This window comes from Saccopteryx leptura, chromosome 6 (assembly GCF_036850995.1).
Source record: "Saccopteryx leptura isolate mSacLep1 chromosome 6, mSacLep1_pri_phased_curated, whole genome shotgun sequence".
Classification (NCBI taxonomy): domain Eukaryota; kingdom Metazoa; phylum Chordata; class Mammalia; order Chiroptera; family Emballonuridae; genus Saccopteryx; species Saccopteryx leptura.
Window position 1 is genome coordinate 190,862,808 of NC_089508.1, and position 141,800 is coordinate 191,004,607.

The 141,800-nt window shown below is 55.8% G+C and overlaps 1 protein-coding gene across 3 annotated transcripts; it reads left to right on the top strand.

The window, feature by feature from the left end:
• The first annotated feature begins 49,813 nt into the window (after positions 1-49,813).
• CPLX2 (complexin 2) lies at positions 49,814-119,299 on the top strand. 3 transcript variants are annotated; one of them, XM_066342446.1, is made up of 6 exons: positions 49,814-50,192; positions 62,316-62,397; positions 62,674-62,825; positions 114,123-114,239; positions 114,386-114,561; positions 115,245-119,299. In XM_066342446.1, the coding sequence occupies exons 4-6, from the start codon at positions 114,209-114,211 to the stop codon at positions 115,440-115,442; spliced, it is 405 nt and encodes a 134-aa protein (XP_066198543.1). In that variant the 5' UTR covers positions 49,814-50,192; positions 62,316-62,397; positions 62,674-62,825; positions 114,123-114,208; the 3' UTR covers positions 115,443-119,299. The 3 variants fall into 3 exon arrangements, with proteins under 3 accessions (XP_066198543.1, XP_066198542.1, XP_066198544.1); XM_066342445.1 differs by lacking the exon at positions 62,674-62,825 and having other exon boundaries at positions 49,815-50,192; XM_066342447.1 differs by lacking the exons at positions 49,814-50,192; positions 62,316-62,397; positions 62,674-62,825 and adding an exon at positions 106,822-106,984.
• Positions 119,300-141,800: the final 22,501 nt, after the last annotated feature.

Genomic DNA, 141,800 nt, shown 5'->3' on the forward strand with positions numbered 1-141,800 from the left:
GCACTTACAGCCTGGTGGGACTCGAGCTGATGGGAGCGTGCAGGAAGGGGGCTGACAACACGCTGAAGGAGTGCCTGGAAGACTTCTTGGGGGAGGTGACATTAAGCTGAGGCCTGCAAGATGTGTGGCAGCTGTCCCAGTGGAGGAGGGAAGCTCAGCGTAAGTCCAGGCAATGGCAGGTCCCCAGGCAGGAGCTGACTGACCGGGTGGGTTGGGACTGGTTGAGAGAAACAGACCTGAACTCTCGCCGTCCTTCAGGGGGGAGCCCTTGGAAGATGGGAAGCTGAGGGGGTGTATTCACTTCTCGTGGCTCCTACAGCCAGTGGCCACACACTTAATGACTTGACCCAAATCTACCCCTGACCATTCTGGAGGTCAGAAGTCCAGACGGGCCTCCAGTAAGCTCCGGGCGAGAACCAGTTTGTCTGCCTGTCCAGCTGCTGGAGGCTGCCTGCCCTCCTTGGCTCGTGGCCCCGGCCCACAGATGGATCCCTCTGATCTCCACCTCTGCCCTCCCATCCCTTCCTCTGCCTCTCCTGCGTTTCCATTTATAAAGACCCTGAAATGATTACCTGGTGACATGGCGCCCCCCCCCCCCCCCCATGACCATCTTCATCTCAAGATCCTGAAGTTGATCACACCTGCAAAGTCCTTTTTGCTGAGTAAGGTCAGATATTCACAGGTTCTGGGGATTAGGATGTGGACATCTTGGGGAGGGGGCGTTAGCTGGCCTACCACAGGTGGCCATTCATGCTGGAAGTCCCCAAGAGGGTGACAAGGAAAGGAGCATCTGTGCAGACGGCCAGACGGCTGGACAGGAAGCCAGGAGAACCCGGGAGTCAGAAGCAGCAGCAGGAAGTCCGGCAGCAGGATTGGACCCCAGGCCTGGACATCTGTCTTCACCTTGCCTACGTCCACGGCCCCTCCTCTGGTAACTTCACCCCAATCTTCCTCATGGAAATACTTCTGCACATTCTTTTTTTTTTTTTTTTTTGTATTTCTCTGAAGTTGGAAACGGGGAGGCAGTCAGACAGACTCCCACATGCGCCTGACCGGGATCCACCAGGCATGCCCACCAGGGGGCGACGCTCTGCCCATCTGGGGCGACGCTCTGTTGCAACCAGAGCCATTCTATCTAGCGCCTGAGGCAGAGGCCATGGAGCCATCTCAGCGCCCCTGGGGCCAACTTTGCTCCAATGGAGCCTCGTCTGTGGGAGGGGAAGAGAGAGACAGAGAGGAAGGAGAGGGGGAAGGCTGGAGAAGCAGATGGGCGCTTCTCCTGTGTGCCCTGGCCGGGAATCGAACCCGGGACTCCTGCACGCCAGGCCAACGCTCTACCACTGAGCCAACTGACCAGGGCTACTTCTGCACATTCTTAAGGCAGGGGTGTACCCCCAGATGAGCTGAGATCCACCGGAACCTTCCGTGCTGTCCTGGGCTGGCAATGACGGTGCCTGTGGCCCTGACTCCGGGCGTGCTGCTGGGAAGAAGGTGCTGTGGTGACCATCTCCGGGAGGACCCCCGCGACGGCCCGCGGGGCAGCAGACTTGGATAACGGAGGGAGATGATGACAGGGTTTGAGTGTCGGGGTCTAGCTATACCTGAAGCCTACACGGACTTCTCAGTTATGTGAACGTCAAAAATCCTTTGGGGGCTTGATATCATTTCTACAGTTGCAACCAAATGAGCGTGGACAAGCCCAGCCTCTGGGGCTGGTCTCAGGTCAGGGGCTGCCTACAGTGTCTCTCCTTGTCCCCTGCCTTCCCCACGCACCTGGCTGAGCGGTCATCACCGACACCCCACACTCCCAGCTCACCTGGTCCTGCCTGGAATGCTCCCCAGCGGCCCCCAACCTCTCCAGTGGCCACCTTCCCGGTGCCCCTGGGCCCTCCCCGTCCTCCCACCCTTAGGGGACGAGCTGCCTGTCCGCCCCTGGCCGCTGGCAGTTGCTAGCACACGACCTTCCGCGAACCCACCAGAACCAGATGCTGACTGCAGGGGAGGCGGCAGCTGCCACCGAGAGCAGGGCAAGCTCGACGGGCCCTTCGCCAAGGGCTGCTGTGTCCTCTTCTGGACAGGACCCCAAACGCCAGCTCAGGGCTTCTCACCCTGATGTCCCTTCTGCAAGGACAAGGTCACTCCCCATGGAGGAGCAGTCCACGTGTCTGTCACATCCCCTAGGCCAGGGGTCCCCAAACTTTTTACACAGGGGGCCAGTTCACTGTCCCTCAGACCGTTGGAGGTCCGGACTATAAAAAAAACTATGAACAAATCCCTATGCACACTGCACATATCTTATTTTAAAGTAAAAAAACAAAACGGGAACAAATATAACATTTAAAATAAAGAACAAGTAAATTTAAATCAACAAACTGACCAGTATTTCAATGGGAACTATGCTCCTCTCACTGACCACCAATGAAAGAGGTGCCCCTTCCAGAAGTGCGGTAGGGGCCAGATAAATGGCCTCAGGGGGCCGCATGTGGCCCACGGGCCGTAGTTTGGGGACCCCTGCCCTAGACAGAATCAGGGAGGGTCCTTGGGATTCCCAGTGCCCGAGCATGTCTCCACCAGGTGGTCATGGGCGTCTACTTTAAATGCCTCCAGTGACACTGACCACTTCTGTGGCAAATCATTCTCTCCCTAAACAGCGAGGTCCCAAACCCCCAGGGTGGCCAATGTCACCCTGGCAGAACGCATGACCTCGGTCAAGTGCGGAGGGGAGTCTCAGAGCCCCCACCCACAGCCCTCCTTCCCCGGACTCCTTAGAGGTCCTCATCCAGGGGACCAAGGGGGCAGACGGAGGGGCCGATCTGGGACACGGGGAGTCTGGCAGGCACCTGTTCCTCTCCCGCAGGTCTCTCACCGGGGACCTGCAGGTTGTGGGAGGCCAGGCCAGTGCCGTCCCTGGTGAGGGACACAGCAGTATGCCCAGACAAGGACACCGAGCCTCACGAAGGTGACCTCACACTGGAATTGGTGTTGACCCAAGTTTCCAACCCCCAACAACACAGCTCTTCCAAGCTGCCAAGGAAGGTCTGATCCCGCTGCCGAGTCGGCTCCCGACAGGCTCTCGGGGCGTCTCTGGGAGAAGAGGGGTGGGCGGAAGTGCGAGGAAGTCTTCCTGAGCACCTCCTCAACGCCGGCCGGGCCTCTTCCTGACATTTCACTGACTTCGCCCAGCAAGACGGAGCCGTGACTGTTCCCACCCTCAGAGAGGGACACAATGCCTCTCTTAGCCGCCCTCCCTCGACGACGGAAGAGCACACAATCCATGTTCCAGCAAAGCGGAGGCTGCTCCGGCTCCTCCGACAGAAGGAAGGGGTTGCCGCTAAGAGGAAAAGGCGATGAAAATCTGGAGGAGAGGGGGGTTTGGAGGGGACACAGTGGTTTCTCTAGGTGGCAACGTCGAAAGTTCTGAGCCCAGACACTTTTCAGGGCTCAGAGCTGGCTGGGGGGGGCTCCTGCTCTTCCCCACGGGCTCTCCTCCCTGAAGCCGCCCCCAGCCGTCCTCCCTGGCCCGTGGCCGCCCAGCAGCCCGGCGGGCACGGCAGGCAGCCTGGCCGGCTTGGCATTTCACAATGGCAGCGGGGGGGGGGGGGGGGGGGTAGGTGGGGCGGTGTGGTCAGGAGCAGCCCACTCAGCTGGTTTGTGAATATTTATTATCGTTGCACACACCACTTAGGGAGTTCCCACCGGGCGTGTGGTAAGTTCCACACAGCGGTGCACATCAGTCTTCTCTCTCCTATCTGGAGGATGCACACGCCTCTCGCGTCTCTGTCTTAGATGCGTTTTTGGAAGAAATAAAGGGAACGGCTAAGTCCTCAAGGAGCGTCGGCTGTTATTGCTGCACTGCTCCCGCCTGGACAACAGCACGGTGGGAAGGGACTGCTGTTCCTGCTTCCCAGACAGGACACTGAGGCTCAGGGAGGCACGGGACCCCGCTCGAGGCCCCACAGGGAGGACTGGGGGCCACCAGAGCTCTGCTTACCGCATCTGTGTCTGCATTCTCCGAGCTCCACATTCGCTCCCAGCTGCCTGGCAGGGGCCAGGGGCTCTGAGACACATCGGGCCCGACCCACAGTCCAGCGGAGGAAGACAGACATGTAGACAGCTGAGCTGCAGGGACAGGTGCTGTGATGGAGAGCCAGGGGAGCCGGGGACGTGGGGGGCGGGGACCGAGAAGGGTCCCAACTCAGCCTGGGCACCCTGGGGAGACCTCACAGCCAGCCCTGTGAGATGAGGGTCTCCCAGCCCCCAGGAAGCCACCGGAACAGAGGGGAGCGCAAAGCCTGGCTCTGCCCCCAGCTGTGTGAGCCCGTTTCCTCATCTACACAGCGGGGATTTGGTGACAGTGAGGCACTGGTAGGAAGTTACAGCCCCCAGAGTCGTCTCCCCTCGTAGTTTCCAGACACCGGGGGCGTCCCCTGTGAGCCCGGCCTGGACGCAGGGCCACCGGTATCTCCCACAGATGAGCCCCCGGGGCCCAGGCTGCTGAAGGGACTGCCTGGAGCCACACAGACCTGGAGTGGAGCCCCCCCTGCAGGCAGCGGTGCTCACTGCGTGCCCCTCGCCTCCGCGAGTCCTCCAAGCATCTCGGGATGAGGGGACCTGGTCCCGCTTCTCTGATGTTGGACGAAGACCCAGGATGGGGACCTGCACAGGGCTCCCCTTGCTGAGGCCATGACAGGGACCCGACTCTCGCTTCTCTGAGACTCCCTGCCCACTCCTGCCCGAGCGCTTCTGCCGCTAGGTCCCACATGTGACCCTGGACAAAAAATCGACACAAGCCTCAAGGTTCCCAGAACACTTTCTACGTTCACTATGCGAGGCCCTGGCCGGTTGGCTCAGCAGTGGAGCACCGGCCTGGTATGCGGGGGACCCGGGTTCGATTCCCAGCCAGGGCACATAGGAGAAGCGCCCATTTGCTTCTCCACCCCCTCCTCCTTCCTCTCTGTCTCTCTCTTCCCCTCCCGCAGCCAAGGCTCCATTGGAGCAAAGATGGCCTGGGTGCTGGGGATGGCTACTCGGCCTCTGCCCCAGGCGATAGAGTGGCTCTGGTCGCGGCACAGCGACGCCCCGGATGGGGCAGAGCATCGCCCCCTGGTGGGCAGAGCTTCGCCCCTGGTGGGCGTGCCGGGTGGATCCCGGTCGGGCGCATGCGGGAGTCTGTCTGACTGTCTCTCCCCATTTCCAGCTTCAGAAAAATACAAAAAAAAAAAAAAATCTTAAAGGTTCACTATGCGATAGCCAGGTCCCACTATGTGAGGGAGTGTGCTCGTCGGGGGGCTGCGGTAACTGTTAAGGGGACAGTCGTGGACAGAGGCTGCCCCTTCACCTGCACACGGGGAAGTAGGGACCCTCGCTGCAGGCTCCCTCGCCTTGGACAGCAGAGCCCGGCCCCGAGCTCCCCTGGGGCCCACCCATACTCCACGCCTCTCGCAGTCTGTGAGTTTTGGCCAGCACGTCACACTGCCCCAGCTGCAGGGTTTGGGCCCAACTCCCAGCGCCCCTGGTGTCCAGGGGAAAGGAGAGCGCTTGCAACGGCGCTGCTGGGAGGAGGGGTGGAAGCAGAAGGCCGCTCTGCCCCGGGGGTGACGGCAGCACAGGGCACAGGGCGCAGGGCGCAGGCCAGGAGCAGACACTGCGCCCCGGCCCGTCAGCTGGCTGTCTGCACACAGTCCTGTCTTGGCTAAAGCAATCCCCCAGAACACTTAATTACCCGAAACAGTACATGCCCCCTTTTCCTTAAGCCACTTTGAATCGGGTTTCTGATACTCGCAACAGCAGAAACTTAACAGAGTAACCCAAAATGAAGCGAAGAGATCACATTCGTCGTGAAAAAAAAAATACAAGAAAGCATTAACGTCTTAATGGTAGTAATTAAACAAACAGGAAAGCAATCAAATTAAAGAGCAGAGTTTTATTTCTCTAGAAAGCAGTACTTAAGGAGAAAATTACTTACTAGGGAGGAAGAAGGAAGATTTATGGAGACTTCTGCCATTCTGAAGCAGGGCAGCTGGCCACTCAGAGGGCGGAGTCATCAGGACTGAGCGCTCACCATGGACACGGTGCTCCTCCACCCGGGACTGTGTCCCATCCTCACACGCCCAGCACGGTCGGGGTTTTACACCCACTTTTACAAATGAAGCAGCCAATGTTCAGAGAAAGGAGACCCTTAAGCCAAGCGCACTTAAAATCTGCACGGAGCTCCATCTCATTCTCTAAGTCCTAGGCCATTTCCTCGTCGAATAATTCATTCAACAATCATCGTTAAGCATCTGTGGGATACCACACCCTGGGGTAGCTCGGTGGTGGTATCAGACGAGAGCACTGCAGAAGGGCCCCTGGAGTGGAAGTCCATGGGAAGACCAGAACCAGCACCCACGGGACGGGGCTGCAGGGCCTGCCTCCTCCCCAAGCACCTCCGGGGTCTCCGAGCACCAGGCGAAAGCTCGGGGCCGTCTGACTACACACAGCCTGTGCGTGCCGTAGGGCAGTGGTCCCCAACCTTTTTTGGGGGTCACGGACCGGTTTAATGTCAGAAAATATTTTCACGGACCGGCCTTTAGGGTGGGACGGATAAATGTATCACGTGACCAAGACAAGAGTCAAGAGTGAGTCTTAGACGGATGTAACAGAGGGAATCTGGTCATTTTTTAAAAATAAAACATTGTTCAGACTTAAATATAAATAAAACGGAAATTATGTAAGTTATTTATTCTTTCTCTGCAGACTGGTACCAAATGGCCCACGGACTGGCACCGGTCCGCGGCCCTGGGGGGTTGGGGAGCACTGCCGTAGAGGACTCGCACACCCTCCAGCCCCAGGGCCAGGACGCTACCCTCTCTGTTCCTGGGACAGCACAACGCCCATCCTGGGAGGTAACATGCCCGCTGCCCTTGAGAACGCACCAACAGTCTCACCGGAAAACCCCTTGACTCCTCCTTGCATAAACGAGAAGAATCCCTTGCAGATAATTACATGACCTCTACTGGTTCAAATAGAAAGCAAATCCTTTGTCAGTCTTTTCTAAAATTCCATCCAGAAACTCTGCACCTGAGGGGAAACTCAAAGAACTCAGAGCCACACAGTGTCCAACTGGACCCAGCTTAGACAGAACCAAAGGAGGTAACATCAACGGAGCACCTACTGTGCACCCAGCATTGGGTTGGGAAGCCCCAGCCTCACCCTGGTCCCCGAGCACAGAGGAGAAACTCAGAGAGGGGGAAGTGCACGACCCAGGGCAGAGCAGGACTGGACCAGACCCTCTGCTCCCAGAGGCTGTCCTGCCCTGGCCCCGCCACGCCCCTCGCCAGCATGCTGAGAAACTGTAGCCAGCCAACGGCAGAACTGAGCTCCCCACACAGTCAGCGCTTAATGGCCGCAGAAAGCAGCTGAGCGCCCCTTCCCCGGTAGCTGCAGAGCGGGGGGTGCGTGGGCTCTGAGGAATGAAGTCACTCACGTTCTGCCCTGACATCCTCAGAATTTAGCGCAGCACTCTGCGAACATGTCTCCTTAGCCCATAAATAATGGAGAGCCCGTTCGTCCTGTGGCATTTCTACTGAGATCATCACTCACTCACACTCGGTGCTTCCTGCAGAGCTGAAGAGATTCTTGCTTTTTTTTTTTTTTTTTTTTTAACTCAGCCTTTCGTTGGAACTGGGTTTTGGATTTGGCGTCCACTGAGCACCTGCTCAGCGCCACGCCGGGCTGGGCACGGGAGACACAGAGACAACCTGGACAGAGCCCTGTCCTCAAGGAGGTCAGACGCTGCTCAGAGGAGACCCACAGGTCATTAGAAGTGCCACCAATGTAAATTATTCACCAGCGCTAGGAGGAGTGGGGATAGGAGAGGTGGGGAGGGTGGTGGGTACATGCAGACTGCACTGGCAGGTCGGCACTGGGCAGGGGGGCAGGGGTCACGGCTGGGCCCATGGGGGGCCACCCTGGGGAGAAGGGTGTACTTGAAAGGAGGCACAGGGGCAGGTGGGGACCAGCCTAACGGATTCCACTGTGAGCCACATGATTCCTGTCACGCTCAGGTCCCCAGTCAAGCTACCAAACTCACGAAATCACAAGCGTGATGCTCGGCGTGTGTGTCGAGACGAGAAGGGTCCAGGAGGTGGACAGCAGCAGCCAGTCTGAGCTGACGCACGGGTGCAAGAGGGGAGGGTCCCACAGGAGGAAGGTGCTGGCACACGGGAATCAGGGCAGGCGAGGACTGGCCCAGGCTCCGGGGCTGGGGAGTCAGCCAGGTCCACCAACCTCTTCCAGAAGCAGGTGGCCACACGGTCTTAAAGACAAGATCTAAGCACCTCTGCAGGGCGGAAGCTCCCAACACCACCGGACATTTCCTTACACGGGCCAGTAATTTTCCTTTCCTGTTTAAAAGCATGTGAAGCCCTGGCCAGTTGGCTCAGCGGTAGAGCGTCGGCCTAGCGTGCGGAGGACCCGGGTTCAATTCCCGGCCAGGGCACATAGGAGAAGCGCCCATTTGCTTCTCCACCTCCCCCTCCTTCCTCTCTGTCTCTCTCTTCCCCTCCCGCAGCCAAGGCTCCATTGGAGCAAAGATGGCCCGGGCGCTGGGGATGGCTCCTCGGCCTCTGCCCCAGGCGCTAGAGTGGCTCTGGTCGCAACATGGCGACGCCCAGGATGGGCAGAGCATCGCCCCCTGGTGGGCAGAGCGTAGCCCCTGGTGGGCGTGCCCGGTGGATCCCGGTGGGGCGCATGCGGGAGTCTGTCTGACTGTCTCTCCCCGTTTCCAGCTTCAAAAAAATACAAAACAAAACAAAAAAAAGAACCAGGAGGGATTTTAAGCAGGGAACGGTCTAGTCAGATATGTGTTTGTAGACTAACTCTATTCACCATGTTCACAACCTAGAAAGAGTTTCCCAGGTGGAACATGAGCCAGCCATTTTTCTTCTCCGGTTTTGCAGCACAGAGGTGCTGTCCAAGGTGCTGAGATTCCCAGGCGGACTCCTCGGGAAGGGAGCAGCAGCCTGGAATTGGTAGGAGGAGACTGGCATGCCTGTTCATATACATCAGAAATGCCAGCTAGCTCTCGTCACTGCTTCTGCACAAACGGGATCCATGCAGTCTGTCTCTCTGCCCCCACTGAGGAGGAGAGAAAGACTATTTGTGTATCGCTGCCGCCTGAGATCAACCTCAGGATACATACAAGTTTTCTGCCCTTGCCTCCACCTGCAGAGATGGAACAGGGGCTAATAACACTTACAGACAAGACAGACAGCAAGTTCTTTGATACTGGAGATGCGCAAACAGCCAGAACAATTAACCCACTCTTATCGGGTTGGTGGTAGATGGCATTATTGACTCCCATTCCTTCCCGGCTACTTGTATGCAAACCTGTTGTCAAGTGATGTTAGAGTCTCTCTCATTAAAAAAAATATATAGGGTAGCCTGACCAGGCTGTGGCGCAGTGGATAGAGCGTCGGACTGAGATGCGGAGGACCCAGGTTCAAAACCCCGAGGTCGCCAGCTTGAGCGCGGGCTCATCTGGTTTGAACAAAGCTCACTAGCTTGAATCCAAGGTCGCTGGCTTGAGCAAGGGGTTAGTCGGTCTGCTGAAGGCCCGTGGTCAAGGCACATATGAGAAAGCAATCAATGAACAACTAAGGTGTCACAATGAAAAACTGATAATTGATGCTTCTCGTCTCTCTCCCTTCCTGTCTGTCTGTCCCTATCTATCCCTCTCTCTGACTCTCTCTCTCTGTCTCTGTAAAAAAAAAAAAAAAAAAAAAAAAAAAAATTTTTAAATCTAGGGTATATTTCCCTTTTCCTTGACCTTGGGCTTGGCCATATGATTTGCTCTGGCCAACAGAAAGTGGAGAGAAGTGACAATGAGCCTGTTCCAGGCTGCAGCCTTCAGGACCAAGGTGCTTCCACATAGCTCCTCCACTTCTGCCCACACGTCACCACAGGACAGCCTGCGCCAGAGCGACCACTCTTGGGGGATCATTCTCCATGTCTCTACCTATCTTGGAGGCAGAGGCCAGGACTGGCTATGTATTTGCAGGTCCCACTGCCAAATAAAACTGCAGGGTCTCTAACCGATCAGGTGCCAATCCAAGTCAAGGTTTCTCAAAGAACAGTGCGTGGGATGATTTCAGAGATACAGGGGGGAGCCTCACAGGGTGCTGAGCTGCATCAGAAGAAAGCACTGCTGTTTTCCATTCTCTTACGTCCTTATTCCATCACGGAGGAAGCCTCGGCCTGGGGCTGCTAAGTCGCTAATGTCTTCCCCAGTCCTGGTCACTCTTTGTAACAGAGAGAGCCGCCTCCTCGCCCAGGACCTCTCTATCAGGTAACGGCATTGTCTCTAGAATGGTAAGAGTGCTTCTTTTCATTGTATTTACCTTTATTTACCTTCTCTTTCTGGCAAGCGATAACTAGTTTTCCACTTATGTCAGTGTTTTTGTTTCCTTTTTAAATGCAATTGTCTATGTAAACACTGTTTTATCTCAACAAAAATTATAAAGGTAATATTATTTAAATAAACAGATTGAGTAAATCATCATGCAGATAATAAGCAAATACAAGAAGAAAAATCACCCAGGTGGTGAGAAAATATGGCTGACGTGTGGGAAGCACCAACGAGATGACTTGTGAGGCCCCTCCTTTCTCTAGGTGCAGAGCACAGATGCTAAGCGTGTCAATCCCGGGATGACCCTCCCGCATTCCGGCTCCATCTTTCCACTCACTGGCTGGGTAACCCTGAACAAGTGACTTCACCCCCTCCGAGCCTCAATCCCCTTGATGCAAAATGGAGATGACAGCGCCTGTCTCCAGACTGCACTACACACCGGTGGCTGCCCACCAGCCTGCTTCCTCTTTAGGCCCCTAAATTGCTCAGGTATCTAGAAACTCCTCCAAGTAGCCACGAGCTTCAGGGAAGCTGATCTCGGCTCCCGAGGTGGTCTCATTGCCCCGGCCCTTTGCCAACGGCTTGTCCCAGGAGTGCATTCTTCTCCAACGCTGGCCACTGAGGCATGAGAGACTTCTGAGCATATTTTGTAGCTCCTATGAGAGTCTCTAAAATAATGTTTCTGCTGTCTTTGGATATTATCGGATCTGGAACTGGTGTAGCCAGCTGCCTCGGATGAAGCCAAAACCAATACAAGAGGACGACCCCAGGCTTGATGATGTTAGCGAGCTGCTGAATTAATTAACCAACCCTGAAGCGAACCCTGACTCTGGAAGTGAGGTAGGCGGGTTTATAAATTTCCTTATCATTGAAGCCATTTGGAGACGGGGTTTTGGTCACTTGTAACCGAAAGAATCCTACTGCTACAGATACTGGCATTTTATGTTCCAGGTCACTATACATTCATACATCTGAAAAATGGTCTGCTTGGTCTATGGCTAGACAGATCGTTCTCTGCATATAGCATCTGTAACGGGGACTCCCATTTGCCAGCCAGTGTTCCTTCCCCTCTTCTTCCTCATAAAACAGGATCCAGGTTGTATCAGGTAGCAATCTGCCCAGTTAACAGACTGCATTTCCCATAGTCCCCTTGGAGCTAGGTATGAGCGCATGCGTGAGTGAGTTGTGGCCAATGACGTGCAAGTGGAAGTGAATTGTGGGCATTCCAGGGAGACCACCCCAAGGGACCGGCTCACACCTGCCGGCCCTTCCTCTCTCCCTCTTCCTTCTGCACCCAGGGGAGCTGTGATGCTTGGAGTTCCAGGAGTCTTCCTGGACCACACGTGGTGCCCTTGAGGATGGAAGCTTTGGGCAGCAGAGCACAGAGATGGAAGGAGCCTGGGTCTCCGATGTATTCCCAGGGCTTCCGGACCAGCCCTGCACTGCCGACTTCCTGGTGACTTTTATGCAGTAAAACCCTTGTCCTGGTGACTTTTATGCAGTAAAACCCTTGTGTGTTTCAGCCCCTGTTACTTGGGGATTTCTGTTACTACGGCAACACCTAATCCTAACGAATACTACGTGAAACTGGAAATTCCTGTTCTTTATCAAGAGTATTACATCTGCAAATATGTAAGTATGGCTACACTAACTTTCAGATACAAAAAAAAAGACCTAAGATTTAATAGTATCTTTATTGACACTTGGATTTTCCAAAGAAACCACGTTGTAGGGAGAGAGCAAACAGATCGTTTTATGTGAGACACTTAAGTCAGAATCTGGTGCAGCCGAAGCCCCCAAACAACAATGGCTTCCAGACTGTTACCACCAGCTAGTCCCACCCTTTTCATTGACGAGTGAAGCAATGGAGGTCCAGAGAGGGGAAGCACCTTGTCCAAAGTCACACAGCCACTCGGCAGTGCAGGCAAGACGAGAACTCACATTTCTCCTGCTTCAGAGGTCCTGGCCCCCTCCTGAGCCCTCCGTAAGGTAACGAGCTCCACCATGGAGGAAGTGTCCCCAGGACCCTGGATGACCACATCCCCGCGGGGACCCTCTGGCAGCGATCCTTTGTCTCAGACCATTCTGGTTGTTGTAACGCAAATACCACAGACTCGTAAGCAGCAGGCGTTGATTTCTGGCCATTCTAGAGGCTGGAAGTCTGTGGTCAGAGGGGTGCCAGCCCGGTTGGGGGAGGGCTCGCTTCCGGGTCACAGAGCTCTGGCCGTGTTGTCACCTGGCAGAGCAGGATGAGAGACCTCTGGGGTCTCTTTCAGAAGGGCACTAATCCCAATGATGAGGGTGCCATTTCCCCAAGTCCCCGCCTCCGGAAACCAGCACCTTGGGGATTAGGACCTCGCATATGCCTTTGGGGTTCGGGGGAGCACAGACACGCAGATCACAGCATCCCCCTCCTTGGCAGCCCGCTCGCTCAGCTGAACAATCTCTCAGGACCCTCCCGAGTTCAGGATTCGATCACTTGTTCACGAAACAGAAGGGCGAGGGAACCTATGCTCTCGCGGCTGTGTGTTCCCGTGTCTGTGTCCGTCTTTCCCACTAGCACAATAACGCACCGGGAAAATGAGGACCAAGTGGGAAAAGGAGCTACAGTCTGAGCCCCCAGACTTTACACAAAGCTAGCGCACACATTGGGTGGGTGCACAGCCTACTTCCTTCTTTCTGCAAGGTCTCTGTGTGCCCTCCCTCCAAACAGCCCTGTCCCCTGTGGGGACCGTGGGAGCCATGGGACATCAGGGGTGTAGCACAGCCATGTAAGAGACTCTAGAGATCTCTGATCTTGCTCTAAGACCCAAGGTGAAGCCTCGAAGTCTCCCAAAACCATTTGGGTGCCGCCTCCCTGGCAGAGGAGTGTCTGTTACTAGCAGAAACTTACCAGCATTTTCTTAGTGCTGTTATTAAGACAGCCAGCTTGCCCTGAGCTGATGAATTTTAAAAGAAGCATAAAATAATTTAAAACAAAAACAAAAAGCTGAAAGCTGAAAGAGTAATGAATGTTTAAAAGCTTGGCTCATTTGAAGCTTCTCTCTGAAGCAGATTAACCCATTCACTGATTACAGGTTCTATCTAAAGAAACGATTCTTAGTAGATTCCAAAAGCCGTGTTAGACATTAAAATACCTCTGACCATTTAATTCTTGAAAGGACCCCGTGAGCCCTGAGGACCCTGTAACTCAGGGAGCTGGACCCACACCCGGGCCTCACGCGCTGGTCTCGACGACAGGCCCGGCCGTGCTCTGGTCCTCCAGCGTGGGTCCAGCCCTAGGACGCAGCCAGGACAGATGGCCCACTTAACCTGCCCGAGGATAATCTCTCCTGCTTGCCTGCCAGCCCTCAAACCTTCCAGCCCAGCCAACAAGGTCAGAAAGCTCTTCAGGGGCAGGGGCAGGGGATGCCATGGAGCCACCTCTGCCCTTCTCGCTTCCATGGACTTGGAGCAGCAGGCTGCCACGCCCGAGAACATGGAGGAGACACTGGGCCCGGTGGCTCCCCAGACGGAACTAGACACCCCGTGGAGGAAGCCCCCGTAGGAAGGCAAGTTTGAACTACACAGACCGGCTTCTAGCAGAACTGTCCCGCTTAGACAGGAACAAGCTTCCTGTCACTGGAGGCATGCAAGCGGAGGCCAAGTGCCGCGTTTCAGGAATGCAGAGTGAGGCATCGTCCCGGTCTCGGGTGCTCTTGGCACTCAGTGGCAGCGAAACAGCCCCTGTCCCGGGAGAACGTAGCACAGCCGGCAGCATGTGAGCGAGCCCCGAGCACCTGCTCCACCAGGCCCTGCTCCAGGTCCCCATCCGGTCCGACCGCTCTGCAGGGGGGCCGCTGGCCCATTTGCCAGATGTTGCACGAAGGCAAGTGACTTGTCCAAGGTCCCACAGCTAGACCCACGACCAGCTCTCTCCCATGCCGGTGCTCCTGCCGCCCTGCGTCCTGCTTGAAGTCAATCCCATCTGTGTGTGTGTGGGGGGGGCCCTCATCCTCATAAGATCAGATATCACGACTGTTTATTGAAAGTTTGCTACGTGCCAGGCACTCGTCCATGCACTTTGCCTGTTTCACGTACGTCATTTAACCCATCCAAGTCATCTTTCGCCTTTGATGTGGGAAAGAACTGACCTCCAGAGGTGAGGTCATTAGGCCAAGGCCACAGCTCAGGCAGGGGACAAGCCCAGCTGCACGGCACGTGGCACAGGATGAGGACAGTGAGAAAGAGGACAGCATGGGGTCAGTGCGGGACAGCCGTGTGAAAGGGCAGACCTCACAGAGGAGATGGGAGGCCCAGGCAGACCCTTGTAGCGAAAGGGTCTGCCCTCCCCCCCCTCCCCCCTCCCCGTGCTCAGGTGGTTGTCACCTTAGTCCAGTCACTGCCCTCTCTGAGCCTCAGATGAGCCGTGGCTGAAAGCAGAGCCCCCAGCCCGGCCAGTATGGGAGGACAGTGCGGGGCGGGGGGGGGGACTGGGGCGAGCGGGCAAAGCTAGGGAAAGCCGCCGTCCCGGTAACAGGCTGGCAGTGCTGTTGCCCTCCCTGCTGCGGGCACTCAGGTCAGGAGGAACCTGGGAACGGAAAGCCAGGTCAGGAGGAACCTGGGAACGGAAAGCCCACCACCTGCAAAGCAGTAGGTCCCCGCTCTCCAGCTGAGGGAGGAGCTGGGTGGCCCTCGGAAGCTGCCACCTCAGCCTCCTGCACTCTCAGATCCCATCTGCACACTGTGCCACCTCCCAGCCAGGACCTGCAAGGGGCCCAGTTTCTGAGCAACTTCGGGGGAGGTGATAAGTCTGTGTCCCTTTCAGCCATTTGGCCATTTGTTTATTCATTCAACAAATAGTTATCGGGCATCAGCAATGCACTCGTCCCAGAGCTAGGCACTTTCGGGTCCATACCCTTGCTACTTCCTCTGGGGTGGGACTAATCACAATGACGCTACCCCAGCCCACCCTCACCCGCCATGGACTGGGAGACAGGAAGCCATTGAGCCAAGGTCACCCGGCTCAGAAAGGGCAGGGTCTGTGCTCAAGCCGGTGTCGGAGAGAAACCTGCAAAGGCAGGGCCCGCCGCCTGAGCCATGTGCGTACGTGTCTGAAGGCCCTGGATTTCCCACCGTCCTGGCACCTGTCGCAGTTTAGCGGGTTACCATGGTATCGTTCCCCAGAACCCCGGGCAGCGGGGACCACCATCTGTTTACACGGCTGTCAGAGGAATTGATGTCATGCGAAATTGTCAGCTCAGTGGGATGGGAGGAGGAAGAGTGGGCGGCCCTGAGAGCTTCCAAGCCATCAAAACTCATCTCCGTCAAAGCCCCAGCCGGGCGAGTCCCTGCTCCCCCAGGGAGAACGGAGGAGAGAGAGAGAGGAGGGGCGGAGCTGGGACAAAAACATTTCCTGAGAGGAAGAAGCCGGTAGCAATAGTAACAGCGCGACTCTTTCTCATTTTCCCCGTCGTTTACAGGTCACGGGTTCCTTTCAGCTTCTCGCAAAGCCCTGGGTGGGGAGCATCGCTGTTGGCCCCACTGTACAGATGTCCCAAAATATAAAACTGAGGCTCAGAAACACAAAGAGCCTGCTCAGGGTCGCAGGCAAACTGGGTGGCAGGTCCAGCAGGAAACAGCTACCTGATCTTCAGACTAAGAAACGGGGAGAGGCTTTGAGCCAAGACGAGAGGCCCAGGTGGCCGTGCCCGGAGGTGCACAGAGCAGTTTGCCTGGTGTCCACACCTGCAGAAGGCGGAGGAAAAGGGCCTGAGGGGCAGTGGGCTGAGAGCCAGCAGTCCCGGGTTCTAATGACAGCCCTGACAGCGGCAATGCTGCAGGAAGGGACAGAGCAGCTGGTGGCTGCCCAGGGCACAGCTAAGAGGCACTGAAGTATCCCTGGAAATATCACTGAAGAGCGGAGCTCTGGTACCTGCCTGGTACCTCCTCCCTCCCCCAGCATCGGCTCCTGTCCTTCAGTAACAGCCCACTGAGTCGCCCCGGCTACCCAGACTCCTCCAGTCTCGCTCCTCCCTGTTTGGGAGAGGCCGACCCACCCCCAGGTGACCTGGATCTGATCCAACAAGTCCATCGCGACTCCGGGCCGTGGTGATTGGCTCAGGCACGGGCACATGACCCAAAACGAGCCAATGGCAGTCAGGAAAGAGAGTCTCACCCTTCTGCTGGGCTGATACAAGAGACAAAGTAGGCCAGAACTGGGCCATCACCTTGCACCACGAGGGCAGAGGCTACCTGAGAATAAAGCCAACACCGGGGACAACAAGGCCAGCAAGGGGAGCACAGATTTCCCCGGGATCCGACCAGTCCTGAGGAGCATCTGTTGCACTGACACTAACCAATACACTTCCCTGCTAGCTGAGGTCGCTGCCCCTGAAATAGCCCTGGTTGGTTCACCCCGAATCACCTCAGAGAGACCACTCTGTACAACGAGGAGGCGTCACTGAGGGAGCTGCCTGGGGGAGGAGCGAGAGCCCGGGGCACGCTGAGTAACCCGTGGTCGTTAAACCACCTTCAAGCAGAGCGGGCGGGTCACCTGGGTGGGTTACCTGCCGGGCTCTGGTCCTGATGGGTGGATTATGCACGCTGGGACCAGGAGGGAATTGCGAGAGGAGAGGACAAGCTGCTACCACAGTCCCCTCTCTCCACCCTTGCCCAGGCAGCGCCCAGCCTCACCTCTGAATGTTGACCAAGTATATAGAAAATAGTGATTTGAAGGGACCTCAAAACATTAGCCCGCTTCAGTGAGCCACTTGTGCAACTCTGGTGACTGGGGACCAAGCCCGTTCCCTCTCTGGGCCTCGGTTTGTCCTCTCTGTAAAGTGGGGACTCTCACTGGCCTTTGGCTGATGAGGAAAGGGAAGCAGTGAGGGTCAGGCCATGGCTGACCTGCCCTGGGGGAGAGCTGGAACTCTCATCCCTCTCTGCGGGCCACAGTTCTTCCATTTTCCAGTAAGCGAAGGTTTTCAGCTGGGAAACTTCTTTCTTTAAAAATATATCTGTCCTGCCCTGGCCGGTTGGCTCAGCGGTAGAGCGTCGGCCTGGCGTGCAGGGGACCCGGGTTCGATTCCCGGCCAGGGCACATAGGAGAAGCGCCCATTTGCTTCTGCACACCCCCCCCCTCCTTCCTCTCTGTCTCTCTCTTCCCCTCCCGCAGCTGAGGCTCCATTGGAGCAAAGATGGCCTGGGCGCTGGGGATGGCTCCTTGGCCTCTGCCCCAGGCGCTAGAGTGGCTCTGGTCGCAGCAGAGCCACGCAAACTGCAACAGTGTTTGTGGATGGAATGATACAATGTCTGGGATTTGCTTCGAGACTACGTGGAAGAAAGAGCGAGTGGAGGAATAGATTAAACAAGATTAGCCAGGAGCTCTTAAAACCGGGGTGATAGATACATAAGGGTTTATTATACTATTTCTCTACTTCTGTGTAGGTCTGAAGTGTCCATAATGCACTGTTAGGAAAAACAAGCCTCCTGCCCTGCGGCCAGCGTGGGCTGCTCGCACACGTCCAGCACTCGACACCAGGGCCCAGGACAGGCCCAGTGGGGGGAGGTGCAAACAAACCCTCAGGGTAATTGGTGGAGGCCATCGCTGGAGGTGACCCACGGAGCTTTGTGCTCCTGGTGTTTGTCTCTCCCTGCAACTCAAACAGGTTGTGCAGCCGGACTTGCAGGGAGGCTGAGGCAGAATGGAAGGCTAAAACGCTGTGTCTTCAGTGAGGAGCAGGGAGAATTTTATGACAGTCGGTGAGAGAAAGGTCAGAAAGGTTTCCCCACGCCTGGACGGGCCCCACCTTGGCAAAGCTCCTTGAGTCCCACAGCGAAGGGCTGGGAACATCTCCGTGGTGACCAATGTGCACTGCCAAGGCCCAGGGACACGGGATCTTTTGGAGGCTTTGGTGAGGCCTTGGAGTGTGGTGGCCTTTGCCTTAAACTGGGAGTGGAGGTGGGGGTGAAATGCTCCCCTAATAGCTGATCCTGAATGCTGGTCTGTCAGGTGCCACAGGATTTGGATTTCAGCCTATTTAAAGAAAATGAAGAAATATATCATGGTGGGCACATGATCATGAAGGCAAAATAAAGCAGGAGGTTCTGGAGGCCAGATATCAGGATTCTGGTCCTGGTTCTGATGTTTCCAAGCCCTGGGACCCTGGATAAGTCATTGCAGCTCCCAAGGTCCTTCTCTACAATGCAAGATGAGACCAACAGAACCCACTTGATGGGCTTGCTGGGGGGAAGGAGAGGCGGGGTGTGCCGGGTGCAGGACAGGCTTCCCACCTCCCCCCTCTCCCATCTATACCTCCCACCTCCCCCCATCTCACACCCCCACCTCCTATCTCCCCACTCAACCCCACCTCCCCCTCTCCCATCTCACACCCCCACCCCCCCCCCCTCCCCCATCTCACATCCCCACCTCCCCCACTCACCACTCACACCCCATCTCCCCCCCCCCTCCACTCACCACCCCACCCCCCCCTCCCCATCTCACACCCCCACCTCCCCCCCTCCCCATCTCACCCACCCCCCACCCCCTCCCCCATCTCACACCCCCCCCCCCCCCCCCCCACCCACACCCCACCCCCCCCTCCCCATCCACCCCCACTCCCCCCCCCTCCCCATCTCACACTACTAACCCCCCTCTCCCCATCTCACACCCTACCTCCCCCCTCTCCCCATCTCACACCCCACCTCCCCCCTCTCCCCATCTCACACCCCCACCTCCCCCCTCTCCCCATCTCACACCCCACCTCCCCCCTCTCCCCATCTCACACCCCACCTCCCCCCTCTCCCCATCTCACACCCCACCTCCCCCCTCTCCCCATCTCACACCCCACCTCCCCCCTCTCCCCATCTCACACCCCACCTCCCCCCTCTCCCCATCTCACACCCCACCTCCCCCCTCTCCCCCATCTCACACCCCCACCTCCCCCCTCTCCCCATCTCACACCCCCACCTCCCCCCTCTCCCCATCTCACACCCCCACCTCCCCCCTCTCCCCATCTCACACCCCCACCTCCCCCCTCTCCCCATCTCACACCCCACCTCCCCCCTCTCCCCATCTCACATCCCCACCTCCCCCCCTCTCCCCATCTCACACCCCACCTCCCCCCCTCCCCATCTCACACCCCACCTCCCCCCTCTCCCCATCTCACACCCCACCTCCCCCCTCTCACAATCTCATACCCACCTCCCCCCTCTCCCCATCTCACACCCCCACCTCCCCCCTCTCCCCATCTCACACCCCACCTCCCCCCTCTCCCCATCTCACACCCCCCCTCCCCCCCTCCCCATCTCACACCCCCACCTCCTCCTCTCCCCATCTCACACCCCACCTCCCCCCTCTCCCCATCTCACACCCCCACCTCCTCCTCTCCCCATCTCACACCCCCACCTCCCCCCTCTCCCCATCTCACACCCCACCTCCCCCCTCTCCCCATCTCACACCCCACCTCCCCCCTCTCCCCATCTCACACCCCACCTCCCCCCTCTCCCCATCTCACACCCCCACCTCCCCCCTCTCCCCATCTCACACACCCCACCTCCCCCCTCTCCCCATCTCACACCCCCCCCTCCCCCCCTCCCCATCTCACACCCCCACCTCCTCCTCTCCCCATCTCACACCCCACCTCCCCCCTCTCCCCATCTCACACCCCCACCTCCCCCCTCTCCCCATCTCACACCCCCACCTCCCCCCTCTCCCCATCTCACACCCCCACCTCCCCCCTCTCCCCATCTCACACCCCACCTCCCCCCTCTCCCCATCTCACACCCCCACCTCCCCCCTCTCCCCATCTCACACCCCTACCTCCCCCCTCTCCCCATCTCACATCCCACCTCCCCCCTCTCCCCATCTCACACCCCACCTCCCCCCCTCCCCATCTCACACCCCACCTCCCCCTCTCCCCATCTCACACCCCACCTCCCCCCTCTCACAATCTCACACCCCACCTCCCCCCTCTCCCCATCTCACACCCCCACCTCCCCCCTCTCCCCATCTCACACCCCACCTCCCCCCTCTCCCCATCTCACACCCCCCCTCCCCCCCTCCCCATCTCACACCCCCACCTCCTCCTCTCCCCATCTCACACCCCACCTCCCCCCTCTCCCCATCTCACACCCTACCTCCCCCCTCTCCCCATCTCACACTAACCCCCCTCTCCCCATCTCACAGCCCACCTCCTCCCTCTCCCCATCTCACACCCTACCTCCCCCCTCTCCCCATCTCACACCCCCACCTCCCCCCTCTCCCCATCTCACACCCCCACCTCCCCCCTCTCCCCATCTCACACCCCACCTCCCCCCTCTCCCCATCTCACACCCCACCTCCCCCTCTCCCCATCTCACACCCCCACCTCCCCCCTCTCCCCATCTCACACCCCACCTCCCCCCTCTCCCCATCTCACACCCCACCTCCCCCCTCTCCCCATCTCACACCCCACCTCCCCCCTTTCCCCATCTCAGACTCCCACCTCCTCCTCTCCCCATCTCACACCCCACCTCCCCCCTCTCCCCATCTCACACCCCCACCTCCCCCCTCTCCCCATCTCACACTAACCCCCCTCTCCCCATCTCACACCCCACCTCCCCCCTCTCCCCATCTCACACTACTAACCCCCCTCTCCCCATCTCACACCCCACCTCCCCCCTCTCCCCATCTCAGACCCCACCTCCTCCCTCTCCCCATCTCACACCCCACCTCCCCCCTCTCCCCATCTCACACTACTAACCCCCCTCTCCCCATCTCACACCCCACCTCCCTCCTCTCCCCATCTCACACTACTAACCCCCCGCTCCCCATCTCACACCCTCATCTCCCTCCTCTCCCCATCTCACACCCCACCTCCCCCCTCTCCCCATCTCACACCCCCACCTCCATTAGGAAGAAGCCAGTTAAGTGGAACTGCAATTGATATGCAGTCAGCAGAGGCTAATTAAGAATTTATTTTTGCTCCTTGATTAAATGACAGTTTAAAGTTTGGTTTCTCATTTTCTTGGTTGGCTACACATTGTCCCCTGGAGTCTGGCACATGGTAAGGAGGCTCCTGGTAAACCCACAGACAAGAAACCAGAATAGGTCATCTCGATGCTGACAGCATAGCTCAGGGTCTCCTTCCCCCCCCCCCCCCAGCCCCAGCCCTGCAGAAAGGATGAGACTTATACACCAACAGCTCTCCGTTTCCTCCAAACTCACCCTCCTTTGGTCTGCTCCATCTCCGGAGACAGAGCCCCACCCCCCTGGAATCGTCCCTGATGGTCTCACTCCTCACAGCTCCATCCCATCCTCCATACCCAGAACTGTGGCTCCCTCTCACCCTCTCCACCTGCCCACTTCTCCCCCACGCCCCCTCCCAGCTCACAGGGCCATCTCCTATTAACTAGGGCTTCCTCCTCGGTCGACCTGCTTCCCTTTGCCCCCTCCTCTTCCCTCCACATGAAAGTCTGAGTGTTTCTAAATATAAACCAGAATGTTTAAAATATTAATCAAAACCCGCCAAAGGGTTTATGCTAAGTTTAGAATAGAACTTCACTCCCCTTCGTGGCTGCCAGCGCGTCCGCCCCGCCCACCACATCTCTCGGGTCACTGTCCCCGTGCCCCTCAATCAGCTCCGGCCCCTCCGGCTTCTCACTGTCCCTTGAACACACATGCCTAGCTCAGTCCTGCTTCCAAGGCCTCTGTAGCTTCCCACAGCTGCCTCCTCCTCATTCCTCAGGTGTCAGCTCCAATGTCACCTCTTCTCTCCCTGGCCACCTCACCTAAAGCTGTCCTCACCCTCCCCCCCAACTCACTGTTGTGTAAATGAGCCACAGATGGCCCCAGCGTGGGGTCCCTAGGTCACTCTTCCACAGCGGGCTGAGACCTGTGAGCACCAAGCCAGGCAGCACCCAACTCCCTTCGTGTTAAAACAGCCCAACGCCTTCTCCCCTGATGGGCACCCAGCTGCCGCCAAGTCTGGGCTGTTGTAAGTAACGCTGCAATACACATAGGGGTGCATCTATTCTTCCAAATTAGTGTTTGACATGTCTTCGGATAGATTCCCAGAAGTGAAATTGCTGGGTCATAAGACAGTTACTTTAAAAAAAAAAAAAATAGAGAGAGAAGGGAGAGAGGGAGGGGAGGGAAGAGGAACAGGGAGAGAGAGAAACATCAACTCGCTGTTCTACTTCCTTGTGCAGCCACTGACTGCTTCTCATATGTGCCCTGACTGGAGCTCGAACCGGTGACCTCAGGGTTGAGGCGGCAGCCTCCATGCCCCCAGACAATGCTCTAGCCACCGCACCGCCGGCCAGGGCGGCAGTTGCAGTTTTAATTTTTGGAGGTAACTCCATACGACTTTCCACAGTGGCTGCCCCAGTCTGCATTCCCACCAACGGCGCACGAGGGCTCCCTTTTCTCCACATCCTCGCCAGCACTTGTCTGTTGATTTATTGATGATAGCCATTTCTGCCAGGTGCGAGGAGATCTCACTGTGGTTTTAATGTGTATTTCTCAAATGATTAGTGACATTTAGCGTCTTTTCATATGTCTATTGGCCGTCTGTATGTACTCTTTAGAAAAGTGTCTATTCGGTTCCATTGCCCATTTTTAAATTAGATTGGAGTTGTGTGTGTTTTTTTGGTGTTGAGAATTAGTCACCTGAAACCTTTATAATTATGTTAATGAGCATCCCCCCAATAAATTTTAATTAAAAAAAATTAAGTAAGAAAGAAAATAGCCCAAGCAAATGGATTTTCAGTCGTGTAGAGTCTGCTGCTTTGCATACTCCACAAACTACTCCCAACATCCGCTGGCCACTGACACAACAGAGCTGTGGTTCTAAGACCCAAGTTTCTGCTGCTCCTCAGAGCTCCCTGACCCCGAGGCTCCCTGCTGTGCTGCTGGGTGACACCCCCTGGACATCTAGGACTCATCTCTGGTCTCCTCGGCCCCAGGTGTCCCCTTCTGGATGTGGCTACCTGGCCATGAGCCACGAGACAGACTCCTGCTCTGAGGGGCATCTCCCACACAGCCCTGTCCGAGCACCGCCCAGTAAAGCTTGTCGTGTGCCACCACTTCTCATGGTCGTCTGTCTCTCCCTGGTGGACCATAACTCCCTTGAACCCCAACTCCCTTGAACCCCAATTCTCACATCCACAACCCTGTTTCACTTTCGTCGAAAGACTTATCGCTCTCTGCAGCTGCCCGGCTGCTCTGCTTGCTGGCTCTTTGGCTCTCTCCATCATCAGAACACAGAATCTATGAAGCCAGTCAATAAGTCCGTGAAAAGAATGTTTGCCCTCGCTGGTAATTAAGAATATCGCAGAATAAAACAATGAGGTATGATTTATTTTTTACTCAAATTGGCAAAATTTTAGAAGTTTGACAGCAGTATGTATATACGTTGCAAGAGTTTGGCGGGAAAGGGGTACAACTCAGGCCAGCCTGCCGGTAAGAGTGTAAATTGTCACGGCACCTCGGAGGGCAAGTCAAAATGTAAAACACACACTTTTTTGTGACCAAACAGTTCCACTTCTCAGGATCTGCCCCCATGTCTGTACAAGGAGGAATGTTAACAGATCAATCGCCTGACCCGTGGTGGCGCAGTGGATTGAGCGTCAACCTTGGAATGTTGAGGCTGCCAGTTTGAAACCCTGGGCTTGCCTGGTCAAGGCATATACGGGAGTTGATGCTTCCTGCTCCTCCCCCCCTTCTCTCTCTCTCTTTCTCTCTCTCTCTTGCCCCTTTCTAAAATGAATAAATTTTTAAGAAATCTAAAAAAGAAAAAGAAATCAATCAAAGAGGACTTGAACCTCTCGGAAGACAGAGTTAATGTACTTTTCTCCATGCCTCCTGCTAAGTGCACAGATGTTACTGCCTACAGAGAAAATGCAATTTTGTTTTACTTTTTTGTATATATTTTTTTATCTTTCCATCGCAGTTGACATTCGATACAATATTAGTTTCAGGTGGACAGCGTAGTGGCTAGACACTCACAAAGCTTACAGAGTGACCCTCCTGATAAGTCTACTTACTGCCCCCCGGCACCACACACACTTCCTACAATATTACTGACTATATTCCCTACGCTGTACTGTGCAACCCCATGACTATTCTGTAATCACCAATATGTACTTCTTAGTCTCTTCCCCTTTCTCACCCAGCCCCCCAGCCCCCCTCCTATCTGACAACCACCAGTCTGATGATTTTAATGACAGCCGATCAGTAATCAGAAACTGTGAGTGCCAGGCAAGCGAAGCGGTGACACAGCAGTTTTCAAGTGCTGAAAGAGAAGGACTGTACACATTGAAAATGTCCTCCCAGAATGAACAGGAAATCGGCTTTCTCAGGGGAAGGAAAACGAAGAGAAATGGCCACCAGCCAAGGTACCCTGAAAGAATGGCTGAAGACGATTCTTCAAACAGAAAGGACAGGCAATCTTACAACATCAGAAAGGAAGAATGAGGTAGGCAAAAAAATATGAGTGACTAAAATATAGTTTCCTTCTCCTCTCGAGTTTTCTAAATTAAGCAGGAACGCTGATGGCAGTATCAGATAAAGTGACTTCGGAACAATAAAAATTGCCAGAGACAGAGAAAACACTGTATCATGATAAAAAAGAGTCCACCAAGAAGACAGCAATTTTAAATGTTTTCTGCACAAAAAAATAATAATAAAGAAAAGAAAAGAAAAAAAAAACCCACCACACAACTGCAAAATATATGATTCAAAACCCGATAGAACTGAAGGGAGAAAAAGACAAATGTGCGATTACATCTGGAGGCCTTAACACACCCTCTCAATAACTGATAAGCCCTGGACAGCAAGAGATATTAAAGCAAGGATATTAAAGCACACCCCACCGAAAAACAAGATCTAATCAACATTTATAGAACACTCTGCTCGGGGCATTCAGGAGAAGACACACTCAACTGCCCGCAGGACACGTGCGAAGGCAGACCACATCCTGGGCCATTAAAAAGAAAGACGCCCGGGTTCGATTCCCGGCCAGGGCACACAGGAGAAGCGCCCATTTGCTTCTCCACCCCTCCGCCGCGCTTTCCTCCCTGTTTCTCTCTTCCCCTCCCGCAGCCGAGGCTCCATTGGAGCAAAAGATGGCCCGGGCGCTGGGGATGGCTCTGTGGCCTCTGCCTCAGGCGCTGGAGTGGCTCTGGTCGCAACATGGCGACGCCCAGGATGGGCAGAGCATCGCCCCCTGGTGGGCAGAGCGTCGCCCCTGGTGGGCGTGCCGGGTGGATCCCGGTCGGGCGCATGCGGGAGTCTGTCTGACTGTCTCTCCCTGTTTCCAGCTTCAGAAAAATGAAAAAAAAAAAAAAAATTATTAAAAAGAAAGACGCAACAGATTTTAAACCACTGGAAGCACGCCGGTGTGCTCTCTCTCTAAACACAATGGAGTAAAACTAGAAATCAATAATAAAAAAAAATAATGGAGAAACCTCCAAACACTTGGAAACTAAGCAGCCCACTTTTATATAACTCGTGGGCCAAAGAAGTTATCTCAAGGGGTGTCCAAAAACACGTTGACTGAGCCCAGTGAAAATGAAAGTAGAGTACGCCAGCATTGGGAACACCACTAACGTGGTGCTGAGAGAGAAGTTCATAACACTAAATGCAAACATCAGGAGAAAAGAAGAGTCTCGGGTCAATAACTGAAGCACCCACCTCAAGAACTTAGGACATGAAGAGCAAAGCAAACCCAAAGCAAGGGAAGAAAAGATAAAGGGTAGATGTGTGGGGAGATAGTAATGAAACTAAAAACAGTGAAACAAATAAAAAACTCATGAAACAAAGATAAGGTTCCCTGAAAAGATCAATAAAATTGACAAGCCTCTAGTAAAACTAACAAAGGAAAAGTGAGAGAAGAAAGACACAAACAACCAGTATCAGGAATAAAAGTAGAGATATCACTACAGACCCTGCAGACATCAAAAGGACAGAAAGAGAATAAATACTACAGTAACTACACACATAAACTTCACAACGTAGAGAAAATGAATTGAGTCCCTGAAAAGCACAAACTACGCCTAACTTATCAGATGTAAAGTAGGTCATTTGAATATATATCCTTAAAACTATTAAAGACATTTAACTCATATATTGAAACTTCCCCAAAAGAAATCTCCAGGCCCAGATGGCTTCACTAGAGAATTCTACCAAATGTTTATAGAAGAATTAACACCTATTTCACACAATCTCTTCCAGAATGTAGAAAAGAAATAAAGACTTCTTAATTCATTTTATGAAGCTAGTACTTACCCTGCTACCAAAATCAGATACGTAAAGGCAACAAACACCAAAAAAACAAAAACAAAACAAAACAAAAAAAAAATGAAAACACTGCACGCTAACATCCCTCATGAAGACAGACACAAAAATCATTAACAGTTTATTGGCACAGAGAATCTTCAATATATGAAAATTATTATTATATTATCTACCATGACTAAATAGTGGTTCTACCCACCATATTAACCAACTAAAGAAGATAAACTACATGATATAGCAATTAATAGAAAAAAAGTATTGACAAAATTCAACACGCATTCATGATCAGCACTCCCAGAAAAAAAAAAATGGGGGAACTCCCTCAACTTCGTAAAACTATCAGCATAAAATCTGTAGCTAACAATGTCCTTAATGGTGAAAGTCCACTGCATGTTTCCCTCCTAAGATCAGGAACAAGACAAGAATGTTTGTCCTCTTCACTCCTCTATGCAACATAATGCTGGAAGTTCTAGCTAGTCCAATAAGTCAAGGAAAAGAAATACAGGTATACAAACCAGAAAGGAATAAATAAAACTGAGAGTGTTGCCTGACCAGGCAGTAGTGCAGTGGATAGAGCGTCAGACTGGGATACAGAGGACCCAGGTTCAAAACCCTGAGGTCATCAATTTGAGTGAGAGCTCATTGGCTTGAGCGCAGGCTCACCCACTTGAGCGTGGGGTCGCTGGCTTGAGCGTGGGCTAACCAGCTTGAGTGTGGGGTTGCTGGCTTGAGTGTGGAATCATAGATATGACCCTGTGGTTGCTGCCTTGAGCCTAAAGGTCACTGGCCTGAAGCCCAAGGTCGCTGGCTTGAGTCCAAGGTGGCTGGCTTGGCTGAAGCCCCTGGGTTTAAGGCACATATGAAAAAGCAATCAATGAACAACTAAGGTGCCATAATGAAGAATTGATGTTTCTCATCTCTCTCCCTTCGCGTCTTTCTGTCCTTATCTGTCTCTCTCCCTCTCTCTCTCTCTCGCTAAAAAAAAAAGACAGTGTTTACATATGACATGATTGTGTATATAGAAAATTTCAAGAAATGTACAAAACAAAAAAAAGTTAGACCTAACAAGCAAGTTCAACATGTAGGACAGTGGGGATAGAATGTTCTCATCTCACTGTCCAGGTCAGCATCCTGGTGTTGATATTGCACTATAATGTCACAAGACGTTACCACTGAGGAAACTGCATAAAGGGTACATGGACTCTTTCTGCATTAGTCCTTACAAGTACACATGAATCTATGATTGTGTCAAAATAAATGGTTTCCTTAAAAAATAATATAATTTCTTGTAGCACTGCTTGTATTCAGGGGAAGAACCAAAACAGCCTAAATGTTTAGGGGAATTGTTAATTATAATGTCAGTTCCATAAAATAGAATATTGTGCAGCACCAAAAGAAAGCAAGTACCTCTGGCCTGAAAAGCCACATTGCAGGACTCTTTGTACAGCATGGCGGCATTTTTTTATTAAAACACACGTGTGCGTGCGCGCGCGCGCGCACACACACACACACACACACACACACACAGGACGGCTCCTATGCAGATGCCCACACCCTGTCTCTCAGTGGCGGTGGTATCACTGTGAGCAGGTTAGCAATAGATTCTTGGGGGGGCTAAGGAATCTTACCCCATTTGTGTACATAAAGCACAGATATACAGAGTACATAAGCAGATCAACAATAAATCTATAGTATTAAAATACTTCACCTGGGAGAGGGTCGTTGGAGGGGAATGTCTACAAAGATTCTAGGAGAGTGATAGTGAAAAAAAGCATTAAGAACTCCTAGCCTAGACCAGAATTCCTCACTGCTGACATTGTGAGCTGGATAATTCTTCATCGTGGGGAGCGAGTCTGTGCCTTGCGGGATGTTTGCGGCATCCTTGGTCTCTACCCGTGAGATGCCAGTAGCACCAATGCCCAGCTGCAACAATCAAAAATGTCTCCAGAGATTGCCAAATGTCCCTGGAAGGCACAATCACCCCCAGCTGAGAATCACTACACAAAGGATTGGAGGCCACACACCCAACCCCAGGTGTGGGGCAGGCTGTGCAGCAGGAGTGATGGACCCAGACTGCTTCCATTTTTAATAAGGAGGATATATTCAGGGCTCACTTGTGTCATTTAAAATTAATTTTTCAGAAATTGCTCTAGCTGGGAAATGTGGTCCTGGGAGCGGGAAGAGACCCGGCGGACTCCTGAGCCTCGGGTCTGATCCCAGTCTTCCCCTGCTTGCTCTAGGACCACCGGCCAGCGCCACCCCCCCACTCAGCGACCCTCTGCTTTCCCATCCTCTACGCACACACCCTCACGCTGCCACTCTGCACCATCCCTCCACCTCCACGCTTCACGCCACACCTCTGGGTTCGTGTAGCTCTTGGTCACGCATGCTGCCTGCCTCTCCTCTGCCTGGAAAACGTATGCATCTCTGGACTCTGATGTCTCGTCCTCCGGGAAGTCCTCACCACCTCCCGCCAGTATTTCCAGGGTCCTCCACTGTGATCCCACGGAAGCTGGGACATCCCTCCCCCCAACACTGCACACTGAGCTGGCTATTCACAGACACGGTGGGTCTTCCCCACAGGCCCCGCCCCACCCTCCCCTCTGCACCCAGCTCTCAGCCCGGCCGTGGCCCCGGGAACCTGGCTGGCTCAGTGGCTCGGCCGGTGTCAAGCACCAGCCAAGGACGGAGCAGCAGGAGAGCACAGTCGGTCAGACCCGGCTGGCTTCCTGCCAGCGGGGCCCCTTGGGCAGTGCCTGCCTGTCTCTTCCTAAGGCCACAGTTCTGTGTGGGGGTGGCCTCTGTCCGCAGCCTCAGCTCAGGCAGGACTCTAACTGCTCCTCCTCCTGCCCTTTGTCCCCTGAGGGTGGTAACAGCTTCCCTGGTGCTATGCCATCTCCTTACCTGGTGCCCCCCTTGGCAAAGCCCCCTCACAGAGCCTCTCCAGTTGCCCTTCCCGAGTGGTACCCGTTATGGCCTGAAGCTGACACACACATCACTCCCCACAACTCACACATAAGCTCCTTGAGCACAAGAGTCGTGTGTTTTAATTTTGTTTGTGTTTGTGTTTGATTTCAACCTCACCATCCCAGTGGTCGGTACTGGGAAGACCTAGAACACAGGCAGGGGTCAGTAAAAGCTCACTAATAAAGGGACAAGGGAAGGAAGAACAGACAGAAGGATGGACTGACAGATGGACAAACGTGTGGACGGGCAGATGGCTGGGTAGACATGGACATGCTCCTTCTGCAAACATGAACAGCAGCTGAGATTCCTTGAGTGCTCGGGGCCGGCAGGCCCGGCACCAGCCCTTCCCGGGCACCCCGACCTCTAAGAGAAGCGTGGGCGGGGAGGAGGCCGTTTGCTTAAGGTCACGTGAGGAACTGACAAGACCAGGACTTCATCCCGGGGCCTCCAGAGCCTGAGATCCTGGTAACGCGGGGGTGCGGCTGGATGACTCCGGGACCCCAAGGTCCAGTGCTCCAGTGGGCCTGCTCCCCTGTCCCCGCCCGCCCCCTCCCTGACCCTGGCTGGCCCTGGCTCTCTTCACAGTGGGCCCGGCTCCAGCACAATGCCCCCAAGGTCTTCCCTTACCCCCCTCCCCGCCCCAGCCTTGTCAACAAGCCCTTGTTCATCTCCTGGCAGGAGCTTGGCAGGTCTGCAGGCTTCTGTCCCACAGGAAGAACCCCGTTCCTGGGAGAGCTGCTGGGCTGGGCCGGGGAAGACCAGCCTCGCCCCTGCTCTCCTGGGTTTTCCTCCGGGCGGAAAGGAGCATGGACACAAGGCGTTGTTCACATCCCGGCTCCGGGACACTGCCCCCCAGAGCCTCCGAAACCAGGACTCCTGGCTCTTCCCTGCTGCGGGCTGGCGAAGAGCAGGCGGAAGGGCAAGGACCCAAGCACCACAGTCATCGCAGGGCAGTGAGCGGTCCTCACTGCGGGGGCTCCCTCGCCTGCCCCTGCCCTGCCCCCCCCCCCAGCTCACAGCCTCCCCACGCTTCTGCAGAACTGTTTGATCTGGCCGTCTCTGGGAGGACCATCTCTGGGAGGACCGCCAAGCAGCTCCCTCCCCACTTGGCCAATCAGGAAACCGAAGCACAGGGAGCTTGGAGAGGCCCGTTGGAGGTCGTGCAGCAGGACAGAGGCCGAGCTCTGCCCGTCCCCAGCACCCGGCGCCCGCCACCCCGTCCGGACGCCCACGCGGCCTGCTGTGGAGGCAGCGGGCAGCATTCATTTCACTCTTTGTGTATGCATGGCACATCCGGAACGGGGCCCTTGGTGGCTGGAGCGCCTCGGGACAGAAAAGCCCAGCTGAAACATTAGTGAAAATAAATACAAAGAGGAAAACAAGACAGCTGCATCGACAGGGACAACAGGGGCGTCCCCAGGTGGACGCGCGGGAGTGCTGCTGAGGACAGGACCTCACCCCGGGCGGCCTTCTGGGTTTCAGTCACCCCAGGACCCGGCCAACAGCCGTCATCGTTCTCAGCCATGGTAGCATGGTCCCTGTGTTCCGGGCTCAGGCCCCACCGGGTCACATCCTGGCTCTGCCAGTTCTGGCTGTGTGACCTCGGACAGCTGAACTAACTTCTCTGAGCCACAGCAGCGTGCTGGGCCTGGCGCCCGGGGCAGCTGGGAGCGTGTGTGGGATGATGCAGATAGAGCCCTCACTGGGGTCAGACACAGCTGGCCCCTTATAGCCCTACTAAGCAATAAAGCCTGTTCTTGCTCTACATTCAAGAAAGCCCTTCGGGGCCCTGGCCGGACCGCTCGGTCCATTAGAGCATCATCCCAGTAAGCAGAGGTGGCCAGTTCAATCCTGGTCAGGGCACACACAGGCACAGATCGATGTCCCTGTCTCTCTCTTGCCCTTCCTCTGTCTCTAAAATTAATACATCAATTTAAACAAACAAACCAAACCAAAGGCCCTTTGTATCCACTTGAGAGCAGGGTGGGCGCTCAGGGTCCGGAGCAGGCTGTCCGGGGACGCTGCCGCGCCGACTCTGCCTGGCTACGGAGAAAGCAACATAACATTTTAAAGCAGGGGTGCCCAAACTTTTTACACAGGGGGCCAGTTCACTGTCCCTCAGACCATTGGAAGGCTGGACTATAAAAAAATCTATGAACAAATTCCTATGCACACTGCACATATCTTAAAGTAAAAAACAAAAAGGGAACAAATACAATATTTAAAATAAAGAACAAGTAAATTTAAATCAACAAACTGACCAGTATTTCAGTGGGAACTATGCTCCTCTCACTGACCACCAATGAAAGAGGTGCCCCTTCTGGAAGTGCGGTGGGGGCCGGATAAATGGCCTCAGGGGGCCGCATGCGGCCCGCGGGCCGTAGTTTGGGGACCCCTGTTTTAAAGCCTCCCCGCCATGTGTTTTAAACGGGGTTAACCGTAACCCCTGCCCCTGGGCTGGTGTGAAGTTTCAATAGGATAATCCACGCAGGGCTTATCACAGCCCCGGAGCCAGGACAAGTACGCCATGTCGTTAGTATCCTCTACCTTCCCAAATGCCCAGTTAGTGGTCAGGAGACACATCGCGGCCCCCACCCGACAGGTGACAGAAGCAAGGCTGGGGGAGGTGAAATGGTGAGAGTGGGGTCACCCAGCTGGGAAGCGGCTGGGCTGGGACTGCTGTCCTGGGCTCCCCACGCTAGGTCAGTGCCCTTCCCCTCACAAGAACCCTGAGTGTGGTCGCTTGGCAGGACCCGGAGGTCTCGGTCAGTGCCTCCCGACAGAATGAGCCAGGAGACCCTTGTGAGAAAAGCCTTGTCCGCAGCTTCAGGTGGATCTGGTTTCAGACCACCCTCCTCGCTGTGTGATCTCAGTTGGAACCTTTAACCTGGCTAGGCCTCAGTTTCCCATCCATAACTTGGCAGTATAATTACTGCCACCGTCCTCAGGGCTCAGGGTCGATGTGAGCGGGAAACGAGAATGGTGTTCAAGTTCCCAGCGCCATGCCAAACCACGGTGATGGCTCAGAAAACGCCCCCGTTCCCTCTCCTCCCACCCACCCCCAATCTGTCACTGCCTCCCCTGGGGCTCCTGGCACCAGCCCCGTTCCCTCTCCCCCCCCCCCCGTTACCCCTTCCCCCCCCCACCCCACCCCCATCTGTCATTGCCTCCCCTGGGGCTCCTGGCACCAGCCCCGTTCCCTCCCCCCCCCGTTCCCTCTCCTCCCCCCCACCCCCATCTGTCATTGCCTCCCCTGGGGCTCCTGGCACCAGCCCCGTTCCCTCCCCCCCCCCCCCCCTTCCCTCTCCCCCCCCCCCTCCACCCCCCGCATCTGTCATTGCCTCCCCTGGGGCTCCTGGCACCAGCCCCGTTCCCTCTCCCCCCCCCCTCCCTCTCCTCCCCCCACCTCCCCCCGCATCTGTCATTGCCTCCCCTGGGGCTCCTGGCACCAGCCCCGTTCCCTCTCCCCCCCCTCGTTCCCTCTCCCTCCCCCCCCCTTCCCTCTCCTCCCCCCCCCCGCATCTGTCATTGCCTCCCCTGGGGCTCCTGGCACCAGCCCCGTTCCCTCCCCCCCCCCCGTTCCCTCTCCCTCCCCCCCCCCCGTTCCCTCTCCTCCCCCTCCACCCCCCTGCATCTGTCATTGCCTCCTCTGGGGCTCCTGGCACCAGCCCCGTTCCCTCTCCCCCCCCCCAGTTCCCTCTCCCCCCCCCCGTTCCCTCTCCCTCCCCCCCCCCCGTTCCCTCTCCTCCCCCTCCACCCCCCTGCATCTGTCATTGCCTCCCCTGGGGCTCCTGGCACCAGCCCCGTTCCCAGCCAGAGGGACCCGGGTGACTGACGGGACCTGACACTCTGGCTGACAGAGCAGTTTCGTCTCCATCAGCCTGGCCAGCCTCCCAGGCCCTGGCCACAGCGACTTCCTCCCACCTGGACACCGCGGAGTAAGGAGGTCATGACAGGGCGGGGCGGGGCGGGGCCGCCCAGATCCTCCGGGTCCTGCCTTTCCCTCCCTCTCCACCCCCTTCTCCCGCCTCCCCTCACCCCTCCCGAAACTTTCAAGGAAGCGCTGCCGAAGCCTCTGATGATGATCCAAAACCTACTAACACCAAAAAGTATAAGATGGCCTGACCAGGCGGTGGCGCCGTGGATAGAGCTTCGGACTGGGATGCGGAGGACCCAGGTTCAAGACCCCGAGGTCACCAACTTGAGCGTGGGCTCATCTGCTTTGAGCAAAAAGCTCACCAGCTTGGACCCAAGGTCGCTGGCTCAAGCAAGGGGTCACTCAGTCTGCTGAAGGCCCGCGGTCAAGGCACATATGAGAAAGCAATCAATGAACAAATACACAGCTACAAAGAAAAATTGATGCCTCTCATCTCTCTCCCTGTCTGTCCCTCTCTCCGTCTCTGTCACACACACACACACACACACACACACACACACACACACACACACACAGTATGAGGGGATTGGATCCTGCAAAGGCTGAGCGTACTCTTGTCCTGATCTATGGGCACTGAGGATACAAAGTTGAACATGATGGTCCAGCCCTTGGAGACCTTCAGAGAAAAATTATGCAGCAACAGAAATAGACAAAACAATAGGATGCCCCATGATAAATAAAAATCATACAGCTAGGCCCTGGCCGGTTGGCTCAGCAGTAGAGCGTCGGCCTGGCATGCGGGGGACCCAGGTTCGATTCCCGGCCAGGGCGCATAGGAGAGGCGCCCATTTGCTTCTCCACCCCCCCCCTCCTTCCTCTCTGTCTCTCTCTTCCCCTCCCGCAGCCAAGGCTCCATTGGAGCAAAGATGGCCCGGGCGCTGGGGATGGCTCCTTGGCCTCTGCCCCGGGCACTGGAGTGGCTCTGGTCGCAGCAGAGCAACACCCCGGAGGGGCAGAGCATTGCCCCCTGGTGGGCAGAGCGTTGCCCCTGGTGGGTGTGCCGGGTGGATCCCGGTCGGGCACATGCAGGAGTCTGTCTGACTGTCTCTCCCCGTTTCCAGCTTCAGACAAAAAATAAAAAAATAATAAAAAAATATATCATACAGCTGCCATGACTTTATCTGGATCCCCACGCGTGCACCTGTTGAAGGTCACAGCTCGGGTTCAGAGAGGCCATGAACCTCGCCCGAGCTCACACAGCCAGGAAGGGATGGAACTGGACTTAGACGCACGTCTGTCTGATCTCAAAAGCCGGGCTCTTTTCGCTCCATCCAAGTTTATCTCTATTGGGAATGTCCCAAGTGGGAGAGGGACAGTTATCGTGCCAGGTGAAAGGAGGAATAAAATGACACAAATGACAAGTAAACGACTTGCCCGGGAAGAGGTAAAGAAAACGTCACCAAAAATGCTCCTGAGTCAGAGGTGGCGGGAGGGTGACAAAGTCTGCACACCGGTACCCGCATGCCTGCGGCTATAACCCTACCTCTCTGTCTCCACCTCTGTGACATGCTCCCCCACCTCCCAGGCCCCCTGAACCAAACTGCACTGCACATGGCGATTCTAACATTCGTACGCCGTGGGGGCTGGGAGCTGACGAGGTCATCAAGAAAAGTCAATTCAAGTAGGGAATCATTTGAATTATGAAATATCTGCTGCCTCTCTTACTCTGTTCTGGTTGATATAACAAAACACCATGGACTGGGTGACTTTATAAAATAGAGAAATTTATGTCTCACAGTTTCGGAGGCTGGGAAGTCCAAGGTCAGGGTGCCAGCAGGGTCCCGTTCTGGTGAGAGCTCTCTTCCAGGCCCCACCCGGCACCTTCCTGCTACCCGCCACCCGGTGGAAGGGGCATGGGAGCTCTGTGGGGTCTCTTTCATAAGAACACGAACCCCATTCCTGAGGGCTCCACCCTCACAAGCCGATCACCTCCCAAAGGCCCCGGCTCCGAACCCCGACCATCGCATTGGGTGCTAGGATTTCGACATGTGCATAGAAAGAGACACAAATATTCAGACCGTGGCGGTGCCTAAGCATCTTATTCCAACGCCGAGCACATCAATGCCCGCGTATCCGAACCACACTCAGAGGGAGGCCTCTGAGGTCCGCTGATGGGATTCCGCAATTGCCTTTTCCCGCAGAGCACAGCGACGGTGCGTCTAACGTGTCCACTTCAGGCATCCTCGATGGGGGAACGAGAAAAAGCAACCCGGGTGCAGAATTCTCCCAGATTTTTATGCTGATTTTCCTAAATGTGAGATGAGCTGTCCAAATAGGAGCACAAGGAAGAGAAAGAGAAAGCGGTCGCTCCGGTGAACGCTACGCTGAATGCTTTGGAGACGCTCCGTAACAATGTGTTACTGGGAGGTAACACACAGAACTGATTCCTGCTAATGGGCGCCTTGACTGGCAGGGCCGAGAGACCCTGTGTCAGCTCAACCGGAGAGCAGCCTGCTGGCCTCGGTTGTCAGCATGCCGCCGGCCGCAGGGAACAGGGAAAAGAGTCATTTATCAAAACGGACAGCGAGGCGGAGGCCGGAGAGAGGGAGTTTTCTGTGTGTGAGCCCCCACGGCATCCACGTGGGGTGGAGACCTGCCCAGTGCTCTAGCCGGCTCCATCTCCCTTCTTGTTCTCCCGGGAGGAAGGCACGAGCTAACCAGCAAGATCCTGCCACGCTGCACGGACTACTTTCACTAGTGGGCAGGGTCACTGTGCCAGAGAGGGACAGCGCCTTGTCACAGCTTTGTCTCTCCTCCCTCCCTTCCGTGGCTCTCAGCTCGCGTCTCCGGTTCCATACTGGTGACAGGAGTTGAAAGGGGGCATGTATTGCGAGGGGGACAGCAAGACAGGAGGACCCGGTTGAGGACGACGCTGGGAGGCAGACGGGCGTTAGTTCGCAAGGATCTTGGGCACCAGGCTGGGGCATTGGGGCTCTATCCTGTGGGCAATGAGGAGTGACTGAGGTGGCATCTGTGCTAAAGAAAGGTCACTCAGGCAGCTGACTTGGAGAATGGAACAGAGAGGGCATTGAAGAGACTGCCACTGTCCCCCAGGCAAGAAGTGACGAGGCTTAGCCCGAGATGGGGAGTAAGGTGGGGATGGGGAGGTGACACCTGGTCCGACAATGAGTCAGACACGAGGAAGGGACAAGAAAGTCTCCGATGGTTTCTATCTTGACCGACTGGTCCCACCCGCCCAATGGGGATGGGGAAGACGGGAGTGAGAGCAGCTTTGAGGTCAAGAAGGTGAAGGCTTCTGCGTTGGCCACATAATAAGCTTGAAAGGCAGACAGGAGAGGTCCAGAAACAGACCTACCTAGAAGATGGCATCATAGAGACGGAGCTGATCTAGCTGCTTGAATCGGGAAAAGCACCCCCTGCCTTGACAGGACCCGATTGCCTCGCTCCGTCTAATACCTCACGGCAGGGGCTCGAGTGGAGAAAGCCCTGGCTTTGAGATCAGCCCCATCCAGGTAGAAACCGCAGCTCTGCTGATGCGGCTCTGGATATGCGATGTCATGCCTCTGAGACTCTGTTTGTTCATCTGACGTGGAAATACGTTAAAAGTGCATTTTCACGGACTATACTGAGAACCAAATGAGATAACGGATATAAAGCATCACGCTTATGCCTGGAACATAGTAGGTGTTCAATAAACGGCGCTAACTAGGAATCAGCAATGGTATTTTATTTGTCATCTATAGCATGTTATCTATTATTTTATTAACCCTACAGCAATCGAAGAGCTGTCATTCTGGAGTGGAGGGTCTAGTGACTCCAAGGGATTTGAGAAAGATATTGACTCATCTCAGTTCAACAAGACTCCCTGGCTGTCCTGGGTGCCCAGGCCTGTGACGGGTGCTAGGAATTTAGGATGACCTCCCCGAGTTTGCCATGCTGCTCCCGTACCACACACACGCACACACACACCCAAGCAGACAGTCATGGTCACCAAGGGGGTGCCCCCCAGTGCCCTAGGGTCTCTCAAGAGCTGAGTCAAACAGACATTCCACACTGGGCTCCGGGCACACAGAGCAGACAGTCATGGTCACCAAGGGGGTGCCCCCCAGTGGCCTAGGGTCTCTCAAGAGCTGAGTCAAGCAGACACTCCACGCTGGGCTCCAGACACACAGAGCAGACAGTCATGGTCACCAAGGGGGTGCCCCCCAGTGGCCTAGGGTCTCTCGAGAGCTGAGTCAAACAGACACTCCACGCTGGGCTCCGGGCACACAGAGCAGACAGTCATGGTCACCAAGGGGGTGCCCCCCAGTGGCCTAGGGTCTCTCGAGAGCTGAGTCAAGCAGACACTCCACACTGAGCTCCGGGCACACAGAGCAGAATCACGCCAAACCTGCACTCTGGGGCTTTAGAGCCCGGTGCTGAGCGTCCTGAGTCCTGAAGGAGCTTTGTCTCCAAGAACCAGTGTCCACCCCCGCCTCAGACTCCCTGCCTAGGCACAAGGCTGCCAGCCCATCTGTGTCCTTGAGAACACGCTGGGCTTCTGACCCAGGCAGCAGCCGGTCCCCTACCTGCTGCCCCCGACCCGGCACCTGTCCAACTCGGAGGCCGTGAGGACAGACAGCCAGAACCTGAGGGCTGGGAAGGAACCGGGAACGCAGCCAGGGCGAGGAGTGTGCCGCGCGCAGACCGGGAGCCAGGAAGAGGCTCGGTTTCTGGCGAGCCCTGGCCCTCGTCCAGCTGTGTGGGCTGCGGCCAGCGCTCTCCGCTCCAGGATGCAGTCTCCAGATCCATCCAGGAGGGATGGCGAGTCCGCCTCGTAGGATTACTGTAAGGACTGAGGAGGAGATACTCTGTTAGGCTCTTGCAATTGGAAATGACAGACATTCCTTGAATGCCAACTTAAGGAAAAAAAAAATTTATTGGTTCAAAGTATAACTCCTAAGGTGAAGAGATCTGACTTCAGAAAACAGATGCTCGAAGAACATCATCTGAAATCTCTCTCTCTCTCTCTCTCTTTTTCTCTCTGTTCTCATGTCCTCCAGAATTGCTTTTATTTTTAGACAGATCTTCCCTTGAAGGAGCCCTACACTTACATTCTACCAACGGAGAGAAAGTGCTTCCATCCCAATAGTCTTAAGACTGGCCCTAATTGGTTTTTGTGACCTATATAGATGATTGTGGCTTTTTACAAGCCACTTAGTTTTGGAGTGGTTTAATATGCAGCAAAAGTAACTGGAACACTATGCAGATAGAGACACAGGCACTTCCAGAAAGAATGGTTTTTTATTTTAATTTTTTCCATTGATTTGAGACAGAGAGAGAAATGGAGGTGGGGGGAGGGGAGAGAAAGAAGCATCAGCTCGCACCTCCACTTAGCTGCGCCCTCACTGGTTGCTTCTCACACATGCCCTGACCGAGGGTCCAGCCTGTGACTTCAGGGAGCTGGGATGATGCTCCATCTGCTTAGCCACCCGGCCAGGGCCCAAAAAGAATAATTTTGATATAAAAGTATTAAAAGACACCCTTGGGAAAATGTTTTTAATCCATGATATTTGTACGGAAGTAAGCCTTTGAAAAGCGCATTGCAAAAGTCAAATGAAAAATAAAGAATTCTGTAATGCGCTGTCAAATTTTACTGAAAAAAAACACATACCCTCCAAAAATGCAATAGGTAAACCGATTCTTGTTTGTCCTTAAAATCAGCACATGCTTTTAGCTGTGACTGATGTGTTGTTACACTTAATATATCAATCATTTTATTGCATATTTTAACTCTTAACAAAAATCAAATCAAGTCTCTCAACCCAGATCCCATCATTGGCTGGTCCTCATGAAATCTCAGTAACCAAGGAGATGAGAGACACTGGTTGGTTTATTTATTTATTTATTTATTTATGTATTTTTCCAAAGTAAGAAGCGGGGGGGAGAGGCAGACAGACAGACTCCCACATGCGCCCAACTGGGATCCACCCGGCACACCCACCAGGGGACGACGCTTGGCCCCTCTGGGGCATTGCTCAGCTGCAATCGGAGCCATTCTAGCACCTGAGGTAGAGGCCATGGAGCCAAACTCAGTGCCCAGGCCAACTTTGCTCCAATGGAACCTTGGCTGAGGGCAGGGAAGAAAGGGGTAGAGAGAAAGAAAAAGGGGAGGGGTAGAGAAGCAGATGGGTGCTGCTCCTGTGTGCCCTGGCCAGGAATTGAACCCAGGACCTTCTACACACTGGGTCGACACTCTACCACTGAGCCAACTGGCCAGGGCCCGAGAGACACTGGTTGGTTTAAACTAAATCGCACAGCTTTTCAGTTTTATCAGGTTTCTCTCCACCCATTGCCTCCTTGGAGCCTCCTAATTTCTCTGAAAGAAACATACTGGTAACCCCAACATCTAGATGAGTAAACTGAGGTTCAGGCCAAGGGCATGTGACCTGTCAGTGGCAGAGATGGGACTTAAACTCCCCAAGTCCATATTTTTTTCATGACAATGACACTGACTTCTTAGGAGATGAGTTTCTAGAAAGCCAAATTCAAAGCTGCCCCAAATGGCAAAACATGGTCTGAGCGCAAGTTCTTGGTCCCCCGCTCAGCACACACCCATGCCCAGCAGACTGCTTTATGGTGTTCACGGTTCTAGACTCTGAACTCCACCATCTCTGAGCCCAGGAGATGACGCAGCCCACTCTGGGGCCCCTCACATTCCCCTGTTGTGAGATCTCTGGTTGTCACCAAACCAGCTCCCCTGGACTCTGTTCTTGTCTTTCTTCATCTAATGTTCATCGAATATTTACTGAAACGCAACATCCTCCCCAGAGCAACCAAGCAACCAAGCCCCCCACCCGTACTTCCCTGACCTCCTGGGGGCGACCTCCCGTCGGTCACACCTCGCCTGCCAGCCAGGCTCTCCTCAGGTAGGCGGGGCACGGTCCCTGGTCTCTAACCACGTGGCTTGTCCCCTCGCTTCCTTCAAGTTTCTTCTTAAACATCACTCATCAGTGAGGCCTCCTGACCCCTCGGAACAAGTATCTACACCCCCAGCCCCCCCCCCAACTCCATCTCTGATTTAACTATTTCCATAACAATTATCACCACAAACATCTGCCCACATTTGTGTCTCCCTGCCCATGAGAAGGTGATGAAGTCTAAGTACCTGTAACTGTGCTTGGCACATAGTAGGTGTTCAATAAGTATGTGTTGAATTAATGAAGGCTATCCATACAGCCAACTAGCCGGACTCTCTGGCTTTTAGGGTTTTCCAGACGTGGGTGACAACAGTCTAAGTGCCCCCTCCCGTGTCAGGAGACCTCCTCAGAGCCCCTTTCTCTCCTGAGGCACTCCTCCCTCCCCCCCATGACCGTGGTGTGCTCAGGGGGTACCCAGAATGCCCTGACTCCAAAGAAGCCCTCTCTTCTTCTCTCCTGAACTTCACCCTTTGGGGCCCTCGAGGCTGGCCAGGCTTGTTTGAAAACCAGTTAGTGTACCCTTCCTGGGTGGACTGCTACCTCACTTGGCCTGAGGGTATTGGCACTTATATCTTATTTCCGGCCTCTGCGGCCTCAGCAGACACGGAGACAGAAACAGTCTATGTTCGCTGTTACAAATACATCATATCATTGAATATGCACAAGGACCCTGCAACACAGATGTCTCTGTCTCCGCTTTGCAGACGGGAGACAGGCCAGAAAGTCCTTCCTCTCTGGTCTCCGGGACTAGACAAATGCTGACAAATTCTCTGTCTCTTGGTTGCCCCGGGCAGCCGGGGACACCGCTGTCCTCAGCCCCGGGGGGCCTCCCCTCGACAGTGAGCCAGCGTCTGGTTCTCTGCTGTTTGCTCTGTAGGACTCTGCCTCCCACTCAGGCCTGAGGACATTCCCGATCCCAGCCAGACAGCACCCAGAGAAGCCGCTGGCCCTGGCCAGCCCGGCCTCCTGTCCATCACCGCGAGAAGCAGCTTGGTGAGGAGATAGATGAATGTGGTCATCAGCCTCCAGTGAGGTTTGGGAATTAGCCATGGATTTGCTGTACCCTCGGGGCAGACACAATGGAGAGGGCAGGGGCCATGATTTCAGATCCCAGGAGAGGGGGCCAGCATCTTCAGGACTTAAATCATACAAAGCTCAAAAAGTCAAATGGATTTGGGTTCGAATCCAAGCTCTGCAGCTTGGGACACGTCACTCCACCCTCTCTGAGCCTGTCCCCTTTCTCTGTACAAGGAAGTGGAGACACACCAACGCATGGTCTTTGCCCTCAGAGGAGGCGCACTGTCCAGGATGCTGGTTTGAAGGAGTTTGCACACAACCGTGAAGCTGTCCACTGACTGCCTGTGAACACCTGACCTCCTACTGCAAATCCTCAGCAACTTCTCAGAAGAGCAAACTGAACTACTACAGAAAACAGCAGCAATAACAATACCGGCCAACACTCACGAGCTCTCTTTATATGCAAGCATTTTACAGGCATGTTAACATCGAATCCTTTCAAGAATCCCCCCACCCTCAAATAGATTCTATTTTTTTTTTTTTTTTTTTTTGTATTTTTCTGAAGCTGGAAACGGGGAGAGACAGACAGACTCCCGCATGTGCCCGACCGGGATCCACCTGGCACGCCCACCAGGGGCGATGTTCTGCCCCTCCGGGGCGTCGCTCTGCTGCGACCAGAGCCACTCTAGCGCCTGGGGCAGAGGCCAAGGAGCCATCCCCAGCGCCCGGGCCATCTTTGCTCCAATGGAGCCTTGGTTGCGGGAGGGGAAGAGAGATACAGAAAGGAAGGGGGGGAGTGGAGAAGCAAATGGGCGCTTCTCCTATGTGCCCTGGCCGGGAATCAAACCCGGGTCCCCTGCACACCAGGCCGACGCTGTACCGCTGAGCCAACCGGCCAGGGCCTAGATTCTATTTTATTCCCATTTTATTTATATGGCTTTATGGGGTTTGTCCAATGTCACCAAGTCAGCAAGGGGTAAGACCAGGCCTAGAACTCAAGCCCTATGCTCCAAAGCCATTATATGAGCCCTCAGACAAATGCCTCCATGGCACAGGCTGTGGTGGCACGTGCAATGCGCTGATAGGGGTCTGACCCAGCCCCACCAGAGTAACCTTCGTGCAGTCGGATGGAACTGCTTCTGTGAGCTCTGAGTCCTGACGCTTCATCTGTGAACTGGGCCTGGTCACCCGGCCCTTCCGAGGGTTGTTTAGAGGACTAAATGAGATATAACAAATGTTCAAAAAATATCATTTTTCTTGTTTTTTTCCTCAAAAAATTAATATAAATTGATTTGCTGAAATAATGACAACTGGGATTTAAGAACACCAATTTAAAAAAAAAAATAGGAAAACAAGTCAAGTGTGAAATTGATAATGTTGGAAATTGCCTACCCCCTATTCAATGTGTCACATGGCGCTGTCATTTTTGAGGTGCTGCACACTGTACTGACGCTAGAGCCAGACGACAGAGAACACAGTGGGGAAGGTGGCGTTCTCGCCGATTCAACGAACATTCATGGAGTCGCGTTTCCTGGCACTGTGGGTACAGAGAGTAACACAACTGCCGTGGCCCTAGCTCTCACTGAGAGTACATTCTCCTGAGAGAAACAGAAAGTAACAAACATAAATGTTTTTAAAAGTAGCAAGTGTTGCCCTGGCCGGTTGGCTCAGCGGTAGAGCGTCGGCCTGGCATGCGGGGGACCCGGGTTCGATTCCCGGCCAGGGCACATAGGAGAAGCGCCCATTTGCTTCTCCACCCCCCACCCCCCCTCCTTCCTCTCTGTCTCTCTCTTCCCCTCCCGCAGCCAAGGCTCCATTGGAGCAAAGATGGCCCGGGCGCTGGGGATGGCTCCTTGGCCTCTGCCCCAGGCGCTAGAGTGGCTCTGGTCGTGGCAGAGCAACGCCCCGGAAGGGCAGAGCATCACCCGCTGGTGGGCAGAGCATCGCCCCTGGTGGGCATGCCAGGTGAATCCTGGTTGGGCGCATGCGGGAGTCTGTCTGACTGTCTCTCCCTGTTTCCAGCTTCAGAAAAATACAAAAATAAATAAATAAATAAATAAATAAATAAATAAAAGCAGCAAGTGTCATCAAAAATGAAACAAGGTAACCACATAACGGGTACTGGGGGATGAAAAAGGGCCTATTTTAGAGAATGTGGCCAGGTGAGCCCCCTCGGAGGGGACATTTGTCCAGGGGCCTGAGTCCCGAGGAGCAGTCATCTAAGGCCCCATGCTAGGCATGCATGGTGTGAGCTCAAGGGGTGAAAAGGGGGCCCTGGCTGGTGTGGGGGGTAACGGAGAGTGGTCAGACGTAACACTGGAAGGACAGGTGGGGTCAGACCACGTGAACCCTTCAACCTCATCCTTCCCTGAGAAGACATTTGGGGAGAGAAGATTCTGTTAGAATTTTAGGAGGCGAATAATGTTCATACTTGTAGAAGCCACACTGGACTCAAACAGATATGGACACGATTGGTGACTGAAATGACGTGCAGAATAGTGCGAGGAAAGTGGCCTTTCTTTCAATAAATGGTGCTGTGTCACTGTTACAGCCATATAGTCAAAAAAAGAAATCTTAAACCCTACACGTCATTCCATACACTAAAATAAATCCTATGTGAACTGTAAATATAAATATAAAAGGTAAAACAATACAGATTCTAAAAGATAACAAGGAGAATGTATTCATGATGTTGGATAGGCACAATTTCTTAAAAAGAACACAAAAAGCACTAACCACAAAAAAAGTAATAAATTGAACCACTATAAAATAAAAATATTGTTTATCAAAAGACACCATCAACAGAGGAAAAGGACAACCACGAGCTGGAATATAATATATGATATATATATACATCAATATCTCAGAGGGTTCCTATATAGGATAAAGAATTCCTACAAATCAGTAAGAAAACGACAGATGTCACAATAGAAAAATTGACAACACACATAGGTAGGATATAAAAATGAGACTTAGGGACATAGATAAAAATGAAGTGGTTACGAAGGGGAGGGGGCTAGGGGGAGGGGGGTAAAGAGGAACAAATATACGGTGATGGAAAATGATTTGACTTTGGATGGTGGGCACACAACACAGTCAACAATTCAAATACTATAGAAATGTTTACCGGAAACCTATAGTCTCTTATTGATCAATGTCACCTCATTAAATTTAATTTTCTAAATAAAATTTATAAAAAGAAAAATTGACAAAAATTATGAGCAAGCAATTCAGAAAAGAAGTTTTCCAAATAGTCATTAAACATATGTAAAAGTGCCTGCCCTGTGGTGGTGCAGTGGATAGACCAGGAGTCCTCAAACTACTGCCCACAGGCCACATGCAGCCCCCTGAGGCCATTTATCCAGCCCCCGCTGCACTTCCGGAAGAGGCACCTCTTTCTTTGGTGATCAGTGAGAGGAGCACATTGACCATCTCATTAGCCAAAGGCAGGCCCATAGTTCCCATTGAAATACTGGTCAGTTTGTTGATTTAAATTTACTTGTTCTTTATTTTAAATATTGTATTTGTTCCTGTTTTGTTTTTTTTTTACTTTAAAATAAGATATGTGCAGTGTGCATAGGGATTTGTTCATAGTTTTTTTTTATAGTCCGGCCCTCCAATGGTCTGAGGGACAGTGAACTGGCCCCCTGTGTAAAAAGTTTGGGGACCCCTGGGATAGACCGTCAACCTGGAATGCTGAGGTCACTGGTTTGAAGCCCTGGGCATGCCCAGTCAAGGCACATATGACAAGCAACCAATGAACAACTAAAGTGAAGTCACTATAAGTTGATACTTCTTGTTCTCCCACCCCTTCTCTCTCTGTAAAAGCAATAAATAAATCTTTAAAAAAAAATATGGAAAAGTCCTTCATTAGTCATCAGGGAAATTCAAATTAAAACCACTACATACTCACTACATATATAAAATGGCTAAAAGTAAAAATATGCTGACAATACCAAGTGATGGTGAGGATGTGGAGCAACTAGAATTCTCGTACACAGCTTATGGAAGTGTAAATTGGTACCCATACTTTTTAGAACTATCTACTTAAGCTGAATATATGCATACCTTACCCATTTATTTCACTCCTGGGAATACAAGCAACAAAATCCCTTACACATATGTATAGAAAGATCTACACAAAATTTGGAAACCCAAAAAATCCATCAAAAATTTGAGAAAGTCACATCCTGAAGTACTACACAGCAATGAAAAGTAAAACATTGCTGACTCAGGCAACAAAATAAATGACTCTCACAAACATGACATTGAGCAAAAGAAGCCAAACACTGAAGCAGACATACTGTATATGATTTCTTAAATCGGCAGCATTGATCTGCAGTGTCAGCCGTCAGAACTCTGACTGCCTCTGAGGAGGAGTGAGGGGCGAATGACAACTGGGGTGTCCTGACGGAGATGTGCCATCCTCCTCTGCACTGTCCGGGTGCTGGCTGCACAGTCGTGCTCGCTTTGTGGAAACGATTCACATAATTAGAGTTCTTTTCTGTTGTTTCGTTTCGTTTTAATCACCTTGGGGAGCAAGAGTAGAACCAGAGAGACTGGGCAAGAAGCTACTATAGCAACCCCGCTAGGAGAGTGTGTGGACAAGAAGGGATGGGGTGGAGAGGGACAGAAGCGACTAATTGCAGATGTATTTCAATAGAAGAGCTTAATTAACCTGCTAAAGGACTGGGTGCTGAGGGAAAGGAAGAATTCCACAGTCGCCTGTGGGTTTGTGACCTGAGCAGCTGGGCGGATGTAGAACCACTGGTCCGGTTGAGGAAGACCGGGAGAGGAACCAGCACTATTCAGATACCTTCATGTGTTCCTCCATTTACTTTCCCCAACAACCCGCCTTGTTAGCTATCTCTCATCCCCACTTCACAGGAGAGGAAACTGAGACTCTCCGAGAGAAAATTATTATGTGTAGTCCAGGCTCCGAGAGGTTTGGGAGAAATGCAAGGACTTTCTATGGGAGACCTCAGGTATAATATTGGAGCATGCAGACTCCAATCAATAGTCGGGGTTTGAAAACTGCTTCTGTCTCTGCTTGGACAAGTCCCTTGACTTCTTTTTTTCTTCATCTGTAAATTGCAGATACGAATAATACCTACCTCCAAGGGTTCATGCATGTCAAGGGTTTAAAGGGGCCCTGATACAAGATACAAGTCAGCCATCTGTAAGTTAACCATTATTAGGGTCCATGTGGACTTTCCCAGAGGGGTGGAGAAACAGAAGGTAGATTTTAGTTCTTGAGCCAAGACCGAGTTTCATTAGCATAGTGATTGCCCTTGAAAACACTGAAACCAATGATGGCATATAATGTAGCAGCCACATAATAGAGACCATCAGGACCCAGATTCAGGAGCCAAAAGACATAAAGTGCGCACAACGGCGGAAATCCTGGTTTGGCGGGGTTGTGGCGGCCTGCGTGACAATATGCTTTTCTGTATGTCGGAAAGTAAAAGTGTGGTAATTACTCAGCAGCCGTTTGAACGGCTGAACTCCAGCCTCCCCCAGGTGTTCAGAGGTAAGGGGCCACAGGCTTTTACTTCTGGAGTCAGTGGTTCAAAGAACTCCGAGTAAGTGGTGCTTCTCCTCCCTCCTCTCTTACTGGATTTATTGAAGCAGCCTCCATGCTGGACTCCTTCCATTACGTCCTCTTCCACACACACCGAGTCCCCCCGTCGCTCTGGGTCATCTGCTAGAACAAGCCCACAGCCACGCTGCCCTCATGGGGCTCCGGGTTCGCACCACCCCAGAGGGATACTTCTGCCGGTAGAAAGCACTGTGCAGGATGGTAAAGGACTGAGCCCGCGTTGCTACTGTGGGAGGAGCAAGGTGACAGTGGCAGTTTTCAATGCACAGCTGTCATTGCCTTTCGGTGGCTCTGCACTGCCTGCAGGATAGAGGCACACCGCCAGGTCTAAACTGAACTCCAGCCTCGTTTCCCACCCCCATCCCTCCCATCGGCCTTCCACCCCGTCCACGCCAAACCCCTGTCCCCTGACAGCCCCTGCATCTCCACACCCCCAAGGTCCTTGAGTGTCGTTTCCTCTGTCTGAAATACTCTCCACTTGTCTGCCTGGAAACTCCCACTTCATCCTTCAAGATCTAACGTCGACCTTCTCTGAGCCCTCCCCACGGGCTGCATTCATCCCTCCTTCCTCTCCACTCACAGCACGCTCACCACGAGTGCCTCTCAATAGGGGGTGAAACTAGAATAGAACGGCCTCAGCATCATCGTCCAATCCCAGTCCCCTTCCTGCGGACCAGGCACTCAGATTCAGGAGGTCTGGGGTGCATAACGGTTTCGATCTCAGGCTTTGGGTCAAACAAAGTCAGGTGAAGTCCCAGCTCAGCTATTTACCAGCCTCATGACCTTGACCAAGTTACTTAATCTCCATGAGGTTCTGTTCACTCTGTGAAACGGGGATAGAAGTAAGCAGAAATGATTGTCTGAGACACAGTACGTGGAACGCTCTATACAGTATCTGACATCTGGAAAGCGCTGAACAAATTATAATTGTTATTGAAAAGAATTTCAATTTATCCTGACCCGGGCAGCCTATCCGTTTCTTGTTCAGCCGCCCATCCCCAGGGTGAGAATCACCGCTGAGCATTCACCAAATTGTATTTAATCCATCGTTTCTGTGCCAGTGTCTCTTACTGATGTGAGGTCCCGGCAGGCAGGAGCTATGGCGGAGTTCTAGGTCCTCAGCCTGCAGCACAGTGCCCGGGGGGAGCCCCGTCTCTCACAAGCTGTGTGGCCTTGGTCAGGTCCGTTTGCCTCTCTTGGCCTCGGACGCTTTCAGTGTTGGGGAGACCAACACCTACTGCAGAAGGTTGTGACAAATATCAAACGCGACTGTGGACGCGAACGTGCTTTGCATGGTGTGAAGTGAGCCGGTGCTGCGGTTTTGCCATCCGGTAGGTAGGGAAAGGGGCGGTGACTCAGGCCTGGCATCTCACAGCCTCAGACCTGCGGCCCTCCACTTCCTCTCTTTGCTGTCCCACGGAATGTTAATGTGACCCTCTTACCTCACACACTCTTGGTTGATTTCTACCTAACAGAGGATTCCACCGTGACCTGCACGACAGCCCCAGCGTTGCCAGGGAGAAGGCGATTCTGGCTGCAGTGATGTAAGTTCCTCTCAGAATGCTAACCACGGAGAACACTGCAGTGAGCAGGATAGACATGATCCCGGCCCCTGGAGAGCTTCAACCCGGCTGAGGGAAAGCCAGGGACAAACAACTAAACACGCACATGAAATGATTTCAAAGAGTAATAATTACCAAGGAAAAATGGCCTGGGCAATGTGATAGACTAGTTGGGGAAGCAAATATTCTATTAGGGTGGTCAGAGAAGGCCTCCTTAGGAAATGACCCTTGAGCCCAAATCCAAAGGACAAGAAAGATTCATCCATGTAAACATCAAGGTTATAAGGGTCCCAAATAGAGAAAACAGCAAAAATCTATATATATATATATTTTTTAAATTTTAAAAAGCAGCTTGGTACAAAGTGGAGGCCACTGTAGGAAGAATTCTGAGACGGGGGGGAGTCGGCGATGAGGAGGCAAAGGGCTGAGGCAGGTGCTGCCGTGTGAGGTTCTACATGCTGGGGTGAAACATATCTACAGAAAACAAACGAACAATCCCGTGAGGAAAGGAAGTATTTTGACCTCTGCTTCCAGCATGTACATTCGTTCAGATGTAATTCAACATCTATTGTGTGTCAGTCACCACGCTAGGAGATGGAGATACAGAGAAAAATCAGTTTTTATGAGCCTGATAACGGAGAATGTGTGCATGAATATAACACAGCGTGATAAGAAGTCCAGTGGAGGGAGGCAAAGTAGGGAAAGCTTGGAGGAAGGAGCGCTTGGCTGTGCCCTGGGGATCAGGGAAATTTTCAAGTGAATGAAGAGACACTCTAACTTGAAGATAAAGCATGAGTAGCAAGGTAGAAAGAACATTCCGGCCAAAAGGAGCCGCAGGTGCTAAGGCACTGGGGTGAAGGCGAACCTGTTCAGAGTGCGTGGGCAGGTCGCCTGTCCTGATAACACAGTTGGAGAGGAGGCCCTGGGTCTTCCTGCAAAGGGTCAAAGACTGCCTCTTCTTCCAGATGCACCCTTCATAGGGAAGGGTGTAGAAAGCTCTCCCCAGGGCATGCTGGGTGATGGACAGGAACCAGGTACTGGAGGCAGCCAGACCCGTGAGAGGTGGCAACAGAGCAGGTACAAGACCTGCATCTGGTTACTGGCCACGAAAATGGAGAGGGAGGGAGAGCTATTTCCAAGGCAGAATGAATGCCCTTTGTCCTGTAGGTAACAGGACCCTCCGGCCCCCAAGTTCCGGGCAGAACTGACTGCACGGGGATCTCCCCCACGTCTCCCTCTCTCTCTCGGAGTCACAGACACCTCCGCTGGCGCCCTCTCTCCTCCCCGTCTCCAGCCCCGCCTCCTCGCTCGGGAAGCTGGGTCTCCCCGGGAGCGGGTCTGCCCTTGGGGAAGGCCTCCTGGCTCGGTGCCCTGCGCCCCAGCTGCCACTGGGGCGGACGGAGAGGGGGTCGCTAGCCCAGGCAGGAGGGAGTGCCTCTGCCGGGGAGTCCAGCCAGAAGGAGGGAGAGGCGCGCCAGCCAGCATCTCGGTCCGGTCCGGTCCGGGCGCCCAGGTCGGCCGCGGAGGAGCTGCCACCGCCAACAGGTTCGTAGGACGCGCGCCTCTGTCCGCCGCGGGGCCGCCGGCTCCCTCCGCGGGCCGGTTCCCGCAGCGCCCTGGCCGTAGGCCCCGCGCGGCGGGTCTCCCTGCGGGCGGCTCCCTCCGGCCCTCCTTCCTTCCCTCCTTCCCTCCTTCCTTCCCTCCTTCCTTCCCCGGCAGCTCCTGCAGCCGGCGCTTCCGGGGCGAGGCGGAGGGCGCCGCCGCCGAGACCGCTCCCACTCCCGCCCGCGCCCGAGCTGGTCCTCTCCCAGCGCCGAGCCCGGCCCAGCCCGCACCGCACCGCACCGCACCGCACGGGCGAGCAGCAGCTGCGCGGCCAGCTTCTCTCCTCCCTCGGGCCGGGCTCGGCGCTGCGGCCGCCGCGGACAGTCCCTCGCCCCCGGGGTCCGCTCCGCGCGTCAGCACCGCGCCGGCGGACAGCTCCCGCCGGCCGCGAACAAAGCCCAGCGGCTGGTGCCCCCTGCACTCCGTGAGGGTGCGTGTCTGCATCGCCGGGGGACCCCGGCTTCCCCCAGGACGGTGTCAGGGGCGAGCTAGGGAGGGGGGCCTACTCGCAAGCGCTCTTGGGTCTGCAGTTGACCAAGGCCTGGCTGTGCAATGGCGGGTCCCAGCTGGGAGACAGAAAGACAGTGGGAGGGGAGATAGAGGTAGAGGGTCCTGCGCTCCAACGGGGGGCTGCTGGACCTCGGCTAGGTGGGAGGTGACTGCAGCCCCCCGTCCCTCCATACTCCCGCCTCACTCGGAGTCAGGACCACGGACTTCCTTCCGAGACCCTAGCTAACACAGATGCTCCAGGCTGGCAGCTGCAACCACTGACTCAGGCTGTCCTCAGAACATCCCTAGAAAGTGTCAGGCTGAGTTTCCTGACGCGGGGGGAGGGGGCTGAGGAACCACGGGGAAGCCACACAAATGGGGCAGCAACCTGCTCCCCCTCCCTCCTGCCCAGGGTTCCTCCCGGGCCTCCTCCGGAGGGAAGCCACGAGGAAGGAAGAGGGTGAGGGGGGCAGACAGCAGGGCATGAACAGGCTTGACTCCTGGAGGTTGCAATTAGCAAGAAAAGAGATTGAAGAAGTGTGAGAAGCCAGCCGAGAGGTTTCCAAACAGAGAAAAGCAAGTTCGGTGGCAGAAAACCAAACGTGGCAGTGGAAACCTTTTCCCTGGGAGCTGAAGCTGGGAGAACCCTGGGATCACATGACCGTTCTGCTCGTTGATAGTGTCACTGGGAAACCCAGCCTCGGGGGCAGAGGTGATGTGTGCCCAAGGTCATGCAGCAATTTAGTAGTAGAACTGGGCCTAAAGGCCAGGCTCCCAAAATCCTGGGCCCGTTGTGAAACATTCATAAGAAAGTCTTTTAAAATCCCAGTTGCACGGAGAAGAGCTGAGTGGTTTCCATTCTGAGTCCAAAGTCAGCTTCGTTACTGGCGCATGACCTTGGGCAAGTGACCTTCAAAGAAGACAGGTTAATAGTACCCACTTGTGAGGATTTAATAAAAATCCTGTGTAATGAGATTAGAGCGGTGCCTGGCACATAGTAAGTGCTCAAAAAAAAAAAAAAAAAAAAAGGTAGCCACCATTCCTGCTATTATTCCCTTTGTAAACCTGCCTAGGACCTGTTATGTGTCAGGCACTGGCTGTGCAGGAGGGAGACAGAGCAGTGTCCTGAGGAGGACACAGACCAGCAGAGGAAGCCGAAAGGAAAACAGCTGCACTAGGCTGTGGTAGTGTTCCGAGTATACCAACTGTGGGGAGAGACGAGGAAGAGTCCTCAGGACAGATGGAACTGTGTGGAAGGGCCTAACGGTGTGAAATCTCAGCCACCAGGGCGACGTCACTGTGCCAGAGGGGCCCTGAGGTGGGGACGACGGAGTGAGAGTGGAGAGCAAGACTGGCCAGAGCCAGTCTCCGAAGGGCCTTCTGGGATGAAATATTTCAAACGTATTTGTTAAATAGAGACAATAGTATAAGAAACCCCCACATGTCCATCATCCAGCTTCAACAATTGTCTAATTTTGTTTCTTCTATAGCCACACCCATTCCCATCACACACACACACACACACACACACACACACGGAGACTTATTTTGAAGCAAACCCAAGACATCCTATCATTCAGTGCAGAATGATTTTTTAACATCAATGCCAACTTTTACCATTCAAATGTTGTTCCACTAACTCAAATCATGACTTTCCTTCCTTGATCTGTTCAGAACATTCCTGTTCTTAGCAGAAAGTTTTGAGAGAGGCCACACTATGGCAATGAACCACATGCATCAGAGAAACTATTTCAGAAAGAAACAAGGAGCATATCAACCTTCAACAGGCTAGACAAAAATGGTTTCTCTCTCCTACCTACACTGTGGCGAGAGGCCAGGGACTATTTGCAAGGCTGACCAAAAGACAAATTGAGCCCCATGAAGAAAAAGAAAAAGAGCTTCCCTTTCCAAGTAATCTGAGCCATAATCTCATAAGAATAGAAAGCCTAATGTAATGATTTGGAAATCACCAAACCCAATGGCCCCATTTTACAGATGAGGAGACAAGGGTCAGAAATGGAAGGAAAAAAAATGTCCCCAAAGCTCCATAGTGCTAAGACCAAAGCCAAGATCTTTGAACCTGTAATCCAGAGTTCTTTTTAGTGCACCATTCTGCCTGGAAGGTTAGACCTTAGAGTTGCTCAGCCCATAAAACTGGGATGCCATATCCTTCTGGAAGGAGAGAGGGTGTGGGGCAAGAAATGCCCTTGCTGGTTCCCAAGAGGTTGCCCAACATATGGTAGTTGGGTTTGGTGATTTAACACAGTTCCTTTCCGTGTGCTTTTGAAGGAACAAGTTGATGGCTGTGGTCACCTGTATCTGGCTGCTGGGCAAGTGTCCTGGCTGGCCCCTGGTTCTCGTGAGCAAAGGCTCTGCACTCGGACCCCAGATCTCATTTCTGTGGGTTTTTGTCAGACGCGTGTGAAGCCTCCCTCTTCCCATTTGCCCTGACTTTGGCTGCACTCGCCTCTCAGCTACGGGACCCTCCTGGGAGGTGTTGCATGCGTTGTGGTTGGCCTAGGCCTCGGCAGGACTCAGAGCTCCTGTACCTCTCTGGAGCACGAAGCATCTCCTGCCGCCAATGAAACGTGTCAGCGGGGACGGGTGTGTGTGCCTCCATCGGGCTCTGGCCGCTTTGCAAGTCCTCGCTTTCCCTCATCAGGGATGTCCCTGCTTGCAGAGTGGGGAAGGCAGGGTCTCACAAGTGCCTTTGAGTCAGAGGTGGACAGATTAAAACACATGTAAAGAGTTCTGAGCTTTCCTGGTAAAGAGAAGTCAGTAAAGAATGGTCTGGCCGGTTGGCTCAGCGGTAGAGCATCGGCCTGGTGTGCGGGGGACCTGGGTTCGATTCCTGGCCAGGGCACATAGGAGAGGCGCCCATTTGCTTCTCCACCCCTCCCCTCCTTCCTCTCTGTCTCTCTCTTCCCCTCCCGCAGCCAAGGCTCCATTGGAGCAAAGATGGCCCGGGCGCTGGGGATGGCTCCTTGGCCTCTGCCCCAGGCGCTAGAGTGGCTCTGGTCGCGGCAGAACGACGCCCCAGAGAGGCAGAGCATCGCCCCCTGGTGGGCAGAGCGTCGCCCCTGGTGGGAGTGCCGGGTGGATCCCGGTCGGGCGCATGCGGGAGTCTGTCTGACTGTCTCTCCCCGTTTCCAGCTTCAGAAAAATACAAAAAAAAGAAAAAAAAAAAAAAGAATGGTCAATAATATTGCCTTACCTCTGGGAGTATAGGTGCAGGGAAGAAAGGAAAAGGTGATAAAGACAGTGAATTTCAGCTTGTGAAATCATCCCAGCTTTTAACCTGAGATAAAACCAATTTAGAGATATTATATTATATTTATTTTATTATATTATATTATATTATATTATATTATATTATATTATATTATATTATATTATAATTATCTGGGACTAGTTGAACAGTAATAGGTAGGATCCCAGAGGGCCCTTAATGAACGCTCACTCTTCCTCCAACACTAACTTGCTGAGTGGCGGGCTATTGTGTGTTGGGTACTGTTCCAGGTACTGAACGAGACACCCCAGATCCTCGCTCCCTTGGGTCTTACAGATTTGCGGTAGGCACAAGTCATTAATAACAATTAAAAAGTGAATATGAAAAACCATGGCAGCAGACAGACAGAGAGGGAAGGTCTGTCTGAAATGGTGACATGTACCTGAGGTTCAAACGACAAGTCAGTCGGTCATGAGAGGGTGTGAGGCGTAACGTTCCAGGCAGAGGAAACAGCTCTGGTAGAGACCCCAGGGTGAGCCTGGACTGTCTGGGGACAGGCATGAGGTCAGTGTGGCCAGAGCAGAGCGTGCGACAGGGAGAGTGGCGACAAACGAGGGACCAGACCGTGCAGCAGCCCCTGGGCCACAGCCAGCACCTGGGCTTTTATTCTAAGTTCAAGTTCAATGAGTCTTCACTGGATGGTTTCAAGCCGGGGAGTGATTAAAACCGGTTTTGTTTTTAAAAGACGCCTCTGGTTACCCCCTGAAGAATGGATGGATGGGGTGCTTGGCTGGGCACAGAGTGGCAGAAATCCAGCAAAGGAGGCAGCGCACAAACAGAACAGCATTACCCCAAGGGAAAGGCTGCCATGGGGAGGGACGTGCAAGGCATTGTGGGAGCACAGACAAGAGGAATTCATTCAACCTGGGAGGCACCGTGGAAGCCTTCAGGGAAGTGTGCGTGGCTGTTGAACTGTACCTTTAAAAGGAGAGAATAGGGCCAGTGCCCAGAACAGACAGAGAGGCAACATAGCAGCGGTAGAGGGCGTGGACCGGCAGCCAAGCTGCCTGGGTTCAAACCTCCGCCATGTCACTTAGCAACTGTGTGGACATAGGCAAGTTCCTTACCTCTCTGTGTCTGTGTCCTCATCTTTAAACTGGAGAGTATGAGAATCATAATACTTATTTCAAGGGGTTCCTGTGACGATTAAACAAGTTAAAATTCTATCTATGGCGCCAGGTGGGTACTTGAAATATCGGGGGGACCCCTTGGCAAAGTATATGATTGTCTAACAACTATGCTGTATACTGAAATGAATACAAAATGATATTGAATGTAAAAAAAAAAAAAAAAGTTAAAATTTGTGAAGCTCGTAGTTCCCAGTATCTAGAAGGTGACCTATCTGTTCAATGAAAACAGAGCAGAGGGGGTCGGAGGAGTGGGGAGCATGCGCTGTAAAGGGTCGATAGAGCCCTGGCCGGTTGGCTCAGCGGTAGAGCGTCGGCCTAGCGTGCGGAGGACCGGGTTCGATTCCCGGCCAGGGCACACAGGAGAAGCGCCCATTTGCTTCTCCACCCCTCCGCCGCGCTTTCCTCTCTGTCTCTCTCTTCCCCTCCCGCAGCCAAGGCTCCATTGGAGCAAAAATGGCCCGGGCGCTGGGGATGGCTCTGTGGCCTCTGCCTCAGGCGCTAGCGTGGCTCTGGTCGCAACATGGTGACGCCCAGGATGGGCAGAGCATCGCCCCCTGGTGGGCAGAGCGTCGCCCCTGGTGGGCGTGCCGGGTGGATCCCGGTCGGGCGCATGCGGGAGTCTGTCTGACTGTCTCTCCCTGTTTCCAGCTTCAGAAAAATGAAAAAAAAAAAAAAAAAAAAAAAAAAAAGGGTCGATAGCGCCGGGGCTGAGGGCCTGGCAGACCAGGCCGAAGGTGCCCACCCGGCTCTGTAAGCACCGAGGGACCGTCACAGGCTTTTAAGGAGGAGCCGGGGTGGAGAGGAAGCTAAAACCCAAAGACCCAAAGAAGGACACAATCCTACCCAGTCACATAGACGGTCACTGTCAAGACCGTGCGTCTGTCCCCCTTCTGATCCAACACTGGAGGGAGCAAGGGCAGGACCTGTCTGCTCCCCGTTGTCCCCTGAGGGTGAGCAGAATACCGAGGATATTCTCAGTGAATGTTTGTGAAGCTGAATCAGTGGCCGCGGAGGACAGGTCAAGTCAGAAACCTCGGGTCCTCAAGAAAGCGAGTGCATTCTGGAGTGTGGTGAAACCTCTCTCAGGGAAAAATAAACCAAACTCTTAGAGACGCTGCCCGGGGGGGGGGGGGGGGCTCCAGCCGTTCTGAACTCCGGCTTCTGTGACAAACAACACTGCCACCCACACCGCCCCCCACCCCCGGCCGACACCCCCTCGGGCTGCAACCAGCATTGCTGCAAAGGGTTCAGAGGTGGATCTTGGTCAAGTGCCTGGAAGACGAGAACCGCTCCCCAGTCCGCGTGGTAATTGCCAACGCAGAGAAAATCTACCTCCACGTTTGCCAGAGGCAGGCCTCTGTGCTGCACGAAAGCCAGCCATGAGGAGTCCTGGTCAAAAAGCGGTGACAGCCGGGCGGGCAAGGAGGGCCTTGCAGTTCCACCAGCAGATGGCAAGAGACTCAGAGGGAGCCAGGCCCAGCCCTCAGCGTGCCAGTGCCCACCCGGAGCAGGGCGCGGGGCCAGGGGCTCCTCCACGCCGGAGAGCACACCAGCCCTGGCACTTCCCGGCTGGATGACCTCGGACAGGTCCCACCATGTCTCTGAACTTCAAGTTTGTCATCTATAAACTGGGGGTAGACTGCTGGCCCCACTGGGTCGTTCTGCTTTTGATTCTGACAGTACAGGGTTAGGGTTGTCAGCCCATCTCACAAATATGGAAACCGAAAGCCCGGGTGTTGCTCATTAATTCTTTAATACTCGCTGAGCACCTCCGATGGGCCGGTGGCTATTTTAGGAGCTGGAGAGAAAATGAATAAGACGCAGTCTGTGCTCTCACTGAGCTCACGTTCTAGTGGGTAGGCAGAAAACAGCGAGTAAACAAAGAATTCCGCCAAGTTATATAAGAACTGAAAAGGAAATTAAAAAGAGGGTGTGCTAGGGAGTGTGGTGGCTGTTTACGTAAGGCAGGCAGGGGAGACCTGAAGAAAGAGGCACTGAAGCTGACATCTGGATGGAAGACGCTGCTTGCCGTGGGACGAGTGTCCAAGTGGAAAGTGCAAAGGTCCTGGGGTAGGAAGCCATCTGACGGGTTGCGGGACAGAAATTGAGTGAGGGAGAGGATGATAGAGATGAGGACAGAGAGATTGACGGGGGCCAGAGCAGGCAGGGCCGTGAAGCGGAGGCTGGCATAATTGTGGTTGGCATTTCCTTGGTCACCCCACTGATAAAGGGCCTGAGGGGCAAAGCTCAGGTCAGAGGAATTCCCTGGACCCCCTTGAGGCCCACAGTCCCTGATGCATCTCCACAGTAGGTTAGCCAGAGGGCAAACAGTGAGGGGCTCCCCTGCTGGGAAGTAAACCCATCAGCTGGCTGGCTTCCTGGTGGGCCCCTGGGCGCCACAGCGCAGGCAGCATGGTGACGCCGCGAGGCAGGAGGGGGCGGGAAGAGACACGGGGCTGGCCGCAGCTGGGGGTGGGGGTGGGTAGGAAAGAGAGGCACCTGCCCCCCCCCCGGTGCAAAATGTAAGAAGGCACCGAAAACTCAGTCGTCAAGGTAAATATCTGTTAGAGTTAAAACCAAATTAATGTAACATAATCCATGATAAATAAAATATCAAAACTCTCAAAGAAAGCCGTGATTCTAAAAGAGCCAGGTTGAGGGTGAGGCAGATGGGATGTCATACACGCACAGGACCCTGAGACGGGCACTTCCTGGGAGCCAGCTTCGGAGCTGGTCTGCTCAGGACAAGCTGAACGTAAGAAAGGGTTCCTAGTAGGGGCCTCGGAGACCAGACCACTGCCCGCTTCAGCCCGCTTCAGCCCGCTTCAGCCGCGGAGACGGCACCTGAGCCGGGAACACGGAGCCAGGGGGCTGTGCGTGGCCCGCAGCCACGGGCACTGCTAAGGTCAAGCGGGCCTCGGTTCACACCCACCCCGTATGCGGCGGGGCGCTGAATAAGGTGCACTGCCTCTCCAGCCTTCGCTCCCACCTCCTGTGACCCTGGGGCTATGAAGACCAAGTTTCCAGGGTCCAGTAAGATGCTATTTGAACTCTGCTGGCTCCCGGCTCCTCCAAGGTGCACCAGCAACGTCAGCACGTCCTGGTAGCTTATTAGACGTGCAGGACCCCAGCTGCACCCCGGACCCCTGAGTCGGAATCGGTGCTGCAGTGCGCCCCCTGCAGACTGCCTGCATGGAAAAGTCTGGGAAGCTGATCGATTCTCGGCACAGAGAGGATGTCCAGTAAACGCCAGCGCCTCTGCCTACCTAACCCTGAGTGAGACCCTGACTTGAGGCACGAGGAAAACCCCAGGACGGATGGAAGAGCCTGAGGCGGCCACCTCGGTGAATTTTAAATGGTTAAGTTTTGAAGCCAGGGAGCCTGGCTGAGCTCCTTCTATATATGACCAGATAGGCCCTCTACTTGTTTATCCGGAAAATGGGAATAATAATTGCAAGTACCTGACACGGTTGTCGTGAAGATAAAAATGAGATAATATAAAACCCTCAGTACAATGCTTGGCACATAGTTAGTGTTCAGTAAATACATGCTGTGGTTGCTAGTGGGGGCCAGGGTGGAAAAGGGGGTCAACAAGTCGTTACTGAGTACAGTCCATGTGATGAAACAGGTAGCCGCTGTATAGCTCTCTGTGACTTATAAAGCACTTTCATTCATACCACTTCAACTGACCCTCATAACTCTTTGGGTGAAATAGCATGAGATCTATTCCTTTTATAGAGGAAAATTTCTAGGCTCAGAGACATGAAGGAACTTATCCAACTAAACCAGGATTTAAATCCCTGGAGTCTGATACTATGTAAGATCCGTGCCCAAAATACAGCATCCAACCAATAAGCATAGAAAAGATAAAAAAAACGGGGGAAGATATCATTTGACTCTAGAGATGGTGTTATGCAGCCTCCATATTTTACAGACGGGAAAACTGGGGCCCAGGGAGGGGAAGAGACTTGTCTGAGGTCATTCGGAGAAGACTATCACCCTAGGGTCAGAACCCAGCTTGAAAGTCCCTGAGTTCAGAGTCCTGCCTGACCCAAAGTCCTGTCCAGCGTCCAGACACACCTCTCTCCTCTGATTGGCCAGCCTCCACCTGATGAGCCCTAGGGCACAGGCTGCAGCTGCCCAGGGCTGGTTCCCTGGGCAGGTCTGGTGGACAGAAGGCATCCTAGCTCCACCTTCCCTTGCAACCCAACCAGAGCATGAGTGTGCAGAAGCTGGCGTTGCCAAGGTGAGGGCTGCCAGGTTGCTAGGACACGGTTTGGGAGTAGCCGGTGGCGGAAGAAGCCTTGGCTAGCGCTGGGGCTGGGGCTGGGGCAGAGAGAGGACTTGCCACCATGATCTTCTTGGGAGCTGGGGCGGGACCTCCAGCTCCACACGGTGGCTCAACGCAAGGGAGAGTTGGTGCTCACAAAGCTGGCAGCTCCACGCTCCACACCCTCTGGGCCTGGAGGCTGGGTCCATGCTCCCTCTGCCCCAAGCTCAGCAAGAGCAAGTCCTGCTAACCTGCTCCTCCCACCCCGAGCCCCCGCCCAGCCCTCGCCCCCAGAAGGAGCTCTCCAGAGCACAAAGCAAGGGTCCTGTTAAAAGCCCACACCCGCCTGACCTGTGGTGGCGCAGTGGATAAAGCGTCAACCTGGAAACACTGAGGTTGCCGGTTCAAAACCCTGGTTTGCCTAGTCAAGGCACATAGGGGAGTTGATGCTTCCTGCTCCTCCCCCTTCTCTCTCTCTCTCACTCTCTCTCCCCCCCTCCTCTCTAAATAAATAAATAAATAAATAAATAAATAAATAAATAAATAAATAAATAACTGTTTAAAAAAAGCCCACACCCCACTAAAGCCCCTCATAACCGGCCTCAACAACTTCCCAGCCCCCAACTTTCTCCCCAGGGCCAAATCAAACTCCTCCCAAGGCCCGAGAAGACCAGGCTCCCTCCGCGTCTCTGTGGACCCTGCTCCTTCTGGCGGGGAAAGCCCGTCCTGCTCCACGGGGTTTTAACCACCCGTGTCCTGCGGGTATCCCCACTAAGCTGGGGGCTCCTTACGGCTCACTCCCAGAGTGAGACCAGGGTCCGGCAGTGCAGGACCAAGACGGCTCTGGGCCTCCGTGTCCTCCTCACGACGGGAGCTCCGGCCTGGGCCTTGCCGGGCTGGTGGGAGCATTAGAGACTGAGGACGTCGAGGGCTCGCACGTGGGTTCTGCGTGAACAGTGCCACCCCCGCCCTGCTGTGCACGTGAACCCCTCCGGTGCTGTGCGGAGTGCTCAGTGATACACGTGCACGGACTGCTGCTCGCCTGTGAGAGTAGCAGCTGTGGTCTGAAGGGGTCTGTGAGCAGTACGGCCCCATTCAGTGTAAGTCATGATCATCCTGCTCCTTGACACTCTTGATTCCCACAAGCCTCCAGGCCTGAGTCATCTGACCTGCTTTCTGCCCGCCCTTCCTTCGTTGATCAATATGTACTTAATACCAGCTCTGTGCCAGGCAGCGTGCCAGCTGTTTGGGGCTCAGCAGGAGGTAGACATTGACCAGGTAACGGCACCACCCCGCTTTCTCTCCTTGCCGTCTGAAAGGGCAGCCACAGGGCCCAGAGCACAGGTGGCCCTGCCTGAGGCCGGGGAGGCCACCATTTGTCCCCTGTGCCCACTCCCTGGGCAGTCAGCAGGCTCCGCCCACGTCTACTCTCTCCCCACTTCCCCGCCTGGCCCCCCAGAAAATAGTAACATCTGCCCTGTTTTCAGTCCAGCTGCTAGCTTTAAATTCAAAGACTGTCAGCTCCCTGACAACAGAGCACGCCTGCCCTCCGGCAGCAGAGTCACAGGCACTTAGAACACGGCCTGGCCCAGGCGTTCAGCCACTCATTGCTTATTCATTCGCGCCCTGGACAGATAATTATCACGTCCTGCTGAGCACCAGGCATGGCGGGGGCGGGGGGGGGGGGGGCTGCTCCTGTTCCAGCAGTGGGAGGGGCCGGTGGAGACTGTGTTAGGAAGTAACAGTACCGGGGGGTCGCGGAGACCTAGCGGGTTGGGTGCGGGCGCCCCGGGAAGGCTGCCGGCCGAGGAAAAGGCCTGGGGTCAGCTGATCTGTTGGAAGCCCTGCTTGCATGGACCGCCTCTGTGACCTGGGCCCTGTCCTCTGTCCCCGCCTCTGTAAACAGACTCTCCACTTCCTGGAGTCACAGTGAGCAGGACCCCGGCAGGGAGGAAGAGGAAACAGTCGAGGAGGAGGGACCAGGCCGCACGCAGGCCCCCAAGTGCACGTGGTGGGCCCCCCGCCGTGGCCAGCGCCTTGGCGTCCCCCCAGATACACGCTGACCACAGTGGGGTGAAGAGATCGAGGGCTGTGGGTTCTGTTCCGGCTCCCCGTTCGCCCACTGTTTCCGTTTCCTCTCTTCACACTGTGTCCCCACCTACAAAGCAGGAGCGGGACACAGACTGCACTAACCCCAGTGACCATGGGGCAGCACGCTTGTCGGGCACGGCTCAGTCAGCAGACAGCACTGGGTGCCCGCCTCGTGCCAGGCCCCGTGCCAGGCTTTGGAAACAGGCACACAAGACCATGCTCACCTTTCAGGAATGCTGGGTGTCTCCCAGAGAAAGGCAGAGGAAGGTCACTAAGTCATGAGGGGCTACGGCATAGTGGATATCTTCACAGACATTACTCACCGCCACCGCCAATGACGATGAGCACTCATACCGCACCTGACGTACCAGTGGGTGCTATCGGGAGCCCCACTTTCCACGTGAGGAAACTGTGGCTCACAGGAACATAACGGGTTTCTCCCAAGCCAGAGTTCCAACCCAGATATGACTGACAGCAAACTCCATTCATTATCACCAGTCAGAAATCACATCTAAGCCAGAAAGTGGTGTGGTCAGCGGTAGGACACCAGCATCGCCTGAACCAGTGACCAACATGGACAGCTGGTGTCAGGAGAGCAGGGGACGCAGGGCCAGGAGCTGGGCCAGGTGCCCAGCAGGTCCCGCTGGCCCCTTGCTGGACCTGACAGCACCAGCGGTGGCCTCAGGAGGGGCCAGGGCATACCCTCGGTGGGGCCTGAGGCTCAGTGCCCATGCAGGATGCCAGCTCCCCCAGAGGTTCTCTCCCCTCACCCCAGCTCCCTCTCTCCTCCCCAGGAAGCTGTGTGTCTCTGGAATGCTCATCTGCTCCGCTAACTGACTGAAGGTCGCTGCATCCCAGCTCGGACAGAGAGCAAAGGTAAGGTAACTCGTGGGGTCGCCCCACGCGCAGTGCCCCGTGTAGGGGTCGTCGTATCGTTTCCCCTCCGCAAATCACCAAGAATACTCCCGAGTGTGAATGAGATGGATCGATTGGACAGTGTGGTGGAATGGCGTTAGGGGGCCTTTTTAGAGCCATTTACAAGAGAGATGCATTTCCTTGCGTGTTACCTTCTTCAATAATGCTCCCCTGCAAGAAAAACAAACAAACAAAAAAAACACCACCTTAGTTGGCTTTCTTACCCCCGGTTCACAGATGGGAAACTGAAGCTCAGAGAGGGGAAAGGACTTGCCCACAGACATACAGCTGGTAGATGGCTAAGCCTGAATTCAGACCTACGTTTTCTTGTCTGGATCTCCAAACGGTCTCTGCATCTTGTAGGTGCTTGGTACATGTTCGATGAATGGGTGAGTGAATTAAATAAACTGCCCAAGACCATGCGCAGGGCACAACAGTGCTGGGACCTGGGTCTCCTGTCACTCCGAGTCCCTGTGCTCCCTCTGCGGAACTGTGGCTCAGCCCTCCCCACCCCACGCACACCCCCGCTCGGGGAGCTAAAGAGTATTGTGCGTGGCGCCCATCGGGCCCTCCTGTTGCGGACAGAGGGTGACAGTGGAGCGAGCAGCCTCGGCCCCCCCCCCCTTCCAGGCAGCCCCCCCCAGCTCAGATCGCACCCAGCGTCCCTCCATCCACATTGCCTTTTCTCTGCCACCCACAACCAGGAATCCAACGTGCAGAGTTGTAAACTTGTGTCTTTAAATAAACAGTCTTGAGTTTCATACCAGATAGTCTTTTAAGAGGAGGAACGTCTCCGGGCCACCTCGTATTTAGCATACAGTGAGCCACATATTTGCACAGAGAGAGTGTGTGTGGATACAGAGATCGCTCGATCACTGCAGCGAGCGGTGCTCACCCAGATGGGAGCTATTTATGACGCTGAGTCACTCACAGCTAATGTCACTGAGGGATTCCAGGCTGGGCTCCGAGCCCCAGCACCACAGACCTCGTGGCTCTCTGCCTCGTCCTCACTGCTCACGAATGAGAAAGTGAGTGGCCCCCCCATCACAGTGCGGGGACTGAAGGGGACACTTTGGCCGCAGGAAGTGGACTTTCTCTTCACCAGGTCCTACTTCAAGTCATTGTTCCCCATCCAAAGCGCCACATCCTTAGAGATCACCGAGATGAAGGGATTTACATAGATGATCCTCTAGATCCCTTCATTGGATAGGAGGGAAAAGGGGAGACAGAGGGGAAGAACTTGCCCCGTGTCACACTGCAGGTCAGTGAACTCAAAGCTTCTGGGTGCTGCCCGGGGCTCTTTCCCTTCCCCCAGCCACTCCTGCAGTTCCGTCTCCACTGGGCTGCCTGCCATCCCAGCCCACTGGGGTGCTTCCTGTCCTCTGAGACTTGGAGAGGTCACCGAGCACTTCTTTCCTCAGCCCTCTCTGGGAGAGGAGATGGGGCTGGCGTGTTTGGGTGTCCCCCATGCTTAATGCAGGACTTGCACCCACTGGGTGCTCAATGCACGCACACCGCGTGGTATATAAGAGCCAGCAGTGCCGATTCCTGGGGAGCACTACTTCTCCATTTGAACAGGCGCCCATTGATCTCTACCCTCTCTTTCTTGCCTCTAAGCCAGTTCTCCATCCATGCAAAAATACACTCCCTTCCACTCACCACCCACCTCTGCCTAATTCTATAGTGAATCCATTCTATCCATAGGATTGGGGATAGAAACTTGACAAAGGCTTTTAGTGAAAGTCACCCTTTATCTCCCTATAGAGTTCATTTCTCAAGGAATTCTAATAAACTGGTCAAGTGGGATTTCGCCTTATATAAAATATTCAGTAATGAGCTTTTTCACTTCATATAGAATGTGTCTGTTTAAGCATTCAGCGTTCTCCATCCTTTACTAGAAAATCTGCTGAATTGTCCTAAAAGACAGCAGAAGAGGATAGAAAGAGCACAGGCTTTGGGACCAGGACTGGGTTAAGTTCTAGCTGGCCACACACTGATTCTGCATCCACACTGATGGCGGAGAATGAAAAGAGAGAATGTCTGTCAGGTATCTGGCACATATTATGTGCTCAGTGCAGGTCTGTGGGTGGGTGGGTGAGTGGGTGGATGGATGACTCAGGACCCACATGGAGGCAGGACCAACTGACTATGTAATCTGAAGTCTTGAAGTCACACAACCCCACCAGGGTAGTGTGAGAAGTGTGGGGGAGTAGACCTCAGGAATTAGGCTGCAGGTTTGGCTGTCTCCAGGGAAGAAAAGGAAGTTCTTGACCCAACCCTCTGTGCAAGGGGCTGCTCAGGTCAAGGAAAGGTTTGAGTCTGAAATCTATGTTCAAAACAGACAACTCCTTGAGAGTGAAGATTGTGTCTTGTTAACTGTAGGATCCTAGCTTTTCCAAAACTGGCGCCCAGTTCAGGGTCGTATGGAATAGGCAAAGAGAGAAACACCGTAAATATGTGTCGAGTTGAACTGACTTGAGTTGAGCTGAGTTGAGTTGACCCGAGTTGACTTGACTTGACTTGAACTGATTTGAGTTTTCTAAGGGGCCCAATTCTAGGGCCAACCAAGAAGCGCCTTCCTGGAATTCAAACTTCTTTTAAACATTGTCTTGCGGCACAAGGGAGACCGGGAGGGTGATGTTCTGGGGACATCTGGAGTCTCCCAAAGATGGAGACATCTCGGGGAGGAGAGGACTAAGGAAAAGAGCCATCTTGGCTTGGTCAGGGGTCACCACCGCTGACTATCCTTTAAGAATCTTTAAAACTTATTGGAACTCTACCAGGATCTCTGCATAATTTCAGAGTGACAGATTCTTCTCTTCCTGTCAGAAAAGGACCCTTTGAAAGTACCCACTTTGGTGGGAGATGGTTTCTAGGTTTGGGGGGGGTGAGGTCACAGATTCCACCATGAGGGGAGAGGCGGACTAAGGCCTGGAGTAAGGCAACGTTTCATACTGTAGATAGATGCTGGTACAGTTATAAGTTGATCCTCCTGCTGGAGTGAGGGCTTGGGGGTCTCTGAGTAAAGGTATGCTTCTAATTCCAGACTTATGCTGGGCATTAGTTGCTGCAAGGAACACTGACCCAAGAACCAGAGTGAGGAATTAGACAAGTCCTCTGCATCTCAATACAGAAGGCAGCCAGCACCACGGGGTTCCCCGGCTGGTCCCACCCTGGGCGCTGCTCACAGCAGGAGGCAGCCAGCACCACGGGGTGCCCTGGCTGGTCCCACCCTGGGCGCTGCTCACAGCAGGAGGCAGCCAGCACCACGGGGTGCCCCGGCTGGTCCCACCCTGGGCGCTGCTCACAGCAGGAGGCAGCCAGCACCACGGGGTGCCCCGGCTGGTCCCACCCTGGGCGCTGCTCACAGCAGGAGGCAGCCCGGCCCCCCCCCCCCCCGAGAGAGGCAGGGACTGAGGAGAGAATGAGATTCAGTGAGCAGCAGCTGCTCAAACCCTCCTCGCGTTTGTGTCTGTGTGTGTCTGTGTCACACGCTGGACTGGGAAGCTATCAGAGGCACTGCACGTCTATTCCTCTGGTGTCCTCTGAAAATCTGGGTACAAGTTAGACATCAGTGTTCACTGAATGGATAATTAGGTCAGAGTAAGGCGTATAGTGTCAGTGGCAGACTTCAAGAGGGCAAGGTAGACCTTTTTTAAGATTTCAACATGCCCAAGGCCCAAAGGAGAGATGTCCAGGCAGAAAAGATAGCACAGACCCAGAAGTTGCCCCTCAGGAGTTTGGCTCCCAGGGAAAGTCAGACTAAATGGGAGTCAAGAGACAGGGTAGTGCACTGTGGGTTTGAAATGACATTCCTCAGAGTCCCAGGCTTCTGAGACAGGTTCTCAAGGGCCATGACAGGTCTGGGCAATGGAGATTCCTCCAGAGGGACGCTCTGGACCCAACAAGCCCATTTAAATGTAAAAAGCTTTGATTCGATCTGTTTTATGTATTGTATTTCCACACTGATTTTCATTTTTAAAGGATCCTTTGGATTTGAAAGCAGTGCATTGGGAAAGCACTCGTGGTGAAAGGGCTTAGGCATGTGGGGCAGGACTGTCTGGATCCACCTCTCAGCCCCAAGCCCCTCACTCAGCCTGTGGGGATCCACCTCTCAGCCCCAAGCCCCTCACTCAGCCTGTGGGACATCGGGCAGGGAGCCATCTGCGCCTCCGTCTTCTTACCTGTAAACCGTCTCTCCCGGGATGTGTGACACTGCAGTGTTTCCCAAAGGCTGGCATGTGGGTGATTGATGGTGTACACAGTGATTTCAGGTGGTACGTGGAGGAATAGTTATTATTTTACTAGCTCACAATTGATGCACATTAGAAAAACATAAGTAGCACACCAAACGCTGTGATTTATGGCAGTAATATAGCATTTTCTTTTAAAATAAAATTCTGTGCTTTTTAAAAGGCAAATCAACTTAAATAAAAATGCTAAGTAAGTGAATGGGACTGATATGGCAGAAATCACGAAGGGAAGGTGGTACATACATGACTGAAATGGGGGGAGGCTGAGATAACCTGTCTACGACACCTAACACAGCCTCTGCCGCTTAGGAAGCGCTCAGAAAGGATGGTTCCTGCATCTTTCTCATCATGCGAACTCCCTGAGGTGGCGGGACCTGGAACCAAGCTCATCCACTGCGACAAAGCAGCTCCCCAGCCCTAGTCTGTCTAGAGCAGGGGTCTCAAACTCGCGGCCCGCCGAACAATTTTGTGCAGCCCGCAGACTAATCCACGAAGTTCAAAATATTTTGGATAAAATTAAGTAAGCCTAGGGGCCTACTTGTATTTTTCATGTCTCTAGCATCCTAGCTAGATATTAGTTTAGTTAACAGCAGTTGTGATGCGAACTACAGTTTCTGGTCGTTTTGTGACACTGAGTAAACTGCATGTACGATTGTGCTTGTTGTACTGATTTTTTTTTTTTGTTTTCAACTGCAGTGAGAAAAGTGTTGCGAAACAGTTGCCTTTTGTAGACCTAGTGCGGCCCGCCGAACGGCTGTGATCTTGCTCTGCGGCCCACATGCTGAGTTGAGTTTGAGACTCCTGGTCTAGAATATAGTGTGCGGTGAGTACAGAGTAGGCAGTGGCGGTCAACTCCGAGAGGATAGCAGCGGCCAGGTCCAGGAGGACAGCAGTAGTCAAGTCCGGGCAGGTAACAATGGGCAAGTCCACACAGGCAGCAGGGGTCAAGTCTGGACGGGCAGCAGCTGGCCACATGGTCTCAGAGCAGGCAGAGCCTGCTGAGGCAGCGTTCCAAAGAGTGGGCACCAACATCAGTGGTCCATGAGACCATTTTAAGAGTTCATGCAGGCTCGAGTTAAATACCACTGGGTGAGAGTTACTTCCTTCTCAGTTGACTGCATCAAGGAGAGAGGCTCAGCTGGAGGTGAGCATCTCCTTCATGCCTCTCTAGCACCTGCTGGCCTTCTTTCCCAACAGAGGTCCAGCCTGCAGCTGGCAGCAGCCTCTAGCTACAACTGAATAACAATGTTGTCTTTTCTATGTATTCACTTTTACTCTAACCTTCTATTTATAGAAATGATGCAGGTTTCCTGTTTATAAGAATGATCTCGTGTTCCCTTTTCAAATATATGTATTAAATATTGTCAACTACCAGGGGGAAAAAAAACGTAAAAATTGTGCTGAGCATACAATACTCTCCCTCCAGGAAGCCCTCCATGGCTTGCCCCTCTCTCTGTCTTGCTGCCATTTCCCTGGCCTCCCACAACCCCTGTATCTCCTCCATCCGCCACACGGATGCGCTGCATTATAAAAGCTCATTTGTCTTCAGCTGCTGCTCTTTAACTGTGCCCCCCCCCCGGGTCCCCACTGCATCTTCCGACGTCCATGCTCATCATGGTATTTGACAGCAGACACTGTGGCATGACGAAAAAGGGGCCCGTAGGGACAGCTTTGTCAAGATGGCTAGGCTACATACGACAGTAACAAATGAATCCCGGAACCTCTGTGGCTTCACACTGTGAAAGCTCGTTCCTTCCTTGTGGGAAGTCTGCTGTGGGGCCAGCCACTCTCCAGACAGGTTCCTTCCAGGCTGTGACTCAGGGATCCAGGCTGTGACTCGGGGATCCAGGCTGGGACTCGGAGATCCAGGCTGGGACTCGGGGATCCAGGCTGTGACTCGGGGATCCAGGCTGGGACTCGGGGATCCAGGCTGGGACTCGGAGATCCAGGCTGGGACTCGGGGATCCAGGCTGTGACTCAGGGATCCAGGCTGTGACTCGGGGATCCAGGCTGGGACTCGGGGATCCAGGCTGTGACTCGGGGATCCAGGCTGTGACTCAGGGATCCAGGCTGTGACTCGGAGATCCAGGCTGTGACTCGGGGATCTAGGCTGTGACTCGGGGATCCAGGCTGTGACTCAGGGATCCAGGCTGTGACTCGGAGATCCAGGCTGTGACTCGGGGATCTAGGCTGTGACTCGGGGATCCAGGCTGTGACTCGGGGATCCAGGCTGTGACTCGGAGATCCAGGCTGTGACTCGGGGATCTAGGCTGTGACTCGGGGATCCAGGCTGTGACTCGGGGATCCAGTCTGTGACTCGGGGATCCAGGCTGTGACTCGGGGATCTAGGCTGTGACTCGGGGATCCAGGCTGTGACTCGGGGATCCAGGCTGGGACTCGGGGATCTAGGCTGTGACTCGGGGATCCAGGCTGGGACTCGGGGATCCAGGCTGGGACTCGGGGATCTAGGCTGTGACTCGGGGATCCAGGCTGGGACTCGGGGATCCAGGCTGGGACTCGGGGATCCAAGCTGTGTCTCAGGGATCCAGGCTGTGACTCAGGGATCCAAGCTGTGTCTCAGGGATCCAGGCTGTGACTCAGGGATCCAGGCTGTGTCTCGGGGATCCAGGCTGTGACTCGGGGATCTAGGCTGTGACTCGGGGATCCAGGCTGTGACTCGGGGATCCAGGCTGTGACTCGGGGATCCAGGCTGTGACTCAGGGATCCAGGCTGTGTCTCAGGGATCTAGGCTGGCTCCGCTGTTGGGAAGCAAAGGAAGAAGGCGATTGAAGAACTCTTAAATACTGCAGCGTAGAAGCGATACATGTTGTCTCTCTGTACATCCCCTTGGCCAGAGCTAGCTCTGCAACCTGTCTCCACACAAGGGGCTGGAAATACGAGTGGGGCGCAGGGGAACAGAGCCTGGGCCACAGCCAGGAGTGCTGAGGAGCTCAGGGGTCCAGAAGGTGGGACTCGGGGTGCTGACAGGGTGGAGGCGGCCAGGGCCAGCTTTCAGGGATAATAATGGGACTGTCCACGGTCAGTGCACGGAAGGACCTCGTAATTGGCGGGTTTAACTCAAGACATCCAGAAAAATGGGAAAGGAATGGAGAGAATTTCATGAGCTTGAACTTTTTATCTTTCATCATTTTTTCCAATCAGTAGAAACTAGGAAATAAAAATCACGCTGATAGAAAATAAAGGCCAAATGCTAATAAGCAAATCACTTAGAATGAACTTGTCACCCGGCCACTTAGAATCTCATTTGAGGTCCATGATGACCTGGGAGTGACTACAGCTGCTCACAGGGTCTCTCTTCTGTGATCAGACGCCAGTGCACACAGGGATGCCGACCCTGGAGGTCAGCCTGGGCCAGAGACTCGGCTGATGGTAGTGTCGCTGCTCCCCACCCCCTCGGGGGCTCGGAGACACTGGCCATGCCTCTGTCAGGCTGGGCGTCACGCCGCAGCAGATGTCTCCTTGGAACGGAATCACAGGATCTTAGACGCGCTCTAGAAAGAGGGCAAACTTGGGAGCTGGAATAACCTGGGTTCCAGTTCCAGCTCTTTCCTAATCTGTCCAGTTTCCAGCAACCCCCCGCACTGGTCTAAGCATTAGTTTCATCGTCTCTAAAACGGGACAGGTGGGGCTCCCGGTGGCGCCCCGGGCTCACGCCTCTGGCTCCCTCCTCCCCGAGTGGCAGAGGCAGCACCCTTTGGTCCCTGGCGGGCTTGCTCACTGCCAGGAGCAGGGGTGGTAGGGGCAGCACCCTTTGGTCCTGGAGGGCTTGCTCACTGCCAGAAGCAGGGGTGGCAGGGGCAGCACCCTTTGGTCCTGGAGGGCTTGCTCACTGCCAGGAGCAGGGGTGGCAGGGGCAGCACCCTTTGGTCCTGGAGGGCTTGCTCACTGCCAGAAGCAGGGGTGGCAGAGGCAGGAGGGCAGGAGGAGCCCCCCCCCCACCAGTGCTCCCTGGCGGCTTGCTCACTGCCAGGAGCAGGGGTGGCAGGGGCAGCACCCTTTGGTCCTGGAGGGCTTGCTCACTGCCAGGAGCAGGGGTGGCAGGGGCAGCACCCTTTGGTCCTGGAGGGCTTGCTCACTGCCAGGAGCAGGGGTGGCAGGGGCAGCACCCTTTGGTCCTGGAGGGCTTGCTCACTGCCAGGAGCAGGGGTGGCAGGGGCAGCACCCTTTGGTCCTGGAGGGCTTGCTCACTGCCAGGAGCAGGGGTGGCAGGGGCAGCACCCTTTGGTCCTGGAGGGCTTGCTCACTGCCAGGAGCAGGGGTGGCAGGGGCAGCACCCTTTGGTCCTGGAGGGCTTGCTCACTGCCAGGAGCAGGGGTGGCAGGGGCAGGGGCAGGAGGAGCCCCCCCCCCCCAGTGCTCCCTCTCGCTGCAGCCGCTGCACCTGGGCTGACAGCCACACAGCCCTAGAAAGGCCCTTCTCTTCTCGAGGGCTCTCATCTCAGAACCCAGACACCTTCATTCTGGGAGCCTCGCTTCGTCGAGTGCTTTGCCGATGCCACGTCCAAGTCCCACCCCCACCCCCACCACACCCTGCCAGCCTGCCTGTCCTTCCATTCATTAATCCACTCGGCATTTGGTGAGCATCCAGGCACCGTACTAGGCGCCGGAGATGCACAAGGTCCCTGTCCTCATGGCATTTCCCCTGACACGTCTTCCCCCCCCCCCCAGGGGAGGGGGGGAGAAATGAACAGGAAACAAGCAGATGGATACAATAAATAGGATCACGTGGCTGGTGCTCACTTTGGAAGGGCAAAGCCGTGATGGAGAGGGGCAGCTGGTCCACCACCCAGCCGCAGAGCAGAGCGGGAAAACTCAGGGGCCTGCTGCCTGGAGGGTGCGTCCTTCTCTGGGTTGGGCTGCAAGCGCAGGTCCTGGAGGGGATGGGTGCACCGCAGCCGCCCCTGGGAGTGGAGGTCCCAGGATGTGGTACCAGCAGGTCGTGGCTTCTACTGACCCACCGTTATTCTGCCTCCTCCCCTTCCTTCACTACCAAGTCTCCCAGCTCCTTCGGGACCCCCGGCTCTCCCAGTTACCTTGCCCCTCCTGCCCCCCGCGGCGGGGAGAGGGCTCACAGGACCCTGCTCCTCCAGCTTCCCCTCCCCCACACTGGAGGTGTGTCCCTCCGACTCGGCTGGATTCGAAGCACACCGAGTCTTTCCCAGATGGTTCCACAACGAAACAGCAATCCAGGTCAGCTGAGCCCCAGTCAAGGCTGGCAGGCCCCCCCAGGTCTCTGCACCCAGGACTCCCCCTTTCTCCTTCGCAGGAGTCCCCCTTCCGCTGGCTTCCACCCCGCACTGACTCATCCTCCCTCTCTGTGTCTCTCTGTGTCTCATCTCCACTTCCCCCTCTAGCTCCCTGCCACTCTCGTTCACATCCAACACTACTTTTTATCTGGACATTAACTTACTTCAAATCCTTTAAAAAAAATAAATGCATTCAGCCCCTACTGGGTACCAGGCGTGGGGGAAGAAGCTTGGGTCTAATCAGTGACGAGTACAGCGCGAACTTCCCTGGAAGGGAATGATTCATGCACTTCAATAAGTGTCATGGGGAGGCTTAAAGTGACCAGTGCTACAAAGAACATGCTAAATAGGGGTTGAAAAAGCATAAAAAGGAGAGGGGAAGTTCCTGAGGACTTCATGGAGGAGGTGACTTTTTAGCCAGAACTTGAAACGTGGTCAGACAACAGAATACGGGCTGACTGTGGGGAGGGAGGGAGGTCCTCTGCCATGGGCGAGTTGCTCAGTGCCCTCTCCTCTCAAGTCTGAATCCTACTCTCCAGCATCTTTCTTACTAAATCCTGGTCTTCTGAATAAAGCAGGGACTCTGGTGTCTGGCAGACCTGGGCCAAGCCCAGCTAACTCTGCTCTCTGAGCTTTCCCGCTTCCATTCCACCATCTGCAAACAGCCTCCTAGGGCGGTTGTGAAAATCCAACAAGACAAAGGCTAGGAAAAGGCTCTCCTACCGTTTAATGACCCTCTTGACTGTTAATGAGGGCAACCTGACCGTGAGTGACGGAAACCCAGCTCCACACGGCTCGAGCGGAGTGTGACGTGGCTGGTGTCGGTTACACCTGGACCCAGGGCGGCCCAGGATGGCCTCAGACTCTCCTGCTCGTCTCAGTTCTGCTGGCCTCTAGGCTGCATCGCTGTCAGGTGGGCCCTCCCCTCAGGGGGGCCACACAGCAGCCGCCTGGCCACCAGCTAAGCAACTCCAGTAAGAGCAGGACACCCCACTCCAGGCGGCTCCAGCAAGGGGCTGGGGCTGGATCTCAGCACCCTGATCCCTACCGCGTCCCTACAGCCAGGCCTGGGTCACACACACTCTCCCCTGGCGCTGGCGATGATGTCATCGTCCCACGTAGTCCCTAAGGGCCGGGGTGAGTGGGAAAGGAGCGGGTTCTCCTGAAGGGGTGCCATTACACTGTTATCAAAAGAAGGGGTCACGAGTGTCCCCTTGGGTAACACAGATAAGAAATGCAGAGGAAAAGAAGGTTCCCTCTTTATCTCTCAGGTCTCTCTCAGGTCTCCGTCTAGCTGTCATCTCGAAAAAAGTCATCTCTGATCGCCCAGGGCTGTGTTGGGTACCCTCCTCTGCATATCATCATCCTCATCACATTTATTATGATGCCTGTTGACTTGTCTGTCCCCTTCACAGCACTGAGTTCTGAGAGGGCCAACAGTGCCTACCTCGCGTGCCGCTCTAGCTCCAGTGTCGACAAATGCTGAGCGCACAGTGAATGGTTAGATGAATAATGGATGGGTGGATGGGTGGATGGGTGGATGGATGGATGGGTGGATGGATGGATGGATGGATGGATGGATGGATGGATGGATGTTTCGATGGATGGATGGATGGGTGGATGGATGGGTGGATGGATGGGTGGATGGATGGATGGATGGATGGATGGATGGATGTTTCGATGGATGGATGTTTCGATGGATGGATGGATGGGTGGATGGATGGGTGGATGGATGGATGGATGGATGGATGTTTCGATGGATGGATGTTTCGATGGATGGGTGTTTCAATGGATGGATGTTTCGATGGATGGATGTTTCGATGATGGATGGATAGATGGATGGATGGGTGTTTCAATGGATGGGTGTTTCGATGGATGGATGTTTCGATGGATGGATGGATAGATGGATGGATGGGTGTTTCGATGGATGGGTGTTTCGATGGGTGTTCGGATGAGTGTTTCGATGGGTGACTGGATGGACAGACAAGTAGAAAACTGGTAAGATCCGTTTGGGAAGTGTAAAGCCTACGCTGTCTGTGAACAGAGCTGTCCCTCAAGCTGTTGACAGACGGCCTGGAGTCCAGGAGAGACGTCTGGGCTGGAAACGGAGGTTTGGGAGCTCTTTGCATGGAGCGAATAATGGAGGCCAGGGAGACGATGATCAAGATCCCCAGGGAAAGGCCAGGTGGCGCACCCAGGTCACACGTCACATACTGATACCTGAACCCAGCGCCGTGTGACGTCAATGTCTGCTCTCCTCCCCTCGTTCCGAGGCACCCTGGCCACCACTGGAGGTGGCAGCTCAGAGCTAACAGCCTCCCTGCTCCCCTCCCTCCCCCTCCTCAAACTGCTCAGCCAGAAGGGAGCAGCTGCCGGGGAGGACAGAGAGACAGATTATGTAAACTGTGATTGCCACCCACAGGAGGAGGAGGAGAGTGAATAGGTATTGAGAAGTGCTTTCAATAATGCATGTCCTCCTCCACACAGACCTGGGGCTGGGGGAGGGGGAGAAGGGCCTTAAAGGGACCGAGCCTCCCATCCCCGCCTGCCGTACCCGGAGGCCCCCCGCCCACAGGTCCTCTGCCTACAACCGGAAGGCTCCACGGACATATATGCCCCATGTGTCCCCAACTTATCATAAAGGACACCTTTTTTTTTTCCCCCTTCTGACCTTGGTGGATTTGAGTTTTTATAGATTCTGTTTCCCAAACACACTGCATTTAAGTCATGATTAATTTATTTCCCATTTTTATTAACCAAAGACACTTAACTGCCAGTCAGAGATGTTTATCAGAAAGAGATACACCACAAGGTGATATCACACCAATCCAAAGACAGACGAAATATGACAACATCACTAGCCAGGCCCGCCTTGCTGCCTTTCCCTATCCTGCCCACCCATGACTATCTTTAGCAAACCCCACAGCCCTGTGGCCAGATGGCTCAGTGGATAAGAGCGTCCTCCCGAGTTCCATCTGCGGTCAGGGCACACACAGCAACAGATCGATATTCCTGTATCTCTCTCCCTCTCTCTCTCTAAAATCAATACAATAAACATTAAAAAAAAAAAAAATGAAAGCCCCACAGGTACGAGGACCCAGGGAGAGGAACAGGGACCCTGCCCAGCACTCACGTCCCACCGGAGAAAACTGAGGCCCAGAAAAGCAAACGAACTTGTCCGAGGTCACAGGGTCACTGGGACTCTCTCTGGTTTCAGCTGACTTAGAATCTGGCAATGAGACAGGTCATCTGAGGGACACAAAGTCCAGAGCAAGGCAGGAGAAAAAGTCATGATAGCCAGCAATTCCTTGTGTCCCCAGTAGGCGCCAGATGCTGTCCCCTGATTTGTCCTCACACAACAGCCGTCAGAGGTGGGGCTTTCGTCCCTGTTATGCCCCGTGGGTGACAGAATCACTCGGTGGGAACGTGGAGGATGGTGGCTCCAGCAGGTTTGGCTACTGACCGTAAAACTCACGCTCTTTCTGCCTCGCTGGTCTGGCTGGGGTGACGGTGAGGAGGTCGTGTAAACCACACTCCGCTCACCGTGTACCAGCTGTGTGAATTCGCCTAATGATTTGACCACTGAGCTTCCTGTCATTCGCCCAGGGATAGCATCTTGCTCCCTGAGTGATCACGGAGGGTAGGAAGAGACAACGGCGTTCAAACCCCTAGCACAGCTCTGGAGATGGGTCCTCCCCCTTGTTCCCCCCTTTCCTTGTTAAAAATCCTCCCTCTGAGCTGACGGAAGCCGGGGTAAGAGATCTGATTCCTTGTGTCTTCGGGGATCTCCTGAGCTGTGGATAGGAAAGCATTGCCCTGTTCTCCCTCTGTTATCAATTAAATGGACTCCCCTCCTCCGGTAGGGAATTCTGAGACCAGAGCTCTCTGGCGGGATGAGGCTCTCTCCCTCCAGCAGGAAGGCTCTCCCGGTCACCGCCGTCTGCTTCCACGTCTGGTTCTGTTGGCACCGTGTCCGAGGAGGCCTGCAAACTGCCGCCACCCTGCTGGGAACCCACCCATTTCCCCAAAGCGTGCTAATGAAGGTGGAGTGGGAATCTCTCTGGGGAGGAGGTCTCCCAGACCTGCCACGCTTGCTGCTTGCTGCGCCGGACAAGGCGGGGGTTGGAGTAATTGATTCTCTTCCACGACTCCCCGGCCCTGGAGGTGGTTTTAAATGCGTGAGTGTAACAAACTTGGTGACGGGTCTGGGGCGCTAAGCAGTTCCTTGGGCACACAATGCAACGTATCAGAGGTCTGGAGGCCCCTCCCTGTGCCAGGCTGGGCTGGGTGTTCAGGACTCAGGGATGGGGCCTGGCCGTGCCCCCAAGAAGCCCCCATCTGGGGGCAGAGCTGGACATGGAGACGGTCCAGGGGCCGTAACAGGCAGGCAGGCAGGGTGCTGTGGGAGCCCAGGGGAGGGTGGGGCCGACCGAGCGCGGAGAGAAGCCTGGGGAGGCTCCACAGAAAACGGACCTTTATGCTAAGCCTGGCGAGAAGAGGCGATCTCAGGCAGTGCTGCAGACAGAAAGACAGGACTATGTGACAGCATTTTAAGGAGGACTCTTAAAATTTGTCCTAATGCAAAGGATGGACAGATTAGGTCGGATGATGAAAAGTCTTGAATGTATGTCACTGTCATTGGAATGGTCTCCAGGCTTTGGCCACAGGAAGCTGTGGCACAAGTGTCTGTGGCACAAGTGGTTGGACTGGAGTTCAAGAAATAGCTCCCTGTTTGTAGAAAAAAAGATTCACAAGGACAAAACTGGAGGCAGACGTCCACAAGCAGGAGTAACAGTCCATGCAAAAATCAGAGGGGCCAGGAACGAGGTGGGAGAGGCTTTATGGAGGGTGAGTGATTGAAGCTGGTGATTGAATGGCTGTGCGGATAGAAGAGGAAGGAATCTCGCAGGATGGCACCCTGCTTTCCAGACCCTACCTGTTCCTCTACTCTGCTCGGGGTGGGAGAGAGGACCCGCTGACGTCCAGCCCGACCCAGGTCCCGGGGCAGCTACCTCCCGCAAGACTGGAGAGGAAGCTCGCTTCCTGTTCTCCCCTGCTGGCTGAAACACTCCCAGCTGCCAGTGAAAGGAACTTGGCTCAAAGTGGCTTTAGCAAAAGGGGACGCTTAGTGGAGCGTGTGATGAGACACTCAAGGGAACTGGTCTCCAGCACAGCTGTATCGGGGCAGCTCGAATGCCGGGAGCAGACCTCAGTTTCTCTCCCCGTCTTGCCTCTGCTTTCCTCTGTGTTCATTTCACATCCAGGCAGCTTCTACTCTCATCTAAGTCCTGAGCAGGCGTGGTCCTTCACCATCGAAGAGGGTGCAGGTCTGAGATCTGTCCGAGTAGAACAAGGAACTGCAGAATTGGAATCTGGACAATAAAAGACCCCAGGCACGTGGTCTCTATGATCAAGTATCCACCTGTTGATCCTGAAGGCAGGGGTTGAAGTAATTGGAAGTAGAGATTTCGCTCAATGCGAAAGAGAAATAAAGACATAAGGACCAGAGCTATTACAGAATGAATCTGCCTCCAAACAAGGTCGTGAGCTCTTTGTTCCTGGTGGTGTGTAAGCGGGACTCTTGGATGGGAAGTTGGACAAAACAATCTCAAAAGATTCCTGAACCAGGTTGCAGTTCTAACTCAGTCAGTCTTTCTGTGTGGCCTTGGGTGAGGCGCTGCCCATCTCTGAGCCGCCGTGACCTAGCTTCTTCCTCTTCTAAATGCCTCCCCTCGTGCATTCGCACCAGCCTCTGCACGCTCAGGCGATTTTTGTCACGTGCACATTCTGAGGCTCCCATGCCTGAGCCAAGCAGCCCAGAACACCGGCAGGTGTGAAGCACTTCTGTTCCTAGAGACACTATGGTGCACAGCCACGGGGACGCCTCCCCAGCTGACAGGTGGAGACAGTGAGATGCGGGGGAGGAAGCCAGCTGCTGGGACAGGGTGCACCCACACACACCTGACTGGCATCTCACGCCGCGTCATCTCCCTGCCCCGGGATTGGCCCAGAATCCGCAGACGAGCTGGGGACAGGGCTCACCTCATCCGAGCAGGCACAGGGCGCTGTGAAGGTACCAGCTCGCTTCCTACAGGGCTCAGCAAGTTATGGAGGCTGCACTGCTCTCGTCCTGGGGTTTGGTCTCCTAACTGAATGGGGGTGGGAGGAGAGGCCAGGATGGAGCCTGAACTCACGGTTCAGCCAGGACGGGTTACAAGCTGATTTCATCCAAGTGTCGTACTTCCTACTACCCACCCCCCTCACACACACACACACACACACACACACACACACACACAACACACACACACACACACAGTTGGAAAGCCAGAGACCTGGGGCAGGAAAAAGGAGGGAAACAGTGGTGATCGTTCCCATTGGTACCGCCCTTTACAGTTTACAAAGCCAGCGTCTCAGCTGACCATTCTGCCAGGCAAGCAGAGCAGGTACCAGTGTCATACCCATTTTACAGATAAGGAACACGCAGTCCACACGGTAGGGGATCATACACATGGTAGAGCCATCGCGTGTGTTCAGACCCATAAGATTTCACATCCCAGGCCATTTTCAATTCTCAGAAATCCTTCGCAGACGACCCCAGACTTGAGCGTGGTGCCCTAGGACCGAGGGAGAATAGAGTCGGGGTCATTGCCATGGCCTGGGGGTCGGGGCCAGAGCTTGCTCATGTTGGGTCCCGGCCCCTCCCCCACTCCAACCCTGAAGGGCAGATATCATTGATCTGAGGCTTTGAGAGGAGCAGAGGGCCGGCTCCCAGCTAAGAAGGGGAATTCAGCCCCTAAGCCATGCTTTGCCACAGGCTCCGCTCAGCTTTTACAAGAGAGACTTCCCCGCAAACCCACAGCGTATCACCCCGGGCTCCCACGTCAGGCAGGGGCTAATTGGGATCCCGGAGCCGGAAAACAGCCCGCTTGGTGGTGACAGGCCCGCCCTCCCCCTTTCCACCTGCAGCCAGGGCCATCTGTTCTCTTTTATCGAGATGCAAGGGAAGATGAAACTAGATTTAAATACTAATAACACCGAACATTTGTCTGGAAAATGTTTTACACACTAATTGCTGATCAATCCTCCCCAGGCCCCAGAGAGATCCTGTCTTCCGGTCCCCGTTCTACAGACAGACCGATGGGACCTGGACCGGCTGGAGGGTGGAGGGTGGAACCGGGACTTAATGAGCCAGAACCTGGTCACTCTCCATCTCTACTCGGTGGGACGGGGGTGGAGCGAGTCAGTTCATCCGGTTCGTTCAGTTCCTTGTTGCTCCACTGCTAACAAAGAAGCCGGAATCTAGATTGAGACCGTGACTCAGCTGTCCGCCAGCTGCTGAGTGTGGCGGCCCCTTGACCGTGCTGAGCCTTGGTTTCCCCATCCGTCAAGTGGAAATAAGCCTGACCTGTGGTGGCGCAGTGGATAAAGCATCGACCTGGAAATGCTGAGGTCGCCGGTTTGAAACCCTGGGCTTGCCTGGTCAAGACACATATGGGAGTTGATGCTTCCAGCTCCTCCCCCCTTCTCTTTCTCTGTTTCTCTCTTCCTCCTTCTCTCCTCTCTAAAAATGAATAAATAAATTAATTAATTTAAAAAAATAATAAAGTGGAAATAAGTTCCCTGTTGGTTCGATCGGTGATGGACCAATGTTTGCTGAGCACGCACCATGTGCGGCCACTGGCCAGGCCCCGGATGTCCACAGAGAACAAGACAGACAAGGCTCCTGCCCCCTAATGACCTCAGTCTACCCTGGAGAGACAGATAATATAAAGAAAATAAACAAATAAGCGAGTGAATTACAGCTGGTGATAGAGGGGTTGTTGGGAAACAACTTGTAAACATGTTTTTTAAACCATAATGCACTTCGAAAATGCTTCTGGCTGGTAGAGTGACGCGTATTTTTCTTGCAACGTTCGTCTAGAAATCAGAGAGACAGTCCCAAAGTGGAGCAAATGGCCTCAGTGGACAGAACTATGGGTCCAGAAATTTCGCCGGAGTGAGGGCAACCACGTGTATGTATCCTGGCAAGTCCGGGTACTGGTGGCTTCCCACCCGGCACCCCTGGTGGGAGTCAGTTACTTCTAGCATTGTCACACTTCCCCTCCTCTGTCCATTACCTGTATGTGGCTGTCCCCCACCGGACTGCTAATCGGGCCTTTCTTACGAAGTTGGAGGCTGGAGGCACATGGTCTTCCGGGTCTGTTCTTTGAAGCCCCAGGATTGCACACAGGGCGTGAGGGTCGCCCCAGGGAAGAGAGGGGACCCCCTCCAGGGTCTCCAGGCCCACCACTACCTCAGCCAGAGCTGCCTCATTCTAACCTCCTTACCCATCCGGCTTCCACATCAAGTTCTTCTGAAAATAGGATTCTGTTCCTTTAAAAGAGGTTGAAAAATAGCTGTCTTTGTGGAGACAACTTGGAGTAGGAGACCAAGACTTAAATCCTGACTCTATCGCTCAATAGCAAGTGACCCTGAACAGGACGGGCACTTCGTCCGTAAAACGGGGTCTCCATCTGACCAGAGGAAATGAGAGCACACGGTGACAGGCGCGATTCTTGGCTCTGTGAAGGGACTCCCTAAGCATCTTCATCTGAAGCTCTTTCCCTGGGTGTTTACAAGTCAGAGTAGAGCTAGGCTGCAGCGTCCAACTTCAACACCGGGTGGACTCCGCCTCAGACGGTCATAAGATCTGCCCCACAAACTGACTGCTTAGCTTATCAGGACTAGTTTAAAAAATTCTGCGTAACTCGTTCACTTGAAAGTAGACTATGCCTCTCTCTTTAGTGTGAGAACTTCGGGTCTAGCCTTCCACGGAGGGTAAACCATCAGCACAGTTCATCACAGGGCAAAGCCCAGCAAGCCCACACGAGCCACGTTATCCCGGCGCCCAGGAGTGCGGTTATCCTGAGGCATGCCACAGGTCTGAGAGGGCCTCGCCCCTCTCCTGCGTTAGCTGGTGCCAGAGACCAGAGCCAGCTTGCCCTGTGTTGCCCTCTCGCTGCTGTGACAAACGGCCCCCTGGTCCTGACCGAGCCTTCCTCCTGAGAGTTCACAGGAGGCCACACAGCACCCTCCCGACCCCACCCCTCTTCAGACTCTCTGCGCAGGCGGGAGGGTGGCCCCGGGGAGGGGGCCCCAGGCCCCCAGCCCTCCTCCCCCGCCCACCCGCCTGCTTCAGGGCCCTGCTTCCCCGCCAGCAGGTGCACGGGGGCTCTGCGGTGGCCCCAGCGCAGCCTTGCACCTCCGAATGCTGGCTCATCTGCCTGTGTCGCCTCCTAAGACACTCCCCTCTACCCCCCCTTACAACACCACTTCACAGGGGGAGGAAATGGAGTCAAGGAAGGCCAGAGGCCCCCGAGAAGAGGGCCAGAGGACCCAGGGAGCGGGAGGGAATGAGGGTGAAGTTCTGAAGACCCTTCCCGTTCTCACACCCGGGGAACCAGAGTCAGGTCTGAGTGAGGACGGCGCTCTGGCTGAGGCAGGCTTTCCAGAGAATGGGCTGGACAGCAGGATGAGTCAGCCGGCTTCTCGGGGCCAGCCAGCCAGGCGGGCAGTGTCAGACCGGCCGGCTCTGAGTCAGCTGGACAGGGTCAGCCGGTCACATTATAATAAGCTGGCCCTGGCTCTCCCCTCCTCAAAGCCGCCTGCTCCCTCCCTGCCTTCCCACAAGCCTCGGGGCAAACACGCCAAGCTCAGATGCATGGCCGTGACTTCCTGAACCCCTAACTCCTGATGGGTCTCAAAGCATCAGTCAGAATGCCCCAAGCTGTAAACAGTGGCCCCCGGAGTGCACACTGTGCACCTGAGTGCGCTCTCTCTCTCTCTCTCTCTCTCTCTCACACACACACACACACAGGCTCGTGGATGTTTATCATATAATCCACACACATGCAGTCGTGCACATACCCAGGCACACATGCACACACGTAAATGTGTATTATGTGATGTTGTGGATGCACACTCTCATAGGGTCATGCATGCCCATGCTTGCACACATCCACACTTATGTACACACGCACATACAAGCACCCTCCCTGCAGCACACTCTCATAGGGTCATGCATGCCCAAGCTTGCACACATCCAGACACACTATGTACACACGCACATACAAGCACCCTCCCTGCAGCACACTCTCATAGGGTCATGCATGCCCATGCTTGCACACATCCAGGCACACTATGTACATGCGCACATACAAGCACCCTCCCTGCAGCACACTCTCATAGGGTCATGCATGCCCATGCTTGCACACATCCAGACACACTATGTACACACGCACATACAAGCACCCTCCCTGCAGCACACTCTCATAGGGTCATGCATGCCCATGCTTGCACACATCCAGACACACTATGTACACACGCACATACAAGCACCCTCCCTGCAGCACACTCTCATAGGGTCATGCATGCCCATGCTTGCACACATCCAGACACACTATGTACACGCACATACAAGTACCCTCCCTGCAGCACACTCTCATAGGGTCATGCATGCCCATGCTTGCACACATCCAGACACACTATGTACACACGCACATACAAGCACCCTCCCTGCAGCACACTCACTGCCTCCCTCCCGTTCAGGTTTCTGTGATGAGAGCACTCAGATTTTTCCCTGCAGAGGGATCCTGAGCAAGGAAACCCCAACCCCCACCTAAAGGACTAAGGAAGACTTCAGGGGAGAGGAGGTCCCCCCTCACCAGCAAGGGGTTAAAGGGGGAGCAGGCGGCCAGCTCTGCAGGGCCCAGGGTCAGCTCCGTGTGAGCTCAGCAGTGACCCCTCCAAGTTTTGCTCTTGCTCCAAGCCCTGGGGTGGGGCAGACCAGTGACAAAGAGGGTCTGCCCCAGAGCTCCCAGGGCCCCGCTCCCCTCCAGGCCTCCCCTCCCCGTCCCCTGCATCCTCCTCTAAGGTCTTGCAAAATTTTGAGGGCAGAAAACCTGTATGCTCACCCCAGAAGCGGCGCTCCCCACCCTCTGACCTCGGGCACACCCAGCACCTCTACTGACCGTGGCTCCTTGGCTGTAGGACAGGGCTAACGAGCCTGCCAAAGCAGTCGTGGGTCATTCGAAACACTGTCTAGGGAGCGTCTGGCAGATGGACAGCTCTGTCCAGCTGGCAGTCGCCAATAGCCAGACAGAGGTCAGAGAGGCAAGGAGGACCAGGCAATGTCTGTGTCACAGTTTTGAACTGGGGAGGGGGGCACTGACAGAAATAGGGGTGCCCAGAGAGGCAAACGCTTCTGTTTCTTCATCAGGAAAACAAGTGTCTTTCTCACAAAATTGGTCATTCGTTCATTCAACAAACCTTACTGAGCTACTCTCTGTACTAGCTTGGGGGTGCTAGGGGCCCACTCTCCCAGGGCTTCTGTCTAATGGGGAAATCAGTCAGCAAGGAGACAGATGACACGACAGTCCGATGACAAGTGACACAAAACAAATACAATGGAGAAACGATCAACTGGGACTGGGAGGGTAGCTTGTCGGATAGGAAAGTCAGAGACAGGCCTCTCTGAAGGAGGTCTGAGTGTGTCCTGCCATCTGCATGCGCAGCCCCAGCAGAGAACAGCACCCGCAAAGGCCCTGAGGCTGGAAAGAACTTGTCACACGTGGAGACACAGAACAAAACCACTGTGAGGTGGAAGCGAGGGGAACGACTGAGGGGGAGGGGTGTGGAGACGGGCAGCTGCAGGCGGAGCAAGGGGCCGGGTCGGCCAAGTTCCTCTTCACCGGCTGCTCTAGGAGCCCTCGCTGCCTCGGGCCTGTCCCGATGCCCACTGCCCCCTGCCCGTGAGGTGGGGCTGCCCTAGGAGCCCTCGCTGCCTCGGGCCTGTCCCGATGCCCACTGCCCCGTGCCCGTGAGGTGGGCCTCTGCCTCCTCGGTCTGGAAAGGCGGCTGCTGCTCCGATTCCCTCCCAGGCTGCTGGGCTGGTCCGCTGCCCGGCAGCCGGAGGGCCTCAGAGAAGGGGGGCTCGCTCCAGGGCAGTGCCGGCCGCACTTGGCCCGAGGGTCTCCCGGGGCAGCTGAACCCAGCCGGGCCACCTGGAGCCTGTCTGCCTTCTCAGAGCCTCGGCTCCCTCACGTACAACGCAGGGGAGATTCTAATCTCAGGGGCGCCAAGGACACAGAAGGGGGACTCCACACAGACCGAGCTCAGAGAGACTGACAGAAGGGGGACTCCAGACAGACCGAGCTCAGAGAGAGAGACTGGGGCCGTGGGGGCCTCAGCACCGCGAGGGGGGCTGGGCTCCTGCCAGGCAATGTGAGGCCCAGCAGGAAGTTTCTGAGCAGGGGAGTGATGAGATGCAAGGAGTATTTTGGGAAGGTTCTTTTGGCAACACAGCCCAGGGTGGGGTGGAGGAGCTGTGTGGAGGAGTGTGAGCGGCGTGCGTGCCTGGAAAACGCTTACAAATGAGGCCCCTCTCCCAGCCCTCCGGTGTCTGAAGCAATCCGAGGAGCCGGGACTGGAACCGGGGTTCCCCTTCCCCTCCCCAGGCGGGTCCTGGGCCCCAGGGCCACCAGCATGCTGCAGGGAAATGCAAACCAACCATGGCCCCGTGGCAATTAGAACATGCTTTCTGGCACATCCGCCCAGCTCTGAGCAGCAGCTAGAGCCGGGGAGCTGGGGAGCTGGGGAGCTGGGGAGCTGGGGACTGGACCGGGCCAGGTCTAGAGGACACCAAGTCCAGGGCCCCTCCACGCAGAGTCACAGATACTGCAGGGGGAAAGGGGCCAGGCCCCAGAACTTGTCCCTCACTTGGGGTCCGGATCAGAAAGGACAGGAAGCCTTGCTCGGCCGAGCCCTTCTATCCCAGGAGGGGCGTGAGCACAGCTGGCCCAGGTCACAGACAGGCGCTCTTACTTGGCACCAATGGCAACAGTTCAGCCCAGCTTCCCCAGGCCTGCTGGTGGGCAGGGAGAAGGAAACGCCACGGGGCAACCACCACGGAGGCAGGGACACTGTTGGCCCCGCCTGGGTCCCCATCCCTGGAGTTGGCAGTGCCCGGGAGGCTCAGGCCTCCCCACTGTCACGAGCTTTCTGGCCACCAGTGTTGCCAGTCCCTTCCTGGCACCTGTCTCTGCGGGTTGATAATCCCTGCTTGTTCATTCAATGAACGGTCTCTGCCCTCTGCTTTGTGCCAGGTCCTGGGCCCCCCGCAGGTGCTGGAGGCAGGAGGGTGCAGGCAGGAAGTGCTGCAGTGAAGGCCAGCACCTGCCGCCCCTGCTCAAAGACCCGCGGGTGGGGGCACCGGGTGGCCGGTGACTGGGGTAAAGGCAGAGAAGAGGGAGCCGTGTCCCAGGATGGACAAAGGCTGAGGCACAAAGAGGAGCCAAGAAGAGCGCTAGGCAGCTGCCCAGGGGACGTGCTGCTGGCCGGGTCCTGCCAGAGACACGAGGAGGCTCAGGTGCTCCAGGCCGAGGGCGTGGGAGGCACCCGGGCAGAGGCAGGAACGAGGGGGGTGCTCGGGGACGTCGCAGGCAGCTCGCTGTGACTAACGGAGGGGCAGTGGGGGCAGGGGGGAGTAGGAGGATTGTGGGGACCTGCCCACCAGCCAGGGGATGGGGTTGTATCTGAGCTCCTGCAATGGGGTAACACAGCTCAGATCTGAGGATGGGGCACAGGTGAGACCATAGCGCAGGAGCAAGTCCAGCTGGATGCAGAGGGTCTGCTCACATGAGGGCAGCCCGAGGACAAGCTGGGTGGTGGGTGACGGAGGTGATGACCCTAAGGGGCCGCAGGGCACAGAGTAAGGACAAGATCTTCCAGCTCCGCATACTGACCAGCTTCTACACCCCTTCTGAACCCTCAGCTGCTAGGGCCCATGACCCCACCGCAGGGCCGCAGCGAGCAGTTTGTTTGCCCTTGGGAAGGTTAGTTAACCCCCCTCCTGCCTCAGTTTCCTCATCTATAAAATGGGGATGTCGCCGGCCAGTAAGTGGTAGGGCTGAGATTAGAACCCGCGCCACTGGCCCCAGAGCCTGCGTTCTAAGCCACTTTGCTATCTTTCTACTCAGGGAGCGAGTCTCTCACTGGTCCTCTTTGTGTCGCAGGCCGTTCAAGGGGGAAACAGGCTGGGGGAGGGGTCTCACCAGGGAACAGGGAGCAGGAGGCTGCTGCCCTGCTGGAGATTCCGCTCTAGCTGGAGAGACAAGCAATGACACACGAACAAATAAGGTCAAATCATGTCAGACAGAGGCAAGCGCTATGAAGACCATCATACAGAGGAATGAGGCAAGGAGCTGACATACTCAAGCACGTAGGTTAAAAGAGGGACAGTTTCCTTTGGGGGGGGGGCATTCAAACCTAACAGTGAGTACCAAGAAGGGGCCAGCCTGGGGTTTCATTCTACGCGTATTGGTTCTATTCTATGCTGCCGAAGGGTTTTCAGAGGCATGCCATGACCTAATTTGCGTTTTTCAGAATTCTTGCTGGGGGGTGCGGGTGGGGGGGGTCTGTGTTGGTGTGTATTTTAATGGCAACGGGTGTCACTGCGCGTGCTGCGACGCCTTCCACATTTCAGAGGGTGTCAACAAAGAACAACGGTCAGTTAGCTTGTTTGTGTACTGCCAACCTGTGCCTTGTCACCAGCCACCTCCTGCTGGGAGTTTGCAGCTGAAAGTGATGTCCATACTCGCCCAGCAGGAGCAGGAAGAGGGGAACTGAACTTGCTGATTTCACAGGAATGCATGCTAGTGGCTTTCAAAGCCCCGGACGTCAGTCCACATCTTCCTAGGACTGGTCCCACAAAGGCTCAGAGTCTTCCTGAGGCCAAGAAACATCTGTCCCTCACATCACGCAGCCAGCCCCACACTAGATGCTGAAGGTACAAGGACAAACGGGACTCGAGCTCGATGGGCTCCCGGCCTGGTGAGGGGAGACAGCACAAGCTGAGGTTCTGCTGAGCGTGGGAGGGCCTCACGGGACAGGGGCAGTGTCCCTGCGCAGAAAACCCCCCGGTGAGAGGGGCGGGGCTCCAGGAGAAGTCCCCTGCCATGAGTCCTGACGGGGTCCTAACAGGAGAGGCCAGGCTTTGACACTGGACTCGGCTGAGTCTCCGCACGCTCGCTCCCCAGCTGCCTGAGCTCAAGCGGGTCCCTCGGCCTCTCCAAGGCTCCGGCCCCTCGAGATGTAACATGTCATGTCTGAAGCACCAGATAGAGTGCTCTGCACCTGGTGAGCTCTCAGTAAACAGTCCCCCCCCAGACTATTAATGGACCACCCCTTTGGAAGGGGACAAACGTGTGACTCTGATGTGTTTGTCTAGTTGGGATCTGGGTGCTATCCGCGTGTCACTGGCTCAGGAACTCCCCGGGAAAGTCAGCCTCTCTGCGGCGGGCCATAAACATGGCGTCAACAAAGGCCAGTGAGGCACCGGGAGGGGGGACCGGCGTGAATGCCGGTTCCGACCCGAGTTTGCAAACGATTGTTTTTTTTTTTAGCAAATCAGAGTGGATCCTAAGATGTCTCTATAATAATGTCGCATTCAGAACAACCGGAGGTCAGCCAGTTTGGGCGTGTGAGGCAGGAGGAGGTGAGGTCTCCCATGCCGCCGTCAGCGAGGGGTGACATCTGGGCTGGGCGTAGAGGACGGAGGCTTTGGGTGCACAAAGAAAGTGTGTCCGGCGGGGGGGGGGGGGTGTGAGTGGGCGGCAGGCACAGGGAGCCGCTGAGCTTCCCTTTGGCTGGAACCTTCTGGATGTTAGTGAACTGACCAGAGCAGCAATTAGGAAGGTCGGCTCAGGCTGCCCTGGGAAGGACCTTGGCCACCAGGAAAAAGAGGCGGCTGGGCTCTGGCTAACAGACCAGCATCTCCCAAGGTGCCTTCCTCAGAACACCCCTTCCCTTGGTGTTCCACGTGGGAAGGCTCCAGGATCAACTAAGTTCTAGAAATGCCACACGCTGTGTCCCCTCCCTAAGACTCATAACCCGTGAGAGCACATGAAAAGGTCCTGAGAGTTCCTGCAGAGAAAAAGCCGTTTGATTCATTTATCCAAGCAGTCCCCACGCGCTTGACCGAGGGCCCTTTGTTCCCTGCGCCCCTGCTGACGCTGGCACCGTCCCCTCTGAGCGATGCCAGCAGGGAAAGGAGGGGCTGCCGGCTGTTTGCAGCCGGGTCGGCGCGACGTGCTCAGAGCTGAGCTCACAGAGGAGCTGAGTCAGCCTCGTGCGAGGACGTGAATGGCGACGGGGCCCAGGTAGCCAGGCAGAGGTGGGGAAGGGGGGCGAGGAGGCGGAGCAGGGGGGAACTGGGGAGAGCCCGAGGAACCCACGGGCGGTGGGGACAGAGGAAGGGAGGGAAGGGGGAGATGGCACGGTGCGATTCGTCAGGGCTTGTACCTGGACCTCAACACCGACCGGGGCTTTAAGCTGAAGGAACCCCGGAGTTGGTGGAGCCACCACCTGTGACAGTTGTAGGGGGAGATAAAAGCACCCATTTCAGAGCATCTGGAACGGGAGGAACCTGGGGACAGGTGGCTGTACCACTCTGGAGCCGTGCGCCTGTTGTCTCGTCTCCCTGAGAATGCCCTTAGCTTAGGGGGCCCGAGAGAGGTCCTGTCCTCTCTCTTCCCTGACTGAACACCCAGCCGACCCTGTGCTTTGAGTCGGGGAACCCCTCAGTGAAATGCGCTGAGGCCTCCTTTCCTCAGTGAACAGGTGCCAGGTGCATCCTGGGCAGGGGCTCAGATTTGACTCTGCCTTCCCGGAGACAAGCCGCTGTGCCATGTCACAGGACAGGGCGGGGACAGGGGGGCCGCCAGGAAGCCTGCACAAAGTCCCAGTGAGGTGGGGACCGACTGCCCAGGAGAGACGAGGCGGGTCCTGGGTCGTGACCGGTCACAGAGGAGGGAGGACACCCAGGCAGAGGCCGCCGCCCCTCAAAGCGCAGAGGAGGGCTTGGCAGAGGGGCGTCAGAGCTCACCCCCAGAGGTCCCCTCGTGGCCCGGACCTAAGCTTGCCCCTGTGAAATGGGAATAATAATCCCCGTTGCAGCCTCCTCTGTAGTGTCTTCCCTCCGCTTGCCAGACCCCAGCAGGCCCTGTGCCGCCGCAGGGGCCACAGAAACAAGTGAGCCTCAAGACCAAGGTGGGCTCCCTCGTGCCACCAGCACGGGCGTCTGCTCTATGTCCCCGGGCACTTGGGAGGTGGTTACTGTTGGCACCGAATCCGTGGCTGTACTCAGCCCCCGGGGCCAGGTTCCAGATGTGCTTGTCTGGCAGCCGAGCGAGGTCCCGGTGCGAGTCTGCGGTTCCGTGGGCTGCCTGAGAAGAGGCAGACGCATTGTGACAAGCCTGCCCCGGCTTTCTGCCACATCCCGAGTCAAAATAAGCCCTCTGTTGGGCAGCCCCTGGGACGGGCTATTTCTGCACGGCATTTCTTGTTTCCACACGAGGGTGGGGGTGGGGGGGCACTGAACGAGGACGACTCCAGCTAAAAACAGAAGCTGCCTCAGCCAGAGCCCACAGCACAGACCTTGTCACGCAACCCGTCGTGAACTCCGGAAGTCTTCCGCGTATACTCAAACTCTGATAATTTCCCCCGAGAGCAGGCAGTCTGAGCCCAGGGAGGCACACATAACCCTCCCACCCCAGAGGGCTGTAGATCATAAAAATAAATCCGGACGCACGTACAAAACTTTATCAGTGACAAGGGACTTTCTTGCCCATGCAGTGACTTGGTTAGGTAGCTGCTATTGTGCCCGTTTTACAGATGAGCAAGCTGAGGCTCAGAGAGGTGAACTGACCCTGGAGGAAAGAAAGGGAGATCTGAGTCCAAGTCAGACTCTCCGTGCGAAGAGAAAGAGGCTGCGAGGGGAAAAAAAAATGGAATTGGGGCAGAGGTGGTAGTGCACAGAGTTCCGAACTTTGGTCAGGACGAGATCAAAGGGTGTGAAGGCATGTGCCCAGGTCCCTGCTCCCAGGGCCAGCCTGCATGCAAAGTCACCGACACGGAGCACCTCATTGTAATCTTACAAACAGCCCTGGCCATAGGAAATGCTATCCCCGTTTTCCAGATGGGGAAACTGAGGATCAGAAGGACCAAGGGCCTTCCCGGGTGGCGACCAGGTGAGCCACGTCGCCCCGGGGTCTTGAACCCGGCAGCCCTGCTGCAGGGACGCGGCTCCCTCGGTGCTGGAGGAGCCGGGGCCAGGGAGAGCCCCGGCAGGCCGGCCCATGAGACCAGCCCCAGAGAAGGCAGGGCGGGCACTCGGGGCTCTGCTGGCTCTGCCACAGCACAAGCCTCGAGACTCAGTGGCGGTAGGGGCCTCAGCGGTTTCCACTTTAAACAGCCAGGCGACCACCGAGGGATTTGTTCCTTGCTTTCAGTTCTTCCTGTGCTTCTGTGGTGGTCAAGAGAGAGTCCCAAGTGCCAGTCAGTGGTCCTTACCGTGACGAGAGGGCTGGCCCCAGACTCAGGCCCAGCGCCGGGCTGGACGGAGCTGGACACAAGCTAGCATTTCCTTTCCGTTGTGTCCATGTGCACTGTCACCCTCTCCAACAGCAAGTGACGCGGGATTTCCGATACGAAGTGGCAAGATGAGGTTTCCTTCTCAAATTAACACAATAAGGGTTTTCTTTTTGCAAGTGGGTGAGATTAGAGGGCAATGCTAAGCGAATAGCAGAGGTGGTGTTAAATGTAGCAGAACCACGGAGGTGTTCTCTGTGAGGGAAGGTGGCATAGGCTGGCTCCTTCCCCCCAGGCCGGGCTGACACCAGCCCCGGAGGTCACTGAGGGGACCTGGGGAACCCAGCTCGCACGCCCCCTCCCCTCCCTGCTGAACAGCAGGGCCCCAGGGTCAGCACAGACCACCACAGGACTGCTGACCAGAATGTCTACCGCCTCGTGAAAGGGGCTAGGAGAAGGGGAGTTGTCCCTCACGGGTAAACCATGGAAACAGAAATCTGGAACCCGTAAGAGACAACAGCACAAAGTAAGCAACTGTCCACACCGGCCCCTTCTCTCACTGAGAGTGAAGTTCCAGCCTTTTGCGAAGGCCCGATGGGTAAAGCAGAGGGTCTGGAAGCACGCGGCCAGGGCTCCGGTCCCGGGTGCACCCTGAGCGAGCGGCTGCACTGCCCAGCCCAGTCCCCCCTCTGCGGAGCGGGGCGTCACGGGGCCCCGTTCCCAGGGTGGTTGGGAGTATCATCCAAGTTCACCCAGGTGAGAACGTAGGGCAGCCTGGCTCATGGTCTGTGCCCCAGGCACTGAGCCTGTTACGCTACGTCAGGTACTGGCTAGGTGTTGCGTCACGCCTGACATCATCAGCCCTGCGAAGCGGGCTCAGAGAGGTGCAGTGCCTCTTCCCAGGCCACACAGCTAGGAAGTGCTGAGGCCAGGGCAGGGACCCAGGCCCTCCAGCCTCATGCCTGGTGCCCTTTCTCCAGCACCCTGAGGTCACGCCCAAGCCCAACCCTGCCCTAAGCCTCCTGTCTCCTCTTCACTGTTCCTCCTTCCTCTGACCGTCAGATTGAAGAAGTTTCCTTTCAAAGGGGCACAGCCGGGCCTCTGTCTGCTGGGTCAACCTATTAGCTCCTCATCAACCATTCTGCTCCTCTCACTGCCTCCAACCCAGCCCGGCAGTCCCCCGGTAAAGCCGCTGGGCAAAGCAGTTCTGCTCTGACTATAGGAGACAAACCCCAGCTCAAACCGGAGAAGACCATGGGTCCACACAACCTCTCTGAGCCTCAGTTGGTCCTGAAGTGCCATGCGGTCCTAACAGTACCGACACAAACAGCTGCTGGAAGGACTCAGTGAGGCGATACCTGCCTGGCAGCTAACGAGTGCTCGTCATCAGTATTAGTCCTTGTATTGCTGTTGCTATTACTATGACTCCAAGGATGACGGTGGGAGGCACTGCCCCGTCTTCAAAGACCTCACCGTCCAGCAGGGAAAACCATCTGTACGTACACAAAGATGGGTGCGCGTCCAAGATCACGGGCGCCCCACCAACAGCAGAACAGGAGCAAATCGCGCAGCGGCAGACACGACGGCACCGCAGTCAGACAGGTGTGCAATGATCCAGGGCCGCCGAGAGAGGGAGAAGCTGCACGATTCATTTATACAGCACTCACTCACCAGGTGCCCACCGTGGGCCAGGCGCTGTGCCCGGCAGCGGCCCCACAACAATGGCCAAACGTCATCTCTGTCCCCGTGGGACTCCCACCCAGCGGAGGAGACAAACCAAGAACAAATCACTGTTGAAGTTCAGTAGAGCGAAGAAAGAAGAAGAAGGAGGAGGAGGAGGAGGAGGAGGAGGAAAGAAGAAGAAGAAGGAAGAAGAGGAAGAAGGAAGAAGAAGGAAGAAGGAAGAAGAAGGAAGGAGGAAGAAGGAAGAAGGAGGAAGAAGGAAGAAGGAGGAAGAAGGAAGAAGGAGGAAGAAGGAAGAAGGAGGAAGAAGGAAGAAGGAGGAAGGAGGAAGAAGGAGGAAGGAGGAAGAAGGAGGAAGAAGAAGGAAGAAGAAGGAAGAAGAAGGAAGAAGAAGGAAGAAGAAGAAGAAGAAGAAGGAAGAAGAAGAAGAAGAAGGAAGAAGAAGAAGAAGAAGGAAGAAGAAGAAGGAAGAAGAAGGAAGAAGAAGGAAGAAGAAGGAAGAAGAAGAAGAAGAAGGAAGAAGAAGAAGAAGAAGGAAGAAGAAGAAGAAGAAGGAAGAAGAAGAAGAAGAAGAAGAAGGAAGAAGAAGAAGGAAGAAGAAGAAGGAAGAAGAAGGAAGAAGAAGAAGAAGAAGAAGAAGAAGAAGGAGAAGAAGAAGGAGAAGGAGAAGGAGAAGGAGAAGGAGAAGGAGAAGGAGAAGGAGAAGGAGAAGGAGAAGGAGAAGGAGAAGGAGAAGAAGAAGAAGGGATAATAATAATACATTGTTCCACAAAAACATCTACCAGGAAACAGAGCTTAGTCGGAAGGGGTAGCCCAGGAAGGCTTCCTCCCCAAGGAGGTGAGGGTTAAAGGGGAGAGGGTAGAGCAAGGAGAGCAGTTGGGTGAGACCTGGAGGGTTAAGTTACCTGAGCTAATGGAGCAGGGAGGTGGTGAAATCAGTCATCCACTACTCCCAGCCTGCCACGTAACATACTAGCTGAGGCACCTCGGCCAACGTAATGAATCTCTCTGAGCCTCAGTGCCCTCATCTGCATAATGGGCACCATGTCAGCTACCTCACTAGACTAAATGTAATACACGGGGTAGTTAGCATAGTGCCAGTCAAGCCCATTTTAGGTGCAACTGATAGCACAATCAGTCAAAAACGGGTTAAAGGCCAAAAGGGGTTGTACTTGTTCCTATAACTGGAAAGATGGAGGCAGATTCTGGACTGCAGGGAGGGCGTGATCCAGGAGGTCAGCAGTATAATCGGGGCACAGTCTCCGTGTGTCTGTCTACCACTTCTGTTTTGTTCTGGCCTGGCTTCCGCCTTAGACAAGCTCTTTCCCACTGAGACCCTGCAGCTCCAGACCCACACTCGCAGTTCAGTAACTCCAACAGAAGGAGACTATTTCTAATATTTCCAGGATAAACTCCAGGACTGATTACACTGGACCATCTTGAGTCACATGTCCATCCTTAGACCCTTGGCCTGGGTTATGTGCCAGTCCCTAGAGTTTGAGGGAAAGAAGACTGAGGGACTCCATCCAAAACACGCGGCCAGAGAACAGTGGAAGTGTGGGTGCCCACAGGAAGAGTAAGGTGCTCTACAGAAGAAAGGCCACAGGGCCACCGCTGTCCACCACAGAAGTGACCCACAGACACAGACAGCCGTGCTGCAGGAGCCGGCGGCACACTGGCGGTGCCGAATAGTCACTGTGGCCCCTGACTCTGCAACCAGCCGGTACCGAGCCCACTGCTCATTCAGACATTCTGGTCCCAGCAGTGCAGAGAGGGGAGGGCAGACCCCAGGGCCAGACAGCCTGGATGCGAATCTTCAATGGCACCTCTAGCTGCGTGACCTTGTCCTCTCTCTGCCTCTTTCCTCATCTCTGAAACATGCATAAAACTATCACTTCTATGGAAAGGTCACTGTGTAGCTTAGATAAGCGGTATCTAAGGCAGGCAGACCAGCACAGGGCGGCTGGGTGAGTTAGTTCCCATCCCCATCACCATTGTTTCTCAGGCTCCGCCCTCAGCGGTTGTGCAGGATCGCCCCGCCCTGCAGGCTGAGCCCCTCCTACTTCTTCCACAACAGCCAGTCAGAGCCAGAGAGAGGCCACATTTGACTTCTCCCTTCCACCTGATGAAATCAAACATAAACATGAAACTGTGTGGCAGCAGGAACTCTGAGTGAGTGGATCCTGCGATCTGGGGATGTCATTCTGGAAAGAGCCCTTAGGAGGGGACATCAGAGACCCCTGAATAATCCAGACCACAGCCTCCCAGTGACTAACCCCCACTGCATCAGGTTACAGGCTCAGTGCCTGAAAAGCAAGCTTCTTCCCATGCCATTTCCAAAGGAGGGCAACAGTGTTCCTGTATGTCACCTGCAGGCATACGAGTGGAGACCCTGCCGCCCCCCAGAAAGACCTAGGAGGCAGAAATGATGAGAGAAGGAAAAGAGACTGAGAAAAGGAAGGAAAGAGGAAATTCCTTCATCAGTCAGTCATTCTGCAGGAATCCCACACTCAGCCAGGCACTTAGTACAAGTTGTCATTTAATCTCTATCGCAGACGTTAGTCACTATCCCCCGGGCGCCAGGTGAGGACACTGAGGGCTCGGAGAGGTAAGGTGACCGGCCCAAGGCCACCCAGGTAGTGAATGAACGGCAGAGCCGGGGCCGCCCCAGGCGTCCCGGTGCCGCGCGGCAGCTCCCAGCATGCTCCGCGCTGAGCCAAGCCGGGAACCTAACACCCCGCGGCACGTCGCGAGCGAGCAGGTTTCCAAGGAGAAGGAGGAGAGGTGTTGGGAACATGCAGTTATTTACAGGATGCAGTGTGGGTTGTCGCATGGCAGAGGGAGACATCCTGAGGTGAAGAGGGAGTGGGAGAAGCTGGGTCCTCAGTTTCCTCACCTCCGAGTGGAGACCGGCGCACGCCGGGCAGCACTGCCTGCAGCGCGGGTCTGGGGTGGGAGGTGGGCTGCCCGTGGTCTCCCGTGGAGGGAGGGGACTCACCCCAAGAACGGTAGGCCCCAGTGTCCCCAGAAGTGAGGGAGAAACATGCTTGGATCGTTAACGGAGCTTCTCAATTCTCCAAAGCTGGCAAATTGCTAAGGAAATGTGCAAATGAGGTCAGAGAACTTGGGGCTGGGAACAGCGAGATTCAACCAGGGACGCTCTGTGCGCTTGCCTTGCTCCTTAAAACCTCCCAGTGGATGGCTCCCATCCTAGTTCAAGCATCGGGGCTTCTCACCGTTCTGGCAAGGACCCACGGACCCCGGACCGCCCACCTCTCTGACCGGGGAGGGTCAGCATCGGTGGGGAGCCGTTTCTAACTCCCAAACCTGAAGGACGAGGAGGGAGCGGTTGCCGAGACTGCAGCCGAGAGCTGTGTGGGCAGGGCCACTTGACAGGAGTGGTGGCCTTCAGCGGAGAGGCTCTCTGAGCCTGTTCTCTTCCTGCCGCCAACCCCTGCTAGCTCCTCCCGTCGACAGAACACAACCAGAAGCCCGAGGAGAGAGGCAGCCAGCTGCCCGGCCGTCTGAGCCAGCCTCCCCGGCACCAAAGGAGGGTTGGGAGGGCGAGCGTGGGTCTGGAGGAGCCCACAGAAGCTGGCCCAGAAGATCACCTCCCAGCTGGTGCCGTGGGGACCTCGGTGACACTCCCGCTCTCTCTTCCTACCACAGGGAGCCTGGAAGTCATGCTGAGGGGGTGGCTTCACAACATGACACAGAACCTCCTCCCTCTTTCAGCCACAGCCCAGTGTTGTCTGACCGTGACAGTGAGAAAAACAAAACAACAACAACAAAAAAAGCAAAATAACAAGAGAAATGTTTGAGAAACTGTGGCAAAGAAATAGGTATCTTTTGAAAAATCTTTTAAAACTGATGACTTAGAATCCGGAAGCCCGTTTTAGTGAGGCCTAAAATGACGCCGTCTCAAAGACGTCCTGAGAGTCACCTTGAGAAGGACAATGGAGCCAAAATTCAGAGGTCTTTCAAATCCGTCCAATAGAAAGAGATGAGATAAAGGACCAAAGGACCGGTGAGAAGCTTGATGATCAATCACAGCCCGGAAGAGAGCTGAGATGAGACGGAGACACTCGGAACTTCTGAGGAAGCCTCGGCCTCTGCTTAAACTGAGGAGGCCCTCGGGGAAATTCCTGCTACTAAACTGTCCTTTGGAAGCAGGGGCGCCGAAGGCACTGCTCTGGAGGACAAATGTTCCCACTCCCACTGACAAACGAGGGGCAGACAGACCGAGCGGCAGGGGTGGCACTAGCCCAGGAGTGCTGAGGCCACTCAAGGGTCAAGTTGCAGAGCTGTTGGCCAAAACCTATGTGCAGTTTTGAGGGGATGCGGATCTGTGAACTGGGATCTGTGGATACGCAGTATGAGCAAGGACCCCACAGTGTGAGCTCTTCCTCTCATTTAAGTCCGTGTGACCATGGGGACCACGAAACGTGGGAGGCGGCTTGGACAGAAAACTGAGACCCGGGTGGTCGGCTCCTTCTTGGGACAGGGGTCCTTCCAGGGCCAGGGCCTGCTCGATGAGAAGTTTTCTGCAGGAGGGGACGCACAGCTCCAAAGTTACAGATTCCAGCAGGTCTCTCCCAGGTGGCAGAGACAGGGACCTCGTACAGAACAGCTGACGTGAAAGTGTGGCATTTATTGGTCACGTAACAGAAAAGCACAAGAGCAGAGGAGCCTCATGGGCACAGAGACCTGGGCGCTCAAACGCCATCATCACGAATGTCTCCTTCCCTGCTCTTGGCTCTGGTCTTCTCCTGTTGGCATCGCCTTTCGGCAGGCTCTCCCCAGGCAGTGGCCAAACAGTCCAGCTGCGCAGGCCCACACTCTGCCAGTGCTGCCAACCCAGAGGCACAGAAAGCCTCCTTCCCCTTGTTTCCAGCTAGAGCTCCGGGGCTGACTCTCATTGGCTTCACCTGGGTCGTTTTCTTTTTCATTCCAGAGCTGTGGCTATGGGTCTAATGCCCACCTTGGAAGTAGGGTGGGGAGTCAGCTCTACCAAAGCCTGGGTGTGGGAGAGGACAGGGACTCCCGAGATACCGAATATGTCAAAAACATATGTCATCACAGCACACAATGGCAAACATATCCCAATGACAAAAAATGCCACAGTGGTGTGATGAAGGCATGGAAGGAAATCATGGGGTTATGTGGATGGATCAAGAATGCAAAGAAAAGGGAAAGAGTTAAGATTTCAACAGGGATGGCAGCACTACTGTAGTGGTCGGTGGCCCAGCAGGGACCTAGGTCTGCAGGTTTCACCCTGAGACGATCGCTCAAGGCCCATGGGCCAGGACAAGCTGCTTCAACCCCAAGCAGGTTCAAGCAATGCCATCCATGGATTTCGCCTCTGAAAACATGCGTTGAGCATTCACAGTGGGGAAGGCCCTGGGTTTGATGTCAGGGACCCACGGATGGGTGGGCAGGACACAGCCCTTGCCCTCAGGCAGCTTAGGACCCAGTGGGAGGAGACAACCAAGGAGGTGTAACTTACTAATAACAGAAGGAAATAAACTTCGGAGTGCCGAGTGCCCCGCAGCGGGAGTGCTGCGGAGGGAGGGGCCGGCCTGGTGAACAGGGGTGCGCAGGCGCCGGACCCAGGGAGGCCCTCCCGGTCTGGACTTGATTCCACAGGCAACGGTGAGCCCTGGAAGGCTTTGAGCAGGGGCGTGGCACAAGCAGGAAGACGCCTCAGGGTCTTAGTGGAGCCAGACAAAGCCCAGAGGACCGCACGGACAGCAGGCCTGCGGAGGGAGACAGAGTGAGAAGTGGAAGGAGGGCGGCCAGGGGAGCCCTGATCGAAGTCCGGCAGAGGAGCACTCACTTCTTGGCTCCCGGACTGACTGACCCGGGACCAAGAAGGGGCAGCAGCTGCCCCGTGAAGTCAAAGAGAATGATGCTTCGTTCAGCTCCCGCTGGGAAAGGCAAGTGTCACACAAAGTAAAAAATGCCATTTATAATGACCCCCCCAAGAGGGAGTACAGGTTGGAAACGGGGGATAAGTCACTAACAAACAGGTGCTGGTGGCGTCCAGAGTGACAGTCATAAAGGAAGGTTGAGGGCAGCAGGGTGTCCAGGGATGATCCTACTCAATCGTTAACGGCTACTTCTCCAGGGCCTGCTGGGAGCCAGGCCCTCCTCTCGGCTCTGAGCCCAGAGGCATGAAGCAGGCATCCATTCTTATGTCACAGCAGGCTTCTGAGAGGACCTGGCCCCGTGTGTGTTTATGGGAGCAGCGTCTGCTTCCCCTGCCAGACCAGACGGGGGCGTGTCTATTCTCTGTGGTGCACCCTGCACCTGGAGGGGTCCCCAGCATGCAGTTCGTCCTGGAGTAAAGGGCTTCTCTCGGCCTCGGTGAGCCCCTATCCTCAAAGAGCTCAAAAGCAGACAAGCGTCAAGTTTGGGACCGCTGGTACTCTGATGACAAGGTCCACACGGGAGCACGGAGGACACTCCTGGCTCCACCTCTTTCCCAGAAGGGATCCCTTCACGCGTTAGCTGAGTCCTGGTGGTCGCAGTAAACGCTTGCCCAGAGCAGGGCAGACCAGGCCATCCCTCCAGGAGCAGGCAGGTCAGGCCAAGGCTCAGCAACGCCAGTGGACAGTGTGTCCAGGAGCAACAGGGAGCCCAAGTCAGGTGGTCTACCCATGGGATCAAATGAAATACACAGGTTGGTTCCTCCAAAGCTTATGCCACATGAGAGAGGGGTGGGTGCTAGGTGGCGAGATGAGCTGTGACCTCCGCATGGTTTAGGAGGGGATGATGCGACCAGACCGTGTGTAGGCCCGCTGTGGTCTCGGGCGGCCTGGAAGCCAGTCTGAAGGCACGAGCAGAAGGAGCGGTGGTCAGACGGCTAGCATGAGGACCCAGGCTGAGCCACACCGACCAGACGGGCACGGGGCTGCCCCAGAGGGCACCTCTTACTTAGATCCTTAGGACCTCGTTCTGGGGCCCGGACCTCCTGACGCCATCATTCTTGATCACACCTTCAGACTCAGACCCCCCCAACCCTATTAAGGGCCAGGCTGTGGCAAGATCCCCATCTAGGTGCTCCTATTAGAGTCACCCAAACTCTGGGACTGTGTCCCAAAACTCCAGAGCCGAGCTTAGCTTCTCGAAACCTACCAAGTCCCCCTCTGGAAATGTGGCCGCCTGTGGACACCACCCAGGTCATATACTGATGCCACCGTTTCTCCAACAACGCTACCTGAAGAAGGAGCTTAACGTCTCCGAGTCAGAGCACCCTTCTGTCTGAATATATATATACAGTGGCGGTGGTGACATTTCAGGTCAGGGAGGCACTGGCGTGGGAATCCAATCAAATGAAGATTACAAATCACCTACAGCAGTGAGAGGCTCAGCAAATGAAAATTCCTTCCTCCTCGGTCCCTTAAGCCTTTCCCTGGCTTCATTTTTCCAAGACCTCTCCAACCCGCTTTGTTTGCCAAATAAAAAGTGGTTCTATTTTTCTTTGTTTTTCTGCCAGAAAGAAACAACTGGAGGTTGAGTGGCACCGAGCAGTTGTTTTGAGATGTGTGGGCAGAACGTTCTTCCTGTTCTCAGCCTGAGGACTAAGCCCCCTTCCGACCTCCTTCAGGCGATTTCTGTTTGGGAATACGATGTCCCAAGTCCCCAGGACACTGGGGAGGACAGAGGAAGCCCCAGGAAGGGTGAAGGAGAAAAAGAAACATCTCCCAATTCTCCTCTCAGCTGCAAATTCTTTTCTTTCTAATTCCGACTTGAACTCGGGAAAAACATGAGTCAGAGTTCTTTGACCGAGAAGATTGTAGAAGGAAGGCTTTGTCTAGCGGTCATACTGCCCCAACTCCAGAAGCAGCCCCTGCCTCGCTCAGGTGTGAGAGGGAGCAAGAATTACAGCCGGTGAGACTGGGCTGCAGTTTCCTAAACACCATTTCATCTAAGCCGCACAGTCACCCTGGGAGGTCAGGGCCACCCCCACACCTTTGCCGAAGAGAAAACTGAGCCTCAGAGGCAAGTCACAGCCTCTGGAAGGGGCGGAGGGCTGCTGAGATGTAACCCACGCCTCCCCGTGGCCAAGCCCACCAGGGTCTCCCCCACGGTACCTCTGGGATGACTTAGGCATCTGTCCCTTCCCTGCTTGGGGCTTCCAGTCCCATCTGGCTTACAAGCTGTGTGTATCTGCTCCTCCTCCTCAGAGCTGCCTCTTCACTAAGACAGCACGTAGGGTGTTGTATTGTCGTCCGCTGTGGGCATCTCTGCCCCACTCCCTTCTGAGCACTGCCAATCAGAGGCCCCAGAGGGAAAGGATCCTCCTGAGCATGTGATTGGTCCAGGTGCTCTCTCTCTATGGAGTAAGAGGGGAAAGAGGAACCCCGAAACTTCGTATACATGGCTGTTTGCCTAGGAGCATGTCCGGGGTGTCACAGGCCCTCCATGCACTGCTGACGTCAATAATTGAGCGAGGAACACCTACCGCCTCAGGCTGTTGTGCAGCTGCAAGGGCCGACCCCTGTACCAACCCCAGAAGACCGCTTGGCCCACGGCAGGTGTTTCTGAGAAGTGTGGAGCTGTGTGCTGGGCTGTAACTGGGAAGGACATTTCCGGGGGGTTCAGGAGTTGGGAGTTCCGTTAACTTGCTGCCTCGTGTTGAGAAAGTCCCATCCCCTTCCTGCTCCTGTTTCCCTGTTTGTAAATTGAGGGCCCTGGGCTAGAAGACGAGAAAGGTGGCTTCTCATGCATGTTTCCTCTCCTCCCCTCACTCCACTCCTCCCCTCACACATGCACACACATGCACACACGCACGCACACGCCTGCCCATCAATCTCCAGGATCACGGGCTGCTGCCTCTCCACACGCTCGCTCTCTCTCTCTCATTTCCTTGAGCAGAAGCTGCAGAGCTGATTAGCCTCTGGTGTCTGTGGTCCTCCCCTCATACACATTTTATCAAAGAGCGAGGTGTGTTCCGTGGGCCGTGGTGCGCTGGTCCTAGCCTCGCCGGAAACAAGTCCTTCCCAGCTCCCGCGCTCCGTGGGGGCAGGGGCTGGGCCAGCCACCTCTGCACCCGAGTGGAAAGGACATCTATGTTTGCAGCTGGAGGTGACACCTCGAAGGCCGCCCTGCAAGGGGACAGGGGAAGGGGTCTTCCATTCCAAAAGGAGCAGTGAGGCTAAAGAAGAAAAATTCCTCCAAGACCAGGGTCATTTCCAACCCCATGACTCTAGACATTAACATTTGCAGAATTGAAGATTCCAAAGTTGTGAGTGAATGTGTGTGTACACGAGTCTAAGCTGCTATCGATCCTAAAATAGTTCTACGGTCCTGTGATTCAGTTTCTTTGGTTGTTGTTTTTTCTGAAAGACACAGGCCCCAAACATCTGATCCTCAGGTTCTGTGGACCCGAGGCAAGGGTTTTCAGCGAGTGGGTCTATCCGAAGTCCCTGGGGGCCTGGGAACCAGTGCCAACTCCTGGGCTCCATCTCAGAGACTCTGACTCAGGTCACACGGGATGAGACCCAAGAATCTGGTTTTCCTAACTGGTGCCCCGCTGCAGTGGTGAGTAGGAGTGGGCCGCTCGTAGACACAAGTGGTTAGGAAGCCTGTCTGTAGATTCTGTGGTTTAAGTATGATTACAGAATGGACTTTTGCTTATGACTCTATGTTCTGGAACTCTGTTCATGTTTCTGTGTGCCTGAGAGGGGACTCTAGGTTATAAAGACTCTCCCTGAGCAGGGATTTCACAAAGGGGAGAGGAGAAGGGACCAAGTGCCATCAGGATGGAGGGGCATTCTGGAAGGGGAGCCCCCTGAGGGCACAGAGCTGACTCGGATGCTGCATCCACTATGCCTGAGCATCCAGACTCAGATGCGGAGGCAGGAGGGGCGCACCGGCTGGTTCTAGAGTCACAGGAGCACCCGGGCTCATGAGGAAGACTTCATGATGGGCAGGGCGGTCCGATCACGTCCCAGAGAGTTGGAAGGGCTGAGACTAGAGGAGGGGAGACAAGTCACTGCGCAGAGCTCAGAAAAGAGCCAGAGGCAAGGGCGGGAGAACATGCCGTCACAGCACCCCGTGGTGCCAGGTGGTGGGGGAATGCAGACGGGTGGGCCAGACTGGGAACTGCACGGTTCCAGGAAAGCTCCAGACAAGAGGGACATCCCGGGGTTCTGGTTCTGCGTGTGGGCGGGCAGAGGACTGCTTCGCTCTGCTGATGAGTGCCTGGAGCTGGGAGGGTGGGGACAGGATGAAGGGTGGCAGAAGACCTCAGAGAATCTGGCAGGCCTGACGCTGGGCTGGGGACTGGGGACGGGTTCTGAGTGGGGGCAGGTTCTGGGACTGAGAGGCCCCTCAGGGAGTTCACACACACTCACACACACACACACACACACACACACACACACACACACACTGTGCACCACCTACACGAGTCAGGGTTCAGATGGACACCTGGGACCCTCTTTCTGAGAAACCAAAGTAGACAGTGGAGAATTCAAGATTTCTCTAGCCTGCCAGGTGGGGCAGGGGCTAGCATCCTGGGTCCCCACAGGCCCGGCTGGTGGGAGGAGAATGGAAAAGGAGGGGTCAGTCACTCTCACTGACACACTTAACCTGCCTGCCTAACAGGTAATGACACTTGTGGCTGCACACCCCTTCTGCCCCACATAATAGCAGTGACACATGTGCCAGTCCAGCCTATTGTCACACACATCTGCACACTTACACCCAGTGGTGGCACCAGTTCATATTAATGGTAACATCCTACCACCTGTGTCACCTCTCGTGGGCAGCTCCAGCTAGACAGACGCCATGCCACAGAAAGGACAGCATCCCCAGAGCCTCTGCCTCCGACACAGCTTGTGAAAGCGCCACCCGCTGTGGTCGCACGCTGCACAACCAGCACACCGTACACGACACCCTGGCTGTACACCGGCACCATCACACAGTGCTAGACATACGCCACTGGAACAGCAGCCCGCTTTGCCGCACACTGCCACACACAGACGACCCGCTCACGCCAGAGTCACCCCGCATCAGGGGGGACACACCACCACCACACACTCAGAGTCGCAGGGCGGCACACCCGCACCGACCCTCCTAGCACCGCTGCCCTCCACGTGGACGCTGCCCACTTCCTGCACGGCCACACCCTGATGGGCACACACACACACACAAATGCACACTGCACACCAGTGGGTTTGCCTTCACGCTGTGTCATTTCATGTCGAAGGAGAATGACCAGGACCCTGACTTCACACCTTAACAGGGATGGCACCCTGGCCATTATCAGTGACAAGAGGAGAGCCAAGTGGCCTAGAGCCCTGCCCTGTGTACCGCCATGCTTCTGCCTGGGGCACATGGCCACCCCTTCAAACCACGAGCAGCTCTGCCCTTCCCGGCGCCAGCTAGAAGAGCAGGATGCGGAGTTGGCATCTGGAGTTCTCCGATGCCTCCCTGCACCCACCCAGCAGGCCCCAGATCAGGGCTGGCAGTTGGCGCTCCCCAGACACCTGCCCGCCTCCCGCTCTGCACCCAGAGCGCCCTTTGGGCTGAGGCAGTGGCAGGGAAGAAATCGGCTGACCTTTGGACGACAGCCATTCTCGCTGATACCCACATTTATGCTCCGTGACAGCTGTCGTTCGTCACATACTGTTCCTCGATCCCCACACAAAGTACTGACATTAGCTCTGTTGATTGGCTTCCTAGTGAACATTCAAGGCATGCACGTATCATTTTAAAAATCTGTTCAGATCTGGCCCCCTGCCCCAGCTGGCGGAGCTCCTAAACAGCAGTGGAGATTCAGCACAGACCAGGGGAAGGAGCCCTAAGCAGAGCCAGACCCACGTTCTACCGGGTGACTCTCAGAACCTGTCCAGAGAGAGCAGGCTCTGCAGAGACCCGAGGCTGGGGGGCGGGGGGGGAGGGCGGGGAGGCGAATGCAGCCGGCTGGATTAGAGATGCCTGACATGGAAGGCCATGCCTACCACCCACATGACACGAGGACCCCGAACTGGGTGTGAATTCTTTTTTTTTTTTTTAAGTGAGAAAACTAGATAGGAAAGACTGTAAATGTCAATGTAAAAAAATATCTGCAGAGCAAAAGTTACATTTCCATAGGCTGTGGAATGTGCAGAAGAGAAGGAGCCCAGGGTGGTGGACGGACCACGGAGCTCGGTGTCGGGCCGGCCCGGGCTGGTTTCCTGGCTCTGCCCAAGACTCGCGGTAGGTCCCTGGGCCTTGTCTTCCCCATCTCGAAAACAGGGGTTTACATGAACTAAAGGAGAGATGTCATTCATGCAAAGCCCCAAAGTGAGCGCCTGAGACATACTGGGAGCCCGACAGTCACTATTGCTATGATTAGTAGGATTTCAATCATTAGGAAACACTTCTAATGTGTAGTGACTTTTCTGCATTGAAAACAGAGCATCTGTTCGTGTCCAGACTGGTAACACTGAACAAGGGGCAAGCATTCATCTCTCCACCATCTTCTCTTGACAGGAAGCACCAATAGCTCAAGTGTCAGGATTTACCCTAAGCATTCAACAGGGTGAAGTCACCAAAACTTGACTGAGCTGTCCTTTTATGCACCAGTAAGACTTTCTGCAGGTAGACATGACTCATGTCAGCTCATGCAGTCTTAATAGACTCCTAGGAGCCTGGGTTCAAAGGGGGCTTTAGCTGCCACCTGTCACCCTTACTGCCATCTTCCAGGACTGGGGAGCTCACCACTTCACGTAAGGCACTCCGTACTGTGGCCGGACAGCTCACTGGTGTTACGTTCTTCCTCTTAGAGCGTCTGTCTGCTCCCTTGACCTTTCCCCCACTGCCCTAATTCTGTCTTCAGAGCCGTAGAGACAATAGTATTCCTCTTTCTTTTCAATGGTCATTCATTCATCCAAGGAGCACCTATCTCCTCAGCACCTGCTCTGCCGGGCAGCGTGTGAAGTGCTGGAACGACAGCTGAGCACAGCTTGCCAGCCCTGCAGGGCCAACTCCCCTCCGGCGGTCTCTCCTCCAGGAGGGTGGGCCTCCAATCTTTCAACCTGCCCTCATTTGACCTGTCCGGATGCCCACCACCAAACCACCACCTTCTCTTCTAAACATACTCTCGCTTACCAAATTCCACCTCAAACTGTGGTGCCCAGAACTGAGCTCAGTATTTTTCTGAAGGTTAAGTTGGGTTTTTGGGGCCAGATTGGTCAACATCCACATCAAAGGCAACACCCGTTGCGGAGAAACCCCAAATGTAACCACAATGCAACCAGCTGTAAGAACCGTGAGAACGGAGAGAAAGGAGGGAGGAGGAGGAGGACCGTGAGTCCCGAAACGGCAGGCTGTCAGACCTCCTTGCCCAGAACTCCCCTCAGGCATCAGTGCCGAGTCTTAAGTCATCCTAATCAAAGAGCCTCCCTCTGCCCCGCCCCATTAGTGTCTGCCACAGGAAGCGGAAGGAGAATCCAGAATGGCCCAGGCTAGTGCTAAGCTGGGAATTCGGACATAAAGGAAGGACCTTCCCTACGCCGAGCCCCCTAGCCTGTAGAGGGAGAACAGAGATGAGCTTCAGAAGGTGACCCTCCAGGTACCGGAGCAAGATCCACCCTGGCCTCTGACTTGTGGGGCAAGGGCTCTCCACCCTGAGGCCTCTGCTGTGAACATGTGCAAAGGAATAGTCCCCCTTATTGAAACAAAATCCCGCCTCCTGCCCCTCCCAGACCCAGTCCTGGCTGCTCCTGCCACGCCCTGCCTGGAAGGATGCCATCCCCGTCCAGGAGCAGAAGTCACCTCCACTCTGACACAACCCTGGTTGATGTGTCAACTCCTGCAAATCTTTTAAAGGCCTGGTACAGGGCCCCTCCTCTCTCTTAAGCCATTTTCCTACACATTGGGCTGGATTGAAGGAAGCATGTGGGAGCCAAAAGATGGCAGGCAGAATGGAAAAACTCATTACAAGACAGTAATGAAACACACACACAGAAACAAAAGTGTGTGGGGATGAGGAAAGGCTAGGGGCGGCGGCACATGCCGCCCTGCCACCTGGGGTCCCCTCTTCTTCCCTGGGCCTCGGAGAGGAGGAAGTGACCTTCTAGAATAGAGTTACCGCAGGATTCCTTAGTCTGCCCAGGATAGCTGATCGAGAAGGGACGGCCTGGCCTCGGTCCACTGCTACGTGGCAGCAGTCTGCAACCTCTGGGGCCGTGTGGAGGGCTCCCTGCCCCCTGCGGGGCCTTACCCACAGCATGCATCAGTACTTCCTGACTGCTCCTGAGGCAGGACACTGTGCTGAGGCCACCAAGATGGTCCGGTGGCAGTCCCGTCCTGTAGGAGCTCCCAGGAAGAGGCGTGCGAGCAGAGGGACAGCCCTGAAGCAGGCGTGCGTGCGTTTCAGGGTGGTGGGAGCCCTGGGGAGAGTGCTCCCACCTCCACCTGGAGGAGTCAAGGAGGACCTTCCTGCGCGGTGACCTTCCCGTCCTGCCTTAGAGAACCGGTCCTCCATCCCCTCGGGCACTGAAACAGCGAGCCTGTGCCCCTAGGAGCTCTGGCCGAGACAGGTGGCAGCAGGGAGGGCTGGCAGGGTGAGCAGGACAGGCAAAGGTGAAGAAGGAAGGGACGTTCAGGGAGAGAAGAGGGGGGGGAAGCAGGGAGAAAGGGAGAGGGAGGAGGAAGAGAGGGGAGAGAGGAAGAGAGGGAGGGACTGAGGAAGAGCGGAGAGAGAGGGAGAGAGAGAGAGATTTGAATTTCCCATCTGGAAGGGGAGCAGCAGCACGTCAGGGCCTGGCTGAGGGGTGTGATTGGAGGGCGCCTCCGGCGGCAGCAGCGGCCCCAGCTCGCCGGGCGGAGTTGCACGCGGCGGCGGCAGCGGCGGTGGGAGCTGGAAGAGCAGGAGGAACCGCCTCGCTGAGTCCGGCTGGCCGGAGCCCTGCAGAGGCTCAGACGGTTGCAGGGACCGCAGGTCGGTGCTGGCCGCGGGCCGGGAGGGCGGAGCCGGCTGTGGGCAACAGGGTCCCGGCTCTCCTCTCGAGGCTGAGGGCTGCCCGGGAGGCTGGGGAGTAATGCTTTCGGGGGGACAGCTCCCCAAGACAGCCGAGGCGCAGGAACAGGGGGCCGCGCGGCAGCAGCAAGCACCTTCCCAGGCGCTCGTTGTGGTGCTGAAAGGACAGCTCCCTGCCCGGGGAAGGAGCAGGCTGGGAGGGAGGGAAGGGGAGCAGACTGGGAAGGGGTGTGGGCCCCGGGACCCCTCCCCCACAGAAGCCCCAAACAGCTTGGCTCCTGAGGAGCCAGGACCGCCCGAGGGCAATGGGAGGGTCTGGTCTGAACCCAGAGAATAACTTCGAGCTCCCAAGGGTGGGGGTGGGGGTAGGGATCTCGATCTAAGCGACTTAACTGGGAGCCCGCCAGGGCCCTCGAGCCCCGGAGGAGGAAGCCGCCCCCGCGAGGTACAGTATGGGCTCCCAGAGTGAATCAGAGGGCGGTGGGAGGGGAGCAGACAAACCGCAGGTGGCGGGGAGGGAGCCTAAATGCCTTCTCGGGGTGGGGGACCAAGGGGATTATTTGTCCTCGGAGGAGACTTGGTTGGGGCAGCCCAGCAAGCTGCCTATGGTCATCAGGAAGGATCTCTTCTATGCCCTCGCCGGCCTCACTCTGCCCCCTCCCTCAGCAAAGTTTGAGACCGGGCTGAGTCCTGGGGTTGGAGATGTGTGTTGGGGGAGGGGCGCTCTCAGTCGCCAAGCGAGAGCCCAGGCAAAGCGGCTGGCTGTGCTGGTCGGTGTGGGGGCCGGAGAGAGGGGCGCCAGGATCCCCGTTCCCTCTTCTGCGGGGGGCGGGGTGCAGGGAGCCGCAAACCCCCCCCCCCACAGTGCTCTTCTGCAGGGGCAGGTACCTACCCCTGTCCCTTCTCCCCTGCCCCTGCCCCTCCCCCAGCGCTGCTCCCCTCCAGGGGTGTCGGATGGGACGGGGTGGGTAGGGTAGAGTGGGGGTAGATGAACAACCTCTGTTAGGGGAGGGTGGCAAAAAAGCAAATGAGTGTTGAATTGAGTTGCAGTGAATATAGTCCAGACTTGAGCCATTTAAAAAATAATAAGAAGAAAGAAAACAGAAAAACAACCACAAGGACAAACACTGCAGGTGCCTGAGCCTGCTTGTCAGATGGCAGGGACCCAGTTCTGAAACCGGCCAGAGGCTCAGACGGCAGAGACTCGGGAGGTGCGCCGGCTGCCTTCGGGCTGGGACAGGCTGGGAGGGAGTCAAGGAGGAGAAGCTGAAGAGGCACCCTATCCGGGGAGCGCTGAAGGCAAGGAAACCTAATGCTGCAGCACCCCTTTATCCCATCCTCCGCCTCCCCTCCCCCAACCCAGCACCCCCAGCACCCCCCCACCCCGCCCCCACCACCTTTCCTGCTCCGGGATAAACCCAAGCTCCGGGCAGAATCGCTGAGGAGCGCCTCCTGGCGGTCTAGATAAAATCCTCCACTGCACGCAACCTGCTGGACCTCGGCACTCCTACAGGCATATGGCAAAATCCCTCCACACACGCCCGCACACACGCCCACGCAGATGCACGTGATGCCTAAGTGCAGAGGCAGCATGCAGATCATACCTCGAACGCGTACATTCTCACACGTTCGTAGAACATTCAAGTCAGCAAGTACATCCTAAGGCCGGCTCCACCACGAAGCAAGAGACACTGTGGACTCTGGGACAGCAAACAATGCACAGGACACAGGGAGGAGCCCAGGGGGGCGGGGAAGAGAAAGACACAGAGCTGGACAGAGCACAAGCTGGAGGCAGTCACGGCTGCCCTAGAAAGTGCCAAGGGTGGCAAGCGAGGAAGATCCCAACACGTCCCATTGAGGAGATCCGGCACATTTCATGGAGGGAATGATGTTTGAGAGGGACATTTGAAAATTAATACTGCTGCTGCTGATGATGACGATGATGATGGTGATGATAGCCAATATGGACTGGGCACCTACTATGTGCCAAATACCGGCTGAGCATTTAATTAATGTTCACCACATGCCTAGGGCATACGTGTTATTGTCTCCATGTTACAGAAAAGCCACTTGCTCAAGGTCACTTATAAATAGTGGAACCAGGATTTGAACTGGCAGAGATGAGGTTAACGGGTCCTTCCCAAGGCTGTGGAAACAGCACAAACCAATGCCCCGGGGCCTGGAGGTAATATGTTGTAGTACACCTGAGGCGGAGCCACAGGCAAGGAGTTGGAAATGAAGGGCAAGGCGGGCAGGTGCTCGACTGTGCAGGATTGAAGGTCAGCACAAGGACTCTGACCAGTTTAACAAGGTCATGTGGAGCCATGGCAGGCTGTGTTTGTAGGGGATTTGCCCTCTGGGAAGAGTAGCCGGAGACCATGTGGAGGACGGATGAGAGAGAGCTGAGGGAGAGACAGAGTCTAAGTTTATGCACAAATCCAGAAGCGCGAGGCCCCAAGCAAGGCGTTAGCGGCCGTGGGAGAGGGGGGGTGTGAACGCTGACCGCTCTGTGAAGCTCCAGTTCCCGGACGACTGCTCCCTCAGCGCCCCATCCCGACTGTCTCTCACTGAGTCCTTGTGTGGTCTCTGCCCGGCGTCTGCCTCCACAGCCGCCCGAATGCTGTGACAGCAGAGGTTGGGACTCCCTCGTGCCCTGCCACGGCCTCAGCACCCAGAACAATGCCCGGCAGAGAGCAGGTGCTCAGAGACTATTTGCGGTGTGAGTGAATAAGTGAATTCGCTGAGTCTGGCCCTTTCCGCTGAGACAGGTGGGACCAGGCACGCTGGAGGAGAGGACAGTTGGGTGAGGGAGGCGAGGATGAGACTGCTCCTTGGACAAGGTGAACTGAGATTATCCACGCGACAATACCCAGCAGAGAGTGAAATGTGTAGGTTTGGGAAGAGAGTGGGTGAAGGGAGAAGGGAGGGAGAGAAGGGGTGAGGGGAAGAGAGATCAATCTGCGGCTATTAAAAGGAATAAACCAATAACAAGAATAGGCGAGATTCCCAAGGGAGATAGTGGGGGAGGGAGGGGCAGTGGGAAGGGAAGAGGGGGAGTGATTGCCTAATGAACAGCTACATCTGAAAGCAGCAATTTCCAATCAGTATGCTGTGGCACACGGCGTGCTGCAAGAATGCTAAAAACATGCAATACCTGACTGTTCAGTCAGGGGCACTGACCTCTTTTCCCTTAGACTGTCGGATAAAGAAAAATTACAACAGCCAACACAATAGATGTCTGATGTGAATGAGTCAAAATTATACCTGCTTTTTGTCAGATCAGCAAAAATTATATTTTTTGGTATGCCTCAGAATTTTAGGGATTAGTTTATGTGTGCCGTGAGATGAAAAAAGTTGAAAATGGCTGTTTTAAAGGAAAGGAGCCAGCAGAGGAGGGAGAGAGGTCCTGTCTGATAAGACCACAAGAGTGCTGTGTCATGGAATTCCGGAGCTCCAAGAAGGCAGGAGAGGCCTGGGGGGGGGGGGGGGGTCATCCTCCACATCTGACTCTGCAGACAGACGCACAGAGGAGGCGGAGTGCTGTGCAGACACTCCCGGTCCGCCGGGCAGTTCGGGGGGCAGTGCAGAGGCAGCGGGTCCCTGACCTGAGGGCTGTAGGGCGTGACTAGGAGGGGAGAAAGCAGAGACACCAAGTCGACTGAGATCCCTGCACCGTGAAGTGAGAGGGCAGAGACAGACGAAGGGGAGGGTGGGGTCAGAGCCAGAGCTGGAGAAGCAGGGGATAAGAGACCCCCGGAGGTGAGATTTAAAAGAGGGGGTGAGGAATGGATCCGGGAGGAGGTGCAGAGGGAGGAAATCTGAGTGAAGGCAGATGGCTTGGCTCCCAGGGAAGGAGGGGCCCTCTTCCTCAGGAGCTAGGAGGAGGGGAGGGCACAGGGCTCGCACTAGCTGGCATTCATCGCTTTGAGAACAGTAACAGTCCCCACTGACTGGCCCCCATCCCGTGCCAGACGCAGTCCATAAATTATTCCTAACCTTTCACAGTGGTATTATAATCCTCACTTTATAGAGGAGACCAACACCAGAAAGGTTAAGTCAATTACTCATCGTCACACAGCCAGAAAGTAGCAGATTGAGGATGCAAGTCAGCCGTGCCTGACCACAGAGCTCATGGAGTCTTCCCCTGCACCACGGGAAGTGAGGGGAAAGTCACCTGCTGAGCGGATGGCGTAAGAGTGCGCTGGGCCTCGCGATGTCGGTTAGGGAGGCCTGGACAGGGTGAATAAGACATTGTTTAAGAGCTAAGAGGACCATGCTGGGAGTGGCCAACAGAACTTTGAGGAGGACCCAAGAAGCTTGGCTCAGTAGCCCCAGCAGGCCCAGAGTAGGAGGCACCCAGAGCAATATGGACATAAGCATGGAGAACACTCCACCCTTGAGTAGGTACATCATGTCCTGGGGACAAATGGTGATCATCAGTGTTTGCGAACAAATGCATGGAAGCAGAGGAGTCTGGAGAGGGGGACGGTTTCGTGACAGAGAGGCGGCGTGTTAAGTCTGAGCAGAGCCCATGGTGAGGGTGTGTACGAGAAATGCATTTCTTGACTTAGTTATGGCCTATCTCCCTACACACACAAACACACGCACGCCACACGCACTCCCAGAATGCAATCTGCATGAGGAAAGGACTCCGTCTTGTTCACTGCTCTATCCTCTCTGTACCTGACATACTGCCTGGCACATAGCAGGTGCTCAATTAATACTTGTTGGCTGAGTGAATACAGGAGTCTGGAGCCCCGATAACATGTCTAGGTGTCATCATTATCAGCAGTCATTAAGGCCCCTAGAAAGCATGGTTTTTCCCTAGGGAAAGGTTTGAGAGGAAAAAGAGGCTGAGGTCAGAGCCCTGAGAACAACCTTCTTGAAGATACAAGAGGAAGAAGAGGAGTCAGCGAAGGAAGAGAAAGAGAAGAGAGGAGAAGAGGAGACAGAAGGGGAAGGGGTGGGAGGAGTAGGGGGGGGAGGGAGGACTGGGGGGCAGGGAGCAGGAGGAGATGGAGGAAGGGAAGACACCAGTCACAGAATCAAGAGAAGAGAGGGACTTAAGGATACAGTGGAGTGGCCAGCAGTTCAAATGCTTCAGAACTGCTCCCCCAGCAGCGCTGGAGCAGACTTACCAGAGCAGCAGTTTAGGGAGGAGGCTGAAACTAAAGCCCAGGTGTCCTGCCAACCAATTTGAAACATCTCAGATTAGAGCCGGGCATCTTCTACCACCACCTGGCAGTTCCTTGAGCGACATGTAAACACAGGAGGAAGAACCCAATGGGTCCTGAAAGCACTCAGTGTTTACATTGTATTCCTCTCGTTCTTGGAAATGCAGTCTCTCTACCACGTTTGAATCCAATGAAAACCTTGACTGACTGAGCTGAGCAGACTTCGTACTTGGAATTCTGGGTTGGGGTGGGTTCTGCCCGTCCAGGAAGTGCTGGCCTGTTTGGGGCATCCTCCTCAAAAGGCGGTCAGCTTTGGCTAATGCTAATGAGCTCCTGCCACACACCAGGCACTTGACCGGCATGTTGTCTGCCCCTCAGACATCAGCAGAGGGGCAGTCTTAATGCGCCCTCACCGTGCAGGGAACGAGGTGAAGCTTCCACAGGCCCAGTGAGCAGCGAGCCTGCTTAACAAACCAGGTGTGTTGGATGCCAGAGCCTGTAGGGATTTGTTTTTTTTTTTTAACTCTATCATGCCTTTCTCTCCTCAAAACAGCCTATCAGGTGGTCTGATCATGCAGACATCCTAAAATAAACTCTCAGGCCCCATTTTATGAAAAGATCTCAGTCTAACAATATGTTTTCTCATTTTGAAAGAAATGAGGAAAATCCATCACCGACGGACAGCCAGTGACCTTGAACTCAACCCGGCTGCAGTGTCTGCCTGCCATTTCACAGGACCCCTTTTTCCTAGAGAAACAGAGAGACCCCGAGGCAGTGTGGGGTTGACAGGCCGTGCAGGGTCATTCTGGCCTCAAGTGACCCTCAAGCCACATCACACTTTGGACAGTTCACAGATGTCCCATCCACTCCCCAAAGGGGGCGTCTGGTGGCTCTGCCTCTGAGAGAACGGGTGAAACTGTGAGTGGTTGAAATACAAAGGAAGCCTCTAATAGTTCGAGTGTTGGGGTTCACATTCTTAGGGCTGTGGGGAAACGGGGTGAAAGGCAGGCGAGGGGAGGGGCTCCCGGCTCTCTACCCCTGCCCCCCGACCACTGCAGTGGTTCCACTTTTACATATTTCGCATATTGAGATTCCCATTAAGTTTTTATTTGAAGAAAATCTTCTGAGGCAAAATAATAACAATAAAAAAATATAATAAAAGCTGAAAGCTGGTGATTTAGGGAGCGGGAGGAGGACTCCAGAAGCCGAGTGCTGATAGGCCCGTGCTCAGCACTCTAGGCCCTTAAGCCCCAAGAAGATGATCGTGTCTCTACCCCCACGTGCAGTTCAAAATAAAAATCAATATTAAGCCATAAAACACAAAACTTACATGTATGCTGCAATAAAAATAATAGGTTTCTCCATTTGTCTAATTGTAGAGGTTTGGATACGTTCGTTCATCCAAGCTAGCTGTTCCCGTTTCCTCGCCCGGCCCTGATCTGTGGGCCCCTGAGCACCCCTCGGTCCGTCCAGGGGTGGAACCAGTGGCCCAGGCTGGAGCTCTCTCCAGTGTCCACAGCAGCTCTGAGCAAGGACGCTCCATCATTTCTCTCTGACAGGAGGAAAACAGGGCTCAAGGAGGTTCAGTAACTCGTCTGAGGAACACGTGGCAAAGAAGGAGTGCCGGTAGCGTTAGAACCCTGCTCTGCCTGCGTCCGCAGGACGGGCTCTTTTCAAGACTCCTGACCGCAATCATGATCAAGATGGCTGTAAAATAGAGATCCGAGCTGTTCGACAGCATCTATGTGCCCGGGGCCTAGCAAATGCTCAAGAAATAGCCCCTTCCCCTGTGCCAGGGCATTGCGTCCCGGCCTCAGACTGATAGGGGTGCAAGCCTGAACCAGGACGAGGCGACTGTGCATCTCACCCTGGCACCCTGCCCGTGCCGAGGCCTCTCCCTTCTCACCCCGGCTCTTCTTTTGCAGGTTGGCACATTGCCCCCAGCCAGGCCTGCCAGGCGCGCTGCATGAGAGTCCGGCCGTGGGCGGAGGCACGCTAACCGAGTCGCGACATGGATTTCGTCATGAAGCAGGCCCTCGGAGGTGAGGCCGCAGCCCTGCACCCTCGCCCTCACCCGGGGTCCGGACCCCGGAGGGGGAGGGCCTGCACACACCAGGCCCCGCCATTCCCAGCCCGAGGCCCCTGACCTTGCCCTCTCCCTTGCCAATCCCCCCTCCCCCCTCTGCAGGGGCCACCAAGGACATGGGGAAGATGCTGGGCGGGGAGGAGGAGAAGGACCCCGACGCGCAGAAGAAAGAGGAGGAGCGGCAGGAGGCGCTGCGGCAGCAGGAGGAGGAGCGCAAGGCCAAGCATGCGCGCATGGAGGCCGAGCGCGAGAAGGTCCGGCAGCAGATCCGCGACAAGGTCAGCACCGCCCGCCCGCCCACGCGAGCGTAGGAGGCACAGGGGTGCGGTGGGGCCCCAAGCCCCCGCCTCCGCCTCCAAGGAATCCCAGCTCCGACCTTAGAGCTCTGAACCTCAATATTCTCACCACAAAGATGGGTGTCACAGGCGCACCTCCCTCAAGGATCTCTGGGGGTTACATGAAATAATGCACAGAAGTGCTCCCTGGTGTTCGCTGCTGTGGGCCTGCAATCTCCTACCCGAAACCCTGGAGACCACATGGGCTTAGAACCCAGAATTTGGGGATTTCTGAAAAGTACCCCAGTGCCCAGAGCACCGGTTACTGTTCGGTGTCCCTCCCAGTGGGTCTGCAGCTGCCACTCTGTGCCACACAGATCGCCATTGTAATAAACCAAGGCTCTAAGTGGCCTTCCATCAGCTGAAGTCAAGTTTGGTCACCAAAATTCGGGTCCAAACATAACTCAGATCTTGGGGGAATTCGAAAGAGCAGGTATTGATATTAAAGGATACCTCATGGACCGTCTCTCTCTTACTGGGGACAGACGCAATTCTACAAGAAGATGTCCTTATCCCCGTTTTATAGACGAGAGGACTGAGGCAGGCCAGTCGGCATGGCCATGAGGCCAGCTCTCTCCCTGACGGGTTCGTGCTCACATCCGCTCTCTCCCTCCCCCCCCGTCCAGTACGGGCTGAAGAAGAAGGAAGAGAAGGAGGCTGAGGAGAAGGCGGCCCTGGAGCAGCCCTGCGAGGGGAGCCTGACGCGGCCCAAGAAGGCCATCCCGGCCGGCTGCGGGGACGAGGACGAGGAGGAGGAGGAGAGCATCCTGGACACGGTGCTCAAGTACCTGCCCGGGCCGCTGCAGGACATGTTCAAGAAGTAACCAGCCTCCCGCCCCACCCCCCACTCCACCTGTTACTGTTTTCTTTTTCTTTTTGGTTCTTTCTTTTCTTTTGAATCAGTTAAGTCTCAGTTCTGACGGGGAAAACCTGTTGGCCTCTGCCCCCCCGTCCCTGGCCAGGGGCTTGTCCCCTCCACACCCCTTCACACCCCCTTCATCCCAGGGTCGCCAACCCCACCTCACACCTAAGTTGCTTGAAAAAGTGAAGAAAGATCTTCCCCAGCAGGGGGCCCTGTACCCAGTGCGGGAGGCACTGGGGCCTCCTCCAGAAGCCTAAGGTCTGTGCTAGTGTGGTAACCCCCATACATTCCTTCATGCGCCCCACTGCCAGGAGGACCACTGTCCCCAGCCAGCCAAAGTAATGACACATTCCAGCCCTGCCCAGCATGCTGACCTTTGGCCTCTGGTTCCCCGGGGCCTCCAGGCCAGGGCAGGGGCGCTGGGTGGCCTGGCTCTGAGGGAGTCAGGGTGAGCCTGCCCCGCTGAGAGGGCCCCTGCGTTCTGGGGAGAAGGCTGAGGCTCTCCTTCCCGCCCCCTGGCGACGCCCAGCCCAGGAGCACCCATACCACCCCCACCCAAAAGGGTGGAGCCCCTGCCAAGCCAGTCCCTCCACATGGATCCTCTCTGGACTTGAACTCATCTGTGGAGGGGCCCAAGGTGGGGCAGCTCCTCGTTTCCCGCGCCCTCCACTTGGGTCCTGGGGCCTCACTGCCAGTCTGGGCCCAGCCTGCCCAGTCAAGGGGCTACCCAGGACCCCAGAAAACACTAGGAGCCATTGGGCAGCGATGGCCCATGCCATGGGGTCCCCCCATTGGTGCAGCCAAGCTGTCCCCATCCCTGTCCACCCCTCTCCCCCGCCCTGTCCTGTCCACGTGCTTCCAGGACCGCCTGGTCCCCTGGAGGACCCTTCAAACTGAAGCCCCAAGTCTCTGGGGAGAAGCCAGTCCCCACATGACAGAAGGCATCTGTCCACTCATCTCATTGGCCAAGAACAAACTCTCCTCTGGGATGTGGGAACTGGTATTTGCTCCCAAATTGTCAAGGTCAGTCGTGTGATAACCGGGGGCCACGGAGCAATGAGAGAGGAAAGCGTGTGTCCACGCATGCGTGGGTCGGCATGGCAGAGATAACATCAGTAATTACGTGTCCAGAGATTGTACATACAGGTATACGGTGAGAGTATGTGTCTCGTGAGATTGTGTGTGCGTGTCGGAGGTGGTGTGCATGAGCAGAGACTGTGCCGTGTGTGCTAGCCATCTCATGTATGTGGGCGACCTGCATGTGTTAGCTTGTATTTGCATGGTGTTCAACACAGCATGTGTGTCAGGAGTGAGGGTATATGTTCGATGCTCCAGAGTGGGTGTCAGAGTCGTCGGCTGTGCTGAGACTGCGGCGTGCGTGCGTGTGTGTGGCTCTGAGGAGACACTGTGTGCAGACGTGCTCCTGGCGAGGAAGAATATGGGGCAGATACGCCCTCTCGGCCCCAGAACCACTGGTCCCAAGTAGCCACATCCGGCAGGAGACCTTGTCCTTGGCCTGGAGTCCTCCACCCTCGGGGAGTTCCTGCCTGAGGTCTTCAGAAGCCCACTGAGACAAACCCAGGCAGCACCCCAAGAAGCCATGCTGGGCCCCAGCCAGGGCCCACCCCAAGCAGGGGCCAGGGAGGGGGCGACTTGCCTGCCCCTGCCGCCCCTGCCCCAGTGGCCCCAGTTTGCATTCTCTGCAGGTTTTCCATTTTAGTGGATTTATGCTTTCATTTCAGAGAGAGACATGTGTCTTCTCTGTCCGTTTCCAATAGTTAAAGCCATATCAGTTAGACTGCAATACTTTAATGACAAGACAAAACAATCCATATGTTTAGGGAACCAGAAAAGTCCCCTGGTCTGTCCCTTCTCTGGGGAGCAGGGCCCGAGCAGCTCTAGCTCCCCGGACTGCTCCCCCGCCCCCGCCCCCACCCCTGTGCCCGAGTCCTGCCCCCCACGGGGCCCGTGTCTGTGCCTGTGTCTGTGATGGGGAGCCACCTCGCACCCCTGTTGTCTGCGTGTCTGTTATCCTGGGCAGGATGGTCATTCTCTGGAGCCCTGGGGTCCTGGAGCAGACATAGGCAGGGCCAGCCCGCGAGCTCCAGGCCTCCCCAGACCTTGTGTGTGAGTCACAGGGTCCCTCGTGTGGACCCCAAGTGTTCAGAAAGGTCTCTCCCTTGACAGGTGCCCACAGACCTTAAAGGCGGGGACAGGGCACAGAGCATGCTAGATGGCCAGTGGAGACGGAGGTCTGGGGGGCTGCAGATGAGCAGGGGACCCAGCCATACACGATGTCCCAGGTGGACCTGAGGGACCCCAGACCCTCAGAGAGCATCCCTGGAGGTCTCTGAAGCCCCTCTACCTCCAGAGCGGGCGCAGGGCCCTTCCCACACGCTAGTGCTGGCTAGCTCAGTGGGTGCACCTCCCAGACGCCTGCAGCCTGCTCCCAGGAGCAGGACTGGGGGTCCTCTGGGAGGGAGGAGGAAGCAGGAGGAGAATTTCAGCCTGGGGCGTTCCTGGCTGTAACCACTGCCAGGTGATCACTCTTGGGTTCAGGGGAACATGCAGACTCTCATTCCTGACACAGAGCTGACTCTGCAGAACAGACAGTGAGCAGCACACTCGGGGGGGGGGGGGGGGGGACAGAATGGGGGGGGGCACTAGCAGAGCAGGGATAATCACACGATGTGCCTGGGACGGGAGGTGCGTGTGGCCCACTGGATGGAAGGGGGTGAGTGTGTCACACACAGATGGGGCAGTGTGCATGTGACACACTTGGAAGACAGGGACAAGGAGGGAAAGGCCCCAGAATTCAGCACACACACTCACACATGTATGTGGGAGCCACCCCCAGCTACAGCAATAGGAAGACCAGTTGTACATGGTGAGAGCAGAACAAGATGCAGGGGCGGGCGCCCCGCCCGAGTGGGCGCACGTGCTCACCAAGGAGGGCCCCCGCCAGAGAGAAGGGTCCGGGCCTCTGCTCTCTGGGTCGGCCGTGCTGGGCACTTGAAACAGGTGAGCGTGTGGACATCCTCCACTCCGGAAAGCTCCGGAAAGCTCCTGGAAGGTGTCCTTACCAGCAGAGTTATGTGGGGTCTCCTCCAAACACAAGCAGGAAGTCAAGAGACCCTCCCAGGTGGGTGGGTGGAGGGATGGATGGGTGGATATGTAAATCGACAAACAGATATAAAAGGGAGAAAGAAGGAAGGAAGGAAGAAGCAGGAAGAGACAGAGAACAGAAGTAGTTCAGCCCAGGGCCCTAATGTGGGCAAAGAAGCCACCCCAAAGACTGGTGGCGGGAGTGAAATGGGGCAGACCCCCAGCCTCAAGAGCCCCTGGCACCCAGCTGGCGGGGCTGCCGACCCCTGGCACCCAACTGCTCCCTCCTTCCAGGGTCCCACAGGCCCTTGATGGCGTGGGGTGGGGGGCTGGGGTCCGACTGGCTCGGATGAGGGGCTGTCTCCCAGGCCTGAGGACAGGCCTCCTGCCGTGTCCCCTGCCCCCCTCCGCACTCCTCTCCGGGGGGATGGGAAGTGCTCGCGCTAGCCCTGGGGCACAGCTAGGGGGTCCCGGTGAGACCCAGGGGAGGACGACCATCCTGCTGGGCGGGGGCACCCTTTTCCCACATCTGTGCTGTGTCCTTGTTGCTCCGCTTCCTCTAAATGTGTCAGTGCCTGGGGGAGGGGAGGGGCACCCCTCATGCCCCCCTGAACCTGACCAAAAGCCATGGCTGTTGCTCCCCCTTTGTATGACGCAGATGCTAACGTGTACCAACCCAACCGTGACAACAGAGAAAAGACCTTGTACAGCATCTCCAGGTCTGTCTGTCCTCCTCTGTCTGTCAGAACCACCAGGGCGACACGGGACACCGGCTAACATGGGGGGGGGGCTGGCCCAGGATGCTCAAGAGGCTGCAGAAAACCATCAGTTTTATCCTCGCTTCTAGTCGGGACACTGTGGAAATGACCCCCCAAATCAACCCAGACCTCAGTGTGGGCTGGGCCCAGAGCTTCAGGGCCGCTCAAGTCCCGCCCTTCACAGCCACTGTCCAGCCTCAGGAACTGGTGGTAAAGCCTGGTCACAACACCTCACACCCCATCTCTGGCCACCCCAAGTTCCTCGGGTGCGGCATCCGGCATAGAGCCAGGTCACAGGAGTGGACAAGAGCTGTTATTGGTCATCCCACCAACACTGATGGAGTTCTGACTCTGCCAGCAGCAGGAGGTTGGGGACACAGAAAGGACACCACCTGTCACTGCGCCTGGGCAGAGGCTCCCAGGCCTTGCCGAGGAATCAGGACCCATCCGTCTTCAGCAGCCCGCCACTGCTACCCTGCCCTCAGCAAGGCCTCCGCTTCCTTCTGCCCAGTGGGCACCTCCCACTCTCCACCCACGGGTCTCTGCCTCTCCCCTCCCACTCACCCTCTCCCCAACACCCACCCTGCCAAGAAAACTCACCCCAAACAACACAAACTGAACCCCATCACTCCCCTGCCCAATCCCCAGTACCCATCACGGCCCGAAGAGTGACATCAAGATTGTCAAAATGGCCTCGTCTGGTACGACCCCAACCGGCTAGGTCAGACCCACACCCAACTCCATGCTCCACGCACCCGTGTACATGCCACGCCGTTTCATGCTCACATGTTCTGTCCCCCACCTGGCGCACTCCTCCAAAGTCTCAAGACCCCGACTCACCCCCGTCTCAGCGGCCACAGCAGGGTCTGTGGCTGCGCTCACACAGTACAGAGCTGTGGCTGGGTACCAGTGCCGTGTTTGCTGGTGGGCTCTCTCCCCTGGAACACTGGGCTAGAAGAAGCCACAGCAGGGTCTGTGCTCACACAATGCAGAGCTGTGGCTGGGTACCGGTGCCGTGTTTGCAGGTGGGCTCTCTCCCCTGGAACACTGGGCTAGAAGAAGCCACAGCAGGGTCTGTGCTCACACAGTGCAGAGCTGTGGCTGGGTACCGGGGCCGTGTTTGCTGGTGGGCTCTCTCCCCTGGAAGACTGGGCTAGAAGAAGCCACAGCAGGGTCTGTGCTCACACAGTGCAGAGCTGTGGCTGGGTACCGGGGCCGTGTTTGCTGGTGGGTTCTCTCCCCTGGAACACTGGGCTAGAAGAAGCCACAGCAGGGTCTGTGGCTGTGCTCACACAGTGCAGAGCTGTGGCTGGGTACCGGGGCCGTGTTTGCTGGTGGGTTCTCTCCCCTGGAACACTGGGCTAGAAGAAGCCACAGCAGGGTCTGTGCTCACACAGTGCAGAGCTGTGGCTGGGTACCAGTGCTGTGTTTGCTGGTGGGTTCTCTCCCCTGGAACACTGGGCTAGAAGAAGCCACAGCAGGGTCTGTGCTCACACAGTGCAGAGCTGTGGCTGGGTACCGGGGCCGTGTTTGCTGGTGGGCTCTCTCCCCTGGAACACTGGGCTAGAAGAAGCCACAGCAGGGTCTGTGGCTGTGCTCACACAAGGCAGAGCTGTGGTTGGGTACCGGTGCCGTGTTTGCTGGTGGGTTCTCTCCCCTGGAACACTGGGCTAGAAGAAGCCACAGCAGGGTCTGTGGCTGCGCTCACACAGTACAGAGCTGTGGCTGGGTACCAGTGCCGTGTTTGCTGGTGGGCTCTCTCCCCTGGAACACTGGGCTAGAAGAAGCCACAGCAGGATCTGTGGCTGCGCTCACACAGTGCAGAGCTGTGGCTGGGTACCAGTGCCGTGTTTGCTGGTGGGCTCTCTCCCCTGGAACACTGGGCTAGAAGAAGCCACAGCAGGGTCTGTGCTCACACAGTGCAGAGCTGTGGCTGGGTACCGGGGCCGTGTTTGCTGGTGGGCTCTCTCCCCTGGAACACTGGGCTAGAAGAAGCCACAGCAGGGTCTGTGGCTGTGCTCACACAAGGCAGAGCTGTGGTTGGGTACCGGTGCCGTGTTTGCTGGTGGGTTCTCTCCCCTGGAACACTGGGCTAGAAGAAGCCACAGCAGGGTCTGTGGCTGCGCTCACACAGTACAGAGCTGTGGCTGGGTACCAGTGCCGTGTTTGCTGGTGGGCTCTCTCCCCTGGAACACTGGGCTAGAAGAAGCCACAGCAGGGTCTGTGGCTGTGCTCACACTAGGCAGAGCTGTGGTTGGGTACCGGTGCCGTGTTTGCTGGTGGGTTCTCTCCCCTGGAACACTGGGCTAGAAGAAGCCACAGCAGGGTCTGTGGCTGCGCTCACACAGTACAGAGCTGTGGCTGGGTACCAGTGCCGTGTTTGCTGGTGGGCTCTCTCCCCTGGAACACTGGGCTAGAAGAAGCCACAGCAGGGTCTGTGCTCACACAGTGCAGAGCTGTGGCTGGGTACCGGGGCCGTGTTTGCTGGTGGGCTCTCTCCCCTGGAACACTGGGCTAGAAGAAGCCACAGCAGGGTCTGTGCTCACACAGTGCAGAGCTGTGGCTGGGTACCAGTGCCGTGTTTGCTGGTGGGCTCTCTCCCCTGGAACACTGGGCTAGAAGAAGCCACAGCAGGGTCTGCGCTCACACAGTGCAGAGCTGTGGCTGGGTACCAGTGCCGTGTTTGCTGGTGGGCTCTCTCCCCTGGAACACTGGGCTAGAAGAAGCCACAGCAGGGTCTGTGCTCACACAGTGCAGAGCTGTGGCTGGGTACCGGGGCCATGTTTGCAGGTGGGCTCTCTCCCCTGGAAGACTGGGCTAGAAGAAGCCACAGCAGGGTCTGCGCTCACACAGTGCAGAGCTGTGGCTGGGTACCAGTGCCATGTTTGCTGGTGGGTTCTCTCCCCTGGAACACTGGGCTAGAAGAAGCCACAGCAGGGTCTGTGCTCACACAGTGCAGAGCTGTGGCTGGGTACCGGGGCCGTGTTTGCTGGTGGGCTCTCTCCCCTGGAACACTGGGCTAGAAGAAGCCACAGCAGGGTCTGTGGCTGTGCTCACACAGTGCAGAGCTGTGGCTGGGTACCGGGGCCGTGTTTGCAGGTGGGCTCTCTCCCCTGGAACACTGGGCTAGAAGAAGCCACAGCAGGGTCTGTGCTCACACAGTGCAGAGCTGTGGCTGGGTACCGGGGCCATGTTTGCAGGTGGGCTCTCTCCCCTGGAAGACTGGGCTAGAAGAAGCCACAGCAGGGTCTGCGCTCACACAGTGCAGAGCTGTGGCTGGGTACCAGTGCCATGTTTGCTGGTGGGTTCTGTCCCCTGGAACACTGGGCTAGAAGAAGCCACAGCAGGATCTGTGGCTGTGCTCACACAGTGCAGAGCTGTGGCTGGGTACCGGGGCCGTGTTTGCTGGTGGGCTCTCTCCCCTGGAACACTGGGCTAGAAGAAGCCACAGCAGGATCTGTGGCTGTGCTCACACAGTGCAGAGCTGTGGCTGGGTACCGGGGCCGTGTTTGCTGGTGGGCTCTCTCCCCTGGAACACTGGGCTAGAAGAAGCCACAGCAGGATCTGTGGCTGTGCTCACACAAGGCAGAGCTGTGGCTGGGTACCGGGGCCGTGTTTGCTGGTGGGTTCTCTCCCCTGGAACACTGGGCTAGAAGAAGCCACAGCAGGGTCTGTGCTCACACAGTGCAGAGCTGTGGCTGGGTACCGGGGCCGTGTTTGCTGGTGGGTTCTCTCCTCTGGAACACTGGGCTAGAAGAAGCCACTTAACCCCGAGTGTTCGCTCGCAAGTAGAAGAGGGAAATAATAGTAACTGTTCTGATCTCTGCTGTTCTGAGGAGTAAGTGGGGTCCTGCACCCACACTCTTAGCACCGCGTGCCAAGCATTCAAGGAGTGGCACTTTGCAAATTCTACTGTGATTTATGTCACTGCCACATGTCTCTCTCGTTAACTTGGGAGATCTATCAGGGAAGGACTGGCTGGTGCCCCAGTGGCTGCCAGCAACTACCAGAGTCCAACCTACAGTGCCCTCTATCCCCTGACACCCTGCTTGACTTCCCAGGACCCCAGTGTTGACTCGGGGCCTGAGCAATCACACTCCATGTCATTTACTCAATGGCCCATCACTTAGTCTTCAGCTCTCCGCACCGACCGGACAGTGAGGTCTGGAAGAACCCGACCCGTCCCGCGTCTCTGTCCTAACCTCACCGCTCCTGCCCGTTCTCCCAGGACTGCCCAGGACACTGAGCAGCAGGTCCCCTGGCCTCTGAGTCAGGCAGCTCAGCATGTGCTAGGAAGAGTCAGCCTGAGAAGCAGGGGGCATCCCAGGCAGAGGGGGGCTGGCGTGAACCAAGGCCTGGAGGAGACCAGAGTGGTCCAACCTGGGTAGAGAAGAGGGGACGGCTGCAGGAGCTCAGTGAGGTTTCGGTGGAAAGCTGTGAACCCGGGTGTCGACCAGGGTGCCAGAGCATGGACCGTGGAGCAGTGTAGGCTTTACCCACGGGCAGTGGGCACCTCCCCCGACCCCCACGGAGCAGCCCTGACCCCTGACCTCAGCACAGGAAACAAAGAGACCTGGAATGGGATGGGTATTCCAAGTCACACCCATCCTGCCATGCAACCCAGGAGTCCCTCCTGTGACACGGCTGGCCGAGCACCCCCTGCTTGCACTCCCAGAGTCGGGGAGCTCCTTAACAATGGGGTGGGTCCCTGCTTTCCCTACACTAAAAGCTACCAGGAGGCAAGGGGTCCGTGAAGCCTCCTCCAGTGTCCCTTTAATTCAGCCATCTTTCAACTGGGGTGCCACAGGGATTTTTAAAACATGCAATACCTATTTAGTCAGGGGCACTGACCTCTTCTCCCTTAGATGGTCAAATTAAAAAATGACAACAGGCCCTGGCCGGGTTGCTCAGTGGGTAGTGTGTCATCCCAGCACGCCAAGGTCAAGGGTTCTATCCCAGGTCGGGTCACACATGAGAAACAACCAATGAGCGCACAACTCAATGGAACAACCAAGTGGAGCAGCGAGTTGGTGTCTCTGTCTCTCTCTCTCTCTCTCTCTCTCAAACCAACAACAAAAAGTTATTTTTTTAAATGACAACAACCAACACAATAATAGCCGTCCCATGCAAATGAATCAAAATTACACCTTTATTTTTTGTCAGATTGGAAAAATATATATTTTTTGGTGCACCACAGAATCTTAGTAATTAGTTAATGTGTGCCATGGGATGAAAAAGGTTGAAAATCGCTGCTTTAATTTACTGCAAAACCCTGCTTCCAGACCACTCACTTAGCACTTATAATTAATTGAGGCTTCTCGCCGGATCTGAGAGGTGATTCAACACCCTCCGAGGACTAGGTCTCCCCTGCCGGGATCCTCTGGGGGGGGGGGGCCGTCTCTACACGCCAGTCTCTCCACAACACCGACCTGGGTGTGAAGGCAGGTGCCAGCACTGCCGTCTGCTGTGCCAGCTTCACGTCAGGCAGGCCCAGTGGGTGGGGACTCCAGGCCCCGGGCACCCACCCCACCCTGGGGCAGGCCCAGTGGGTGGGGACTCCAGGCCCCGGGCACCCACCCCACCCTGGGGCAGGCCCAGTGGGCTCCGCCTCTCAGCCACATCAACTCCCCGCTGTTCTCATAGTGAGAGGCACTTGGCAAAACCCTGTCAACACCAGGGTCAAAACAGCCCGTCTTAGAGTGAGGGAGGGGGGTGTAAGGGAGTAAGTAGAGAGAGCAAGGGAGGCTCTGGTTTCTACGAAGCCCCTGCTACCTGCCCTCACAGGGAGGTGGCCTCAGAGGCACGCCCCTGCTCTTCTGTGAGGTCAGGAAGATGCCCAGTGTACCCACGAGGACACTGAGGCTCAGAACTAGAGGTGTACAGTGGGAATGAGCACAGGCTCCAGTTTTCTTAACAAACCTGGCTTTGAATCCAGAGTCTGTCTGGTCTGGGGAATATGACACAACTGCTCAGGACCTTGGTCTCCTTATCTTCAAAAAAAAAAAAAAAAAAAAAACATAATAGAGCATCGGCCTGGCGTGCAGAAGTCCCGGGTTCGATTCCCGGCCAGGGCACACAGGAGAAGCGCCCATCTGCTTCTCCACCCCTCCCCCTCTCCTTCCTCTCTGTCTCTCTCTTCCCCTCCTGCAGCCGAGGCTCCATTGGAGCAAAGATGGCCCGGGCGCTGGGGATGGCTCCTTGGCCTCTGCCCCAGGCGCTAGAGTGGCTCTGGTCGCAACAGAGCGACGCCCCGGAGGGGCAGAGCATCGCCCCCTGGTGGGCAGAGCGTCGCCCCTGGTGGGCGTGCCGGGTGGATCCCGATTGGGCACATGCGGGAGTCTGTCTGACTGTCTCTCCCCATTTCCAGCTTCAGAAAAATACAAAAATAAATAAAAATTTAAAAATAAAAAAATATTAAAAAAAAAAAAGAACATAATGAGTATACGATTCCACCACTGCCACCACAGTCAGAGAGGGAATGAAAACAGAGCCACGCCTATAGGTCCCCTAGCACAGGGCCCGGCACACAGAGGCACTTAACCACTGACAGCCACCACCATGAAATGCTCCAGTTACTACGGCAAGACTGGCGCAGACAAACGAGTCCCAGAAAGAAGAAAGAAGATGGGAAAAGGAGGAGGAGGAGAACTTATTTCAGTAAAAATCCTCAAGTCAAACCAAACAGCAAATTGGAAACCTTGGATTTCAAATGAAATCTGTCTTGGGTCTTTTCACTGTATTCCGAGAGGCAAGGGTCACAAGTGAGAAGGGGGCAGGCGTCACTAACTGTCTCTGCCAGGAAGCTCTCTTCAGCTCAAGAGACTCGGCAATGTGTATTAGTTATCTCCCACTGTAAAACAAAGTACCCCAGAACTTCGTGGCTTCCACCAATAGATCTTTATTTCTCTCTCCGTTTCTGGTGGTCAGGAGTTCTGGAGGCGCCCGGCTGGGGTCTCTTGTGAAGTTGCAATCAAGATGTCAGCTAGGGCTGCAGTCTCATCTGAAAGCTTGTCTGGGGCTGGAGGTCCCACCTCCTTGCTGGCTTGGTCACATTGCTGGCAAACTGGTTCTGGCTGCTTACTGGAGGCTCTTTGTCCAGGAGGGCCTCTCTGGAGGGCTCCCTGAGTGTCCCTGCAATGTGGCAGCTAGCCTCCCCCAGAGTGAGTAATCCAAGAGGGCCTGATGGAAGCGGCAACATCTTTCACGATCTACTCTCAGAAGTCACATACCGTCACTTCCGCAGTGTTCAGCGGACCGCACGGACCAGCTCGGAGGCCGTGTGGGAGGACCTGGCAGTGGGCGTGAACGCCGGCAGGGAAGACCCCTGCGGAGGAGCCATCTTGGAGGCTGCCGACCTCTCCATGTGTGGCTCAGCCACCTGCAGCCCTTTGTTCTGCCATCGGCAAACGCTCCTTCCCTCATCCACCTCCTCAGCAAACGTGTTCCCGTTCCCTTCCATCTTCAGAGAGCTCATCCCCGGGGCCTCCCCAGGGCCAGACACCAGCCAGGCACTGCCTTTCGGGCCTGGGCCTGTCACGGTCACGGGAGCTCAGAGTCCAGACAGGCACACCAACACCCCGACACCAGCCAGGCACTGCCTTTCGGGCCTGGGCCTGTCACGGTCACGGGAGCTCAGAATCCAGACAGGCACACCAACACCCCGACACCAGCCAGGCACTGCCTTTCGGGCCTGGGCCTGTCGTGGTCACGGGAGCTCAGAGTCCAGACAGGCACACCAACACACCGCAGAGTGTCATGAGCAAACACTGGGTTTTTTCCAGACAGGCCTGGTCCCAAGCCTGGCTCGTGATGTTGAAGCCACTTGACCTTGAGCACATTATTTTACCTTTTAGGGCCTCCATACAGAGATCATAATACCTGCAGTACCCAGTTATTGCAACAAACGTATTAAAGTGCCCAGCGCATAGCAAGCAAGTTCTCAATAAACAATGAAGAACAACATTAATATTACTACTCCACATAAACAGAGACAGCACTCGCACAGCTGGAGAGCAGCCCCGCCAAGCCCCCCCCCACCCCCCAAGAGAAGGCTGGGCTCTTGGAGCCCAAGGCTGCCCCTTCCTCGCACAGGCCCAGCAGAGCCCCACCGTGGCTCCGACAGCCGGAGGCACCCTGGCTGCCGGTCCTAATCAACAGCTCCAGCCGAGACCTCAGATTGATTTACCATCGCTTAGCTGGGAAGCAGGAGCTCTTCGTGACTCGTGGCCAAAATCCATTCTGTGAGATCAAAGTAATCGCCTCCTTGGCAGGTGTCCGGAGAGCGTGATAGAGACCTAGGACAAAAAGCTTCCGACCCACCACCCAGAACCCAGCCTCGCTGCAGCCTGTCCCTCGCCCGGCTCCCTCCTCCTGCCTGTGTGGGCTGCTGTGTGTGTCCTTACCAGGCGGCCTCTGCCCCCAAACCTCACGGATCCAGTAAGTGGCTCTCCAACTCTGCAGCAAGTGAAATAACCCGGGGATCCTTTCCAAGTACTGCTGCCTGGCTGGAGCCCCCTGACATTCTGATTCGACTGGCTAGGGGTGCACCCTGGGTGACAGGGCTCTTACAAGCTCTCCAGGGAGCTCAAGTGGGCAGCACAGTTGGGGAACTGCTAGTCTAGTGCCCACAGCCTTGGTCACGCCTGGGTGCATGCACCTCCACAGTGTTCACTTCGTCAGCGGATCACTGTTTATTGGGCACCTACAATAAGCCAGGAGGCACCACAGAGAGGGTCGTTTCCCTCGTGGAGATGGAGGCGACGTTCTAGTCAGAGGAGGCAGGTAAGAAACAAAAGAGTAAGTAAAATACACAATGTGTTAGGTGAGAATAAGTGCTTCACAATCATGTGTGGCCAGAGTCACTCTTAGATGACACGCAAGTCACCGCTACACCGGCTGAGAGCGTCTGCCCCAGCTGCTGACCAGCTTCTGACCCTCACCCTGGACCCAGACCTAGTCTCCACCTCAGCCACACAACAACACCAGCTGAGAGCGTCTGCCCCAGCTGCTGACCAGCTTCTGACCCCCACCCTGGACCCAGACCTAGTCTCCACCTCAGCCACACAGCTACACCAGCTGAGAGCGTCTGCCCCAGCTGCTGACCAGCTTCTGACCCCCACCCTGGACCCAGACCTAGTCTCCACCTCAGCCACACAACAACACCAGCTGAGAGCGTCTGCCCCAGCTGCTGACCAGCTTCTGACCCCCACCCTGGACCCAGACCTAGTCTCCACCTCAGCCACACAGCAACACCAGCTCGCACAATGGCGCCACCCCGGCCACACACTGAGCACCGACCCCAAGCACAGGGTCAGGGCCAACCCCGCCGGCAGACAAGCCCTAAGTCTCAACAGTCCCTAACCACCTGCCCGGGCCCCACGTTCACCCCGAACCCAGTACTTTGTGTGGAAAGTGAAGCCTCTCTAGTCCCACTGCGGAGCCCACCCTTAGCTCGACTCCTCACACTGCCCCTGCAGAAAACCCGCCAACGTCGTCCTGCTAGAATCCAGGGGCAGGAGAGAACAGATGAACAATACAGACTACAGACGGGAAAGGCCTCCGAGCGGTAAGGCTGCTGAGGCTGGGAGAACCCCTGGAGAGCTCCCCCCCTCACCCCTCCTGGTACAGACAGGCCCAGAGAAGCTCACCAGTCACTTGCTCAAGGTCTTACAGCAAGTCAGCAGCAGAAACAGAATTAGGCCTGACCTGTGGTGGTGCAGTGGATAAAGCATCGACCTGGAAATGCTGAGGTCACTGGTTCAAAACCCTGGGCTTGCCTGGTCAAGGCACATATGGGAGTTGATGCTTCTAGCTCCTCCCCCCTTCTCTCTCTCTCTCTCTCTCTCTCTCTCTGTCTCTCTCTCTCCCTCTCTCTCTCCTCTCTAAAAATAAATAAATAAAATAAAATAAAAAATAAAAAAAAAAAGAAACAGAATCAGAGCTCAGATCTCCTCTCGGTCCAGAGCTGCTCCTGCTACCCCCTCACCCCCCAAGGCAGTATAAGGGAACACCACCCACCTGGTCAAACAGCCCCAGGGTTTCCTTCGAGAACCCACTGTTCCCTGTTCTCTCACCATGACTTAGGTGCAATCCACTCCACTCAGGACCAAGATTTCCCTTGCCCTGAGGTCAGCTGTGGCCTAGACTAGGACCCGGAGGAGGCAAGGCGGAGCAGTAAGATTTGCTGGGACCATGGAGCAGGCGTGGCTGCTTCCTGTTGCCAACTCACGTGGGTCGGGCGAAGCCTACCCAGGACAGAGAGCAGATTTGAGAGACAAAGAGGAAGGAGTGGTGGGGACACCCTCTGACCTCGACCAAGCTGCACCTGAAGAAATTCCTGCCTGTGTTTTCTTGTTTGTTTGTTTTTTAGTTTTGTGAGTCAACCAATTTCCCTTGAGCTAAAAGTTGGTTGGGTTTCTGTCACCTGTGGGCCTACCCATGACAGAGGGAGTCCCTTTCTGTCTCTCCTAAAACTCTCTGCCCTGCATCCAATCATCCTGCTCTCTCCCCAACTGCCGTCCCTTGGTGCTCGGTTTCCCCAGCTCTCGGGGTTTCACAGAGCACGGTCCCTCTGCCCACACGTACCGAGTCACCACCTTCTTCCACACTGTGATGAGCAGGACAATGGTTCCCCAAAGCTCTGCGCATCCGAATCCCTGCGCCCCGTGACTGTGTACTTACTTTACGTGGCAAAGAGGAAGTGAGGCAGCAAATGAAATTAAGGTTGCTAATGGTCTGACCTTAAAGCAGGGGGATTATACTGGATTACCCAGTTGGGATCAGTATAGTCACTAGGGCCCTTAGAAATGGGAGAGGGAGGCAGGAGAGAGAACCAGAGAGAGGAAAGCACAGGAGGACTCAGCCCCCATTGCTGGCTTCAAGGCGGAAGACGCGCCCACAGACCAGGAGCTGGAAACGGCTAGGACAGGAGCTCCCCGCCAGAGCCCCTGAAGGAACCCAGCCCTGTCACACTCAGATGGAGCCCAGTGAGACTGAGCCCCAGGGCGGGGTGCACTTTGCACGGATCCTGGGGACCAGGTCTGGGGTTGATCCGTCTCCCAGCCTGTATGCAAAGGTGCCCACAAAACCTTTCCTCTGCCAAGGGGCTGGGGGCTTGCAACACAGGGACAGGGTTAGGCCCTGGAAAACCCAGTCTCAGCCCCTGGCCCAGAGAGAGGCAGAGCCACCAGCCCCATCCCCACAACTCCCACAGCTGTTTTGTTCCCTCACCATCCCCGGGAGCATTTAATGACTGGCTGCCAAGTCCCCTGGGGACAGACTAATGAAGCTGCCTCCTCTGGGCCTTGGGCTCTGGTTGCCCTGGAAACAGGTTGGTCTGTTCAAAGGGTCAGCCAATGCCATGAAGACAGGAATCCCCTCTCTGGCTTCCCCTAGGTGGGTTCTGTTCTGCTGGGGAAGGTACTAAATTGGTAAAAACCCTTTTCCTCCTCTTGCTTAATCCACTTCGCATCTCGGGGAGCTTTGTCAGGTGAGTCCCCAGTTGGGCGAATGACTCATGGAAACTCAGATCCTTCCATCAACACCCCCTTAGTCCACGCTGCAATCAGGACAGTGTGGGGAGGAGTGAGGACGCTGCCCACCCCGTCCGCAGGGCCGGCTGTGACCACGCCGGGTGCTGCCCACCCCGTCCGCAGGGCCGGCTGTGACCACGCCGGGTGCTGCCCACCCCGTCCACAGGGTCGGCTGTGACCACGCCGGGTGCTGCCCACCCCGTCCGCAGGGCCAGCTATGACCACGCCGGGTGCTGCCCACCCCGTCCGCAGGGCCGGCTGTGACCACCCACCCCGTCCTCAGGGCCGGCTGTGACCACGCCGGGTGCTGCCCACCCCGTCCGCGGGGCCGGCTGTGACCACGCCGGGTGCTGCCCACCCCGTCCGCGGGGCCGGCTGGGACCACGCCGGGTGCTGCCCACCCCGTCCGCGGGGCCGGCTGGGACCACGCCGGGTGCTGCCCACCCCGTCCGCGGGGCCGGCTGGGACCACGCCGGGTGCTGCCCACCCCGTCCTCGGGGCCGGCTGGGACCACGCCGGGTGCTGCCCACCCCGTCCTCGGGGCCGGCTGTGACCACGCCGGGTGCTGCCCACCCCGTCCTCGGGGCCGGCTGGGACCACGCCGGGTGCTGCCCACCCCGTCCTCTGGGCCGGCTGGGACCACGCCGGGTGCTGCCCACCCCGTCCTCGGGGCCGGCTGTGACCACGCCGGGTGCTGCCCACCCCGTCCGCGGGGCCGGCTGTGACCACGCCGGGAGCTGCCCACCCCGTCCGCGGGGCCGGCTGTGACCACGCCGGGTGCTGCCCACCCCGTCCGCGGGGCCGGCTGGGACCACGCCGGGTGCTGCCCACCCCGTCCGCGGGGCCGGCTGGGACCACGCCGGGTGCTGCCCACCCCGTCCGCGGGGCCGGCTGGGACCACGCCGGGTGCTGCCCACCCCGTCCGCGGGGCCGGCTGGGACCACGCCGGGTGCTGCCCACCCCGTCTGCAGGGCCGGCTGTGACCATGCCGGGACACAGCACAGCTCCTCCACTGTCAGGGGCCATGGCATCCAGGTGTGCTTGCTGCCCAGGCTTGACACCCCAACACCCTTCCCTACAGGGCTCCACGAGGTACCTCCTAGCCACTCAGCTTCGTCCAGGTCATAGGAGCAATGGAAAGGTCGTCTTCACAAACCAGGCTGTGGTCTCTGGTGTTCTAAAGAACACCTGCTGAGTTTGGCTGCCAGCCATCTCTCCTTCTGGGTGCAGGACCCCAATATTACTCTGGGGGACCACCCCTCCCTTACTCTCAGCCCCTATAGATCTGGATACCCTGGTTCCACTGTGGCCATGTGACCCAGGTCTTACCCGTGGGAACCTCATCTTAGCCACTCAGTTGGCTCAGGGGTGGTCATGTGACCCAGGTCTTACCCGTGGGAACCTCAGGGGTGGTCATGTGACCCAAGTCGGACCAGTGAGAACCCTACCTGGGGCTTCAGGTGGAACCACTGGGGGAAAGACTCCCTCTCTCCTCTGCAGTGGCTGAGCTGGCCCACAGAGGGCCTCATGGGAAAACCCAGCTGGGCAGAGAGCTCACCCAGAGGAGGGGAGAGCTGAGTGATGGTGAGAGATGCTGGTTTGAGCTCTTGAGCAGCAGGGGAACTCCGCTCCTTCAGAGGACAAGGCTGCCTGCAGCAACCAAACTTACAGACCTTGAGCTGCAGCACGAGTGAGTCTTGGGAGCAAGAGCACTCCCATTCTAAAGTAAGCATGGCCCACTGGGCTCTAAGTCACACACAGCTCTGTGTTTCCGCGTGCCTGGCCGTGAACAAGCCACCTCTTCTATAGAAGACTGAGCTACACACATCCTCTCTGAAATGGAGTGAAGACGTGAAGTTTAGCCAGGAGACTCAGACTATGTCCCCTGTTAAATGTATCACTCCCACTTCTCCAACCTGTGAACTCTTAGTTAGCCTTCAGAACCCCACTCAGTGTCACCTCCAAGCCCTCTTATTCCTTCCACAGTGTCCCAAAGAATCTATGGGGGCGGGGAGCAAAAGTAGGCTCACAGTGGTGACTATGCAAAACGCAGAGTATATTCTTGTATTACTATTTATTAATTATTGTGTTATCTTCCACCCAAACAACTGTAAACCTACTTTTGCCCCACCCTAGGCATTATGCTGTCACATCTAACCTGCATAGTAACCCTAAAACGATGGGGACTAAAATATCCCTGCTTTGCAAAGAGACATCAGAAACTCAGAGTTTAATTCATTCACCCAAGATCACACCTTCTGCTCTGGTCTATCACGGTCTATTTTGCTCGCTTTGCTCCCCCCACACACACACACATACACGCAGAACTCTAAACTCCTGGGCCTTGTTCATCCCTGCATCTCTCCCCACTCACAAGAGAGCCTTCTTGCAGACCAAAGCATCCACACACATGCGGTGACCACCAGAGAAACTCGCAAGTACTTTCTCCTACTCATCTGGCTCCCTGTTGCCCCCAACCTGCCTGTCCCCACCCTTAGGCCATGGCATTCATTGAGTGTCCCCAAGATATATCAGGAAGACTGAACTCTAATGGCCCCAAGAGCCCCCTGGACACACAAAGGAGAAAGCTGGTGGAAAGGAGCCTTCGGTCCCTGGAGAAGCGGGCCCCTCAGGAGGGCCAGCCTCTCTCTACGGATTTGGAACTATCCGCTAGACACATCATTAAGTCATCAAAACAAAGGCAGGACCTACTATAAGTGAAAGACAGTTAAAAGAATACCTAGTCTTATTTGTTTGCACCTGCATGTGAAACACTGGGAGCGTACACCGGGACCTGCCACAAAGATGTGTTTGTGGGGAGGGGCTGAGAACAGAGCGGTGGCGACAGCTGTGGGAGGCACACTTTCCATTCTATGCTGTTTTATAGTGTTTTGATTTTTGAACCCTAAGAATGTATTACCTGTTTAAAACAGACAAAGAAAAACTGTTACACAACCAAAGAGGAGAGACCCACCCGTCCGCAGCTGACTGCGGCTGTGCGGGTATGCGGCCCAGGCTGCAGGAGCCGCAACTCCTCAGAAGAAACCAGAGGGCGGGTTCAGGTGGCACAGCCCCCTGTCAAAATGGTGGTCATTACTGTGTGTCATCATTCTCAGCAGCACACAGTTTCACACCTTAACAGCACTGAGGTTGGGGTGCATCTTACACAGGTGGGGGGGCCAAGCAGGATACACTCCATGTGCACAATCAAGAAATGAAGGATGGGGTGGTCAGGAGGCTGGAGGTCGTCACCCCAGTCAGTCACCAATCCTTCCCTGCTCCACACCTGAGCAGGACCTGGAAGGCCATGGTTGAAGGAAAGCCTGTGTCCCCAAGAGGACGGTCTTGCAACAGCACACAGCCGGGCTTCCCACAATCCTCCCCGAAGTCCTCGGGTAACGGAGTCCTGGGGAAAGGGGAGCACCAAGCATTTCTAGGACAGCTGGACACTGAACTGCAGTTCACCTTGATACCTGGCAACTCAAAGCATGGCCATGAGCCCTGCTGAGGGGGTCAGGTGACAGATGGAGCCCTAGCCTGAGCCCAGCTTACAGTGAGCCCACCGGGTCCCACCCCGTGGTCGCCGGAGGCATAACCGGGACAGACTGTACTCGTCATTGGCACGATGCCCCTCTGTCCTGTGAGGGCAGAGCCATCACGGTCAGGGGGCCGGGGAAGGCCTCGGAAACCACCTCTTCTGGCTAAAACAGTAAATCAAACACAGTCATCATCCGGGGTGGGAGGGAGACAAAAACGAGTGCTGTTCCTAAAGACGTAAAGGATGCCAGGGTAATTCTCGTCATGGCGCCGTCGGTTCCAGTCACCCCCATGGAAACCAGGCGAATCCCGAAGTAGGACCACAGACCCTAGAAACACGAGTAGCCGCTCCGATTGCAGCTGCCTCACCAGGTGTGGTACAGCGGCCAGAGCACATTAATACGAACTCAGGTATGAGTTATGAAGTCATTCATCTAACAAATGTGTTCTCTTCTGTCCCAGTCAAGAAAGGAAATCAGAGACAGCACAGATTCTCAGAGCAGATGACAATATCCATCCGGCATTGTCATGACGGCGCGAGGGGATCGGGCCCATCTGGACTTCCCTCGGAACATCACGTTGATCCGTTACCCTGACGACGTCATGCTGCTCAGACAGATGAACAAGAGGCACCCTGCGTGCCGGAGCCAGAGGGGAAGAGAGAAAACTGATGAAGCCCCAGGGACCTGCCACTTCGGTATCACTTCTAGGAATCCTGCGGTCTCATGAACACCGGGACACCCCTGCAAAGGATCGCCTCCCCAAGGCCCACCAGGACGAAGGCACAACCTCTGATGGTGGGTCTGGGGGCAGCGTGTCCGTGCCTGAGCCTGGGAGCGTTGCTGCAAGCCCATCGCCGGGTGACAGGCTGCCAAGGCCCGAGCGAGGAAGGATGCCATAGAAGGTGCCAGCTGCTGGTTACCATCAGACCTATCACTTGGGTCACACGACTCAGCAAGCCCCCGTGGGATTAGACGTATGAGTGGCAGGGACGCCATGGGAAGTATGGCAAGCTCCAGAAGGAGAATGACATTGGCGACCCCGAGAGGATTTTGAAGCATGTGTATATAATCTGCAGCAAATAAATGTACAGTTTTTGCTACAGCCCTGGTGGAGACAGGGGGTTCAATCAGGAGACACCCAGTGGTCATTACCCACGACTGCCTGTCCTGAGCAGGGTCCCTCAGAGCCGCACAGCCCTAAAGCGGGGACATCCTGGCCGAACGTGGGCAGGACGAGCTGCACCAGCCGGCAAAGAGCCCACGGCAGCCACCGCTCTGGCACCAGCAGCCTCAGCTCATGCAAATGGCCGCCTGGGGATGCTGTGTCACCCGCTGAAGAGGGGGACAGAACCAGAGAGTGGTTTGGGTCAGTGTGTGACCAGTGAGTGTACTGGGCCCCTCTACCCTGGGAAGGCAGGAGCAGAGATAGGATCCAGACAGGTGGTTTGGGTCAGTGTGTGACCAGTGAGTGTACTGGGCCCCTCTACCCTGGGAAGACAGGAGCAGAGACAAGATCCAGACAGGAACTTGCCTTTCTTGCCCGTGGCTCCCCCCCGAGGGCTGATGGAGTGTCTGATCTACTGGCGCAGGATCCCACACAGCATTACATGACACCAAACAGCCGAGGGACCCACTGGTCACATCACAAGACCCACCACCCAGAAGCTGCTGGCTCGATGGCGCAGCGTAATGGCCGGCCTAAAGATACTGCCGAAAAGCCAGCTCACACAACACTGTGTGAGGGTTAGCACCATCCTCCAAGCTGTGGTATCACTTCAAATCAAAGACCCCGTCTGGCACCATGTCCCCAGGGGTTGGCATGCATGGCTCTAGGAACCAAGGGCTGGAAGCTGAAGTGGCCCTCCCACCATCGCTCCCAGCAACCCACTTTGCAGAATATGTGCTTTCCATCCCTCAGCTCTGGGGTCATGGGTTTCAAGGTCCTTGTTCCCAAAGGGCGTACATAGCAAGAGTCCCTTAAACTATAAGCTACAGCCGCCTCCGTGGCCCTTCAGGCTCCTGTGACAGGGAATCAGTGGCCAAGAAGAAGAGTCACCATCCTGGCCAGGGCCACTGCCCCTGGTCATCAGAAAGATGTCACATGTGGAGTCAGGGAAGAATATGGTGACACACAGGTGAGCCCACTGAGTGTCTCGTGGTACTCCCTTGTGCGATGCTGGCGGTAATTGGACAGGTGCAGCACCATGGCCTGAAAAGGGCACGGTGCCAGGGTCTCCGTCCTCTCGGGTGATGAGATCAGCAAAGGTGTCACCTGAACGCGAGGTGCATCCGTGGCAGGTGGTGGAAGAGGGCGCGCGGGAGTGTTGGTTGTAGCCCTGAGTCCTTTTCCAGTTCCCTCCAAGAGGAGCCTCTCTCAGAAGTGGCCCAAGGGGTGGACTGTGGTGGGTGGGCATGGCGACAGGAGTCAAGGACTTGCCCCAGCTGCGGGGTGTGCAGCCACAGACGGCTGTCAGCCCCTCACATGGGTGGGCTTGCCGACAGGAGTCAAGGACTCGCCCCCGCTGCGGGGTGTGCAGCCACAGACGGCTGTCGGCCCCTCACATGGGTGGGCATGGCGACAGGAGTCGAGGACTCGCCCCAGCTGCGGGGTGTGCAGCCACAGACGGCTGTCAGCCCCTCACATGGGTGGGCATGGCGACAGGAGTCGAGGACTCGCCCCAGCTGCGGGGTGTGCAGCCACAGACGGCTGTTAGTCCCTCGCCCCCTGCTGCTGGGTGGCCACGTTCAATGAGCAATTGACAAGGGTTCGAATGCCCAGCCCTACTGCCTCAACTCAGGACAGCCCCAGAGGGCCAGCTGGGTTTCCATGGAGACAGCATCACAGCGTGGCTTTCCCTTTGCCCAATCATCTGCCCGTCTTCTCCCTTCCAAAGATATTGATCTTAGGAGCACACCCTATTAACTGCCTGCATGCTGCATTGCAGAGACTGGTCCATGATTATACACTGGGTTTGAGTGCAGAGACAAGCCACAAACCCACTGCTGTTCTGGTCCAGAGCTGTGCCTGCCTCTAAATCACAGAGCCTCCTTTCCCCAGAAACACGAGAAGTCAGCACGTGGAGGGCCCAGAGGAGAAGCACCAAGCAGGGTTCCCGAAGGAATTCACAGCAGCCAGAGCTGGGCTCCATGCGGGGAATGTCGGCCCCATTTCCTGAGCTGCTCCCTGGTGACCGGTGACATGGCTGAGTCCTCGCTCACAGGATGGGGGGAGGGCAGATGTTCAGCCTCAGTTTCCCCAACTCCAAAATGGGACCAATAAAGATGCACCTGTGGACCTTGTGCAGCTGTGAGGTCTGCGGGTTTGCAGGCACCGGCACGCAGGCTGCTCCCCGAGTGCGGCCATGATTCCGCAGCCGTGCATTCAATTAGCCCGGCTGCTGATGCAACAAGAACTCTCAGCGGCACCGGCCTGGGAGGGGAGGAGGAGGCTGAAACATCTCGTTTTGACAAATGGCTTTTGTTTACCCACGACTGGCAAACAAACGCTCCACCGACGTGCGGCTAATCGCCCAAAAATAACAGCACATATGTTCCCTCTGAGGACCATTCCTTGCTAACAAGCACAGCGGCCGTGGGTTCTGAGGCTGGGTGGGAGGTTCTGGGCTCCTCTCCCTGCCCCCCAAAGCCCTGCAAGAGCCACCCAAAGGTTCTGGACACCCACCTTCCTACTCCCCACACCCAGCCTGCCCTCCGGCCCCAGCAGTCCCACACACGAGCCCACCCTCCTTTCTGTGGCCCCTGCCCCGAACCCCAGCTGCTGTGCTGGGCTGACTTCGCCACCTCTTGCCAGGGCTGGCACCCCACACCACCCTCTGGATCCCAATGGTTCCCTCCATCCTGCCCCGGGGGGGGAGTCTCTAACACAGAGATCTGACCCTGGCATTCCCATTCAGAACCTTCCGTGGCTTCTGGTCCTCAAGGCCACGCAGCCGCATTCGGCACACCACCCTATCCTCCCCATCGGTGCTCAGCCCGGCCCGGTGCCCTGAACGTGCCCCAGAGTCTCAAGCCTCTAGGCCTGGCGTGGGGCCGCTTCCATCCAAATCGGCCTGGGTGGTCTCGGGCAGGCACATGGCTTTTAATGACATCTGTGCTGGTGACAAGCAGGTGGAGTCCTCTCCCAGAACTACGGGCCCATGTTCTAACCGTGTACTCAGCTTTGACATTCAATACAAGGTCTTCCCCCAGACCAGGGGTCTCCAAACTTTTTACACAGGGGTCCAGTTCACTGTCCCTCAGACCACTGGAGGGCTGCCAAATACAGTGGTCCTCTCACTGACCACCAATGAAAGAGGTGCCCCTTCCAGAAGTGCAGTGGGGGCTGGATAAATGGCCTCAGGGGGCCGCATTGCGGCCCGCGGGCCGTAGTTTGGGGACGCCTGCCCCAGACAGCTGTGCAGCTCACTGAGGTGCTCCTCCTGTGTCTCTGCTCCAATGGCACTGTCACCTGCCTTGCCTTTCTCCATGGCCATTACCACCTGACCCCAGAAAGTCATCCCCTCAAAGGCAGAGATCTTTGTCTGTTTTGCTCACAGCGACATCCCCGCAATGTGAACAGTGCCTGGCACATAGTAAGTACTCAAGTATGTTTTTTTTTTTGTTTTTTTTTTAATTCTGAAGCTGGAAACGGGGAGAGACAGTCAGACAGACTCCCGCATGCGCCCAACCGGGATCCACCCGGCACGCCCACCACGGGCGACGCTCTGCCCACCAGGGGGCGATGCTCTGCCCCTCCAGGGCGTCACTCTGCAGCGACCAGAGCCACTCTAGCGCCTGGGGCAGAGGCTAAGGAGCCATCCCCAGCGCCCGGGCCATCTTTGCTCCAATGGAGCCCCGGCTGCGGGAGGGGAAGAGAGAGACAGAGAGGAAGAAGGGGGGGTGGAGAAGCAAATGGGCACTTCTCCTGTGTGCCCGGACCAGGAATCAAACCCAGGTCCCCCACACGCCAGGCGGACGCTCTACCGCTGAGCCAACCAGCCAGGGCCTCAAGTATGTTTTTTAATAAACGCTGTCCCCGCTGTCCGGCCCCCAGGACACCGAGCAACCCCTGAACTGCAGGGCAGGCTCATGCTCTGTGCTCCATAAGGCTCCCCTGATCACCGGTGTCCTCCAGGCACGGGATTACACCCTTCGCCTGGAGCTGCCAGGCGCGGGGTGCCCGCTGCCCCCGCGTACGCCAGCCTGTTCCGGGGCTATCACTCCGCAGCACCACAGGACTGCAGGAGTGCCGGACACATTTCTAAGTTAAAAGACAAAAGGGACGGAGATTAGCAATGTGTCCGTGAGGATGGCGAGACACTGGATTTGAAGTCGGGGCCTCTAGTGAAAACCCCGCGGCGGAGTCCCTGGAATCAACGGCCCTCCTTAGCCAGTGTGAGAGCACACCTCTCCCCTCCCTGGTCTCCGCCTGGGCTGGAGCCCCTTCGTGGTGGGAATGGGTCCCTCCCACCTCTGTAACCCCACGGTCTAGCCAATGCGGCACGGCACGTGGGAGGTGCTCAACACTGCGTGAACGGATAACTGAGCGGAGGCATGAACAGCATGGGGAACAAGCAGAACTCTTTCTCAGGCTTCCTGTAAGGATGGGTTTGGTCCCCACTGTCCCCGCAGGTGAAGAGTCTTCCTGTCCAGCACTCCTGGGGAAAGAGCAGTGATGCAGGGAGAGGAAAAGACTGCGCCATCCCCTCCCTCTGGGTCACATTCCACAAAGCGCTTCCACAGCAGCGACCTTAGCACACACCCCCCCCGCCAATAGGCAAGTTGTTACCCCCACACCCCCAACCCCGTCTGGATAGAGAGACTGAGACCCACAGGTGGGACGGTGACAGGAGCTGCAGCTGACACTCGGCCACCTCTCAGCACGGCCTCTCCAACTGGTCCAAGGTCACAGTGACCCACGGCAGGAAGGGTGTTGTGTTCCCTGGGTAATATTTGCACACGGTCTACAGAGGGCCCCTGAATAGGCAGGAGGGAGAATCAGATGGCACGAGATACAGGCCCTGCCCAAGTCAGAGCTGCTGTGCTCCTCCCTTCCCATGGGGCGTCCTGGGTCCTCTTCCCATGGGGCGTCCTGGGTCCTCTTCCCATGGGGCGTCCTGGGTCCTCTTCCCATGGGGCGTCCTGGGGACCCAGCCTCCGGCCTCAGCGGCATCAGAGCCAGCCTTCCATCGGTCCCCGCCCCGAATCACTGCATTTGTCTCAGCGTTTTGGGGGTAGTAATGTCATTCTGCACTAATGAGCTGGGCCCGTTTGGTCCCAGCTGGAGCCTTGGATGTCTGCTGATTAATTGGGACAGAGCCCTTGGAGGGGGGCGAGGCGAGGGGCGGGGGAGAAGGAAGAGGAGAGAGGGGTGGTTCCTGAGTAGACCCAGGATTCCTCTGCTCTCTGGTGATTTCTGCCCCTGTCTTAAAGCCTTCAGCTGGTTACAGGGCAGAAACTGGAAGGCCACTCCATCCCCGGCCGCTTCCTGTCCCCAGTCCGGAGAAAGGAGACAGGTGGACACTGCCCAGGACGCACAGGGCTGGGCTCGAGTGGCACGCAGGGCAGGAATGGGAAGACCTGGCTTCGCCTCGCCCCAGACCTGCCTGTGGTGCCTGGGGTGAGCCAGCGGCCTCTCTGAGCCTCATTTTTCTTGTCTAAAAATGGGAACAAAACTCCCGCAAGAGCACAGAGAGTAAAGCTCTCAGATCTGACATGACAGCCAATTTCAACCCCTCCCTTTCTGGGTTGTGTGGCCTTGGGCAAGCTGGTTCACCTCATCTACAAAACAGGAAAGTTAGCAGACCCTGCCCAGGTGGCCCTGGGGACTGGAGGACCTCATGAAGTGCAGTGCTTGGCCTGGCACCCAGTGGGATCCTGCACTCGATGACTGGGGGCTACCGTCACCATGTCCCTCTGTCAAGTCCACCACGTCAACCGATCAAGCAAAGCCCATGGCTCCACAGCCACTAAGAAGGATGCAGCCTGACCAGGCTGTGGTGCAGTAAATAGAGCGTTGGACTAGGATGTGAAGGACCCAGGTTCAAGACCCCGAGGTCACCAGCTTGAATGCAGGCTCACCTGGTTTGAGCAAAGCTCACCAGCTTGAGCCCAAGGTCGCTGGCTCAAGCAAGGGGTCACTCGGTCTGCTATAGCCCTCCCCCCCCCGTCAAGGCACATATGAGAAACCGATCAATGAACAACTAAGGAACCTCAATGAAGATTTGATGTTTCTCATCTTTCTCCCTTCCTGTCTGTCTGTCCCTCTCTGACTTTGTCTCTGCCACAAAAAAAAAAAAAAAAAAAAAAAGGATGCACAGGCCCTGCCCAGTTGACTCAGTAGTAGAGCATCAGCCCAGCATGTGGAAGTCCCAGGTTCGATTCCTGG

Excerpts from the sequence above, each read along its gene's own strand:
- CPLX2 (XM_066342446.1), top strand. The coding sequence starts at position 114,209 with ATGGATTTCGTCATGAAGCAGGCCCTCGGAG. Across the intron at positions 114,240-114,385 it reads CATGAAGCAGGCCCTCGGAG|GGGCCACCAAGGACATGGGG; the intron begins GTGAGGCCGCAG and ends CCCCCTCTGCAG. Across the intron at positions 114,562-115,244 it reads GGCAGCAGATCCGCGACAAG|TACGGGCTGAAGAAGAAGGA; the intron begins GTCAGCACCGCC and ends CCCCCCGTCCAG.